Genomic DNA, 144,179 nt, shown 5'->3' on the forward strand with positions numbered 1-144,179 from the left:
GCAACGCTCATTAATGAATCAAGCTGATGCTGTATTAACCTGTTGGTGTAGAAAAAAGCATCTTTCTACACGTTTTGTTTGACCAACCGCAGCATGCGGCATGTTAACGTTTCCATTGTGTTTGTGTCTGCTGAAATTTTTTCATGTTCTAAAGCCCATGTGTCAAACACAAGGCCAGATCAGGCCTGCCACAAAATCCTATCCAGCTGCAAAGGTATTTTAATTTTCTATTATTATTAGCCTGTTTCACAATGTGCTGCACTACAGTCCCCATCATGCACTGTAACGTAATGTGCTCTGACTCTCCTACCCCAACAACAGTCTATGGGACAGCGATTACACCTCAATTCTACACAATTTTGCACAATTCCACACCAGTCATATCACCAAAATGCATTTCAGCTGCGGTTCAACCAATATAAACACTTAACGTCAGCTCAGCAGCTCGGAAATTGAGACCAAGTCTTAATGAACTTGCAGCAAAGAAAGGATGCTAGGTGTCTAGTTCAAGCAAATAGATTTAAAGGACCAAGCACCTGGGGACAGTTTAAATTTTGAATATTTAAAGTGTCCATGTAATATTTCAAGGTCTACTACAAGTGTCTGTATATTACTGTTGAAGTTTTTGCATACTTGAATAAAAAATGGCCAGTTTGGGTTATAACACATGGATTAAATTAAATAAAATGAAATAAAAACATTTTTCCCTCTGGCCACAGATTTGATGAGATTTTTTAGTATGGTCCTTTTACTGGTTGAGTTCTGAAGCTTTGTCAGTATCTTTTATTTATTTAAGTCATGAGACTGCAAGAAAACAGCACCTTTGCACATGATGGCCTTACATTCACATCAGAGAGCCTTTTTTTTAACAGTCAGAAATCTGGTTTTCAAGTGGAGGGGCCTAAGCTCCCCTCAGGCCCTCTATAGCTATCCCCCTGGCGTATAGTGGTGTTTAATTCAACAAGAATTAAGAGTCGAGTACAGTGAAGTTTCTGCATGAGCAAATGAAACTTTAATGATATGAAATGGATCTCTTGGGGAGTTGTGACTTCCTCCTAATCACGGGTGTGTTGAATCACAGGATGAAGACAAATCTGTTTGTGTGTGTGAGAGAGAGAGAGACAACGTTTGTGCTCAGGGGGGAGACACAGCAAAACATGAATTAATTAAATTCAGCTTGGGTGGCCTTCCCTGCTCTGCCCATGTCCACGCCCACACTCTCTCTCATACAGAGATAGTGAGAGAGAGAAAATAAATGAATGTTCCAGTTGTGTCTGTATTTTTAAATAATATTACTGAAATTAACTAAAATTATTTATTTCAGTTAGTTTATTTTAGTTTTTTATCTTGTACAAATAAAGCTCTAAATGAAAATAACAGCACAATCACAAAGAGGAAAATAATAAGCGACAATAAATCTAGGCAAATGCTAGCCTAAACAAATATGTTTTAATCAGGATTTAAAAAGCTTGCATTCCTAAAATTTCCTGGAATGCTATTCCAGTGTTTAGGAGATATATACACCATTCTACTGAATTAGTTCAAACTGCAGTTCCACAGTTAAAAAAAACTATTTAAAAAAAAACAGTCAAGTATTCAGAACTTAGATGTTTACAAGAAATATGTATGATCTGTTTAATTCCAAGGAATTAACTGAGATAGTAATAATTTAAATATATACAAAACCACCATTTATAGGGTATTTTCTGTTGGGAGGTGGCTGCTTCAAAACCTAACCCCTGAATTTCAACCTGTGGAAATAAGTTGAATTAAATAAATAAAAAGATACTTTATCCAAAAAATGCTGACTGAGTATTACTCCATGGATGGAGCCTTATTTTAGCCACACCATGCATTTTAGAGCAGAAAGTGAGACTGCATCCCTGTCCTTCATGGCCATGTGTTGAGCAGTTACATCCCAATGTTTTGAAGTAAATGTGTCAGAAAAATCAGTGCGCAACGTTAAGAATTCTCACTATCGAAACGTATATTTTCTCCAGTGAAGTGAATGTTTTATGTTGTAATGAAAGGCTAAAGTCCTGAATCTGAAGACTTTAGACTCGACCCGAAAAAATCGAGATAAACTTGGGACTCAACTTTGACTTCAACACCAGTGACTCTGACTCTGATTCGGACTTGAGCGTCATGACATGGAAAGACTCGAGACTCAAAGTGGAAGAGTCTGACTGCAGACGGGACTCTCACAATTGATTATTTTGCAAGTGAATAAATAAGTTTCCTGCCGTAATTTGAATAAACAGCAAGGTCCGCTGTGCAGTGATTACTGTGCTTCTGCTCGGTTTGTTTTATTTTGGAATAGAAGTGAAGCGTTAGAGCTTAAGTTCGCCTCCATAAGCTGGAAACAAGCAAAGCATCAACATTATCAGTAAGCCCTCACTCAGAGCTGAAACTCCAATCTTACTGGAGAAACTCACCAGGCGAACTCACCATTTTTCTCACGGTAGCAAAACAAAAGAAACACAGCTCTCTCTATTTGACCATTTAACAGCTTCTGCAGGTAAAACAAGCTCAACATTCACCACAAGGCTAAGGTTACTTGTTATTCGCCAGATTCATATTGGAATTTGCCGTTCCACCCTAAATGGTGCAGCAGGTAGATGCTGGAATGTTAATGATTTTGTATTTTAGTAAAAAAAAATATAAAATAAAAAATGAATATACAGCCATGTACTGCTAACATGCTCTCATTAAAAGGCTATAGTACTGCTACCATTATTCATTGTTGTGGCCTTAGCTGAAAAATGCATACTGATTTGTCTCGGACTCGAAGAGTAGGACTATTGACTTGGGACTCGACCTGAGACTCACCTGTACTGACTCGGGACTTGAGTGTGGAGACTTGAGACTTACTTGTTACTTGCAACTTAGTGACTTGTTCTCACCTCCTAAGGGCTTTCAGTAAGCCTGTTCCAGCTGAGTGAAGTGGTCGGAAGGGGCTATAATACTTCAGCAGATCAGTAAGATATGCTGGAGCTAGGCCATTAAGAGAATTAAATGTAAGCAAGATCTTGTAGTCATTGCGGAACTTAACAGGAAGCCTGTGTACACTGAATAAGACTGGAGGAAAATGCTCAAACGTTCTTTACCTAGTAAGCACACAGGCTGCTGCATTCTAGACTAGTTGGAGCTTATTTAGAGAGACGACAGGGCAACCAGCCAATAAAAAAAAAGTTTTACACACTGAAATGTCCATGCCATGCAATCGGTCAGTTTTTTTTGGGAGTTTTCTGGCCTAGTTTTCTCAGTAGACTTTTTGTGGTGTTTGTGGTGAGACGCTCTTACAGACAGATTAAGTCTCTGGAAACAGTTGAAAGCAGCAGTTTGACTTTGTAGTGTGAGAGAGTAGAAGACAAAGGGAGGGTGAGGCAGGGGAAAAGAAGTGGAGAGTGGGGCAGAGGAGAGGGGAGATGGGGTCATCACAAGTATGACTGTCATTGTTTTTATTTTAGCTCTTAAATTCTGACACCTCCCTGTCTTTGTCATTGTGTTTTGGCACCAGAGAGTCCAGAAATGGTCCACTGAAGTGTTACAGTTAATTATCCGTTCTTTAACATCTGTTTGTAAACCAAGCATTTAGAATTACAAATTGTTATTTCTCTCTCTCTCTCTCTCTCTCTCTCTCTCTCTCTCTCTCTCTCTCTCTCTCTCTCTCTCTCTCTCTCTCTCTCTCATGCCCTCTGCTGTAGTTATTGTGTGTACATGCGTGTGAAGCAGGTCAGCGCTGCATGCAGGTTAAAGCTGTGGAGCACTCAGCTTGTCCGAGAGCGCTCTGTGTGTGTCGAGTGTCAGGGTGATGCCATGGCAACTGACAACCGCTGCCGAGGAGATGGACTGCAGAGCATCAGGTGAGCTTTGTAAAAAAGCCCAATATACATTATGGCTGCTTTTCCACTGCACTGTACCGACTTGACTCTACTCACCTTTTTTTCATTTTTCATTAGGCAAACCTGATATTTTGTACCTGTTACCACCTCCGTTGTGGTTCCAAGTAAGCTAAACCGGTACCAAAAGGTGATGTAGAAAAACTGCAGACTACTGATTAGTCGGAGAGAAACATCACTATCACCCGAGAATTGTCTCGTCATCTGAAACCTGATGTAGTATTTCCCAAAATCTCCTGTTTTTCTCAGCAGTCTTTTATCTTGCTGCCATTGGCATCTTCTAAACAAATTTGTCTCCTTCATGTCGTGACAGTTTCATGTGGTGTTGCTGTGATGACCAGCTACATTGATATCTGCAGTGGAAAATTAAGTAGTTGGTAGCAAAAGCGAGTCGAGGCGACTAGAGTTAAGCTGGTACCATGCAGTGGAAAAGTGGCTTATATGTCCAAGAGTATCCAGACACTCCTTCTGATGAGTGAATTCAGTTTGTTAAAGGTGCTCCCACTGAAAACCTAGGTGTTTAATTGTGTGCACATAGCTTGTAGGCTATAATCTCCATGGAAAAGCATTACCAAAAGTATGGGATACTCTGGAGCAGCTGTACATGAGCCTGAGGTCACTATGCCCAATGGCAGGCTTCATCTAGAGGGGTATGAAGCCCCCCACCATTAGGCTGTGGAGTTGTGGAATTGTGTTCTCTGGAGTTCCATCCAGTGCCTTTGGGATGAGTTGGCATTTGTGATCCAGAACTGATCATCCAATGTCAGTACTTGACCTCACTAACGCTCTTGTGGCTGAATGCAGTCAAATCCTCACGGCAGTGCTCCAACATTTAGTGTAAATCTCAGAAGTGTAGAGGCTGTTACTGGAGGTAGGGAGGTAAGTGGACAAACTCCCAATTAATAGCCCTGATTTCAGAAGAAACATTGCATGAGCAGGTATCTAAACACTTTTGGACATATAGTGCATGTACAATATTGTCCCGGTCATAACAAAACCTTGTGTCCCAGGATTGGAAACTATACAGGAAATAGGAAAAATGTTAACTTTAAAGTCAGTGTGATTAGAAATTCCTAACACATTTTCCCTTAGTACCGTGATGTATTTCCGAGTGAAACACCAGAGGAGGTCTCTGTGCTAGCTGAACGTTTTCACTCGATAATAGGTCGGGTTGATTAGAAGCGGTGATGAAACATGATATTATTGGTTAATATTATTTCTTCCCCACATGCTCATGCACAGTGACATAGCCAAAAATCAGAACATGTTTTAGAGGTGGACAAAAGTTTTACATTTCGATGTAATGCTGTTTTAAAAATCAGAGGTGGCAGGTCAGTATTTTTCGGACCTCATCTTTAAATATTAATGTCACACGCATAGACTTGAAAAGAAGGACCAGCTCGATGTTTAGGTCTCAGGTGCAAAATCAACATTATACTGATGAATAATTGATGACAATAGTATTCATTCATTACATCCTTAGAAGACACAACCTTCACCAAATTTTGACTGAGTTTGACTCTTTGAATACTCTTTCAATGTGCTTACAATTATCAGATTCATCTCCTCGAGGAAGGAAGCAGAATCAATGTTATAAAATGTTCTTCTGCACATTTCATGCAATTGCACATTTCCATTAGAGAGGTCAGCAAATCCCCAACATGTGTAAAGAGCAGCCTGAATTTATAATAATGAAAAATTATATTATTCCAGATAATTTTGGATTTTTTTCAAAGTTTGATTTTGTCCGTTTGTCATAAACTGCTGCAAGTTAAAAGGGGCAGTTGCCATTTTCAAATGGTGGTAGAAAAAAATAAAATTATGAGGTTTTCATATATCTGTCCTCTATATTTAGACAGAATACCACTCAATTTTTAAATTGCTTTCTTTTGCTTGGAATGTCACCCCTTAGAACCTTCTGGGCAGCAGCATCAGCGCCAGGCTGCTACGGATCTTGGATCAGAGAATCTTCAAACGAGAACTGTCATTGCCCTCCTTACTCTCTACTGTTTGTTTGAATAAAACACTTCTTTAAATTCAGTCTAAGGAGCATGGCAGCACCCAGTAAGCTAGAAGGGACCTGGAGAGCCTGCTGTTCTGGGAGCTATGGGAAAAATAGTTGTCTTCTGCCCCCCTGTACTTTGATGTGAATTCACACTTCAGTGCATATGTTCTCTTTTACAATCACACCAGTCACGTTATATAATATAACCACTCACGACTGCTGGATATCCACTTCACTGCAAAAAAGCGCAACTATTTTCTTCTTACCTCTGAAACTTTACTACCTCCAAAAGGCACCTGCCTTATCATCTTACATCTCTTATGTGGATGTCATGCTACTTGATCCCTTTTCTATTTCTGTATGCATAGAAATCAATCAATGCATGAACCTTTTTTGTATCATTTGTGTATAAATGAGACAATGTGTTCAGGTTGCGATTGTTTTTGAATATGTGCTTGCACAGTAAGTACTGATGCATGTAAAATCCACACTTTTGTTTTTCAAAGGGAAATTCCACTGAATTATTCAATCCTTGAGATGTGAACAAAGTCATTCAGAATGTTTTGATGTGAAATGGTTCACTGTAGAGAAATTCACCGTTTCAAGTTTCTTTACAATGGTGAAAGAAAGTTGAGGTCACAATGTCTACAATGCAAATATATACATTTTATTAGAGGATTAGTGAACCTACATTGCCTTTTGAAATAGTGGTAAATGTAAAATGTAAAATAGTGGTAAATCTGAAAAAATACATTTTCTTGAGGGACTATTTTGTCTTAGAACGCCATTTATGTAGCTCTCCGTTGTGAATGGATTTTAAAAAAAAATGTTTTAGGCCAAAACGTGGCATATTCCAGTACTTCATGTAACAGCTTTCTGTGAGGTTGCATTTGGATGCATTAACCACTTTGGATGTCTGGCTTTCACTAGAAAGGAGCATTTCACATCAAACCACTCTGACTTTGTGGAATTTCTCTTTAATGTTTCTCCAAGTGAAATCCAGTGTGTATTTCATGTCTCTGGAGCTTCTTCTTCACTGTATTGTAGTTCTTTATTTCAACTGTGACTTACTGGAAGCATGCTAGACTATGTGATGACAACAAAAATGTAGTTTTATGACAAAGTCCCTTAAATATGAACACAACACTACAAGTATGAGCTTGTCACTTGTGTTCTTATTTGTTTCTGGCCCATATTTTATTTATTGTAAGTCTAATCTTTGTAAGCTTGTTTTAATGCACTATCCCAGTACCCCCAGGTTATAATTCTTTTCAGCTATTCAAATACTGTCAAATTAAAGCTATTTATATTCTTTCACTTTCTTTTTGTGCTCACTTGTATCATGTTTTTCACAATTTCATCTTAAGCTATTTAAGCTTTTGTTTGTAATGTTTTTAAATGTATTTTTTTCTTTTTGTGTTTATTAGTCTTATCACCTAATAAATGTCTTACATTCCACTGTGTTTTCAGGTTACCTTTAGCATCTGCTGTTAGTGTTTTCCCTCTCTGCAGCTGGACAAAAAAAAGCACTTAAACGGTTTTCCACCCTGTACTGCTATTAGGAGCTGGCGACAGTTGACCAAACCAGATATTTACCACGGCTACATGTGCTCATTATAGTTCAAAGAGGTAGTGTGTGTATGCACATATACGTGCACACACTCCTGTGTACATTCACCTCTAAACATGGCCATTCTTGACATTTTCAACAGTTACTACAGGCAAATTAGATGAATGGTAATACATTAAAGATCAATATTGAGACAAAGATTATAGATATTGAGGGAAAAAATGTTTGCATGTTTGCAGAAAAATGCCATATTTATGTGTGTTTCCTGTAGACATATTAACTTATTTTCGCTTAGGAAATCAACAAAACATTTAATTTGATTGGAGTTGATCAAACATTTATGACTATACATTGACTCTGTAACACTGTTAAGGTTTGTTAAAAGCAGAGAAAAATTTCAAATGTTGTCTCTGCTCATTCTGTGTATGTATGCACACCCACATATTGTCTCTCCTACATACACAAACACACTCACACTCACTCACTCACTCCCACGCTGCAGTCAGCAGAATTCTTTATTCTTTGCAGCGTCGTAGAGTCGCCATGTCACTACGTCATTGCTGGGCCTCTTTTTCCAGCGACATTATTTTTGGACTGTAAACCTGAATGATTGGTAGATGCTACTTTTCATTAACATTCGTTACAAATGTTTCTGTCAAATAATTGCAATAATTAAACATGACTGATCATAGTATTTTTGTAGTTAATCATGGTTAATCAGATTTGTCTTATTCAAATTTGACCCTAAATAATTTAAAAAGTAATGCAGTTATAGCTATGTGAGTGGACAAAATAAGCTTCAGCACAATGTATGTACAACTATCAGTAATTCAATAACATTAGTTTCATCATATGTATGCAGGGTTCCAGTTACCTGGGGGGAGGGGAGCGGGATCACACTTTTTGTGAACCTTTATTGGGCAACTGTACACCAGTGACTCACAGAAAAATCCAACTTCTTAACAGCATACCTCACCAGTGAGCTTTCATGCCAGCCCTGACTTCTATTTCCCCTTATTCATAATGCTTCTCATCCATGTGAACCATTTTCAAATGAATCTTTCACAACCTGAACCATTCATTTTACAACCCCATTTCCAAAAACGTTGGGACGCTGTGCAGAATGTAAAAAAAAATTAGAATGCAATGATATGCAAATCATGCAAACCATATTTTTAAAGGAAAATACTACAAAGACAACATATCAAACGTTTTTTTGAAAAATATATGCCCATTTTGAATTTAATGCCAACAACACGTTCCAAAAAAATTGGGATAGGGGCCTGTTTACCACTGTATTTCATCACCTCTTCTTTTAACAGCACTCTGTAAGCGTTTGGGAACTGAGGAGACCAGTTGCTGTAATTTTGAAAGTAAAACGTTTTCCTATTCTTGTTTGATATAGGATTTCAGCTGAACAGTTCGGGGGCTCATTTGTCATATTTTTCATTTAATAATGCACCAAATATTTTCACTGGGTGACAGTTTTGGACTGCAGTCCGGCCATTTCAGCACCCAGACTCTTTTAATACAGAGCCATGCTGTTGTAATACATGCAGAATGTGGTTTTGCATTGTCTTGCTGAATAAGCAAGGTCTTTTCTGAAAAAGACGTCATCTGAATGGCAGCATATGTTGCCAAAACATGTATATATTGCTCAGCATTAATGGTGCCTTCACAATTGTGCACATCACCCATGCCATTTGCACAAATGCATCCCTACACTATCATGAATACTGGCTTTTGAACTGTGCACTGATAACAACCTGGGCAGTGTTTAGCCCGGAGGACAGTGTCCATGATTTCCAAAAAGAATTTCAAATGTTGATTTGTCAGACCACAGAACACTTTTCCACTTCACCTCAGCTAATTTTAAATGAGCTCAGTCCCAGAGAAAGTGGCAGCATTTCTGGATCCTGTTTATATATGGTTTCTTCTTTGCTTTTAACTTGCATTTGTGGATGCAGCGATGATTTCCACTACAAAATAATTTCTGTTTTTAATGCAGAGCCGTCTGAGGGCCCAAAGATCATGACCAGCAAATACTGGTTTTTGGCCTTGTCCGTTGCATACAGAGATCTCTCTGGATTGTCTAAAGCTTTTAATGTTATTTTTTACTGTAAATGATGGAAAGCAATAGTTCTTTGCAATTTTACGTTGAGAAACATTATTCTCGAATTGTTGCACTATTTGCTTGTGCAGTCTTTCACAAAGTGGTGAATCCCCCCTCATCTTTACTTCTAAAAGACTCAGCCTTTCTGGGATGCTCTTTTATGCCCAATCATGTTACTGATGTGTTGCCAATCAACCACCAAATGTTTTTTTTAGCATTACACAAATTTACCAGCCTTTTGTTGCCCTGTCCCAACTTTTTTGGAACGTGTTTTTGGCATCAAATTCAAAATGGGCATATATTTTACAAGAAACAATAAAATTTCTCAGTTTCAACATTTGATATGATGTCTTTGTACTATTTTCAATGAATTGTAGGGATTAAAGGATTTGCACATCATTGCATTTTGTTTTTATTTACATTTTGCACCACGTCCCAACTTTTTTGGAAATGGGGTTGTATTATTCAAAATCTTAAAGGATCAAAATGATTCCACTGAAATAGTATATCAAAATAGTAGTTAATATAATCGCTATTTTTTGGAAACTATATATGTCTCACAACAGGGGTCCTTGGAAATCTATTTTATCTTATTTGGCCAGAGGCATGTCATGCAGGTAAATGTAATTATTGCAGTCAAGTCAAGTGGTCTTTATTGTCATTCATCAATATTAATTGTATACATGGGAACAAAATGTCATTCTTTGTGCCCAATGCTTGCAAAACACAACAGCAGCACATTACACAGGACTACACAGAGTGCAGATAAACGACAGTGTGAAATGAGTGCAGAGTATATAATAAATATACAGAACAATAAATACACAAGACAATAAATACTAAACAGGACAACAAAACAAAATATATGAATGGGCATCATATATATGTACATACACACATACATTCTTTCAAAAAACTGACAACAAGAAACAAAAGCACCATATTTTCAGGGCTCAAAGTACCTGCTGTGTCAGAAATGCACTGCCATCTTTGTCAAGAATCCATATAGGTAGTCTAACATTTAGATTATCATTAGATACTACTGAGTTGAATGGAATGCCTTGAGAGCTTCTTGGTTGAGACATAACATAATTATGACTAAACTAACAAATTCCATTGTCTTTTTTTGTCACTGAAAGTAATTTTCATATTTGGGGGCTCATCAGATCCTAGTTACATCCCTTCAGTGTACACAAGAACCAGAAAAGCATGTGATTTTCATGGAGTGAATAGATTCCCTTTTTTTAATCTTATTTTCATCACCAATGTCCAATCACAGTCAATGGTTTGAAGGGTCAATTTAGAAAAAATGTGTTAATGGGATTTAAAAATAAGCAGCATTAATAACTTTTACAGCCCTAGCTTTTACTAACCATCTCCTCTTTATAGCCCTAATCTTAAACGCAAACCTCAGGCTAAAACATTATCCTAAAGCGATATTCCTATCTTAGACCATAACAGTAACTGTGTAGTGTTATACTGTTTGCCAATTAAGTTTCACTTGATTTGTGAACAACATTCATACCTGTTGGCTATCTGCATAGAACAGTATACATACAGAGAGAATCTGAGGCCCCCAGTTTATTCACTTGCCCATGGAAACTGACTGCTGTTTAGGACCTTAAAAGTTTAAACAGGCAGCCTACACGCTCCAGTGGGGTGACAGTTCATAGAGCAGTGTGAATAACTGTACCAGGCCAATTTGAGACAGACAGGCAGGAAATGTTTTGTCATTAGCTGGTTGTTTGATGGAGCCTGACAGCAGTGGGTTCTGGGATTATGGTGCTGAAAAGAGAGGCATTCCAACCCTCCCAAAGTTTAGTTGCATGCTGGGCAAAGCAAAGTTGAACCATGCTATCAAAAGAAAAAAAGAAGAGGAAAAACTCAAATAAAGTGAATGTGGAAAAAAAGTTTAGGTGATGGGACAGGTTCTAAAACTGTCCTCCATTTGGGAGTTTGGTGTTTGTTCAGAGGGCTGGGCACTGAGATAATGCTACAGACTCAGAAAGCCTGATAATACTTGGAGGGGAATTCCAGCAGTTATTCAAAATTTCTGCATAATTCAAATGAAATGTAAACAAAGTTGTTCTGGTTTGATGTCAAATAGTGCGTTATAGAGAAACTTACTGACTTAGATTTCTTTGCAATGGTGGTAAACCAGGGGTGTTGCAATGTCTACACAAACCTACCTTTTTATTTACTCTCTAAAATGACCAGTGAATCAGCATGTCTTCTGGGTTTTCGTATGTAGTGCTGATAATCTAATAAATCTGAAAAATATGTTTTTCACGGTACTATATTGTCTTGCATGTACCTTTCCTTAACAGTCAATGTTTTCATAACCATTTATCATATAACGACTTATAGCTTTCCGTGAGGGAGCTTTTATAATGTTAAAACCTTTGGATGTCTGGTTCCTACTGACACCACTGTGAACACTCTGTAAGCTTCTCTGGAATGTTGCATTCCACATCATATCACTCAGAATTACAACCCCATTTCCAAAAAAGTTGGGACACTGTGTAAAATGTAAATAAATGTAAATATAAACAGAATGCAATGATTTGCAAATCTCATAGACCCATATTTTATTCACAATATAAAATAGAACACATATCAGATGTTGAAATTCCATTTCATGAAAAACATTAAGTCATTTCGAACTTGATGGCAGCAACGCATCTCAAAAAAGGACAGGGCAATGTCTGTTGTGTATCATCTCCTCTTCTTTTAACAACAGTCTATAAATGTCTGTGAAGCGAGGAAACAAATTGCTGGAGTTTTGGGAGAGGAATGTTGTCTTATTCTTGTAGGATTCTCGCTGCTAAACAGTCCTGGGTCTTCTTTGCCGGATTTTTTATTTCATGATGCACCAAATGTTTTCTATTGGTGAAAGGTCTGGACTGCAGGCCAGTTCTGTACCCAGACTCTTCTTTTGCAAAGCCATGCTGTTGTGATGGATGCAGTATGTGTTTTAGCATTGTCTTATTATTGTCTAATTAAAAATTTTGATTCATCTGACCACAGAACAGTTTTCCATTTGTCTCAGTCCATTTTCAATGAGCTTTTGCCCAGAGAAGATGGCAGTGTTTCTGGATTGTGTCAACATATGGCTTCTTCTTTGCATGATGCAGCTTTAACTTGCATTTGTGGATTGCACGGCAAACTGTGTTCGTGAGCCCATGCAGTGATTTCCAGTACAGAATCAGGCCTTTTTTCAATGCAGTGCCACCTGAGGGCCCAAAGATCATCCAATATTGAAGACCATCAAATATTGACCATCGTCTTCGTCCCTTGTGACAGGGATTCTCTGAATCTTTTAATGATATTATGTACTGTAGATGGTGGGATATTCAAAGTCTTTGCAATTTTACGTGGGGAAATATTTTTCTGAAATTGTTACACAATTTTTAGATGCAGTTTTTTGAAGATTGGTGAACCTTCAGCCTTTTTTTGCCCCGTCCCAACTTTTTTGAGATACGTTGCTGCCATCAAGTTCTAAATGAGTTTATGTTTTTCATGAAATAGTAAAATGTCTCACTTTCAACATCTGATATGTGTTCTATGTTCTATTGTGAATAAAATATGGGTCTATGAGATTTGCAAATCACTGCATTCTGTTTTTATTTACATTTATTTTACACAACATCCCACCTTTTTTGGAATTGGGGTTATATATACTGTATATCCACATTACGTACTACGTATTTTCACCTCCTAAAATATCCCTGTAGTACTAATATAGAACACTTGATAATACTTATGTATTGTATACTAATAGTAATTGTCCAACCAGCATATGTTGTGTTTTGGATGCTGGTATGCTGCAATGAAAGTTATTAGGTTGATCACCAACCAGAATGACCATCTAAACCAGCACCAGGTCAGTTTAAACCAGCATAAACCAGCATAGACTAGCTTAGACCAGCATCCAGCAGGGTACTGTAAGAGTCTTGTAGGGATCTTATTAAAATTTCAGTACTATTTTTTTTTCATGAGCTCTGTTTTAGGCTACCATAAAGACTACGTTATGCAACACTGATAACTGAAATTGGTCTTTTTTCCTCAGGTAAACAGCCCCCCTCCCCGCCCTGCCCATTCCCCGAGGTCACAAATTCCTCTGTGTTGAAGTGCCGTTGTCACTGAGAAGAACAGCTGGTATTGCGCGCTAATGAGCGCTTTGAGGCGCGCGCGCAGCTGTAGCTGCAAGAATGCTAATGAATAGCGCCAACCGTTACTGTGTGGTGAAACACACATGGCCCGCAACAAGAGAAATGGAGCACTTTACAGGAGTTTGCGCTCATCGCTCGTCTGAGGTAAATCAGTGTGACACTTTGCTGTGTAGGGGGTATTTCACAGTTTTTGTTTGTCCGGATAACTTAAGCCAAAAGTCAAACCAGTCCAATGGGAAAACAGCTGAGGGACATTCCTACCGGGCAGTCTTCATCACTGGGCTAAGGTTATCTGGCTAACGAAATCCTGCTTTGTGAAATACCCACTAGATGTTACCAGCGTTATTTTCAAATAAAAATGTCTCCATCTAGCGGTAGGTCTTTGTTATTGCAATGTCTAAACCCAGTTCCCTCAGCAAGGCCGAGTTTAATCACTCAGATTACATCTTGAATAAATGCGAATAGAAGACTTATGTAAAATGTCATATTTTATTGTTTTCTTCACATAATACATTTCATATCATATTCGGTTTCATACATACGTGGTTTGCTCTGAAGGGGAGTAACAATTCCATTTGTATACAATGACCTTAGCTTAATTGAAAAATTACTTTTCCAACATAAAGCCACATTCAGAGATTTCAGTTCAACAAAGAGGCAGTCTCACTACCCAAACTGAGGCCATGCTGCCCTTCTTCACATCATACCTACATCTCTGAATGCATCAATGACAATAAACAGCATAAAATATCACATTTAAACAACTAGATTTGAGTTGTTAATCATGTAATCCAACCTACTTTTCCAGTTTACACCGGAAGAGTAGTTGTACTTTCAAGAATCAGTGGGAATACAGCCTACATTTTACACAAGCAAGTGCTTTACAAAGTCCTGATTGTGGCTTTTACTGAACTATGACATACGTTAAGCTCTTCATATTCTTTCAGACCATGAAACACAACCTAGTAACTTCTTAAAAAACAAACAAAACAATAAGAGCTTGAATGGAGACAGATTTGAACATCTCCCCATCGGACAAAAAAAAAAATATCACTTAATTCCAGATGAAAAAAGGCATCAAGTGTGGATTCAGTGTAAGATATATTAAGACTCAAAAACGAACAAAGATTCAGTGAAATGCTATGGCCAATTAAAAAAGTGATGAAACTGAACTGATCAGATTTTAGCATTAAGGCATGATTAACTGGCCCAATACTTCCCTGCTGCAACTATTTTCCAGTTAGTGTTCTACTCATAAACCCTGTGGTTTCTTTTCAGTCCCTTAAGCACATATGACCAAAACATATGTGAAATGATTGATCCAGGCTGCCTAACTAAAAAGCTAAAAAGTGGCACACCTCCTTCTAGTACAGAAAAAAATGCTCATATAACATTGGCTGAGCTGCTAGCTAGTCAAACAAAAGCACTTTTTCCAATTCACCTCTTACGAGTATGAGCATTGTGTGAATTAGTAGTGCTTGAATTTTGACTAGCTGCACTGTTAGAGAAGGCCAGCAGGCCAGTCTGCAGATTAACCTTGTCATGTGGTAGAGTTGGACATTTGGCCTATTCTGCATGACTCGACACTCAAGAAAAAAAAATTACTTGAAGATCCATGCATTAGCTGTTACCTTCCATGACTTGTGACACCGCGATGAAGAGAGACCAGCTACACTGCTGTTGCTGGAAGAACAGTAAAACTTAAAAAAAAAAAAGTTCTGAACTGCCCACTCAAACAATATGCACTCAAAAATGCTTACAAACTCTTGTTTATAGTGTGTTCTTGAACATCCGGGTGGCCACTGGAGTTGACAGCAGTCTCTAAGCTCATTTAAGGTTTTTGATCTGGCGGTTGGTGGAGCTAATCTTGCCGTCCATGGAGTCCACTTTATTAAGTAGTGAATCCAGAGAAACGTCTTGGTCATCAATCTCTGACTGCAGCCCGAGTCCCAAGTTCTTCAGCCGACTCAGACCCAGAGAAATATCATCTGGATAGAATACAAACATACACAGCCTCAAGTAATGTCTCTTTCCTTCATTAATCCCTTAATTCTTTTAATCATCTGTTCACTGACATTTCTTACCTAGGTTATTGTCCAGTTGTTGATGAGCAGCTCTCAGCTGTTTATTCTTTGGGTATCCGTTCTGACTGGAAGGTTCATTATCAAATGAAGCAGAAGCTCCAAACCCTATTTGACCAAACGTTACAGGCAAGCTTTAACAAAAACTGTGCTCTTCCATTTTAACTACTCATTTAAAAATGTAATGGATGTGTTTTCAAGAAATATATGGTTTTCCATGATATAAGCACTAATTGAGACTGAACTAAGTGGGATAAGCATGCTTTTTTGCTCACCGGATGTGTCCAGTTTCCTTAGGTTGGGGTGGCTGGCCTCGTATTTACCCTCCTGCTCTTTGCTCTCTGTCAGCGCAGTCTGTAGCCTAATGGTTATTACAAACAACACAGTCTCAATCAGTATGTTTGTGAAGTCATATCACTGTTTGTCGTTCCTTATAACTTTCAATATAGTTAACATTTATGCTTATGTGTTCATTAATTACTGTTTCCAGTTGTGCCACAACCACAAGCAACCAAGAAAGCCAGGAAAATAATGTTTAATGTTCTTAACAAATTTTATGTGAGCTTTGCATATGTTTACTCAACTACACTGGAACTTTGTGTGAGTAAGTGCTGTCTTAGTACCTGCTGTTGGCTTGATAGGCTGTGGGTGGTTCCTTTTGTGGAGGCCTTGGCTCAGGTTTGCCTTTGAAGTAATTGACCAGACCTCCCCATACACTCTTAATGGAGTTTATGTGCCTTTGACTAGTCCTCATGTCCTGCTCCATATTATCAACCATTCTCTCTGTCCTCTTCAAAACCTCACCTTGGCGAATAAGCTCCTGCAATAGAGATACAAATACAAAAGAGAATATAATGGAGAAACAACAAAAATCTTAGAAACATCTTAAGAATAAAAAAAAAACTCATTAAGTCATGTCATGTAACACAATTCATCTCCTCACATTGAGAGCACTCTGATCATTTAAAAACATCTCACCTCTGCTGTCTCAGTTCCAATTTTTTCCGATTCATAGATAAGACCAAGTGACCGATTGCTGCTGTCCACAGCGGACTTTGCTGTGCGCATCACCTCCTGCTCAAGCTGCCGCTGCCGCCGCTCGGCAGGGCTCAGCTTTCGCTCTTCATCTTCTTCATCATCAAAGTTAAAGCCTCTCCTCGGCCCTGCCGGTTCCTCATCATCATCATCTGCGAAGGGGTTGTGGGATTTAGGATACGCCGCCATCCTCTGACACCAGCTGAAGCGCCTACGAAAGAAAAAGGAAAAGGACATGAGAGTTCTTGCTCGAGCATGTAATGTAACAGCACCTATTGGGTCAACTGTAAATTTGTTCTGCTTCTATTTTAATTTTGCTGTAATGGGGTATTTCACAAACCAGGCATTCTGAGTTAATCAGATACAAGCACAGGGTCAAGCCTGTCAGAGGGAAAGAACGCTTCTATAGGAGAGTCCTCACTTTACGCTGAAGATATAGTGCTTAGACAGAAGGCAATGAAAGGAGGAAAAGGAAGCTGCGAAAGGTGAAGAAAGAATGTTACGGACTGGCTTCCTCTGCAGGGTCTAAGTCGACTTTGTAAACGTTATGCGAGAGTAATCCAGCTTCACCGATAAAGCCTGGTTTGTAAATGAAAACCAGAGGAGCTATACATATAACCTAAACAAATAAGATTGAACTGAACATAAGCGACAGTTTGGCTGAGCTAATTTCTTTATAGCATACCTAAATGAACAATGTCCATAGTATTTCCATCTTGTTATTAAATAATGCGGGAAATGTTAGTTTGTTGCTTATCAAACAAGTGCTGGCTGTGCAAAAGTCATGACGTAAGTTACTTAACCTAGCTAACGTTACTACGAGAAAGTAGTAACAGATCTCATACCCAACTGATTCACACTATATAGCTAGCAAACATATAAACTAATAATAACATCAACCAAGTTTAAACATCCACACAGAACAGAAAACAGCTAGTCAGCGTTAGCTAAACTAAGCAAAGATAAGCACCACAACACTAACTTTAGCTGGCTTCACTCACAGCAGGTTATACTGGCAAACTCATCTGAAACAGACAATTAGTTATTATCTGACTTATCGTTATAAAGTGAATAAACAAAGAATCTCTTTTTACATGTCTACTCTAAAAACTAGTCTGCCTAGACTCTTCTGCTAGCAGTTAACTTAGGTAAGAGTTGCTAACAAAGCTAGCGCTGTAGGTTAGCTAGATAAAGTGACACTGCTACGAACACAGAGTTCGATAAATTCAAAGACAGACACTTCACCCGTTACAGCTTTCCTTCGACAACAGTGCAAACACCAGATGTATGTCTATGAAGATTAGGCTAAGGTTAGAGCCTAACGTACCCCTGATCTCTGAACGGTGGTGTGTTCTCAGCGTTATCAGGTGACTGTGTAGAAACAGCTTCCTGACTCGCCGTGATGACGTCGGAGCGGCACGACGTACGTACATGACGCACAATACTATAAACACAATACGATAGATAGATCGATCATATTTCACAATTCTTTACAAAATATATCCCTGTAATTCTGTTGTGTAATTCTCTCTTTTCTCTTTTTAAAATTTACAGATACATATGACTTGTATACGTTTAGTAGGGAGGAAAGTGAATCAGTGGTTGACATGTTTTATAATTGTATCTTTGTAGATAGCAAAAATGATCTGGCCCGGATCCGGCGCAAATCATCCAAAAGCTCCGGCCCAGGTCCGTAAAACGGATCTGGCCCTGTCCCCTTTTGCACAGTGGGCCAATACTGGTACAGATCCGGTTTGCGGATTTGGGCCAATACCGGCCCAGCACTGGGCCAGTTTTCAGTGATTTCTTTACTCATACAGCCCAAATCCGGGCCACATCCGTATGCTCATTTTACATTTGGATCAGTTCCGGACCAGAGGCGTACACCTCCGGCCCAGATCTGCACCTCCTCCGGCCTGCATCCGCACTCCTGCTGGCGTGGATCCACATCTCCTCTGGCAGTTTTGGTTTTTCCTTACATGACATAATTGAGTAATTTATGCTAACACTAGACATTATTTAATTCAATTACAAACTAAATAATAATTAGTTTATTTGATTTTAAAAGTAGAAATAACTAGATGTTTAGACTAGTTTGTTTCTCTGTGTTAAATATACCATGGTCTAGGACTACCTGTTCTGTATATTTTAGTGTTTTTCTTCTCCCACACACCCACATTACTCAGGTCTTGTTAAATACATTAGCTGCATCATGTACATCAAGGAAAACACTAAAATATGCAGGGCAGGGGTACTCTAAGACCAGAGCAGGTAACCTGAAATACAAAATTATTTCACAAACAAAATGTATTTCTTAATAAATGTCTAATTGAAGAGTTGGGAAATAAAATTAAACTTTGGTGGTTTGACATGAAATGATTAATTGTAGAGAAACTTACTTGCTGAAACGTATTCTTTACAATGGTGGTGACAGGAACCAGGGGTTACCATGACTACAACTCAAATACTACAAATAACCATTTTATTTACTATCCAAAACCACCAGTGAACCTACACGTGTCCTCTGAGTTTATATGGAATGTTGGGGTAAAATAGTGGGAAACCTGATAAAATTATTTTGGGACCATATTGCCATATCCTTCTAATGTATCTAAAAAAAGTTTTAGACCTGAAATCTATTCCAGACTATGGTGAAACAGCATCTCAGGGAGTGTAATCATTTGGTGTAATGAGGGAGCTTTTAGAGGTTCAGATGTCTGGTTCCATCTACCACCACTGTGAAGAGTTCTGACTTTATAAGATTCTCCAGAATGGAGTGTTTCTGATATCCTGATAATACTGATATCCTATTCATGTGTAATATATAATAATAATAATAATTTTTAAATATGCTAAGCATTACAAAATCAAATAGAGGTAAAATTCATTTTTCATGTAATCTGTATCAACACTGAATATTTCTTTTACTTGCATGAATTAACTCTTCAATCACAGCACAAAAAGTCAGTTAAGAACAGTTACAAAACAAGTAAAACCAAGAACAATTCAAAAACTGTATTGAATATGAATACAATATTTATTGAACACTTAACATTTAGCGCCTTTTTGTGTTTTCCAAAAGTGAATTATTAACCCTCTGTGGTTTGAAGAGCTGTAGATGACCTGAAAGAAACAAAAGGAAAGAAAAAAAAAATCACGACTGAGAAACTCAATTAGTTCATAATTGTATGTAATCAGGAAGTACAGTCAGTAGCACTGAGCACATGTTTAAGCTTTCACAAAAGAGCTTCTCAAAAGCATGTACATAGTATACGTACAAGTGAATTGGTAGAAATTTCTACAAAAGACCAGAGCCAGGAGTATAAATAATGTTCTTATTTTATGATTTGACTTATATTCTTAAATTTCACTTGGTATTTTACTGATTTATTGTTTGTGTTATTGCTTCCTTCAATCCCTGTTTTTGTATATGTTTTGCTTTATTTAAAATGAGAGCCACCCTCAATGTACTTCCAAGTTTAAAGAAAGGCAGACTGATTTGATTAGTTGATAGAAAATACTACTTCAATCAATGTGAAAGTATCAAGAAGTTACAGTAAGAAATGTCTACCTGGAAAAAAGAATCACAGGCTAAACTAATAAAGACTACTGGGACAAATACATGCTTTTGTGTTGATTAGATAAAAATACAAAGTTAAGAAAACTGCAAGAAATGGACATAATACTTGTTAAATAACTGAAAATGGCAGTTCTTAATTTTGTTCAGGTAACCCTTAAGGGCTTGGACTATGTAGGAAAATCTGATTTCTGTATTACCATCCTCTCTGAGGAATAAAGAAAAAAGAAAAAAAAGTTCATATTAAGTTGGTGCTTGCAGATTCTGCGCTCCCTGCTCTCCTATTTCAAATCAGGGGCACCAGTCCTCCTGGGCAAAAAACTTAACATAAAACTCTGATGAACCTGTATATCGTTCACTATAAGTTCAAACCAGGTTGCAACACAAACCTGTATCTCTCCCGGCGTCCGCCTACGCGGTCTGATGCAAGATTGAACCATCGGATAGCATGTTTGGAAATCTCTTCTGTGGTGTTGCTGCTCACTTTGCATTTCCGTACAGCTCCTATGTGAAAACATAAGTAACTAGATATGCATTTCCTGAAGGAAATACCAGAGCTTGCAAAACAACAAAATAAAAAAAAAGTGTGAAATGAAAAAAGAAAACGATAGACAGATACAGACTGGGAGTTGTAGATAGACAGATAGGCAAATAGCTGTAGATAGATAGACAGACAGACAGATAGACAGAGTTGTAGATAGACAGAAAGACAGAGTTGTAGATAGATAGACAGATAGACCGAGAGTTGTAGATAGACAGATAGACCGAGAGTTGTAGATAGACAGATATACAGAGGGTTGTAGATAGACTATAGACAGACAGAGTTGTAGATAGACAGACAGAGTTGTAGATAGACAGACAGACAGAGTTGTAGATAGACAGACAGACAGAGATGTATATAGACAGACAGAGAGTTGTAGATAGATTGTAGACAGACAGACAGACAGAGTTGTAGATAGACAGACAGAGAGTTGTAGATAGATTATAGACAGACAGACAGATAGTTGTAGATATACACAGAGAGACAAACAGAGTTGTACACAGACACAGAGAGACAGAGTTGTAGATAGATATAGACAGACAGACAGACAGAGAGTTGTAGATATAGACAGACTCTCAATTTGGCTATTAAGCTTAGGAATTGGGACAATAAAAAGTAAAAGAAATGGAGACAAACTTCGTGTATTCAACATGCAGGAAAATGGGTAATGCAGTTTCATTTGCATACACTATACTTGCAAAAGAGAGAATAAAGAGCCTTACCTTCAATATTCAGTCATCTCCATACAAGACACAACCTGCAAAAATAAGTAATAAATCATGATTAAAAACAAATAATGATTAAGTGAATGCATGTGTGCATTACTTTTAGTGGTGTACAACTTCATTTATCACTACAGAAAGCATCCTTTTGAAATGTACATCTGTTAAATTTCCTACATATTTTTTCATATCGTACGTACTTCTTCACGTGTGTGTACCTGGCACAGAATTTACTGCTTTAACATGCTTTAGCAGTGAATAAAAATGAAAAATTCTTTCTTTGAGTAACTAAAAATAACACGTCCATTATAATTTACACTCATTCAGACAAACGTAGCAAGGGCTGTGTGACTACTAAGTTAACTTATATCTTAAATAAGTACATTTCAGCTAACGTTAGCTTGATAGCTACGTTACTGATAAGCTAACCTAGCTAGCTAGCTAGTACAGTAACTAGCAAAGTAAAGGCTAATTGTATTTGTATCTCTAGTAACGAAAAACAAAGTTATCTGGACATTAACTCGTGTTCAAGATTAGTATTCTCACATTGCCAGAAAAAAAAGCACCTTGCCTCCGTCGTAATAATGAGGCTGAAGAGTCTTGTTAGCCAGCTTGTTATGTGAATTTTCCGTTCCACCTTAAACGGTGCCGCAGGGCTACTGACTACTGCGCCTTTTAAGGTGGAACAAACCATTCGAATGAAAAACTGGCTAATAAGATGTCAATTTCACATTCATTCGGTAATTTAACTTATAAAGCTACGTTGCCCAGACATTCTTATTTAAGATTTATTTCTCGTCTTTAATAACATTAGTGTCACTGATAAACTAGCTAGCATAGCCGCTAACGTACAGCCCTCAAGCTAGCTAGCTAGCTAACGATATAAAGAAAGAGAAAAATAACACTTAAAAGTTTCCTTCTTATCAAAAATATGACTATTAATCGTGACTCTGATAGCAGTATTAGCTAATAAGACATGAGATGTGACCAACCAGTTTTAATGGCTCCATCCTGGCCAAAATCTGGTAGACCGTTGGAAACCGTTGCGAATTTTTGAACGGTCTCGCGGCGAGGCTCTGGATCAGATCCGCAGCGCATTCACACAGCGATTGGCCATCCGTAACGTTCCCGGATGTGGAGCAAGCGCGACCCTGTTCCGCAGAGTGACACAGTCGTTACCCTGACTCCGGTGCAGATGCGTAAATGCAGATAGCATAGTCTGCCGGATTTGCGGAGACGCGGGCGGATCTGGCGCGGAGTCAGCTGCTATGTGGTTCTCAGGTTTTTTATATTTTTCCCTCTTGGAAATCAGAGTCACAGCTTTACTATACAAGGTTTGTTACTACACAAATTCTAATACATACATACATACATCATCTAAACCGCTTATCCTTCTGGGTCGCGGTGGGGTGCTGGAGACTATCCCAGCTGTCATTGGGCGGAAGGCAGGATATAACCCTGGACAGATCGCCAGTCCATCGCAGGACAGACAGACAGACATACATATACAATCACACACACATTCACACCTAGATTGTCCAATTGGCCTGACTGCATGTCTCTGGACCGTGGGAGGAAACCGGAGTACCCGGAGGAAACCCACGCAGACACGGGGAGAACATGCAAACTCCACACAGAAAGAACCCCGGTCGCCCGGCCGGGAATCGAACCCAGGCCCTTCTTGCTGTGTGCCGCCCAAATTCTAATACTACTCTTGAATATGTTATGCTATTGCAAATTAAGTGGATTTGGGAAAAAATGTTTATCAACAGCAAAATATAGGCACTTATATATCTAACAACAGGCTACATTAGCAACAGGTAGCTGCTAAACCTCTTTTAATGTCCCCAGAAGGTCTTTTAAACGTACCTATGTGCTTGATCTGGACACCTGGCATCTTGCTGCATGTTCGTTCATTCTTGTGATCAGTTTCTGAGCTGCTGAGCTGAGTGTTTATAGTGTTTATGTTGGTTGAACTGCTGCTGAAACACATTTATTGTGTTTGGTGATATGACTGGTGTAGAATTGTATAGAATTGAGGTGTAGCCGCCACCCCATAGATTGTTGTTCACGGAGAGGGGGTGGGAACACATATTATGTTGCAGTGCACGCTGGGGATTGTAGTGCAGAGCAGTGCTACTCGAAAATCAAAATAATTTTGCGGGCCGAATAGGCTTGTGCTGCGGGCCTGTTTGACACAGGTTTAGAAGCTCTGCAGACCAACATGTGTAACATCTTGTGATTACATATTACCACGTGTTGTATTTAAGTGTTAACAGAGATAAAACAACCGATCTTAAATAAACCCAACATCACTTACACATCATTAAAACGCAGCAAACCCGTTCACTCAGCTGGTGAAAGAAGCCGCACTGTTGTCGATGCTGTTTTCCAGCGACACGCCCTCCTTCAGCACATCACGCCCAGAGTAATCACTCCTCCTCCGCTACTGTGCGTGTTTTGTGCCTTCAGACTTGCCGTACTGCGGCTCTCTCTCGCCCACGGTGCTGCGTTTGTTGCGGTGAAACTCAACTTTCCCCGCATCCATGAGAGGCGCGAACATGTCCGCAAAGGGAGGCGGAACGAGGGGCTTCTACTTCAACACGGTTCTCTCTCTGGCTCGTTCTCTAGCAGCTCACAGACCTGCGCCCGTCGATAAGGTAGGGATGGGAGGCTCTGCCAGCTGTTACATTAACGTCAGTCGGCTGGTTTGTGTAAGTTGACAAAGTTGAGATGTGTTGTACAGCCTCGCCGCGTCCGTGCAGTGGTAGATTTTACAGACGGACACAGAGTGAGAGAGCTGAGAGAAGGAGAGGTTTGCAGGGCTTGTGCGTGTGTGTATTTCTTCTAGAAAAAGTGTGAGAGACCCTGTTGGAGGGCAGCGGTACCAGCTCGTGCCTGCAACTCTGAACACCGGAGCCTTTTGTTTTTGTTTTTATGCAGTCGATGTTAGCCTGATGTACAAATCACACACAGCTACAGATTGGATTCAGTTTTTCTGAAGGAGTGCTTCGTTTTCTTTAACTGCCTTTTGGAAACCTCGCTTTTATCCCGAGGCACAAATAAGCTTCCGTATGAATACTGAAAAAAACCTCTAGATACTGCGCGGTATGCTAAATACTCATCCGTTTTTCTTCCTTTCCATTTCGATCAGCGTGCACAGCGTGGTTGGCTTTTTTGGTGTAGCTGGTGCCGCAGACTGTCGCTGCTGCAGGCAAATTACTACGCTGCACGTCTTCATTTGTCATTTTGTCTGGGTGTCTGGCGAAATTAAATTAACCTGACATTTCGAATATGTCGTCGACCTCTCTGTATGTTCAACGTGTCTAACATTTTAACACATCTTTACAACAGCGACCAACTCGTGGTCCCCCAACAGGTTGTTCCTGTTAAATTCCAGTGATGCCACACATGAACTCTTGTCTGACTGCATCATGGAAAATATTCCAATACAACTCCTATAGAGTTCAGACTGTTAGTGTTGGAGAGAACTTAATTTCCCTTCCTGGACAATTATTCATCTCTCTGCTGAAACAGTCCATGGTGATGCCAGATACTTTCTCAGCTGATGGTCTCTTATATCCAGAGACAGATTTAGTCATTTTGAGGCCCTAGTTAACAAACGGGAGTGGGGCCCCTTTTAAACACAAGCATTGGTTTTCCCACAGTTTTCTTTTGGGCTCCTTGCCTGTTTGTCCACACGGCTGTTGTACAGTGGGTGTTGAATATGCTTGCTGATGGAAGTCTCACTTACTAGGTCTGCCTGAATCCTCCACAAATGTTTTTACATCACCAAGTCAAACTGACTGGGTTGTTTAATGTAAACATGGTTTCATTTTTTATTTAATTTGGCCTGTGTTCCCATGTTGTCAGTTCTCAATCATGTAGGTTTGAACTAATCATCTTGCAAAGCCAGTTCGCTTTTAAATACTAAAATGTTTACAAAGGTCCTGTACGTGCTTCCAAATTCCTGTTTGTACTACTTAAGTTTTAGTCTGTTAGCAGAAGTGCTACTGATGCCAAGTAGCCTGAGCTAAAAAAAAATTGATGGAAATGGAAACAGTAGCTAAGGGAGGTGGGATCGTCATGTAACAACATGGAATGAATAGTCCATTACAGCCGTGACTTGGGGGGGCTGTAAATAATAATTATTACTGAAAATAATCATTACCATTGACAAATAACAGCCATTTAACACATATCTAATACACATATCTAATTTGCGTTTTCATGGGGTTCTTGCCTCATAGTCCTAGGCGGCTTTGTGTAATGAAAATGCCACCCCTGCCTGTATCTGTACCTCTTATATTTCTGTTATCTTGGTGTCGCATATCAATACCACCGCAGGTACAGAAGCTGCTATGTATGTGCCCATTGGACACTCGGGGTGTGTTCACTCTGGACATCAGGCGCAGGGATGCTGTCATCGCACTGGCTGTGTTCCTGGTGGAATCAGATTTACAGGTGAGGTACCTCCATTAGAACACTGTACTCTGTTTATTGTGTTTGAAACTTTTAAATAAGTAGAAGCAAATAAGTAGTACAGTGTGTATCAGTTTAGAAATACCTAATTTGTGCATGTAATGTGCAGTCACTGCATGATTAAGCAAAGATTGTTTGCTGCTGAGTAATTCTGAACAGAATTGTGTTAAAACCAGCTGATGTGCTCATAGGATTAAAGGGGGTACATGGATTAAACCATGAACTGTGTAACAACAGTGCAATGGCAGGACTGATAGAGCCCAGTCTTATGACCTGCACAAACAACTGTGATAAACGCTAATAAGATTTGGGTTGCACAACACAACAATTTCATTCTTTCCTGTCTGATTTTTCTGTTTTTCTTACCAAATCAAGAATTCAAAAATGCCAAAATCTGGGATATGCTAAAAACACATTTTCACAAGTGCTCATGTGCAGTAGAGCACAGGTTGATTAACAGGTTGAAAAAAAAAAGTCACAGGTGATTTGACCTGCATGAAATTATTTCTTTGACTGTATCTGTTATGTTCTGTAAAAGTTGAATTATCATATCTTCAAATGCGGTTTGGTTTGTATGATAACATATATAATATTTTTGTATGAATATTAGGTATGCACTGATACCACTTTTTCCCAATACTAGGAAGTAGACTGATACACTGATACAAAACTGACACTGATACCTGATTCTCACATATCTTCTAATATCAAGTACTGACACCAGTCCAAACTCAGTCTAACCTGACTACTTGATAGGTGTGTATAAATCTTGTAATAAATGCCATTTCAGTTTTAAAATATTTTATATTGGGGGAAAAGCAGTGGTCTGTGTCACACATAAAATTAACTAACCTTGAATGAATGCCGTTTACGGGTCGGCCAACTTAACATTTGAATAGTGTCAGCACTGCAAAAAAGTTGCTGTGCTTTTTGGCATGGCATCGCTTAAAAAAATTAAATGTATTGGAATCGTTGCTGGTCGTGCCACCCTTGATATACTGCCGTTACAGATTTTGAAATGAGTGAAAAGTTCCTTGTCTGTGAAATAATTCAACACCACTGACATGTTGGTTGCTTCAGTTAAGCTCTATCTACTGCTGTGCATGTGCATCAAGTATTGTTTCATGGTATTAGTGTTCTTTATTGCCAATATAATACTTATTCATATAAATTTCGGCATCATATATTTAGGTGCCACTATTGAGGCTGATACTGATACGATATTGGTGCAGCACTAATAAATATTGCACTGTGATTAAGAATGCCTTGCCATAGGAAAGTATAACTGTTTTAGCCTAACTAAATAAGTGGCATCAAAGTTAGACTGCTTCAGTTTGTAGGAGAGTAAAAATAACTTATTTACTTTGAAATGAATGTATGCATTTTTTTTGTAATGAAATTTCATGGCCAGAATGATCAGTGTTTGCTCCAAGATGCTCGCTCTCTCTGTGCCACTGTATCTCATTTGCTCTTTCTTTCTCTGTGTCTATCCACCAGCACAAAGACATGGTGGTGAGTTACCTGTTGAGTCTGCTGAAGGGGCTGCCCAGGGTGCAGTGGGTAGAGGAGGCGACTTGCAGGAAGAGCAAAGGTAACATCCACATTGGACAACTGGCTAGGAGTAAATAAAAAAAAATGTTACGTTTTGTATAATATGTTTGCTGCTTTATTAAATAAGCAGCTGTGTCTCAGGGTTCTATTCTTCAAGATCAGATTAATTGCAGATGTATGCAGGCTTTTGTTCTGTGTGCTTTTTTTGTCTTTGAGTCTATTTTGTGAAACACTACATGGCCAAAAGTGAAAGATCACATCCATGTACAGGAGGAGTGGGAATCTCTAGGCACCTGACAATTTGATTACGATTCAGAGGGCTGCGATGCGATTATAAAACGATTATTGATGCATCTTGATTCATCTTTTTTTCTATACAGGATTTCTTTTTTTTCTCACCGTGTGACAACTTGGAACTTTTAAAGCAAAGTATTTGTAATAGTCTGTAATGAATTTGCTTCCAATATCTTTTATTAATAAAACAAATGGAAGCAATGTGGCAAGTGAACTGGAAGGCTCTCATTCAAAGCTCTTGTTTGGATCACATGGGATGCAGGCTACCACTAATCTGTGATAAAATGCGCAGTTATGGTTAAATAAGATTCTGTGGAAGTGGTGTGTCCACGCAGCACGTTACAGTCATACCACCCGTTTTCTTTAGTGATTTCATAACTTCGGTTTTGGTCTTGTTGTAGAGAGTGGGGATCAATGTGTCAGTAAAATATGAGACAGGACACTGTATCTCAGCTCCAAAGTATGCAACATACTGCGAAAGCCCTGGTTCTCAAAGACTGAGTACGGACGCAAATCCTTGGCAATAAAAGTTGCGATAGAGTTTTTAATTCGCTTTGTCCTTTCCGAGTTGGGTGAAAGTTTTGACATTGCTTGATTGATGGTACTCTTGTTGGCAGCAACTACAACCGGGCAGAAAACATGTAATATGGTTTTCCCTCTCAACTGCATAGAAGCCAAAGTGCTTCCATACGCTAGCTTAAGGGTCTCCAACCTGCGGCTCCACATCAGAATTAGATTTCTAGGTAAAAATAAAATAATCCTCCTTTGAAGTAAAATAAAGCTCTGCTGATAATTCTAACACAGTTTTAACAATAAATGATCTTAAACGCTAGAATTAATGTAGCCTATAACCGCTAGTTCACCTAGCTAGTAGCTAACGAAAAGGCAAAGAGAAAGATTTAAGATGAACATGGATAATTTGGAGACGAATAGACGTTTATAATCACTCCAGCTGGTTTCCTGATATGTTTAATCTGCTACAAGAAACTGTTAAACACTACAAAAAACGTGAAGCCGAAGTCAGTTTCTCATTCTCCAGTTTGAATTTTCCCGTTCCACCTTAAATGGTACAGCAGTTACATTCTGGCGCCTCAAGCATCATTTAAGGTGGAACAGGTAAATTCGAACGAGAAGCTGGCGAATAAGAAACTGACTTCAGCCTCGTAAAAAGTAGAACATTCTTAGACATTTTACAAGAAACTGTTGTACTTTTGTGGAAAAGTTTCCAGCTGGTGATGCAAGAAAAGCGGCTGCAGCTGAGCTAAAGCTTAAAGCAGAGCAAAGTAAGTCTGCGTTTTTGTTTGTATCATATTTTTAGCCTACACTAGGACATTAGCATGTACTGAAACACATGTACAGCCAAGATGGAAAAATGAACTTGAAATGTTGTGGCTCCCAAGGTGGTTTGATTTTTGTTGAAAGGACAAAATGACTCTTATTAACATTTGGGTTACCGACCCCTGCACTAGCTTTTAATGTATTGTGCATGCTACAGACTGTCCGGGCTTTGCACTTTCACACTTTGCGTTCCGTCAACATTACGTTATCAATTAAAATTTAGAAAATCGATTTTCAGTAGGAGTTAGATCTCTGCGTGCAGGTGACGGGCAGAAGTGCATTTTATTAGCGGCCGCGTTTGAGCAGCCACATCGCGGCCACTTTTATTAGCAGACCCCATTGATCAGCCACATCGTGGCCACTTTTATTAGCGGACCCCATTGATCATTTACATCGCGGCCACATCGCAGCCACTTTTATTAACAGCTGCTAAATGTTGGTAAATGAAACTTTAACTAGACAAAAGCAAGTGTTGTGGATATTGATGCACTGTGAAAATGTAGTTTGACGATTTAATATCTTGTTTATTTGGCATACATTTTGTGTGAGTGTCTTAATGCAAAATACAATGCAAAACACAGCAGTCAGTACCATTCATTCACTTCATGTATATTTAGTTACATATTTAACCTTTATTTAAATTACATGCAATTGAAAAATATAATAACAAATACAAATAAATGCATTTTAAATATATATTTAAGAAATACGTTTTTGGCCATTTTCATATATTGCAAAAATATATTTCAGAAATGTATTTGAAATATATATATTTTCTCCTTATGGGAGACTAATCTTAATATTGCTATAACTCCCAGATAGGCTGATGGCTGATGTCTGTCTGTTTCTGTTTAACACTACTCACACTGTATGCTTATTGCAAATCAATGGGTATTTTGTATTTAAATAATAATAAAGGACAAACTTAAAATGTGTACGGAAATAATATGGAAAGCAGTTCAGTTTTATTGTAGAAATTACAAGATTAAATATTTAATTGTGTAATGAACATTTCACCTTCTAGATGCTTGCGGTCCCTGTCTTGTAAATTAAGAGTCCAAGTTTTTTGCATTTCCTTTCCTACTTTCTTTCTTCTTTTGCTGCAATTGTTTTGGTAATTCTTTGGTGAAAATTAATTACTACTTTTATTAACATTAATAAACCATGAACATTAACATTATTAAGACATAAGTAATGCTTACAAAGTATTTAACACTTTATTAAATTGTATTAAATTATGTTTGTTATTGTCAAATAAAGAACACCTCATGTTTATTCTATTTATGACTACTTTTTTTCTTGTTTAAATCTTTATCTTTATTATTTCATTTAATATTTAAAGTTTAAGAGCTATAACTCAAATTCAACATTTCTTTACGATGACTTTTTACAGGTATCGTGTATTTTTTCATGCCTTTAATTCTCTCACTTAATTCTCAGTCTCAGCCTTTTCAGAATGAGGCTTCTGACTTTGATCCCCCCACACACCAATCTACCGAACTTCTCAGGTGGCAGAGCAGTTCTGTGACCAGGACAGAACAAATGCTCCTGAAAAAGCAGAAGCACTTAAAAAAAATAATAATAATATAGTGCTGGAAAATTCACTGATGAGTCAAATGAAAGGATGGAAAAAAGAAAAAAAATCCAAAAAAATAAAAAACAATCCTCCCATCAACCGAACAACCATTACAGGATGAAGTAAATTTAAATTGTCACATCGCTAAATATTCTCTTTACAAAACCAAAATAACACGACTAACATAATTACACAGCGTTTTAGTGAAGCTAGATAAAGTCATGTGTGATGGGTTAATATTTACTTAGACATTTTTTTCCTATTTCTAAAAAAGGCTAATAAAAGTGGCCTTGATGTGGATGATCAACGGCGTCCGCTAATAAAAGTGGGACTAATTATGCTGTCTTTGTAATGAGACAGTGTTCTTTAAGTGTTGATAATAGCTCCGATATGCTCTAAAAAAGTGCATTTTGACATAATTTATCCCAATAAAATATTGTCAAATTGCCCAGCCCTAGTTCGAGACATGCAGTTCTCTAGAATATCACTCTGTTACCAGAGCATTAAGATGTCTTTTCACCATATCATAAAAAAACCCCAGGACATTGTTTTCCTCCTTGACAAAGCTTTGCAGCTGGCACTGTGCACTTGAGCAGGCAGTGTTCTGGTGTTCTCCAAACCCAGATTGGTCCGTCTGACTGCCAGATGGTGAAGCATGATTCTTCACTCCAGAGAACACAGTTACACTGCTCCAGAGTCCAATGGCGATCTGCTTTACACTACTCCATGGCTGGTTGGCCATGGAATCCTAAGCCATGAAGCTCCTGACAAACAGTTCTTGCGCTGTTGTTGCTTCCTGATGCAGTTTCAAACATTTCAATGTTCTATCTATTGAGTTTTACAAGTATATGCTTAAAATTATACAGTTTGACACTGTTAAAAATAAAGGATCTGTGCAGGTACATTTTTCGTTCATCAAAGTACAAAGTACAAAGTACAAAGTTTGTTCCCTCAAAAGTACAACAGTGGTTTTAAGGTCAAATTGTATACCTTAAATAAGTTTAGTAATAAATAAGTATTTGTATCTTTTCATAACCTAATGTTTTAAAACAGAACAATTGAATAAAAAGCCTGGAGATGAGACGAGGTGTGTGGAGTCAATACAACTTATTTTTGATTTTATTTTTGATTATGGTACCATTATGTTCCCTGAGAAAAGGCACTGAGATGTACCCTTGATGGTACCATCCCAGTGACAAGAGGGATACTGCCCCAGTGACAGTTTTGTACCATTTTTTTTCTAAAAGTGTATAAAGTAACTGCCAACTTGGATCTTGGTAGTAAGTGTTGCAACTGAGGACATGCAATTTTTATGTGCTATGCACTTCAGTACTAGATGCTTCTGTAATCTTGTGTGATCTTAAGCTATTATTGCTCCTAGACATTTCCACTTCATAACAGCACTTACAGCTGACCAGGGCAGCTGGAGTATATCGGACAGACTAGCTTGTTGGAAAGGCATTATCTATGACAATGTCATGTTGAAAGTCACTGAGCTCTTCAATATGACATTCTGCTGCCACTGTTTGTCTGTGGAGATTACACAGCTATACACTTGATGTTAAGCACACATTAGCAAAGGGTGTGGATGAAATAGCCATACCCACAAATAAGAAGGAGTGTCCACATACATTTGGCAGGGTACATGTGTAGCATGAATTCCTAGTAAAGTTGTTTAATTTCCATGCCATAATTGTAACTGATGCATGTTCACACAGAAAGTCTTCCAATGGCGGAGAACTTCAGCTTCTGCCTGGTGACTCTGCTGTCTGATGTGGCACAGAGAGACCCAGAGTCACGCACTCAGGTTAGCTACCTTGTGTGTGTGTGTGTGTGTGTGTGTGTGTGTGTGTGTGATTATGTGTGTACAACTCAAAACGTGCTCCACAAATTCTAGTTTTCTTTTTTTTTTTTTTTCCAGATTCTGGAGGCCATAATGGAAGTGATGCAGTCTCTGTTAGAGATCTGTCAGGCACCAGAAAACCATGATAAAGGTTAGCACACAGAGCATGTTGTACATGTTGTTCACTGCTGTCATAACAAAACCTCATAATCTCCGAAATGGAAACTTTATTGAAGAAAGACAAAAACATTGTTAACTTCAACCTAAGTAAATGTAACAAGATTTTGTTCCAAGTAATTGGACCATTTCTGTTAGTCCATTTGTCATGAAATGTACACACAGTGTGAAAGGCATCTGGCATGTTCTAAACTTAAACCAGAAATACATGGAGTTATGACATTTTGACATGACAGTGACATTGATGATACACAAACACTGTACAAAGAAATCTCTTTGACACATTGTTCTTTGTCTTTCTCCATCGTATGTAGTTTACCTGTGTAAGTACTTGGTGCCCTGTCTACTGGGTGTGACAAGGGCATTTGGACGCTATGGTAACATGAACGAGCCATTACTGTCCCAGCTCTTCCCCCGTGTGTCGTGCCAGCCTGCTCAGCGCGTTACCGTGGAAACGGAGGGCATCCGCAGGCGCTCCTTTAATGACTTTCGTTCCATAATGCCAAGCTCCTTGCTTTCAGTGTGCCAAGGAGACACACTAAGACGCAAGGCTGGCACTGCCAGTGCTGACACACAGGTATATATAGAACTCTGTCGAAATATTATTTGTTATGTTATATATTTGTACAGGTAAATGTCAGGTGTACAGGTATAGACACAAAGATTACAGTGTAAGGAAGAGCAGGGCACAAACTAACTCAGGGTCAAATGTAATGTAGATATTATATGTATTAAACGGTTTCAAGTGGGATATGCTTTTAGTCATGTTGTCATAGTAACAGCAGCGGTGAGTTTGGACAGCAATTGGACAGATATTTCTCAAGATTCACCCTGAAGTTGTTTTAAAAAAAAGCCACAGCATGATGTTAGAGTTTTACATTATGTTTACGTCACGTCTTCTGTGAGTTTATTGGCAGGTTTACAGCAGAACCTGCATGCAAACGTGTTGATCAGATTACTCAAAAAATTTAATTTTCTGCAGTTATCAGATTACCAAGCGCATGTAAACACACTCAATGCGAGTTAGTCAGTATCCCCCCATAGACGGAACTGTTAGGGACTGTTAAAACTAGTGCCACAGTGCAGCCGTGCCCCTCCATCTGTTAGTTAACCCCATCTATGGGGTTAGTTATGTTTGTGCTCATGCCACATTTAAGCAAAAAACTAAATGTGCTATATTGTGTTCTGCTCTCCCCTACTGAATTTGTTACTTAGATGCATTGCAGTGGCATTGAAGTACATTATAATCTCTTTCTCTCTTTCTCAAAATCTTACAACAAATGGGCATCAAATGGTGCCAAAGTTAGCTACAAATGCTACCAAAGAGCTTCTGTTTGCAAAAGAATGTGGATTAGTGATTACAGGAGAAATTCTCTTATTCATTTGCTCTACTGTGTTCATAGGTGAGCCCGGAGAGAGGTGGGCCTTCACCTTGCTCTCCCACTGCACCAGGCCCTCAGTACTTTGAAGGTAAATCAGGTTTAGTAACATTCTGAGATACCAGATATGGTCCATTAAAAACCAGGGCCTAATCCAACTCATTGCAAATGCAGACATTTCTAAATGGTTATGGCTCTAAGGGTGTTTGAATACAGATTACAGATACTCTGTGGTTGTTTTAGGTTTGCAAGTACATTTTTTATTGTTTGTCATAGTCTTGGAGCATTTTGTAAGCTGAATATCGTCGCTGTCCAAATAAAAACAACTATCTCCAAAATAGTAACTTTACAAGAGAAGGCAAAAACACTCTTACCTTTTAATGTAAGTTAATATAAAGAAATTTTATTCCAAGTGATTTTAGAACATTTCTATTGGTCCATTCATCAGGAAATTTTCACACAATGTACAGGACAGCTGTTGTGTTGAAACGATGTAGAAAAATTGACAAAAATGGAGATATATATATTTTTTTTTGGACTGCAATGATATGCTTGTATGCTTGGCTTCACTCAGCTTTTGATGTAAATTTGTTTTGGATTATGAGTCATTACTCTGTAATGTCTTGCCTTAGAGCTTTTCCAAGTGTCAAGCTTTATCATCATCACTAATGATGATCATGAATAGTAATGTCAACTGCATAAGCATCATATCACTAATGATGATTATCAGTTAAAAACTGCAACCCTGGGGATCATGGCATAGGGAGACCTGTGACAACCAAGCCCCTTGAAATCTTTATGGGTTCTTCATGTAGATTCTGACACAATTGTACACCTAAGACTTAAAGAAAAATCCAATTTCTTATAGACATATTTCACCATTTACCATCAACGACAGTACACAGACAGTTATGACCTGCAACGTGATATATTCATTATTCATAGTTTTAACACTTTACATAGGTGGTCTAACAGAAACATTTAGGTTAAAGTGAGATGCTGTGATGCTCTTGAGAGCATCAGCTTGTTTGAGACATTTTAGTGAGTAAAGAAGCAGATTTTATTGTCATATTTTAATTCATAATGTATGTGGGGGGACCAATATTTTGGGTCCATAAGATCCTAGTTTTGCCATTGGCTTATGCCATTGAATTTGTTTCGTTCAGGTTCATATCTCCCAGATGGCAGTGCAGTGGACCCTGATTACTACTTCACGACTGTCAGCTCCAGCTTCTCTCTCTCTCCTCTCTTCACTGGTGGTGGTGGACAAGAGATGAGCGTGCCTTTGGAGCTACTCAAACGCCTCTTAAACATGGTAGGCACATGTTGCACAAGCTGCATAACTGAATGAAGGTTCAGACTTTTTGTTGATTCTAGCCTCATAGCACAACATGCCTCTCTTCTCTTTGGTCAGGTTAAACTCTTTGTCTCAGATTCATTTCTGAAGACTCTGGATGCCACCATAGTGGAAGTAACTGAGGTAATCCTGTAGTACCTTACCTGTGCTATTTTGCTGACCATTGGATGTTTTATGTTTTATTTAATAGATAAATGTGTGAATTAGAAAAGTTAGCTTTTGTGAGTAAATGTGACAAATTCTATCACAGTCATTTCAGGGGAAACTGCTGGTTTTAAAAACAAACATTTGAAACGATGCATGGGGCATCTTTTAATTTCTTCCTTTTACTTGCAGAACTGCTGTAGTATAACAATAGTAATAAAAAGCAATAAAACACTTGAGATCATGTGTTGTCCTGAATAATTAATCCTTTGACTTGCATCCTCTCTTGCTCTCTGCTGCCTAGGCTAATCCAGGCATAGATCTCTTCTACAAAAGCTTCAGCGACCCTCTGTATGTCAGCATGTTTAAGATGCTCAGGGATACACTCTATTATGTGAAAGGTTTGAAATGACATCTCATAATTGCTTATACATTATTTTTACATTCATGTTATATGTTAGTTATTTACTATTATTAATATTTATTTCTGTTTGTAAATAAACAATAGCATTATGTACTGTTGGTGACAACATTTATTATTAATAATTTATTTCCCCTTTTTCTACTGCTAATCAGATGCACAGTCAGGGTTTGTAAAGGAGGTCCATGACTTTGTACTGGAGCAGTTCAGCAGCAGCCAATCGGAGCTACAGAGGGTGCTTCATGAAGCAGAGAGGTTGCCAGGGGAACCTAGTCCCTTGAAGCTACGTTGCCACGCCAACGCTGCCTGTGTGGACCTCATGGTGTGGGCCGTCAAAGATGAGCAAGGTGGGCGGGAAGGGGAGGGTCGCAGCCCTGACAGACAGAATCCATTTTTAGGGCCAGAACCTTGGCGCACTGTCACTGTGTAATTAGTGCGTTATTAAGAGGAGCTGGTAGCTGCATATGTTTTTTGGAGACAGTGACAGCGATGAATCATTTGAATTTCTTCACTCTTCCTTCTCTCCTCTCAGGAGCTGAGAATCTGTGCACAAAGCTGTCTGAGAAACTGCAATCCAAAACCTCCAGCAAAGTGATAATCGCACACATGCCTCTCCTCATCTGCTGCCTCCAGGTACTGAGGATCCAGCTGGTGTGTTAATGTGAAAAAAATCATTAACTTTCCAGTCCCAGTTCTATGGTCACAGTGAACATTTTCTGTGTTTTTCGTTATACTTTAAGCAGCTAATTAAGGGCTTGATCATTTCCTGATGATGCCAAAAAGGTTGTTTCTCAGTTTGAGCATTTTACATTTTGTCTTTGAGTGTACACTTTGTACTTCACTAGGTAGTGCAGTGGTTCCCAGAGTCAGTTCTGAGACCCTGTGGACGTATTTGTGTTTTCCCCACCCTAACACCCCTAACCTAGCATGTGAAGAATGTGTTAAATAATTAATAGGCCTGACACAATCATGCAATTTTAGCTGATGATTAATTGTCATTTAAATAATTGCAAATGTAATTGCCTTTTTGTTCATTATATGCAGCTATTAAAATACAAGCCGAAAATGTCTGTTTAGCTATAATAAGCTGTTTATACTGAAAAGTCACAACTGATGACAGACACAGCTCAAGCTTGTAAACAAACATTACTCATCACTGCCCTGTAAAGCTTTTCTAGCAGCAGAGAGAAGTTGGAACATTTGTTGTTATCATATTGTTTACCTATGATGACTCAGGCCAAATGAAGAAAATGCACTGAATTTACGTTCTGTTTGTTGCACTGTAAACATATGATTGTGAAAGTTACCTGTGGAAAATAATTACAGGCACTTTAAATAATTGCGATTGGGTAGTTTTATAATAATTGTGACAGGCCTTTTAGTTATGCAGTGATTCACAATCCTGGTCCTGGAGTTCCAATGCCCTGCACATTTTAGAGTTTCCCCCCTACGCCCAGCACTTAATGCAACTAATGAACTAATTAACAAGCTCATCCTTAGTTGGACTGCATTTGTTAGAGAAGAAAAAAGAAGAGCCATTGAGTTAATCAGTTGAATTAGAATAGAAATTGAATTGAATTGAAAAAGAAATGTGTATAGTGGGGAGTCTCTAGGGGTGGGATTGGAAATTCGTGAGGTAGTGCCTGGATTGTAGGAATCTTGTAAAATGTATTGTAAAACTTTGATGTTTTACAATAAACGGAAATAATAAGTTTGAGGCACAGTACATCATGTCTTTGAACATTTTGCAATACTTACGACAGCCTGTGACTGCTGTACAAGATTCCACACTCATTTTTTGATGGTTCTAATACATTGTCAGGGTGTTAACTGACTTGATTTGAGACACAGGGTCAAACTGTAAAGAGCACAAGGTCTTCAGAACTGGGATTGGGGACCACGGAGGTAGATTTCAGGATTTAAGGCAATGACAGAATGAACACTAAGCTATGAATGGTGAAGATAAAGGAGGAATGTAACGAGTTTTGTGTTTTTGCAGGGACTAGGTCGACTGTGTGAGCGATTCCCCGTCATAGCCCACTCTGCCACAGTGTCTCTGAAGGACTTCCTGGTGGTGCCCTCGCCTGTACTGATCAAACTCTACAAGTACCACAGTCAGTACAGCACAGGTCTGTCCTTCTTACACCTACTGTACCTTCAATTAGGGGTGGGCGATATGAACGCATCATAGCGGTATTGCAGTAACACACGTAGCTGTATATTTTTGATAGTATATTAGAAATTTATGACAACTGGTGATCTGTTCCCACCTATTGAACTTCATTAACTGTATGTAAAAAGTATCAAGATATTTAAATTATATATATGATGACATATTATGACAATGTGTGTTACGAGCCAAACTCTGTTCGAATGACCTCTCTACAGGGGGAGGAGAGATCAAGATCAGTGTGACCAATGAGCACTCCCAGTCCACTTTCAATGTTCTGTCTAATAGGAAGGACCAGCCCTCTATGTATGAGCAGCTGAGAGATATTTCCATTGACAACATCTGCAGGTTATGGTCCCTCCATCAGGCTTTCTGTTGCACCTGTTTCTATATGCTTTTATGCTCCACTATTATGTTCCATAAGTGTGTTTTTAATGCGTGTCTGTTTTCCAGATGTCTGAAGGCTGGTCTTAGCATGGATCCTGTCATAGTGGAGGCATTCCTAGCCAGTCTGTCTAATCGATTATACATCTCTCAGGAAAATGACAAGTATGTAAATAGTCATGCAGACACATTCCCGATCTGTCTCTTTGTATTTCTCAGACTGTCATGTCTGATTGATTGGTGCTTGTTCCTCAGGGATGCCCATTTAATTCCAGACCACACTATTCGAGCTCTAGGCCACATTGCTGTGGCGATGAGAGACAGTCCAAAGGTGATGGAGCCCATCCTGCAGATCCTACAGCAGAAATTCTGTCAGCCACCATCACAACTTGATGTGCTTATTATAGACCAACTGGGTTGCATGGTCATCACAGGCAATGTAAGACCAATATATGTTTTTAGCAGTTTCAACACTCAGCTAAGACTATGTTCAGATTACCAGGTTGAAGTTGCAGAAATCAGTTTTGTTTTATGTGACACAGTTCTGATGTTTTCAGAGCTTTATGGACACACGCATCTGATCTTTTCAAATAATGTCTTGGCCACTTTAAAGTGTGGTCCTAAAACGGTCAAATCAGTATTTGTGTGTTGTTTTTTTTTTTTTTTTTTTCTCACACACACTGCATGTGCCATCATTAAGATAATGTGGAAGCAGTATCTAACTTGAAGTTAGTGGCAGTAAACGGTGTAGGAGTGTTGCATCTGACCCTTTTCCACCTTTGTCTTGCTCTAATAATAAACAGATGCGAGCAGGTTAGAGCAAATTATCTGCACAATGAAGGCTTGTTCTGCTGGTCGGTTTGTTTGTTCATGACGCACGTGGTTCATACATGTGACATTATTGATTTAGGATGTGCTCATGTGGGTCATTTCAGGGCACAAGTTCGTTCACATTAATGACAGATTCGAGTCACTTACATACATGAATATGAACCATCAAATTAGAAAGGTAATATCTAAGCAAAATATCAGAATTGAGCAATGAGGCCTGTAATGTAAACATAGCCTAACTGCTTGTTTTGCATTAGTAAACATTTTGACTATTATCATGATGAATATTTTGAGTGATTAAAAAAAGAAAATTTGCATGGCAAATGCATGATTTGCATGATTAGGGTGAAAGTGAATCAGTAATAAATAAATTATTAAAGAAGGTTTTGTGCAGATAAGGGCCCTGAAAGTTCTATATTTGTTAGGCCAGTCCCTTATATTAATATGGAGGATGCTGGAGTTTTCAGAAAACTATACTGTAACTTCTGTTTTAACAGAGTTACCATTTCTTTTAGCAATATATCTACCAGGAGGTGTGGAACCTGTTTCAGCAGATCAGTGTGAAAGCCAGCAATGTGGTATACTCTGCCACCAAAGACTACAGAGACCATGGATACAGGTATGTTTGTGTGCATGCTTCAGCAACACGTAATTGAATCCTTTGAACTGACGACTAAAAACAAAACATCAAATATGTATCTACTCACAGGCACTGCTCTTTAGCAGTCATCAATGCTCTAGCGAATATCGCTGCTAACCTACAGGGGGAGCCGCTGATAGATGAGCTCCTGGTTAACCTACTGGAGCTCTTTGTCCAGCTTGGACTGGAGGGCAAGAGAGCCAGTGAGCGTGCAAGTGACAAAGGACCTGCCCTCAAGGTTTGTATGTGCATGGATATGCATTGAATTTGTGTTTTACAGTACCAGTGGGGAAAATGTTTCACTTAAATCTCTGCCAGTATACAAGCAAATTTTGATGAGATATATACAATTGCTTAGGGGTGTTTTACCCAAAGGGGTGTTTTACCCAAAACCCTTATAGGAAAGTCTGTCTACTCAGCAGACATCTTGGCAACACTGCCAGGCAGTTATTCTCAGTTATTCAAGACTTGACTCCTATCTCCTTGGCCAAATTGTAGTTTCAAAAACATTTTAAATCACTAATAAAATTCGACAAAAAATTCACAAATAGTTTGTAGTGTTTGGCTCAAATAATGCACATAAAGCATTCGGATTGTTCTGGTGCTTGTGCATCCAAATCTGAGGGGGGCTTTGCCCACTAGTGGTTTTACTAGCAAGCCAGTTGACTCTTTTTATTGAAAGATGTGACTTTCTTCATAAACAGACGCCATATTGAGTGTTATGGGCTTTCCAATACATTTTTCAGCCAGTGACCTGTTTCATCCGTTGTAGTATCTGTGGTTTTACCCCTGTTGGTAAAGCAAAATGTTAACATAAATTTGTGCAATATAACAATCATTTAACAGGTACTTGTTTTTGTTTTTTCTTTTTTTTTGCATTTGTTTACATCATTTTATACATTGTTTTATTTTTTCTTCAAAAGAATCAAAAGATTATTTTAGAGGAAAAATTGTACCAATTTTTCTTGGGCCATTATTCTTCTTAAGATAACAATTCAGTAATTTAATAATAATGAATATTAATTAGTAGTAAGGGTCAATTTTGATCACCCACACAATATTTTCATAGTAATAAAGTAATGTAATTTTAGAATACATTTCAGATGTATCAGCAAATATTTCTGCTGACTATGGCTGGTAGCATCCAAAGGAAATTTGGTTGTCTTTGGTGGTTTGGTGGATACAAAAACATTGACTGAGATGTTTAATCCCATGATTGTGATTTACTGAATTTAATCTGTGTTAATTATTCATGTAATGTTGTTTTGTGTTGTTGTCTTTCAGGCATCTAGCAGTGCAGGAAACCTTGGTGTTCTCATCCCAGTGATTGCAGTGGTAAGAGGGTTGCTGCTGTCCAATAGCTCACGCATGACACATGCGGTTATTTGATTCTCTGATGACTGACTTGTATTTGAAACTTGCTCCGCTTTCTCAAAGGTCCGATTCAATATTTGTGGTTCTGCTTGTCTAGCCAACAGTTTTAGCTGCAACTCAAGCATTAATTTTTAAGATTGGGATTTCAAGGAAGGAATCTCTTGGCTAGTGCTGGGCGATATTTCAGCTATGCTGGTGTACCAGTGCACCCAGTGCTGGGTGCTTCATATTGTTTTCAGTGAATAGTTACAACAAATAGACAAATAAAAAACTAAACACATGAAATTGACACAACAAAACACAAAATTCACACAAATAGACACAAAATTAGTCATTTTTCTTTCTGTAAATCAGGTTCTGGTCAGAATCATTTTAAAAATATTGTCATATTGAATTTTTTCAATACTGCCCAGCACTATTCTTTGCATTAATTTTCAAAATTAAGTCATGTTTGTTTTGAACACTGAAAGCATTCGGCACCCTTATATTCTTCCAGTAAAGACCTGGCACATCACCCCGATGATGCGTCATTATTGCTTGTTGTGTTCTCAAACTTCTGTTGTCTGATTTAGCACAGCTTTGGTTAGACTTTAACTTCGTTGACAAATATTGATCTGGCGTGCAAAATGTTCAGCTGTTGGGAGCTTTGGGGACGGTTCACTTTTAACTCTTTATGTTCTTCCTGAATCTTATGTGTTCTTGTGCATGATTTGACCCACAATTGTGAATGAACTCACAGAAATCTGGAGTGATTTAAATGTTTTAAAAGTTTTACATTTTACTGTGGCATACTTAATGTTACATACTTAAAGCTTCAGCTGAATCACATCTTTTCATATGATGTATTATCATGCTGCCAGCACCATAGCAATAACTAGACTTTTTGCTGAAGTCTGAATAACATTGACTTATTCCACCGCTGTACACTAATAATGCCTAGTCAGTAATAACTTTTCTGCCCAACTGTGTATACGAGAGTAAAATTAACTTTTTGATGGGTCTGCAACTCGTCCCATGAAGACCAGGCAGTCGGTGCGATGCTCGTAGATGAGAAAGAGGAAGGGCCGGTCCACTATAAAGCGTGTCTGAGTGGAAAGAGGCATGAAACCAATGTGGGTCATCGCTGCTGCCTCGGTCCCCTCTTCGTTCACTGTAATGGTTCCTTGGTGCTGAAACTGAGAGAGTGATATTGTGTTCTGTTGAGCTCAGTTTTATGCAAATTTGCAGCCAAACCACAGCTATCCGCGTATATGCATTTTTGGTACATCTAAAAAGTGCTTATATATTCACTTCTGAGTAAGAGCTAGAATCATGCTAGAATATGTACCTCCTGCTTTCTGCTGTTTACTGGATATGATCTGCCAAATGACCATTTGTAAATGTAGATATATTAAAACCTGCATTGGGATGCCTTGTCTTACCCAGTTGATGGCGACCTCCTCAGAGGTCATGGGGGAGAAATCACCCTTTTCTGTAAAGAGGTCACTCAGGCCCAACCTCTTCATGTGGCTGATCAAGTCATAGCTCTGCTCCAGCTTAAACTTTGGGAACACCACTTCACGGGTTCTACCGAAAAAACACATGGCAAACTTGTTACTTCCTTTCATCAATTCCCTGAATTGTTAATAAGGTTCTGTTGTAGGACTAACTTTTAAAAGTTTTTCACATTTGAAACAATGCCAGCTAATCCTCTTTAAATGGACTTTGTCTTAATCAGTCCCCCTGCTGGCAATTGGGTCATATTTGTTGCATGCTTTATTAGTCATTGGTTCAAGCTGTGTTGTCTTTTAGTTGTGCAGCTACATGTTGACTGGCCGATGTTATTGCCATACCTGTTGGTCATGTTGTTGAGCCACTTGTTAATGACAGTGGGTGATATCTCCTGCTCAAGGGTTCTCATGCCAGAGAGCTTTTGGGGCACAGCGATGAGCATGCTGATGTTGCCTTTGTAGGGCAGTTGTAGAACATCACAATGCAGCTCATGGTCAGCTGCTGCCAGGTAACTGCCCTTATTCTGCATCATGGGCACACGGACCTGGTGCTTCTCATTCACACGGAAGTTGCGATAGTGGGTCAGCTCCTTAGGGAACTTCTGTTCCCATGTCCCTACATGACAGAAAGAAGGATTGTGGATGTTGTGTTGTAATAAGCTTAATGGTGCCGTTAAGTTCAGGACTATGCTTCCACAGTGTATGGAGTACTGGCCTAATTTCTTAAATAAGTGTTCCAAATGCCATTCTTTGGTTTTTGACTCTCATCTGATTAAGATGTGTAAACTTTTTTGGGAACATTATTTTAAAGTAGTGCTTAAATTTAAATCCACCATTGTTTTCTAATTAGGTTAATATTGGTCTTGTGGTCACTCAGTTCACATGTGCATAGTAGGTGGTATGAATAACTTTCCACTGTCTATATGTACTTCACTGTCATTTCTCTGCGCTTTAACAATCTCACTTTCTTCATGTGTGAGCAAGCTAGCGTGCAAAAGTAAACCTAGTAAGCATAGTCTTCATGTGCTTTATTTGACCCCCTGTGATAATGGGATATCTGTATCAGTAGGATTATAATTGTGGAGACAGATTCTCTGCTTCCATCATTGTGTATTAGTTCTACTTGCCTGGCCTAGCAGGCTTGGAGTGTTGCACAGATGGATGCCAATCAAGCCTGGCCAATGGAATATTAGGACCACAGCCAGAGTTCTCAGATATCTCTTATCAGCAAATGACAGGTAACATTCATTGGTTGTGTATGGTTCATAACTGCTGTGCGTGAGGGGTTCATATTCTTACCTTTAAAGTAGAGGTAGTTTAGGAGCATCACCACCATGCTTGGGTCAACACTCTTTAGCGGCTCCTTGATGAGCCCTTTGGTGATCTTCTGAATCCGCTGGTTTGCCTTCACAAGGAATTTGGGGTCTGTAAAATCCACAGATTGAGGCTCTGCGAAGTAGTATGCCTTCGCCTCACTGCGAAAGCTGTCCTGTATGTTGACATTTTTCTTCATGTAAAGGTCGTTCACAGAGCGCAGAGTATAGCCGAAGTTTCGCCTGAAGAGCCGGTGTGTAAGTTTGCGGAAAAGCTTGTGCACAGTCGCGTTATCATAGTGGCTGCTTGCATTGACAAATTCAGCAAAGCCCAGAGCATGGTAGAGCTGCTCATGTGTTGAAGGACCTGCACCCAAGGCCATCATTCCCATGGCGATGGAGATTCCAGCCGGTGCTAGCAGGATGTTATCTGTCTGGTTCATGTGGTTGCGGACGCTTCGGTACAGGCGAAACCCAAAGTGAGAATTGACCACGTTGATGCGCTGTAGCCGCGTCCGCCCGTGGAAGAGCCGTAAGAGACGTGCCCTGCGCACTTTGGGGTCAGATGGCTCAGAGACAAGTTCAACACCTGGCGCCGGTGTGGAGATCTCATCAATGGCATCACCTTCTGTATAGTCATCATCACCTCCTGCTAGGATCTTATCGAAGTCAATGTAGTCCTCCTCCTCCAAGCCCTCCAGGGCTAGGTCATTGGTGACTGTGTTCTCCCGGTGAAAGTCCAGAGGGATAGAGTCCACGGCCAGGTGCTCGCCTCCCTGTAGAAACCCCCGTGGGTCCACAGCTTTGGCGCCATCTTTTTCTGACTCCTGAAAGCTGAAGTGCAAACTGAGGTCCTTCACCCCACCCAAAGCTGGAGTGGCTAGGAGAAAGGCTGTCACTATGAGTGACAGAACCCACATTTTTGGGAAATGCTGAAAACAAAACAGGCTTATATGTTTTCGCAATTTGCAAAAGAATAAATCCATGAGATACCAAATTCATTTTAAGTTCTAAAACTTTTTAAAGTTAAGCAACTGCGTATTACTATTAATGAACTCGTAATACCTGAAAAAGAAATAAGAAAAATCACCTGCAGGTATTTTTGAGACACTTTTTCTTATAACGGTTTCCTACTTACCAGCTCTCTCTGTCTCTGTGAAGTATCTGTGTGCGTACTCCGTTTGTTTGTGATCAGGTCCTGTTTTTGGACTTTGATGTTGGCTTGCACTGATCAAACAGTGTCTGGTTCAAAGAGTAGCCCTACTCACAGATTTATCCCAAGTGATCATGCTTTAACTCTTGCACTGCACACAAATGTTCAATTCACTCACTATTGAGGAACTGCTTATAAATGCACTGTACCATCTAACCTAAACATATTTTGACAAAAAGTTTGTAATGTGTTGTCTCAGATGGTGTGTTTGTTTTTGTGTCTGCTAAATAGTTGACCCGTCGGTTGCCCCCCATTAAAGAAGCTAAGCCTCGTTTGCAGAAGCTCTTCAGAGATTTTTGGCTTTACTCTGTGGTTATGGGCTTTGCTGTTGAAGGTTCTGGTAAGGACAAGCATTGACAACTCCTCGTTCATTATATAAGATACATTCATACTCTCCAGATATGTTCATAAAACATATGAGTTTTTGTGAATTCTTGAAACTTTATTTGTTGTGTAATCCAGGACTCTGGCCAGAGGAGTGGTATGAGGGAGTGTGTGAGATTGCCACCAAGTCTCCTCTGCTCACATTTCCCAGTGGAGAGCCATTACGCTCTGAGCTTCAGTACAACTCAGCTCTGAAGAATGACACTGTTACACAGGTCCCCTGAACATTATCTTGCCCTCAAGTAGGGGTGGGTGAAATGACAGTATGACATCATCACAATAAATGACAGCACGATTGCATCAGTACTTGAAGATCACTGAAAAAATTGTGAGGAGATTGTAAGTTTCAATTCCAACAATCGGTGGTGCTTGAGAACATAATTAGTCCTTTTTAAATAGGATGTAGTGACATACAGTAAAATACTGATTAAACAACCTCTGTTTAAAAAACATCTTGTATTGTTTTGAAAATGTTTTTAGAAACGTGGCACTACAGTTTTGCTGGCACAACAAACCCCCAAAAATTAAGTATTGATGGTGATGCATATAGATCTCTTGTATTGGCAAAAGACATGCCCATATAAGGACTTCCAGGTCTGAGCTTGTTTTACCTCTTGGGAAAAATGAATGTGATTTCCACCCTCCTTCCCCCTTTTATTGAAACAAATCTCCTGATATATTTTATTCTATGTACAGTTTCCCCTGAATGTGACTGGATACTGTATACTGTACTGTACAACACTATTATATAACGACACCAGCTACTCAAATCGCAGCCTACTTCCCCCAAAACACACCACACTTGACAAAGCTCGCTGATTTGTTCAGGTTATTTTGCAGTCTTATGATGTCATGTCAGTGCTCATGGTTATTAGCTTGCAACAGTGGTGACTTTTGAAAATGCCATGCAGTTTTCTCATAGAGAGAACCAGCTTAGACTAAGCTAAGAGCTAGCTAAGAGTTTATTTTTTGCTAGAAAATCACGATGTGTTTTTGCCATATTGCCCACCCCTACCCTCAACTTGAAGACAGACATGGGTCAATGAATCTGAAACCTTCAGGAAGCTAATGACCAGTTTTGTAAAAATTGTTTAAATTGCTCCTTTTTTGTAGGCGGAGCTAAATGATCTACGAAGCACTATCATTAACCTTTTGGATCCCGCCCCAGAGGCAGCGGCCCTCATTAACAAACTGGACTTTGCCATGTGCACTTACCTTCTGTCAGTCTACAGACTGGAATACATGAGGTACAACGCCTATGTCTGGGTCTCTGCTGTCTTTATCCCATTCTCAGTCTTCTACACATTATTTTTTATCGGTCTCAACTTTCTGCCTCCCTCAGGATGCTGCATTCAAATGATGCTGACCGGTTTCAGGTGATGTTCAGATACTTTGAAGACAAAGCCATACAAAAGGACAAATCAGGTTAGAAGAATGTGACGGCATGTTTAAGATCAGTGTGTGTTTTTGTCTCAGTCCCTATATCTACCACTCTTTCCATGTGCCTTCTCTCCTCTTTAGGAATGATGCAGTGTGTGATATGTGTTGGTGATAAAGTCTTTGAGGTATTCCTCCAGATGATGGCAGAAAAGGTGAGCTCAAAGAGGTTAACAGAGATATATTTATTGGAATGTGCTAGAGCTGGGTGACTGACAAACAGCCTGTTGTTGACCCTTGACAAGTGATAACTGTCCATATATATTATAATAACATTTACATGACACATTTGATTTTCTTTTTCTGTTATTGCACAAGGATTGTTAAAACAAATGAGTAGTAACCATGATTAGAAGCTGTGACCCAGGTCCTTACAAAGTAAATACTTATTAAAGGTATGCATGGTCTAGAATTATGGTTATGTTTCTACATATTTTTCTGTTTTCATAGCCAAAAACTAAAGAGCATGAGGAGGAGCTAGAGCGCCATGCACAGTTTTTACTGGTCAACTTTAACCACACCCACAAGAGAATCCGACGAGTAGCTGACAAGTACCTTTCTGGGCTGGCCGAAATGTATGTCTGTTCTTCATGTCCATGCTGACAGATGCATCTAAAATCTAAAATCTTTTAAATAGCGTCAGTCTTTTTCATTCTTTATTTCTTGCTTATTCAGGTTTCCTCACTTGCTGTGGAGTGGACGAGTGTTGAAGACTATGTTGGATATTTTGCAGACACTGTCTCTTTCTTTGAGCGCTGTGAGTGTTTAACTCAAGTCTCACAATATATGGAATGTATTTTTATTTTAAACATTTCTTTTGATTAGTCATCAAGAAACGGTTCTTTTGTTTTTTTTGTTGCTAGGACATCCACAAGGACCAGCCTTACTATGACATTCCTGATACTCCTCACAGAATAACGGTACCAGACACGCATGAAGCCCGGGAGGTGAGGGAAAAGTACCCCATCAACTTTGTACACTCTCAAGTAAAAAAAAAAATATATACAGGACAAGCGCAAAATGGAAAAACATTATGCTTGTAATGCTGTTAACAACAAATCATTACTCTGTAAATTAGCAAGAATAAAACAAACATATAAAGTGATTTAATACGGGAAAGCCTTCCGCTTTGATTACTTTAGATGCTGAAGTCTTGTGGGTAAACTGCAGACAGCCTTTTACAAAAAGATGAGTCAGTATTGTTCCACTCTGCATTGATGGCTTCAAACAGTTGAAAAACATTGCCAGGCTATTTTTTTTAATGTGAGACCAGATATTCTCTATAAAGTTTAAATATGAACCAGGACAAACCCGTTAGCGAAAACTATTGGTATTTTCGGCTTAGTCCTTTTATTTTTTTTTTTCTGCATGGAAGTGTATGCTGAATCAAAAAGATGCAGGCAGCTAAATATTTCAGAATTTCAAATAATTATTTTTACATAGAGCATAGTGAAGGACTTTGCGGCACGATGTGGTGAAATTCTGAAAGAAGCAATGAAGTGGGCCTCTTCTGTCACCAAGTCCCATCTACAGGTACAGAGCATGCACTTTTTTTTGAGCTAATCGTGGTCTCTCAGTCCATTTATAAGATTTGCAGCAGGTTTCCTGACATTAAACTTACTTCTTTCTTATTTGCCTTTCCTCTGTTTTTTCTTCAAGTTTTATTAATCATTTAGCATCAGTGTGAAAATCTGTCTCTTCTCTCTCTCTCTCTCTCTCTCTCTCTCTCTCTCTCAGGAGTACCTGAATAAGCATCAGAACTGGGTGTCTGGGCTTTCCCAGCACACTGGCTTGGCCATGGCCACCGAGAGCATTCTTAACTTTGCTGGTTACAACCGACAAAGCATGACTCTGGGGGTGAGGCCACACACCATACAGCATACACATGCTCCGCCTGGGTTTAAAACCTGTTAAAGCAATACTTCTGCATTGTTCAATCTATTTGACACATCTGTAGCATATAACTGTTTATCACGGCAAATTATTCCCCTTCACTTAGAAAAAGAACAGAAACACTAAAGCACCTGCCGTTTGATTTCTTTTATAAATATGATTGTCAATAGGTTTTCTGTTGGTGAGCAACTGTATGCTACAGATGCAGCACATAGAAATTAGATTGAAAAATGCTGGAGTGTTTCTCTAATTTCCTCAGAGTAATGTGATTGCTGTGCTCTTAATGGCTAGATTGCTGAGGTTATTGGCCAGATAAAGGTAAGAGCGCATCATGTGTAATGGCGATCCAATTCGTGTTGTCCAGATCAAAGTATAATCAATTTAGCATAGTGAGGTGCAAATAACAATTAGATTTTAAAGACCAAATCAGTATCGCATGTCATACAGAATCGAGACAATGATTTTAATCTGAGATTCAGTAACCTAAGATCAACTAGACTGTAGTAACTGAATTTTAACTTGGGTTTTACTTAATATTGTTCTGGCAGTCCTCTTGCAACATTGCAGTAATTCTGCTTAAGTAACGTTTTCTTTATTAATTTGTCTGCATTGCATGTTTTTGTGTAAATGTTGTCTGTTTCTTTTCACATTATTAAGCACTTTTGCATTTGAGCTGGTGCAAATATATGTATTATAACCTGTAATCATTGCGTGGCTTCATGTGTACCTTTCGAACCAGTTGGGTTCTTGTGCAGTGTTTTGTCATTGGTTCTGTTTTGTGATGTTTCACTCCATCACGCCTCTGTTTACCTGCTGAGCTGTTTACTCGTATATCTGTGTGCCTGCTGGGCTGGGTGCTTGGTGGTTGGTTTACTGGGTGCCTGTTTGGTTCTCGTCCTAAGGCTGCTTTCCCTCAGGTTGGTACTGCTGGTACTCAAATGAGCTCATGTGGTACTCATACGCTGTGTTGTGTTTGGTTTTTTTTGTTTGTTTGTTTTTTTTTTTTTTTTTTTACATATCCCATTCTCTTCTTCCCTGCAGGTCACCCAGCTGACCGACCGGCCCACCTGTGTGAAGAAAGACTACTCCAACTTCATGGCCTCCCTCAACCTGCGCAACCGCTACACTGGAGAGGTACAGGCACTCTTGAGTGTGCATAACCATCAATTAGACCAGTAAAGTCCTGCTCAGATTTTGCAAACTGAATTTGCACTACGTAAGACCAAACAGAAAGGTGAAAAATCCCAGTTCATATGTCACCTAAATCGATAGGTTACAGTAGCATCCAGTGTCTGATAGCTTTCGTTGCTCAGCGTGAATTTTAACCACATACGGACATAAAAATTGATCAACTACAGGCAACTACAGTTGTTTTTGCATGAAACATAGTCATATTATGAGTGTGTGTTATGAATGATTTTCAGCAGCCACCAAAAATGCTGTGTAGGCTTCAAATAAAACTCTTGAACATCTTTTAATGACAATAAGCTGTAAAATTCTTAGATTTATTTCAATCAAGAGATTATATCTTGTTCTCAAAGTCTTATTGCAGTCACTGTGCAGAGCAGGGAAATGCTTGCTAATGTGACTAGCCAGAATTTAACATTGCAATTTTTTTTATATTTATTTTTGACTGTTCAATTTATTGTTAAACTAATTTACCATATAACAAACCAAAGCATGTAACTGTTATTAAATTACTGCCTTGTAAAAAAGAACAGTACAAAAACAACATTTTTGAATAATACTCAACCACAAAATTACTCGAAATGCGGTAGGTTCTGTTTTCAGTATCTGTTTGCATATGACATGTTTACTTGAAAATGTTCTAGTTTCATCTACATCTATGCATGCTTTACCCTGTGTGTAACTTGTATAACCATCTGAATCAGATTATTTAAATCCACAAGGATATCTGGTAACGGGGCATTTTAATTAAAAAAATTATGTCAATAAATGCCTTTGCTTATAGTTACTGACTTCTAAAAGGGATGTAGTTGCATTTTTACTTTTGAATTCCTGCCTTTTTAACACATTTTTTGGCTGTGATTTGGTAGAAAAATTGACAAACAGCTGATTCCACAGCAGTGTCTATGAATTTGAGGTTACATAAGAATAGGTTTGGAGAATACATTCAGTATTTTGTATTGTTTTGTGTCTGTGTGTGTTTGTATTTGCTATAGACTGTGATTGTATTACGAGAAAATTTTGTCCTCACAATAGTTGTTATGTATTTAAAAAGCACCTTTAGGTCCTTTTTGCTGGACTTCACAAGTTTATATCCAGTTATTACTTTATACAAAGTGACAAAACATTTCTTTGCCCACTAAATGTTTGGAAATGTTTGCTGCTGTTGTCAGATTTAGGGTTAACACTAGGCTGGTTTCAGTGTAAGATGTCACAAGTAATACATTATTCTGATTGTGCAATGTGTGTAGGTGGCGGGTATGTTACAGTTTGCTGCAGCCACACACAGTGAATCCGACCTGGGCAGACTGATGGTCACGCAGATGAGTGAAGCTTTAGAAGCCAAAGACTCAGATGCTTTTACACAGAGCATGTTCAAAATGACCGCACTGCTCATCAGCGCTAAAGGTACTGCTACACTAAACATGAGTTTCTGCCCCTGTTTCATCCACATGGCCCGTTATATAATAATAAATGTATATTTATAAGCATATCGGTGCTGCCTTAAAAATGAGAAGCATCTCCAAAATAGTAACTGTGCCAGAGAAGGCAAAAACCTTCTTAACTTTTAATGCAAGTTAATTTAAAGAGGTTTAGTAAAGAGAAGTAATTCTAAAGCATTTCTATTGTTGAATTCATAGTTCAGTTTTCAAACACTGTTAAGGACAGCTGCTGTGTTAAAATAATGTAGAAAAATGTAAAGGACATGCATTTGGACACGTGATATTTTTTCATATTTTTGTTTTGTTTGATCTGTACAAATATACACATTACATTAGTGGCTAAGTAATTGTGTACAATTACCAGCACAAATCTAAAGAAGCAAATGTGTCTTGGTTGATTGATTATATATAAGGTATGGCGAAAATTAAGAAAGTATGGAAATTTTTTGTTGCCGAACTATTATTGTAATAACGTAAATCGAGTGCTACTGAGCTCAAGGCTGCTCTGTCTCTGTAGACTGTGATCCTCAGCTGCTGCACCACTTGTGCTGGTCTCCCCTGAAGATGTTCACTGAGCACGGCATGGAGACAGCCATTGCCTGCTGGGAGTGGTTCCTTGCTGCTCGTAATGGAGTGGAAGTCCCGGTAACACGCACATGTATCACATACATGCATGCACACACATTACTGTGTAAGGAATTCTTGCTGTGTTAAATTGTGACTAAAGCCATTTTGTATGTGTATCATTTTATTGTGCATGTGTCTAGTTTATGCGTGAGATGGCAGGAGCATGGCACATGACAGTAGAGTTAAAGATGGGCCTGTTTTCGGAGGCGGAGTTAGAGGCAGATCCTCTAGCAGCTTCTGAGGAGAGCCAGCCTATGCCCCGCCCCCCTGACGTTATTCCACATACTCTCTGGATAGAGGTGAGAGTGCATAATTTTTAGATAAAGACCTAAGTATTAGGGACAGGAGGGAAAACTTCATGGTGTTGTGATGTTTTGGGTGAATAAAAAATAAATAAATATTGAACTAGAATCATATCATAGCTTGAGTATTGGGGTCCAAGTCTGAGACCACATTTAAAATTTGGACATTTTTTTGTAACCTGAAAATAAACAACAGAAAGTTTTGGAATTTTGGAAAAAAAACAAACACAAGTTAAAAGAGAATTAAAAATGCTAAAAAAAAAATGAAGAAATACAGAAAAAGTTCTGGACTCTTTCTAGGTTCCTATTTAAGAGTAAGCAAATATTAACTCCGTTAAGGCCATTGAACAAAAAGGTCAGATTATGTCTCATTTTTCAGTCTTATCCCTTCCATTAAAGTTTGTGCCCAGATGGCTCTCAAGTAGATTCAGGCTACTTATTGTGGGCTTTTGCACAAACTTGTGGAGTCCATGAAGGCTTGAGTGCACACTGTCAAAATATTAAGAATTTTTTAAATTCATGTTAAAATTTCATACTCATACTCTTTTCACTAAAATTGCTATGCTGATAAAATCATTTGTCATGAAAAACATTGTGTAAAATTAGAAATTAACACAGAATAAAAGCATTTTCACAAGCGGTCTCAGACTTTTGGACCCATTTTTACCCCTTTTAATTAGAGTTCAACTTAATGCAGCCAGCATAGTATTGGAGTACCATTGACTCTTACTGGCTAGGATGGATGGCATAGTTTCTCTTTTTTCTTGATAAAGAGTGACGTGGTTACTAGTTGAGCACTAAATGAACAAAACTATAGTTAGGAGCACAACACATGTGAGGGGCAAGTTGCTCTACAAATGCCCTTATTAAGTATGTGCATTTGAATTCCTGAAACTGATTTTTTAAAGCAAACAACAAAGTAAATGTTTCTGTTTAGTTTCTTGTGCAGAGGTTTGAGATCGCCAAGTACTGCAGTGCAGATCAGGTGGAAATTTTCACTGGCCTCCTCCAGAGGGCACTCTCACTTAGTGTTGGTGGTGCTAAAAGCTGTTTGAACCGCCATGTTGCTGCAATAGGACCACGCTTCAGGTAACAAATACACTAAGATACAGTTATTCCAACCACTGTGTCTGTTACGGTACACTTACTCCAGATACCAGTTTTCATGGCCATATAAAGTGCTGTGCAAAATTCATTAGGAAAATTGTTTAAAACTATTAGCCTGTCAGTAAGTGTTTTTGCCAATAAAACACTATGTAACATTAGAATAAATACAAATAAACAAAAATACAAAAAAGTAAGATTTTTCTCTTTTAAAAAAGTTATTAATATCTTGATTAGAAAAATACAGTTAGAAGAATATATGTTTCCTGACTTTACATGTATTTATATAAATTCCATCAGCAGCACACCTGATTTAATTTAATGATTGATTGATTAACTGAGGCTGGTATTAGATGAGAAATGTGTAAATACTGTGCCTACTGAAGGAGAGCTTTGGAATGGTGAAGCTGCCGCTCTCAAATAAAATCACAATGTAATGTTTGTTTGTATTTATGTATAATGTTTATTATAAATGCAACAGAATTATACACTGTGTGATATGACTCTAAGATAAATTGTGCTTGCTTTAGACTCCTGACCTTAGGTCTGACCCTTCTACATGCTGATGTTGTGACCAATGCTACTATACGCAATGTCCTCAGAGAAAAGATCTACTCTACAGCCTTTGATTACTTCAGGTACACACACATGTACACCACACAGACATTTATGCACTGACAGACATCACAAACTTTATTCTGGAAAAAGCTGGTTTAACAGGTGTATGTGTGTTTATGTCAGTGTTGCTCCAAGGTTCCCTACTCAGCAAGAGAAGCGTCTGCGTGAGGACATCAGCATCATGATCAAGTTCTATGCTTGTCTTCTGTCTGATAAGAAATACCTCACAGCCAACCAGCTGGTCCCACCAGGTGCTCAATTAAAAAGATAAATTGATTAAAGAGGTTAAATAGGTTTAGAAAACATGTAAAGTTCTACAAGCACAAATCTGTGTATTTCAACCTTAAATCAGTGTAGTAGCAGTGTAGTATGCAATGAAGGTTCTTTGTTCACACAAGCCATTTAATGTGTACTAAAAGCTTGAAGTAACTGACAGCTGACCGCTGAAGTCCATTTTGATGCTTCTTCCATTTCTACTGATTGTCCTTCTGCTGCCTTATTAAAATGGTATAAGAATCAAAATCACTTTATTTTACCAAGTGTGTTACACATACAAGGACTGTCTTATTGAGTGCACACATGTAAGACATGTAATGTAAATGGACCGGACAAGTATGCAGACTATTTACAAATATCCAAGGAAAATAAGATATTAACTAATGGAAAACAAGACAAGAGAGCATATATATATATATATAATATATATATATATGTTTTTTTCATTAAAAACCTGTGAATATGCTGCTTCTCAAGAAATTTGGAATAATAGTACTACATTTTATTCATTTGATTTTGTATCTGATACATTTGATCCACTTTAAACTGTTACGAATGATTTCATTATCAAAAATCAAAAGATTGTTATGACAGTCTTGATATTTGAGATAATGATAATTATTCTGGGTGTTGCAGACCCTCAGGATGTGTCTGTAAACAGTCTGTCAGTGATGGCAGTGGCAGATTCCAGAAGCAGCCTGGATGCTGCAGTGGGCTCCAGACAACAAGCCACGCAAGGCTGGATCAACACTTACCCTCTCTCAAGCGGCATGTCCACTTTATCCAAGAAGTCAGGTACACGTATGCAAACAAATGATGAAAGCACTCACAAGCATTACTGCTCTAAAAGCCAAGCAGTAACTGTGTGAATAGTGAAACTGAGGTTGTAGAATGGATTTTGTAGATATGGAACAAATCACACTTTCCTAAATATGTAACATAATTTAACCAACAGCTTTTGTCACAAGCTAAAGCTAAACTTTAGGCACCTGATTGTGATTTGATTCAAACTGCAGTTATGTTTTTTCTTAGTATATTGCAAATTTAAAATTTAAAATGTATTATTGTAGTATATGGTATGTATATTCTCAGGCAAATAATACTATCTTTGTGCCTCTTCAAGGTCTATCCAAGAAGAGCAACAGAGGGTCTCAGCTACACAAATACTACATGAAGCGCAGGACACTGTTACTGGCCTTACTGGTGTGTCAAATTTCTATAGATCACATAAATAATTAATTTACCTTTTGTTTTACATTTGTTTTTATGCTGTGCTTATTATCAATTTTTTTTATATGAATTTTGAATTAAACTAAGCTTTTTATACACACAAAGTGTGTCAAGAAAAGGATTAATTTATTAGCAAGCTAAATTTGAGTTTACCTCAAGCTTAACAGTGTCACAGCAGCAGCTCATTCCACACAGTCACTCGATTTCCTCACAGCTGGCCTGTTCTGAGGCAGCTTATGTTGCAGTTTAGCTCAAGTGAGATGACTGTTTTTCACATTTGGGAGACTTGCTTTTGTTAACAACCATAGATGGAAAGAGAAGCCTAAACACATTCTGAAGTAACAGTACTGTCATTTCTGGGAAATACTTACTCAAGTAAAAATACCTTTCCAAAAACCCCTTGAGAAGAAGTACAATGTATCAGGTTAAAAAAACTACAGTACCGAGTAACTTACAACCCTGTTTCCAAAGTTCCATTAATTTATTGAAAAATTAATGTATTAACATTACATTTCAAAAAGTTTGGGATGGGGGCATGTTTACCACTGTGTTGCGTTACCTCTTTGTTTTTTTTTTTTTACAGCACTCTGTAAGCGTGTGAGACCAACTGCTGTAGTTATAAAGCTGAAGTGTTTTTCTGTTCTTGCTTGATATAGGATTTCAGATGCTCAGCATTTCGGGATCTCCTTTGTTGTATTTTTGGTTTCATAATGGGCCAGATGATTTCAGTGTGTGATGGGTGTGACTTCAGGCAGGCCTGTTTAGCCCCCAGACTCTTTCAGTACAGATTGATGCGGTTGTAATACGTGCAGAATGTGGTTTGAAATTGTCTTGCTGAAATAAACAAGGCCTTTCCTGAAAAGGACCTTGTCTGGATGGCAGCATATCTTGCCAAAACCTAAATATATTATTCAGCATTACTGGTGCCTTCACAGATGTGCAGTCACCCATGCCATGTTCACTAATGCATACCTACACCATCATGGATCCTGGCTTTTGAACTGTGCACTGATAACAAGCCAGGTGGTCTTTAGCCTGGAGGACGCAGTGTCCATGATTTCCAAAAAGAATTTCAAATTTTGATTTAACTGACCACAAGACACTTTTCCACTTCACCTCTGTACATCTTGAATAAGCTCAGGCCCAGAGAAGGTGGTGGCGTTTCTGGATCCTGTTTAGATATGGTTTCTTCTTTGCATGGTAGAGTTTTAACTTGCATTTGTGGATGCATCGATGAGCTGTGTTCACAGACAGTGATTTTCAGATGTGTTCCAGAGTAATTTATAGAATTGTGTCTGTTTTTACTGTAGTGCTGTCTGAGGGCTTGAAGATCAGAGCCAGCCAATACTCATACAGAAAGCCTTGTACTTTGCATACAGAGATTTTGCTGGATTCTCAGAATCTTTTAATGATATGTACTGTAGATGATAAAATCCCCAAGTTGTTTGCCAGCAATTCAAGAATAACATTGAGAAACATTATTCTTGAATTGCTGGCACTATCTGCCTGCACAGTCTTTCACAGAGTTGTGAACCTCTCTCCATCTTCTGACTTGGGATGCTCTTTTTATATCCAAACGCATTACACAACTTTACCAGTCTTTTGTTGCCCTGTCCAAACTTTTTAAAAATGTATTGCTGACATCAAATACAAAATGGGCATATATTTTTCAAAATACAATAAAATTACTCAGTTTCAACATTAGATATGTTGTTATTGTACTATTTTCAAATAAATATATAGGGTTTAAATGATTTGCACATCATTGCATTCTATTTTTAGCACATACATTTTGTACAGCATCACGTTTTTTTTGGAAACGGGGTTGTAAAGAACTGCAGTGGAACATCTCCTAAAATAAAATGATAAACCTCAAAAATCAGTGTGGGCAGTATATGTTCTGTCATCATTGTGACATAATGAAATTAAACACAAAGAAGGAGTTATTAACTAAAAGTTAATGACTAAAATGTAACTGAGTAAAAAGTAATTACTGTCTTCACAAAGGTAAGGTAGAAATAATAGTGTTATGATTGCAAATACTTACTACCCACCTCTGTTAACAGCACTTAATTATGCATGAGAAAAAAACACCTTTTTTTGCAGTATGTTATGGTCATCCATCTTTCATTCAGAAAGTTAATTTTCAAGTAGCAACAAGTCATGGAGGTGTGTTACTTATCTCACTGAGCTGAATTGAGTATAATGATGTATCATTGAGGATGATTATAGTCAGCAGTTTTTTTTAAGTTTCTTTATTAAAAAAAAAGAATAACATAACAGGAATTTAAGCCAGGCCCTGTGGCACTCTTAAATAGTTAGAACAATCTGGTTCATAGTAATTAGATAGCATAGCGAATAATGTTACAGTATTGTATGCTGGAGATGAGAGATCAATCCCTGCTTGCACAGTAGTGCTGATATTATAGGCTACTTTGGGATAAGTTCCACATTTTGTCTACACCAAAAAATAATCACACTGTGTCTCTGGAAGCATGTGTCTGCAATATGCTGTAAATTAAGTTGAATTCATGGTCGTGCTACCTTTTTGTCTTTTGATCCCCTGCACTCCAAATTGTCTGCACGGGCCTGACGCCTACTTCTTAGACAGCAGAATTGAAGGCCTGAACCTCGTTTCCACATAGATTTAGTTCCCATTGTTCTCCCTGTATCCATGAGGGTTTCCTCTGGGTGCTCTTGGTACATTTGATTTCAGCTGTGGGTGGAATTAGCATGGGCAGATTAGTGAACATGTGAATTGTGTGTGTGTGTAATCCCTGAAAATGTTCACTGTCTGCATATTTGAATGGTTAGTTCAGTATGTCTTTTTCTATAGGCCAGTGAGGTGGAACGGCTGACCACGTGGTATAACCCACTGGGCACACAGGAGCTGCAGATATCAGCTGAGCAGTCAGTGGAGACGAGCATCATCAACTGGAGGTCCAAGTACATCAGCCTGACTGAAAAACAGTGGAAAGACAATGTCAATCTTGCCTGGAGCATAGCGCCTTACCTTGCCCTTCAACTGCCTGGCAGGTAATGTGTCAGTTCCTGCTTAAATAGACTCAGAAGCACACACAGGCATCCACAGAAAATTTGACATGAAAGGATGTACTTGGAAAATTTGTATTATGGATTTTCCTATAATAGTGATAGGTAGCAGATCAAGACACAGGCTAACAGAGTAATCCTATGCAAATCCATAATCGGAAACCAAGATAAGACACACAGCAAAAACAGCTATAAACAGTAATCTAGGAAAGCAGGAACAGGAAAACAGGGACGTGGACAACAAACAGTTTTGAGAGGGATGGTGGGGGAGGACAGAGACAGAAGGTTCTAGAAATTCCCCACTTCATATCTCCTCATATTAAAATACATTCTTGAATGCCTGCTGCTTCAGTGAGTTTATCTGTTTGTTCTATAAATTGTGCTGGTCATAACTTCACCTCTCATTTAAAAATATTTAGATTTTGATCATCTTTTTTGTAGTATGATAATGTGTCATTCTCAACCAACATCTGATGCAGTTATTTTAAGTAATTCCAAGTAAGTCCAAGACAGGACAAAATTGTCTTGGCTTACTTCGGCAGATTCAGTAGTGTGATTAACTATTTTAAGGCATTCTTGATAATAAAACAGTCACTTTAAAGCTCTGGGATTTTGGCATCAGTGGCATCAGAGATTTTGGAATAATTCTACAATTTTATGTCCTACAAAATTGTAAAAATTATTCATAATCACTGTGTAGTAAAGGCAAAGGGAAAGGCAGCTCTACCAAACAGTGGGTCCAGATCTTAATGAATTGGAGCAGACACAAACACCAACAAGTCGAGGCGATATCAACGAAACAGGAATTCACAGGATGAGATGACCATAATATCACATTTCTCAAAATTGGTCTTTCAGTGTCAGAAACGTCTCTTTTCTTTCACAGTATTTAAAACCCCCAGCGCATGGCAAACCTATGCTGCAACAGTTTTGCTGTTATCCACATATTGCTTGACCTGACTGAAAGATGACTGACAGATCTCTAACCTGTTAGTTAGTCTTTTGGAAGTTTCCAGAAGTGCTGTAAGAACTTAAGCAGTAACCCGTATAGCATAATTGTGCAGAATGTCTGATGTGCTGTTCAGTGTTGTATTGCATTGTGAAGTTGCTGCAGATATTAAGCCCTCCTTAGGACCATATGTAGTCCAGGGAGGTCCACCGTGGGCCATTCAGGTTTGTTATAATGAACATAAAACAGCTGTTATCCATGTCAACTGAAATGCAAATACAAATACTTCTGATTTGTCCAAGGTTCAAGAACTCAGAGGCTATTGTGTCAGAAGTCACACGACTGGTGCGCATGAACCCAGGGGCAGTCAGTGACGTTCCAGAAGCTGTAAAGGTAATGCATTCGGTACCAAGTCTTGTTATTATGACTCTTTTATGAGACACTGCATGCATAAAACAGTGGTCAGTCATTCTGAGTTAAATCACAAAAACTCAGCACAGATCATGGAGCAGCTACCCTTGAAAAATACAACATAATGTTACAGACATATTTGAGCATTTTCCTTTTTTTTTTCTTTTCTTTCCTTTTTTTTATTTTCATTTATTTATTTTTTTTATTAAGACACTATATGGCCACCACATTGCAAGCGTAATGAGCTTTTTTGACTTTCCATTCCAGAACCAGGGGCATTGAGTTGGATTTGCCCCCTTTTGCGGCCATAGCAGCCTCCAGTCTTCTGGAATGGCTTTCCGCAGCATTTTGGAGTGTATCTGTGGGAATTTGTGTCCATTCAGTCAAACGACTGTTTGTGAGGTCTGACACTGAAGTTGAAGGAGAAGGCCTGGCTTGCAATTGATATTCCTATTAATACCAGCTGTGTTTAGTGGGTTTGAGGTCAGTGCTCTGTGGAGACTACTGGAGTTTCTCCACACCAAACTCCTTTTAATGGGTCTCGCTTTGTGCACAGGGGCACACTTTTATACTGGAACAGGAAAAGGCCTTCCCCAAACTGTTGTCACAAAATTGGAAGCATATAATTGTCGAAAGTGTCTTTGTATGCTGTAGCATTAACCTTACCCCTCACAGGAAGCAAGTGGCTTCATGAAGCTCCCAACATTCAGTTCTTTTGCTGATGTTGCTCCCTGAGGCAGTTTTGTACTCAGTAGTGAGTGATGCCTTAGAGGATTGGTGCTGTGCTCTTCAGTGTTTGTGTGGTCTACCGCTTCGTGGTTGACACTTGAATATATATATATATATATATATATATATATATATATGTGCATTAAATTGAGCTGGTTTTGACTGTTGCTATTAATATTGTTGGTCCATAATTCATCTTAAGTAAATTATTGTTTACATTTTGCCTATGCAGTTTGAAATGTGCTAATTGGCCTGCTATAAATCAACATGGGAGAGGAACTAAGTCATCTTTCTATCCAGAGTGTGCAGCCATTTATGTCTCTCTAGATTTACTGGCCACAGCTGATTGCTGCATTGTTAGACTATATATATCAGTGACAAGGGAATATCCTTTTATTCGTAATTTACCTATTGAATACATTAGATACTTTTAGAGACTATGGCAAAGACATTCAAGCTCTTTAAAATCTAACCTAGAATTATTTAGGACTTGTCTTTAGGGCATGCTGGCAGTAGTAAAATGTATCAACATGTAATTGTAATTGGAGTTGGCTCTGATAGTAAGCATGTGCACTCATTCAAAATGAAATTCAGGGTTTCATTTCCATAATTTCATTTTGTTACATGGTCTTCTTCACATATCTCAACTCTAAAGACTTAACCAGCTACTCAACTAGAGATCACATATTTTAAGGTATGCTTGTTCTCTTGCAGTTTCTGGTGACATGGCACACCATTGATGCAGACTCTCCAGAGCTTAGCCACATCCTTTGCTGGGCTCCGGCAGATCCGCCCACTGGCCTGTCGTACTTCTCCAGCATGTACCCTCCTCACCCTCTCACAGCTCAGTATGCTGTACGAGTCCTGCGTTCCTTCCCTCCGGTATAAAACTCCACTTTACTCACGCGTTCATACCTTACTCTCATTCTGTCTGGAATGTTTGGATTTTTTGGTGTTTCTCTGCTGTTCTGGACTTTTCTAAATGATAGCAATAGCTCACAAACTTTCGTTGCTGTTTTAACAGAGAATTTTTTCTCACTCTTTTAACAGGATGCCATTTTGTTTTATATCCCGCAAATTGTTCAGGCGCTCCGCTATGACAAGGTTGGATGTGCATGCATGCATGAATAATTTCAAATGATTAAACATTTATTTAAAATTTGTTTTCTTACATTTTAATTTAACTAGAGCTTGGAAATTGCTTATGTGTATTTTGTGTGTTTTTTTTTCTTCCATCTATAGATGGGTTATGTCCGAGAGTATATACTTTGGGCAGCACAGAAGTCACAGCTTCTGGCTCATCAGTTCATTTGGAACATGAAGACCAATATCTATACAGATGAAGAGGGACACCAGAAAGATCGTAAAGAATCCTATTGTTTTTTTATTATTATTTTTATTTATTAATTTAAAGTGGAGTGAATGCCTGTCTGTTTTACTCGTGTCTGCTTTCTCTCTAGCTGATATTGGAGAGCTACTGGAGCAGCTGGTTGAGGAGATCACAGGCTCTTTGTCTGGTCCTGCCAAAGATTTCTACCAGCGTGAATTTGAATTCTTCAACAAGATCACCAACGTGTCAGCTATTATAAAGTGCGAGCTTAATCCTCTATTAATGTTTATGCTGTGCCTCAACCACCCACCCACCCGCCAATCTGTAGAATATGACCATGAATCACCCTGCTAGACTGTGGCCTACCCTACCAAATCATGTAAACTTGAGGGAATTCATATCGCAAAAAATTACAAACCATCCATTTAAAAGAGAAAATAAATGGTGCCACTAGGATCTTACAGAGCGAAAATGTATAAGATAAGCCAGTGACCAAAGTTAAAATCTCTGTCAGTCTGTTGACTGTTAGACATAGACATAGTATTAAATAAGAAGTTCAATAGCTCTTGTAAGTCAGAAGGAAAAACTTTTTAGCTAAGGTCTGACTGAACAGATTGGTTTTATATTTGGTGTAAAGATTGTTCCATAGCTCATTGTTCTGTTTGCTAATTAATAGCCTGCACCTTGTGTGGGGCAAGAGCGTTTAGATATTTATAGTTCTGCAGTGGCAGAGGTGAGTAGAGTACCCTAAACACATACTCAAATAGAAGTATTGTTACTCCTGTGAAATGAATTAAGTACAAATACCTGTGTACAGGTATAACCACTTAAGTACTGAATAACATAGCTATTGCTGCGCCTGAACTTCTTAGTATACATGCAGCATCTATCAGCATACAAACTTAAGTTTGTTAGGTGCCGTTGTTCTCTTTTTGGGATTCCTTTGATCTTAAACAAAATGATAATTTCAGCCATTGTGAACGGAAAAGTATCTAGTGCAGCTGCATACTTTAAACCTCTGTATATCAGACCAGGGTGTGGTTATCCAAATGTAACAGAAAAAATCCAATCCATCAGACTCCCAGGACTAGATGTCTATGCCTTAATGTAGTAGTTGCCATAATGGTTATTGAATAATAAGCCTAACTAAATACCAAGACAAGAGTTAAGAGGCTGTGGGAACCAGACCAGGAACATGACTTATTACAATCCCAGTCAGGAATTGGAGCAACTCATGGGGTTTTTACCACTGCAACAAGAAAGGTTTTTGAACTATGGCCCATCCCTGATATGTTCATTTGTCAACACATCCTGAGGAAGCTATAGTTCTGTTTCAGCAATTCCTGATCAGATATTAACCCTTTGGTCACATAATACAATCTATGAGCATATCACACTTTTGTCTGAATTTTTAGGTGTCCACTGCTTTGCAATGGTTACAGTGCTTGTACAGTACAGTTTGAACACCCCTGGCCTATTTATTTATTTATTTATTTATTTTGTTTTCTAAGTAAGAATAAGTTAACATATCCTGTACACAGAACTTAAGTATGGCTTTTTTTATTTTTGGGCATAATTTCTATTTATGTGTTTAACATATGGGAATAAAATTAAAACACCAAAATAAAATGTGCGTAACTTTTGCACAGGCCATATTTTATGTTTTCTTTTTTTCCCAATATGCTAAATTCAGCAAATAAACAGTAATTGTACATTAAAATGTGCGCAAGTGTTTGTTTTCCTGTCAAGGATATGTTAACCTATTGTAACTTGACTAGGGGTGCCCACACTTTTGCGTACAACTGTATTAGTAGGATGCCCGGCTGTATTAGTAGGATGCCCCTCATTTGGCTGCTAAAGCACATTTTTCCCAACAAATGCTCTTCTTTTGTTATAATCACAAACTCGGGAGCTTCTGTGCTCATGTGTTTTCTGGATTTCTGAGATTACTTAAGGAAAGAGTTATTGCTTTGTATATGTTTTGTTCAAGTGTGTTTGTCCTCCCATAAACACAAACTTTCATCTTTTCAGACCCATTCCTAAAGGCGAAGAGAGGAGCAGGGCCTGTCTCAGAGCGCTGTCTGAAATCAAAGTCCAACCAGGTAAAAATACTTTTCTTCTGTCACCACAGTCTCCATCTTACCCGCATTTTTACTCTTCATTATTCATTATAACAGAATGAGTGTTACATTAATGAACACTGCAGTGCTTTTTGAATTTTAAGTGGCACTATGTAAGATTTTTTGTTTTGCTCAAATTGAAAGAAGCACCTGTCCTGCATCATTTTAAAAAAAACATGCTAAAATATGGTGTGTGTGTGCTGCTGCGAGTCTCCTTGTGAAGACTGAAATGATGAATTAAAAGTCATGGGTGTCAGGTCCGATTTCACTAAGTTTTTCAAACCACGTCCTACATCTTTATGTATTAATGTCACATGCACAGGCTCAAAAAGAAGATCTGGCTCAGTGTTTAGGTCTCAAATGCATGAGTTCTCTTTTGACTCTCTCTCACTGTGTTCACAAAAATCAGATTAATTTGCTTGGGGGCATCTGAAGCACTGACAATGTTACAAAATGTTCCTCTGCATGTTGCATGCAATTACACATTACCACCAGAGAGGTCTCTAGATCTAGATCTCTAGAGCTTTAACCTATATAACCATTGCTCCACAGGATGTTATCTGCCCAGTAACCCAGAGGCCATAGTCCTGGACATTGACTACATGTCTGGAACACCAATGCAAAGGTACGTAACATTTAGTACTGGCAAATTATCATAGGTTCATTATAGTTATCAAAATATCCAAACACATCCAACAGTATATGACACACAACTCTAAACCCAACTACTTTATATGGAGAGTTCAGCAGCAGCAGTCCTGTGTTCAGAAACTGACCATTGATGAATGGAGTATAGGATGGCTGACACTCCCAAGCTAACAAGCTAACACTGCTGTTTACCACAGGACACAATAGCAGCGATTTTGTCATTCATTTTTCCCCATAGAGAAAACAAACAGTGACACTAAATGATAATGTGACTTCAGAGATCTGTTGCACACCTGTACAGCATATGTTAAGTGTTTCAAATAAAGTGGATAGCGTATGTGATGTTTATACACCTTTCATACCTGGGAGACACTAACTGAAATGTGTGGCTGTAAATGTGTGCTTGTGTGGATCCTGGCAGTGCTGCAAAAGCACCATACTTGGCCAAGTTCAAGGTGAAGCGCTGTGGAGTCAGTGAGCTGGAGAAAGAAGGTAAAGACCCCTGCCCTTAACGTATTTTGTTTAACTTGTATTACAAAACCTATTAATTAATATAACTGTGAAAATAAGTGCTGAAAAATAACCTATATGTGTGCATTATAGGTCTGCTCTGTCGGTCAGACTCGCTGGAGGAGGCTCGCAGTGAGGAGGAGGCCCAGAAGATTTGCTGGCAGGCGGCCATCTTTAAAGTAGGAGACGACTGCCGACAGGTATTCCTTTTCATAGCTCCCTTTATTCCTTTTTCTCAAACCTTCTGTGTTTTGAACATATCTCACACTCTCTCTCTCTCTCTCTCCCTCCCTCTCCCTCTCTCCCTCTAGGATATGTTGGCTTTGCAGATCATTGGTCTCTTTAAGAATATCTTTCAGCTGGTCGGACTGGATTTGTTCGTCTTTCCTTACAGAGTGGTTGCTACAGCTCCTGGAGTGAGTTTTTCTAGCCCTGTCATATTTAGTGATTTCACCTGCATCCTTTCTTACTTAAGAACTTCATTTACTTTTACAGCATACAACAGCTGTTACCATTGTGCTCCGTCTTGTGGCAGAATGCTGCTACTGATTTTTCTTTTTGCTTTGCATATTGTGCTGCAGTGTGGTGTCATTGAGTGTATCCCAGACTGTAAGTCCAGGGATCAGCTGGGACGACAGACAGACTTTGGCATGTACGACTACTTCAGGAACAAATATGGCGATGAGTCTACACTGGCTTTCCAGAAGGTTATAGCAGTTCCATTCTCCATTCCTTATGATTGGTGTTGCAGATTTATTTGTCTTTGTTTATGATGCAACTATTAATTACAGTTTTCTTTGCATGTGTTTGTGTGTGTGTGTGTGTGTGTGTGTGTGTGTGTGTGTGTATGTGTGCAACAGGCCAGGTATAACTTCATCCGGAGCATGGCGGCATACAGCCTATTACTTTTCCTGCTCCAGATTAAGGACCGACACAATGGCAACATCATGCTGGACAGCCAGGGACATATCATTCACATCGGTCAGTTTTGAACTCCCCCCCCACCTCCTTAACGCATTTGTAGTTAATCCACCAAGAGATGTTTGTAGTTTGAACACTGCTTCTTTAGGCAGGCTTTATACAATGAAACTTACATGAAGCTAAATTTCACCTGAGTTGCATAATATAAAGTGTCCTGCAAACTCAACCGCAACAGTTGCAACCGTTTCAACTTTGTGTACTAAGTTTGATGAAACAGCCAATCAAGACACCAGTAATGCATCAGGTGATTATGCCGAATGGCATAATTTCAAACAGAATTTAACCGTTGGTGTCATTGGATCAGTGGACAAGACTAGCCTTGTTTAACTAGCCATTTAGCAATAACAGCTGTTTAGATGGCTGCTTGTACTACTGTTTATTCTTATGCGTTAGTCTGCCGTTATCATGATCTACGTAGCTAAATTATTCATTTTCTCCTCTGTTGATACCACCTATAATATTACACAGATTCCTTGGAGAATCAGTTATTACAAGATAATTTAGCACAAACAGATTTAACTAATTAGAACTGTTATATAGTAAAGAACCACAGAGAGACAGATACATAAAAGAAAGATATATAGAGAAAAGTATATAAAGAGGAAGAAAATGTTGCAAATATGCAACTGCAAATAACGTCACATATGGCATTATGTAGCGAAAAACATTATAGTGTATTAAAAAAATCTGAGCAGCTAATTTGGCTAACTAGTAATCGAATGTGTTGCATGGAAATGTGACTGTTTTGGAATTTCTTTGCATGCAGCTCACATGAAAGTAGCTGCATGAAAGTTTCCCACTGTAAAGCCAGCCTTTGATTAAAAATGTTTGCACTGGAGCTACAAGGCTAATGTAGCCAACACGTAATGATTACTTAACAGCTCCACTAGGTTTGAGGTACATGTGTGGTAATTTAGGCCTGCAGTTGCACGATGTTCACTTACTTCTATAATAGGGCTGCAACAAACAACTGATTTGATAGTCGAATAATCTATTGATTACTGAAACGAATAATCGATTATTCGGATTATGAATCACTACATTACCAAGTATCTTTTATGTAGCTATTAGTTTTTAAATTTAGCTTAAGGTTGTTTTATGCATTTCCTTGAATAACATTCAATTCACTGCTAATACAAAAGATAAGAAAATAAAACTCCAATATATTTTTCTTGTCAAAATTTATAACCAACCATTTGCAAAGTAGCAAAATATAATGAAACTGAATCAGTTTTCCTTTAATCAAGTAAATAAAAAAAAAATCAATCTAAATTTAAATGATAATTTTAAACTGCAGTCTGTGCTTTGTGCATTCTGCTGTCTGTCTACACTCTGTTGCAACTAAATTTTACAATCACAGGTCTTTATTGAAGCAGAGGAAAGTCAGTATCTCTGCGTGCTCTCGTAAAAGGCCTGAACAGTTAAATTTGAACAATTTTGTGTAAACACTTAATTTCATTGGTAACCCTTTGACCAGCTGCCCTGTATGTTCACAGAGAACTATCTCCTTGAACTGTTGGCGAGTGGAGCTAAACGTTCGCGGAAAACAGAAACCTGTTTGGAAACACTCTCCTGTGTTGACCGCACTAGTGGCCTTGACGTTAAAATGACGATGCAGCATTTAAAACTGTAAACGTTATCTGGAAAGTGAACAGGGTCTCTGTGAATAATAGTTACTTGCTTCTCTGTCTCAACTCCATTACCGAAATACAAATGTTACAGCTCACAACATGAAGTAGGACGGAATTTAACATTAACATTAGTGTTAGCTAACTAGCTCACTAACACAACGATTTCCGCGTTCCAAACCACACACTTCTGTTCTTCACACACTACACTAATGAGTGCACTTCTGATGGTATGTGCGCTATTTTTACACACTATTTAGTGTGCTAGTATGCAGTTTGGGACAGGGCAATTCTTACTGAGCTGAATCTTCTTCATCCAGTGAGACGACAAGTTTCCTCTTCAGATACTCCATCATGGAGGATGTGCTCTCATGCCTGCTAAGGTCGGCTTTACAAATAGCACAACTGACAACCTTTTTTTCTGAGTTTAGCTCCCACACTTTTGAAGATTTTGTTCTTGAGGCAGGCATCGTGCTGTGGTTAACTCTCCCGTGAGCGGTGATGAAACCTTCGTAGTGAGCTTGAGAAATACGTGTAATGACGTCACCAACGAATTGACTCCTAAATTAGTTGCCAAATAATTTGGTGGTCGATTTTAGTCGACTAAGTGGAATAATCGTTGCACCCCTATTCTATAAGCATCCATTACTTATCAGGTACATTAGCCTCGTACCTCCAGTGCTCACCCAAATAAGCAAACTGAAAAATACAGATATGGCAGATAAAGATTAGTATGACTAGTATTTCTTTAACTACAGTTACACGCCATCCTGCGTTATTTACTGTACTTTTACACCAGTCTAATTCACACATTTGCTATGTGTTTGTCTTCTCCAGACTTTGGCTTCATGTTTGAGAGTTCTCCTGGTGGAAACCTGGGCTGGGAGCCTGACATTAAGCTCACTGATGAGATGGTGATGATCATGGGAGGAAAGATGGAAGCCACACCCTTCAAATGGTTCATGGAGATGTGTGTGCGTGGCTACCTGGCTGTTAGGTGAGATATGTACACATTCGTGAAAGTGTTTCTAATACTACACTCTTTATTCGTGTCTCTGTGTGAGAGAGAAATTGAATGACATTGTGTATTTTTGTTCACTGCTCTGTGCTGCAGGCCGTATATGGATGCTGTGGTTTCTTTGGTAACACTCATGTTAGACACTGGCCTTCCATGTTTCCGTGGTCAGACCATCAAACTGCTGAAGTGAGTTTCGCAAACTATGCTAAAGCAAAGGCAGAGTACACCAAATGGTAGGGATGTGGGATCAGACCCTGAGTATCGATGTTGATGCTGATCGGTACATATTTTAATTGGTTGGGTGTCGGCTATTTTAAGATCCACGTCCAATCCTTGTTAACGTTATTTTACCCCATTGCACTCTGTTTACACCATTGTTGTGCTTGTGCCATGAATAAATATTTTCACAGCAGCGCCAGTGAGGCATGTATTGACATGCTGTAAAAAAACAGTTTCAATGTGGAAAATTAAGATGGCACAACAGCTACTTGCACAATATGCAATGCCAGCTTTTGTCATTGATGCACCAGGGCAATGAAGGCTATCCTGTCTGGTCCAAACTGACTGAAGGGCTACTGTGGCACACAACACTGAAACTGATGGTTACAACAGGAATGTGTCACAACACACAGTGCATCACACCCTGGGACTGCGTAGCCACACACCAGTCAGAGTGCCTGTGCTAACCACTGTACACCGTTATAGGGACCTGGTGGGCATGTGAGTGTCAGAACAGGATCTAGGAGCAATGAAAGAAGGTCATCTGGTCCTATGAGTCCCATTTTTCTTTTACATCGCATAGACGGGTACATACGCACCATTTACCTGTGGAAGTGATGGCACCAGGGTGCACTGTGGGCAGAGGAGAAGCTGGTGGAGGGAGTGTGATGCTCTGAGCAATGTTCTACTAGGAAGCCCTGGGTCTGGGCATTCATGTGGATGTCAGTTTGACAGGTGCCACCTACCTTAACATTGTGGCAGACCAGGTACACAACTTCATGGCACTGCCACACTGCACACATTGTTCGGGAATGGTTTGAGAAACATGACGAACAGTTCAAGCTGTTGCCCTAACCTCCAGATTCCTCAGATCTTAATCTCATCAAGCATCTGTGGGATGTGCTGGAACAGCAGTCTGATCCACAGCGGCTCCACCTCACAACTTACAGGACTTAAATCAGGATTTGCTGCAAACGTCTTGGTGCCAGATACCACAGGGCACCTTCAGGGATCTTGTAGAGTCAGTGGATCAAAGCTATTTTGGCAGCACCAACAGCATATTAGTCAGAGGGGCATAATGTTTTGACTAATCTGTGTATTTTTTGTTAATAAATAAGAACATTCAAAGGAATTATTTGCCTAAATTGGATTGGTTTCACTGACTTAAATATACTTGCAGTGCCCACTGTGCAGCTGTATTATCTACAAAAACAAAAGTAAAGGATTGGACTCTGTATCGGACCATACTCAATATTAAAGAACGGGTAAAAACTGGACTGGACATCCCTACCAAATGGTCTCAATGTCACTTTTGTTGTATCTGGAAAAGCAGTTTTGTTTAAGAAATTCATGGGTTTGTGTTTGTGTTCTAGGCAGCGTTTTAACCCCAACATGAGTGAGAAGGAGGCAGCTGCCTTCATGATAAAAGTCATCCAGAACTGCTTCCTCAGCAGCAGGTCTCTCTTTGTATTTCTTTCTTACCCTCTAGGCCTGGGCTATAACTAAGAATAATTAAGAGTATTTTCTTGTATCGATTATGTTTAATAAAGATCACATATTATATCCTATAATACTGAATAACTCAACACTTTTTGAAGATGATTTTACCTCTCTTTTTAAAACCTATGACAAACGTGCATTCATGGCTGTTTCCTCTCAATAAATAAACACAGAAACGACCTGCATACTAATAGCAAGCTGATGCAAATGTCATTCTGCCACATATGCCGTGCGTGTGTGTTACATATACAAAAAATGTCATTATAGGGTAGTTGCTCTGGAATTCAGCTATAGATGCCTGGGGGAAACAATGAGTAATTATATTTTCATGATTTTACAACTCAGTTGATCTATCAGGACACTTTAAGCTGTAGAGAAAATTATGAGAATTCTCCTCAGATGCTATGTTACACTCTGAGAAACACCCAGTGGAGACAACAGGCAATTTGCTAACAACTTATTGTTGCCCCATAATAAGTCGTTGTTTTTAGAGTAGAATGGGAATAAAACTTATTCCTTAAGCAGACTGTTTAAAATTCATCTATAGTGCTCTTTCCAAGTACAATTCAATTACCACCATTAAACAATGAAAAGGTAATAATTGGCAATATTTGAGTACATCACCCTAATGCCCAAACCTAGTGTTCTCATCCTCAAAGTAAAAATATTGAAGAGCATTTGGTTAATTCTGATACAGATACATTGTAATATGTTTTTTGTTTTTGTTCTTTTGCAGGAGCAAAACCTATGACATGATTCAGTACTACCAAAATCAAATCCCATACTGAGGGCCAAATTTAACCTTCTGTGTTTGTGGGTTAAACATCAGTGATTGCGTCAAATCAGCAAGTGAACCGTGAACCCTGGACACCTGCTGAAAGTTGATGGCGTATGTGTGCGTGTGAGATTCCACATTGTGTTTTGGTGTGTGTGTGTGTGTGTGTGTGTGTCTGCAGTGTTAATGGTTTGAATCCTTCTCACTTACTGTGGAACATTTTATTTGCCTTTTATTTAACACTCTGCACTTTAAAAGCCTGTAATGCACTTGCATGGCTTTAAAAAATAATAAGAAGGTATGTAAATATGGATACCTGCAAACCCACCTTGCACAAAATTCATGCTGACCTTATTTACTGTTTACTGCATGGCTTCAATGTCTGTGAGGATACAGTACAATGAAGTTCATTTTGTGCCAGTGTTATTGACTTGTCAGCGTTCGTAGCTGTTGTGATTCTTTAAAGTGCCACATTATGATTGATTATTGAATGATGTTTGCTGTGCTCTTACTCGTAGGACATGTGATTTTGGATGGTAGATTTTTATTGGAAAACTTCTTGCAGTGCTCCTTGTTAGGAATTTAAAAGAATTTTTCTAGTATACAAGCATTAAATATGATCAGTGAGAAATTGACATTTATTTTGGAATAAAACACATTTGATATCTGTTACATGTCATACTGGGCCACGATGACTTTGCAGCTTGCTAACTGCATAATATTCTGTAACGCTGTGTTCTTTGGCAATACAGTTGAGTAGCTGCTCCCTTGCATGATGATGGGACATCTTTCAAATTGTAATTAATGGACTTTATTTATTGCTGATTAATTAGCTTTTGAAGCTTTAGAAATGCTCAATGTACAAAGTCCTACAGGTTATGCTGTATTTAATGATTCCAGCCTATTTCAGCCTTTGGACTCTAAAACATATTGTCTGTTCCCTTACCTATGGACCAATCACAGCTAAGCCTAAGGTCCTCTTTAACCAGTCACTGCTTGTTTACGGTATGTGCCTATGTGTTGACCAGTTGATTGTGAAGTGATTTTAATATTTGTACACTCGTTTACATGTATCTCTTGTTTTCTGCCTCTTTTTCTATCCTGCACTGTTTTTCGATGGTTATGAACTGTTATTCTGAATTGAACAAATGTTTAATAAATTATTCAGTGGCAACAGAATGTTTTCTTCCCTCTCTGTCTGCATCTGGAATAGTGAAGCTGCCATCATGGACATTCCCAAACATGTCCTTCTCTTCCTCCTCACCTGTCCATGAATTGTTGTCAAAGGTTGCTTGGACAAAAGTGATTGGAGTAAATAAAATTGAACTTTGCTGCTGAAAGACCTCTAGAGGATGCCACTACAGCCAGCTTTTCTGTTTGCTAGCACTATGCACATTACAGTGTTGTCCTGCTGAACAGTTTCACCATCAGCACCTACCGAAATGTATAAGTGCATAAAAGGGAGGTTCTAGAACTAATATAGAAGAGTGTCTTTTTTCATAAGACGGCACATGTTAATGCACCTGCAGAGCATGTTAAAGAGAAAACATGAGCCATGCTTGACTGTTCATCATTGCAGCTGTTTCAGTGCAGATCATTTTGGTTTGGCATTTTGGAATGATGGCAAAATAAAGACATTTTTGATCATTTCCTTTTTACCATCACAAAGAAAGTGCTGATTTCCACTAGAGTGTCTACAGGATTTACAATGTTATGTCAAGCCAAGCTAACATTAGTGTATGTTAACTGTTCCGCTGGGATTTATAACACTCATTAGCCTTAGACATGGACATCTGAACAGTGCTAACCATGCTGTACCCGTGAGCATGCATGTGAAGAGAAACTGGATTGTGATGGGGTCGAGCTCATTTGTGATGCACAAAACAAAGATGCTATGTAGGGCCTCACAAATCCTTTTTTAGATTCACTAAAAAAGTGCTTTCAAAGATAATATAGTAATACATTTGATACAAATATCAGTCTGTAACCATAGCTGTCCAAGAAAAATTAACAATAAAAAAATTCACATTTAAGTGCAAAGCGTCTTTTAGATTTTTTTAACTGCTACAAAGTAAAATATTGTAGCCTTTACTGCTATTAAAAGATATACAGGTTTTGCACATCATGGTGAAAAAAAAATCTAGCTGTTGTCTGACACGCCATACATAAGCAGAGGTTAACCTCTCTAAGCTCACTCACTGGCTCAGTTCACATCCGACTCCCCCTGCCTCTGCACATCACATTACCTCCGTAGCCCCGCCCTCTCCAATAAGAGTCCTCAGCAAAATAAACTCGATGAATGCAGGGCATGTAATAACCTATAATTAACACATGCACAACATTTCTTTAACCTGTTACAATATGTTAACATGTCTGTTACAAGCGTCCATTAGAACATGAAATGTATTTTACAACCTTCACATTTCTATTTTTCATCTTGAACATTGTGGATCTCCATTGGTTTAGTGCTAAACTAGAGCTAACGTCTGATTGAGGTGCAGAAATTTGAATTATTACAGAGGTGTTTTTGACCAGGTTTTGTTACTAGTCTAACAAACTGAAAGCCTAGCCTAGTTAGCAGGTTAGCAGTGTAAACTCACCGACCCTGTTCTTGGACATCTAACTTCCTGAGGAATTCACTTCAAAACCCAATCACGTTATCCAGATGATCAGTCCATCTAATCAGTTGCATCAAGTGTGTTGGACTTGGGCTGGAGCTGAATTCTGCAGGAAGGTAGTTCTCCAGGTGCAGGTTTGGTGATGAAGATTCTAGAACTAGGCCCACATCATATCACCTCCTAGTGAAAAAAGAATATTATAAGCATGCAATTTCATATATAAAACATCACTGTTTCCATAGTGACTATTACAAATAACTGTGGAGCTTACAGATTATTATATCTAAACGCATTCCATACCATGGTTACATACAATTACTTAAGTCTTTAACCATTCTACTCGCATAAGAAATATGACTACTTAGACAAAGGAATGAAATTGCTAAAAGACAATTTTGAAGTTATAAATCACACTATCATTTCAAAACAATGCTTAAATGAGAAGTTACAGGATAACTTCGAGTAAAATAAATGAGTACACTATCATCAATATTTCTGCAGACATGCTGGCAGAAACTTTATGCTTAAAGTATATATAGCCACACAAACTATAAACCTACTTCTAATAAAACTACATGAAGACTTGCAAGAAAATCAGATATATAAGATTAAACTATGATTCAAAGATACATATGGATTGCATATTTCTCAAATAAAAGAAAAAGAAAAAATAAATTTCTGAAGTGTCTGCTAAGGAGCTTCGGAGGACCATTAGCCCCTTACCCAGGGTTGATTGGTGGTGCCATGTTGGCCCCTTTCTTATCTGTTCTAAGCCCAGATGTCTTTCTCTGTGTGGGGGAAGTGAGACGTGCATGTGTGACAGAGGGAAAGGAATTTTCAAAAGTCATAATTTGTTTATATTCAAAATTTACTCCGGTGATGTCCAAAGGTCTCTTCAGGATGTTTAAAAAAGGATGGCATGTGTTACATTGACGTCGCACTTAAAATGTGAGAGAAGGGTCTCCTGACCTAGGGGGTCAAAGTGGGATTGTTCTTCGTCGTCCAGATAGGGGGGTCCAGATAGGGGGGTCCAGATAGGGGTTTGAACTGGTGTGTTAGCTGAGACTGGGGTGAGATGTGTCAGACAAAGAAAAGCTAATCTGTATCTGAGGATTATTTCTCAGGAGCCAAATTTCAGAAACAGAACAAAATGGCTTTACTCTGATTTTAAATGGGGCTTAACCATGTCTAGGAGAAATAGATGAAATTAAGAGGAAATCTCATTTAGAATATTTCTTTCCTCTGGGTAGGTGTGATTTATGAAACCGAGGAATTTATCTGTATTGTTTGTCGCAAAACTCAACATATTGAGAATTTTTCATTTTCACATTTCTTTACCACATCAAAAAATCTGTGAGGTACATAGATGGCTGGCTAGTTAGCTACTTACCTAGCTAGCTATGCTGACTACTAGCTACCTATGTTGACCAACACACAACTGCCATACCTTTAACATTAACATTTAAAATTGGTGATCATTATTGATCATTGTCGTTGTAGCTGACACCCCAGTGCTCCCACTACAGTCCTCCTCCTTTAATAGAGTTTGCTCTGTCAGTTTAACAATAAGTAGACCTGTACAGAACAAAATGAAGTAACAACAAACAATATTTAAAATTACAGATAATACTCTTATTAATATTAACAGCTGACTCATGCCCATTCAAACCAGGTCCCCCAGATTTCCTTTTATACATTTTTAAATATATAGCTTGGCTGAATACTTGATGCAGGAGTGTGCCATCATGCCCATACACTATCTGGAATGGACTGGACGCCACAGACTTCGCTGGTGCAAGTTCCATTTTGTGCACAAGCATATGCAAACCAAGAGGATCGGAAATCGTCAGGGTTTCACGATGCACAAAACTTTTCTTTTGGCTTTTCTTTACGCTGTGAGTTAAATGCAAGGTGCCGCCAGGCGTTTTAGAACATTTGCCGACAGCAGGTGCTTAGTTCATGCCATCATAAGTGTATAGGAGTGTTTTGTGAGTGTTCTTCATTTAGTTTATAACATTATCTTGGACTTTATGGCACCAAAGCTATTAGCTTTTGGGATTGTGGAGAGGTCTTGTAAACACCATGTTTACATCTCATGGACTAAATTATTCAGGAACTTTAAATTGGTAGCATTGTCTTTTGTTAGTTATCCTAACTGAACTGAGCTCTAACTTGGTCACTTTCTGCCCTATGGTTTTACATTCCACTTTATGAGAATATTAATTTATGTATGGTAAGTGGAATAAAAACATTTAATGTTAGTACAAGACATCACTGCGTCACTGACTAGAGGTCAGTCAGAATAATGTTTCTGAAATCTCCTTTCACCCTGTCTCATGATTGTGCCTACTTGTTCTCTCGTTGCAATCACCTCCACATCCTTTATCTACCAACAGCATCTTTCAGGTATGGAAGCAACTTTTATCTACAACCCCATTTCCAAAAAAAGTTGGGATGCTGTGCAAAATGTAAATAAAATTAGCAAAATATTTAAACCTTGTATTTCATTTAAAATAGTACAAAGACAACATATCAAATGTTAAAACTGAGAAATTGTATTGTTTTTTTTAAATATATGCCCATATATTTAACATTATTGGGTGGAGGCAGATGTTCATTCTCTGTCTGCCTCTCTCTCTTCCAATCATATGCTACATATACATATATTTTGTACACCTAACTTAAGTCTGTTTGCATATGACATCTTACTGGAGGCCTGGAAGTGATTATCATAGGAGGCACTGTTGCAAGCTCTCAAAATGCATATGTTTTACGTTGTTAATGGTTGCTTAAATAATTCTACTTGTTGTTCATGTGGGGGGCTGCAAGAAATTGACCAAAAACGCTGTCAAAAATATATTTTGCACAGTTCATCTGTGAGTGTGCACAGGTGATATGTTTAAAAGCTACAAGCAACACCACTTACAATTAAATCAGGGTTAACAAGTACACAAGACAGGTGAACATGCAAATTGCTTAAATCTACTGCCTCAATAGCAGGCAAGTCTTTCATTTCAGTCGAGATCATAACATAAGGATCACACCCAACAAATGTTGCAATTTTCTGTTTATATTTTTCCTCTCATTATATCGTCTAAACTCGCACAAAACTAAACTAGCTTGCCTCCATCTTGTTCATTCTGCTTTTCACTTCCTGCCCTTCATCTGGAATTTGCGCATCAACCATGTTACTCAGGACAATGTATTAGAGATTGTAGTCCACCTGTTTCTCTGCATAATTTGTTTACCCCTTTACTCAGTTCATCAATGATCAGGACTCCACTGGACCACCATAAAGCAGGTATTATTTGGGTGGTAGTTCCTTCCCTACACTGCAGTGATATTGACATGGTGGTGGTGTGTTAGTGTGTTATGCTGGTGCGAGTGGATCAGACACAACAGTGCTGCTGGAGTATTTAAACACTGTCCAATCACTGTCCACTGTAGACACTCCTACCTTTCTAGTCCTTGTAGATGTAAAGTCAGAGACAGTAGCTCATCTGCTGCTGCACAGTTTGTGTTGGTCATTTCTATCTTTCATCAGTGGTCACAGGATGCTCTTGGCAGGATGTTTTTGGTTGGTGTCCTCAGTCTAGTGACACTTAGGTGTTTAAAAACTCCAGCAGCACTGCTGTGTCTCATCCACTTGTACCAGTACAACACACATTAACACTCCACCACCGTGTCACTGCAGTGATGAGAATAATAATACCTGTGGGGGTCCTGACCACTGAAGAACAGGGTGAAAGGGGGCTCACAAAGTATGCAGAGAAACAGACAGTCTATAATTGTAGATCTACAAAGTGCTCCTATATAAGTGGACCTGATTAAGTGGTGTTACGACCTGTCTAGGGGTTTGAGATGATCATAACATAAAAAAGACAAAAGAGAGCCAGTTGACGTTTAAACAGGTCAAATCGTGTTATTTTCTTTTTATGCTGCTCTTTTGTGTATACGACACAGGAGAACGTCAGAGTGGGCAAGCGCCAAAACAATAAACATAACAAGCCTAGCTAGAAATGTTAGATAACTAACTTACCTTACCTTTAAACATAAAGAAACAAAAGTACAGTCAGTCTTTCCTAACTCCCTAACTATACCAAAAACAGGAGAAAACAAGATCAAAAGAAATGGCACCCACTCCTACAACCTGGTCGGCATAAGAGTGAACATTTACAGAGACAGATCATGAGCTTACAGTTTAACTGCAGAGATAACTGGGTATAGAACAAGAGGTAAAGCTAAGCTATTTCATTTGAGAGGAGAATAGACAATCGCTAGCAATAAAACAAACAAGCTGCGCTGCGGTTCGGATCTAAAAACAATCGCCCCAAGCCGCCATGGAGGAAAGCCTCGATAACATCCGGCGCAGCCGTCGAAGATATACGCCATGCAATTTCAGCCAGCCAATCAGATGAAATTTCGTTACGGGACTCCAGCCAATCACACGCACAAGTGTGAGGGTTCCTAATAAGCGAGAGAATAAGCGAGAGAGAGAGAGAGAGAGAGAGAGAGAGAGAGAGAGAGAGAGAGAGAGAGAGAAAGAAAGAAAGAACGAAAGGGAAGCAAGCAAAACAAAACATACGTCCCTATATGGACGTAACACTCCCCCCCATAAAAGGTTCACACACGAGAAAGAGCATCAGCCATTACATTATCTGTGCCCTTCTTGTGCCGAATCTCTAGTGAGTACCCTTGAGCTAGCAAAGCCCACCGCATCAGCCTTTGATTACTGTTATACATGCGAGACAGAAACACAAGTGGGTTGTGATCTGTGAATACCTGAACAGGCTGTGAACTAGAGCCTACATAGACTTCAAAATGCTGTAAAGCAAGTAACAAAGCCAAAGTTTCTTTTTCGATAGTCGAATACTTAAGTTGATGCTGATTGAATTTTTTTTAAAAATAACACACGGGGTGATCGATTCCCGAATTATCTTCCTGTAGAAGTACAGCACCAGCACCAGTAGCACTGGCATCTACCTCCAGCTTAAACGGCAGTGCAAAGTTAGGTGCAGACAGAACAGGGGAGCTGCACAACAGGGCCTTAATAGAGTCAAAAGCACTCTGACAGTCAGTTGTCCAAATAAAAGAACGCGCAGAACTCAAAAGGTCTGTTAAAGGAGAGGCAATACAAGCTAAATTTCGACAAAAACTCCTGTAATATCCAGCCATTCCTAGGAAGCGGCGCAGTTCACGTTTTGTAGAAGGAACAGGGAATTCTTGAATAGTCGCAACCTTGGCATTTACGGGGCGAACTTGACCCTGTCCAACTTCCTTCCCCAAGTAAACTACGGTGGCTTTTCCGAACTCACATTTGGCTAAATTCAAAGTTAATGAAGCTGCGTCTAAGCGCTGAAAAATCATTCGAAGAACAGATAGGTGCTCATCCCACGTTTCTGTATAAATGATTACATCATCGAGGTAAGCTTCACAATGGGATACATCAAACAAAACCTGATTCATCAGTCTTTGGAATGTTGCGGGTGCATTTTTCATCCCAAAAGCCATCACTGTGTATTGTAGAAAGCTATCAGGAGTAACGAAGGCAGAAATATCAGAAGCTCGAGCTGTCAAAGGCACCTGCCAATAACCCTTAAGTAGATCCAGCTTACTGACATATTTAGCTGATCCAACTCTATCTACACAGTCGTCAATACGAGGGAGAGGAAAAGAATCTGAACGAGTCACTGCGTTTACTTTACGGTAATCAGTACAGAAACGTGAGGTACCATCAGGCTTAGGAACTAAAAGACAAGGTGAGCTCCAGGAACTAAAACTAGGAATTGCCAAACCATTATCAAGGAGATATTGTACTTCTGACTTCATAATAGCACGTTTTGTTGGATTTATTCGATATGAATTCTGTTTAATTGGAGCGTGACCATCAACATCGATGTCATGTTCGATGACATGAGTACGTCTAGGAACATCTGAAAAAAGGTTTGGAAACTCTGCAATCAAATTTACCATCTCCTGTTGCTCACTGACAGCGAGACCAGATAGAAATGAGGACAAGTCACTTAAAATACTAGAATTTGACAAACGTGCACAAAGTGCAGGAGCCAAACACGCATCTAAACCATCATCATCAACACCAGAGCTCGAAAACACAGAAACGGATGCAACAGGAAGGCTAAAACCAGAGTTATCAGAGGAGACTTGTTTCAGATCATCTGAGGTACTTTCTTCTCGAGAGACATAAGACTTAAGCATATTAACATGACAAACTCGCGTTTTTCGGCTACGGTCAGGAGTACGAATGACGTAGTCTGTATCACTAAGCTTGGACTCGATCCGATAAGGACCAGAAAACCTAGCTTGTAAAGAGGAACCTACAAGTGGTAATAGAACCAGAACATCATCTCCAGGCTGAAAAGCTCTAAGAACTGTTCTCTTATCGAAGCGCCGCTTCATAGTGCTTTGAGAAGTAGTTAGCGTTGATTTAGCCGCTATACAAGCTGCATGCAGACGCTCCCTGAACTGACTGACATAATCAAGAACATTTTGATTCGGCTCCGACTCTGACATCCATTTCTCTTTCAAAATCTTCAGCGGACCTCGAACAGAATGACCAAAAACAAGCTGGGCTGGGCTAAACAAAGTCGACTCCTGAACAGTTTCACGAATAGCAAAGAGGACTAAAGGCACACCTTCATCCCACTCATTCCCTGACTCAGCGCAATATTTACGCAGCATGGACTTAAAAGTCTGATGGAAGCGCTCTAAAGCTCCTTGACTCTCGGGATGATAAGCACTGGAAACTTTATGTTTGACCGAAAGCTGTTGTAAAACCTGTGCAAATATCTTGGACATAAAATTTGACCCCTGGTCTGTTTGGATACATTTTGGAAGCTTGTTGGGCCTCAATAAGAAAATTACGAGAAGCTACACAGTCTACATCTACATCCAAAGCATGAGCACTCAACTTGGGAGTAGATTCAGCTTCAGGGACATCGAAACATACAAGCTCTGATCTGGATTCACGGGAGGGCCAAGTTTCAGCAGCCATAAACGTGTCACCCAAATCCAACTCATTACCTTTGCGCGCCTGAGCACGTGTCACCGCACATGCAGGAAAAACAGAGGGAAATTTCTGAAGTAAAGCGTCTTCTCCAGCAGTTACTCTAGGCTCGCTAATGACTTCAGGAACAGGAGTTACCTTTCCACCAGCTAAGTCATTACCCAATATAAATGTGATACCAGCAACAGGCAGATGAGACCGAACTCCAACCTTAACTTCACCAGAAACCAAGTCAGACTCTAAAAGTATGGAGTGCAGTGGAACAGAGACAGGACTAAGTTCGATTCCCTGAACTAGGACATCATAACCGCAGTATGTGTCGTCTGACAAACTAAGAACGTTATCCAAGATAAAAGACTGAGCTGCTCCTGTATCTCTAAGGATGGTAACAGGCTGTTTATCATCAGTAGCTTTAGAAGCGGAAACGTACCCCTGCAGAATAAACGGTTCAAAACCTACATGGCGACATTCATCATTTAAAACAATGGGGCGGCTGGCAAACGCAGCAGACTGTATTAATGCTACACCTTTTCGAGGAGGCGAAGTCTGTTTTTTCTGAAGTACACGGCAGTCAGCAATGAGATGGCCAGGTTTATGACAATAAAAACACTCACGCGTTTCCCTAGAACGCGGATATGTACTTTTACGAGTGTCTTGATTATCCACGGCCAGATCAGACCTAAAGTGACGAAAGGTTCTGGACTTGGTCGTCTCATTGCGAGCCAGTACAGGGAAAGTGCTTTTATGTGTCAAAGCAAACTCATCAGCAGCAACAGCAGCATCAGCAAGACTAGAGAATTTCTGCTCATTCAAGTATACAACCAGGTTCTCAGGCAAACAACTCTTAAAATCTTCTAAAAGCATTAATTCCTGCAACTGATCAAACGTAAATACTTGACTAGCGTTACACCACTTAAACAGATGTCTCTTCTCTCTAGCGAATTCTACATAAGTCTGGTTGGCTGTTTTCGAGTGGGCTCTGTAGTTTTGTCTGTATGCTTCAGGAACAAGTTCATACGCACGTAGCACAGCAGATTTCACTACTTCATAATCTAAACTCTGTTCAATCGGCAGAGCAGAATACACTTCCTGAGCTTTTCCCACTAATGTACATGGTAGCAGAATTGGCCAAACTCCTTGCGGCCAACGCAGTGTTGTAGCAACTCGCTCAAAAGCAACAAAATATGAATCAACTTCAGATTCACGGAACTTTGGGACCAACTTAATATGTTTACTCACGTCAAAAGCAGCAACCTCATCAGCATAAGGTCGAAATGACACAGAGCGGCGTGGTGACGGTACCGGACGCTCCACAGCTGGCGTAGCAGCAAATAACGGCGGAGCAGAGGTGCGTGGCGCCGGAACAGGCTGCCCTGCGTTTCCTGCCTCCAACTCCAGCTGTCGCAGCTTCACAGCCTTCTCAGCCTCGATCTCCAAGGCACGATTTAACTGCCGCTGAAGCTCCAGTTCCAGCTCCTTCAAACGAAGGATCAAAGCTGGGTCGGTGCCTACCGCTGGCAGGCGTACGGGATCTATGCGTGGAGGTACAGCCCCGACCCCGGCCTCCGCCCTGGCCGCTAAACAGACCTCCTCCACAACACCCGCACCTTCTGACACAGGACAAGGCCCCTCAAAAAGTATGCCCCTCGCCACCAACACGCCAAAGATAGAAGATTTAAGCTCTGCTTTTCTAACGTTACGGTCCACCCCAATATCATAATGCTCTGCGAGTTGTAGTAAATCAGCCTTACGACACTGCTCAAACTGCTCTACGGACGGCGCACTAATAAATGCACTTAATGAAAACATCACAGCCCAAGACACATCCCCACACACACACAAGAAAACAGCCAAGCAAACGAGTACCCAGCACACAACCAAAAAGAGGACGAGCCCCCAATTTATGTTACGACCTGTCTAGGGGTTTGAGATGATCATAACATAAAAAAGACAAAAGAGAGCCAGTTGACGTTTAAACAGGTCAAATCGTGTTATTTTCTTTTTATGCTGCTCTTTTGTGTATACGACACAGGAGAACGTCAGAGTGGGCAAGCGCCAAAACAATAAACATAACAAGCCTAGCTAGAAATGTTAGATAACTAACTTACCTTACCTTTAAACATAAAGAAACAAAAGTACAGTCAGTCTTTCCTAACTCCCTAACTATACCAAAAACAGGAGAAAACAAGATCAAAAGAAATGGCACCCACTCCTACAACCTGGTCGGCATAAGAGTGAACATTTACAGAGACAGATCATGAGCTTACAGTTTAACTGCAGAGATAACTGGGTATAGAACAAGAGGTAAAGCTAAGCTATTTCATTTGAGAGGAGAGTAGACAATCGCTAGCAATAAAACAAACAAGCTGCGCTGCGGTTCGGATCTAAAAACAATCGCCCCAAGCCGCCATGGAGGAAAGCCTCGATAACATCCGGCGCAGCCGTCGAAGATATACGCCATGCAATTTCAGCCAGCCAATCAGATGAAATTTCGTTACGGGACTCCAGCCAATCACACGCACAAGTGTGAGGGTTCCTAATAAGCGAGAGAATAAGAGAGAGAGAGAAAGAACGAAAGGGAAGCAAGCAAAACAAAACATACGTCCTATATGGACGTAACAGTGGAAAATGAGTAAATACAAGGTAACTGTAAATGATTAATTGGCCAATGAGTGTATACATATAACAAAGCACAGTGGTGTACAGCACATTTCAGTTTTGTTTATATTTTTCTTGAACACCTGTTTATTGTACATTTATTTATTTTAATTGTTTATTTACCTATGTACTGACTATTCCAATCATTTTGTCTGTGTTGCAGGTAAGTGCTGTATATTTCTGTAAGACAATTAAAGCTATTGTTTCCAAATAATGTTTAATGTTGTCATTGAAATTCATGCATGCATACAGGTGAAAACAGGTGAACTTTAAGAATTGGTGACTTTACAAGGCATGATACAGTACAAACTGGCTTAATAGATGACAATGCACATTAAAACTGTGGCAGGCTATTGATTGTTAAGCTGTGTTCACCTATGCTGTACTGTCTTTGTTGGTGATTGGGTCAGTTTGTTTTTTCTTTTTTATGGTTGTTTGCATTCTGTTATGCTATTTCTGATTAAAAGTGAATGTTAGTCTGCATCCGAACAAATGCTATGCTTTTGAATGAAGTGAGTATAGTTTGATAGCTGGGCAGGGGAGTGTTAATATTACGGCGTGCCCAGATGTGAGCTGAGCATTTGGGCCAGAAATGTGCTTAGATTCAAAGTCTCAGCCGATGTGGTTTAAGCTCGGCTTGCAGTATTCGGCCTAGATGTGTGTTCTCTCAGTTTCTCCTGCTCCTCTCCAGGCGTAGGCTGGGCTTATTAAAATCCGGGGCTCAGCTCAGTTTATTGTACAATTGTTTTAGGATTTCTTCCCCAAGAATTTTTAAATTAACCTGTAAAATGAGCAGTTGCTACTTTTTATTGAATGTGGTCTAAAAATCAACAATATGTGCATTCAGCGATATTGACTGATGTGTCTTATACTGTACTTCAAATAATGAGTTAGCAAAATGTAACAAATGGTAACTGTTCTTTTAAGCTGGTGTTCAGTGATCTTGAAATTTCAAAATGGTTAGTTTATATATTTATAAGTAAAAATAATTATTGTTTCACAGTGGAGTAGGGTTAGGGCTTTTTTTGTAAATTTCAGGCACTTACGCATTTTTTTCTCTCTCTCTGTTGCTTTGCGGTCTCTCTCTCTCTCTCTCTCTCTCTCTCTCTCTCTCTCTCTCTCTCTCTCTCTCTTTTCTCTCTCTCTCTCTCTCTCTCCCTCTCTCGACTGCTTTGGAAACTGAACAGAAATGAACCAGTGCAGGTTTTCATGGTTTCAAGCGAATACTAAATAGCTTTCATATAAAGGCCACGTCGTGACTGTGAAAGAAAGTACAGAGCAGTTATATGTGAATCAGATAATGTATGAGATTGTCAGGAGATTTAGGCTATGAGTAAAAAACTTTGCCCTTGCGTCATGTTGATGTAACGATTGTCTTTAGTGTTTTAGAAACTAACTACACACTTTTAAACCAAAAAAGATACAAATTTAGTAAAATATTTAGAAGAGTACATTTATCGCTGCTGTTTATGTGTTTAACCACCAGGTGTCAGTAATGGTCACTGGTTTTAAAAATTTCGAGTAAAGAACCCATTTCGAAACAATTCAAAGGAGAGCTTCACTTCCTCAGACAACTTCATTTTTGTCATTTTTGATTTGGAATTACACGTTTTTCTGACACTTCCAGCCCTGATCGAACACTTACGATTCTGATGATCATTCCAACTAATTAGATGCATCAGGTGTGTTGGACTTGAGCTGGAGTTGAATTCTGCAGCAAGGTAGATCTCCAGGGAGAGGGAGTTGGTAATCTGCGTGCCGGGTGAAAGGCGGAAGTGGTAGCCACATCGCGGCCACATCGCGGCCACTTCCCGGCCACTTTTATAAGCAGACGCCATTGAGCAGCCACTTTGCGGGCACTTTTAGTAGCGGACACCATTGATCATCCACATCGCGGCCACTTCGCGGCCACTTTTAAAAGCGGATGCCATTGAGCAGCCACATCGCAGCCACTTTGCGGCCACTTTTATTAGGGGATGCCATTGATCTGAGAAGTTCGGTAGATTGGTGTGTTGGGGGGATCAAAGTCAGAAGCCTCATTCTGAAAAAGGCTGAGACTGAGAATGAAGTGAGAGATTTAAAGGCATGAAAAAATACATGATACCTGTAAAAAAGACATCGTAAAGAAATGTTGAATTTGCATTATAGTTCTTAAACTTTAAATATTAAATGAAATAATAAATATTAACTATATACAAGTGTATTGAGTAATTGACAAATTAAAAAAAGTAAAAATAAAAAATAAAAATGAAAAAAGTAAAAATAAAAAATAAAAAGTAATAAAAATAGTCATAAATAAAATAAACATGAGGTGTTCTTTATTTGACACTAACAAACATAATTTAATACATAATTTAATTAAGTGTTAAACACTTTGTAAGCATTACATATGTCTTAATAATGTTAATGTCCATGGTTTATTAATGTTAATAAAAGTAGTAATTAATTTTCACCAAAGCATTACCAAATCAATTACAGCAAAAGAAGAAAGAAAGTAGGAAAGGAAATGCAAAAACTTGGACTCTTAATTTATGAGACAGGGACCGCAAGCATCTAGATGGTGAAATGTTCATTACACAATTAAATATTTAATCTTGTAATTTCTTCAATAAAACTGAACTGCTTTCCATATTATTTCCGTACACATTTTAAGTTTGTCCTTTATTATTATTTAAATACAAAATACCCATTGATTTGCAATAAGCATACAAAACAGAATATCAATGTTTAATTATCCTTGTCAAGTTTAACAAAATGTATTGTCTAGTTCAGCTTACCTTAAATAGAGTGTGAGTAGTGTTAAACAGAAACAGACATCAGCCTATCTGGGAGTTACAGCAGTATTAAGATTAGTAACCCATAAGGAGAAAATATATATATTTCAAATACATTTCTGAAATATATTTTTGCTATATATGAAAATGGACAAAAATACATTTCTTAAATATGTATTTAAAATGCATTTATTTGTATTTGTTATTTATTGTATTATATTTGTTGTTATTTATTGTATGTAATTTAAATAAAGGTTGAAGATGGAACTAAATATATATGAAATGAATGAACGGTACTGACTGCTGTGTTTTGCATTGTACTTTGCATTAAGACACTCACACAAAATGTATGCCAAATAAACAAGATATCAAATCGTCAAACTACATTTTCACATTGTATCAATATCCACAACACTTACTTTTGTCTAGTTAAAGGTTCATTTACCAACATTTACAATTGAGATACTGGAGCACAAATTCATTTCAAAAGATACAAATTCACCTAAAATGGCGGCGCTAATAAAGTGGCCGCTTCCTGCGGGCACAACAGCAGCCACTTCCGCCTGCGCACAACAGCAGCCACTTCCGCCTGCACGCAGAGATCCAACTCCTACTGTTCCACGTGCAGATCTGGTGACCACTGGGCTGTGATGAATTATCCTGGTGCGAGTGAGAGTGACAGAAAACAGAAACAGGGAAACAGCTGCAAGAAGATGAACTGCAAACAGTCATGATATGGCCGATGCTGGGTGGAAATGAAAAGGGGTGGAGAAAGAAGGTTCTAGAACTAGACCCACTCATTTCGCATCCGAGTAAAATACACTTTTGTTCGGCTGCCACTGAGGTGGGTGGTGCCTGTTTGTCCCCTATAAATGCCTCTGCAATAGCTTCATGCTCATTTGGTTAAGGGTTCCGAAACAAATACGCGCCTGTTTTTCGGAAGTAAATACGTAGATTTGTGAATAAACCGTTGGTCGAACTAATATTTATGTGGAACATGTTTTATCAGCGGATACCTGACACAGCGACTGTAAGGATGCCTGATGATGATGATGATGATGGTGGGTCGAGAACAGGAGAGAGTTTTTTTGATTCAACTCTACGTAGGTGGAATAATGTAGTTAAATGTCTAAAGACGCTTCGTCTGATATATAAGGTCTTTACAAATATCTACGATATTGTTGAGAATATAAACAACGCTGTACAACTGTTGAATGAAGTGGTAAGAGCAAAAGAAATAGTCAGACAGACGTGTCTGCGCTGGTACAAGTGGAAAAATGATATCGAGGGCACCGGATAAAAAACAAAAAACAAAAACATGGGACGCATGAAGGAAAACTCCTACAAATGTTTAATCGAGGACCACAGTGAAGACGGAGTGGTGACAACCCCTTCTCAACACCGGTTTCTCAACATAATTTATGTAATATGATATATATATATATATATATATATATATATATATATATATGTAATATATGATTGTAAAAAATAAACAAATCAGTAATCATCTTGAATTTGATGTGTTTTTTTCATGTAGTTAATGTGGACTTTTTGTCTCTTCATTAGTCTGAGAAAATCTCATTCTGATTCATCGTCGTCGTGCATTAAATCATTAAGACTTTTATAGGTCTATGAATGTTTTCACTATATCATGAATGAGGTGATACCGTTATGTGATGATATTTATGAATGCACTTTCATACAGGGGTAAAGTTCTGGTTGACTTGAGATTAACACCGAAAAACCAAAAGAGATGCGCTCAAAGTGAAGCTTTCATCTGAACAGGAACTTTGAGTTGTTGAGAAAACGGAACAGAAGGTAGATAGGAGTACATTGCGTTGCAGCACAGACTTAACAATTTGAAGCTCTCTGTCTCTCCTCCTCTCCGCCGAGCTCTCACTACTCGCGCTTAAGAAGGAAATGAATCAAAAAACAGTACCGTACAATACATGTCAGCTCTCAAACTACCGTTCATTACAAAGGGCACGTATGTATATGAAAAACCCATTTCTCTGTTTATAACAGGAGTGGGGAACAGTACAGCTCACTGACTTGCCTGCTCGAACACAACAATAAAACCTTCCAGTTTACTGATGATGTGAATAAGGTTTGTTTGTTTTTGTGTCTGCTCCTCTTCCTTGTCCCCAGCAGTTTTTATAACAATGTCATGGCCTGGACATACAGTTACTTTAGAGGTTCAGTAACTCTTTTAAGTCTCCTACAAGAAAACATTATTTAGCAAAGGCCTGACTGATTGGTTTCAGCCTAAGTATAAAGTATGAGACTGTGTCTGATTTCCAAGCACGTACTATTCCAAAGCTGAGGGGCTGCTGTAATTGTCATCATTCTAGTTACTGAGAAAGAGTCTGCATGTTGTGTAGGACAAGGACATTTAGAGCTTTATGTTTCAGTGGTGGTAGGTCAGTTTGCTTATGATCATCTCATATCTGTACTTATATGAAGACACTCTTTATGAACTGAAAAGAATAACAGAGTACAGGTGCAAACCTCAGCATATCAGATCAGAGTGTGGTGTAGCACAAAGAATCCAACCCGTTGAGATATCGAAGGCATACGCTCATGAATCCATAACAAACAGATGGATAGTATCATAGTATTTGGCAGAATTTATAGTCGTCCTGAATAGTAAGCCTTGAGACTGAATAATATGTTTGACTAAAAAGTAGAGAAGACTATAAAAGTAAAAGGATTATCACTTGAAAAGACTCAGTGAGCACAAACTTATCAGATTTTTTCTTCAGTACACATAACTGAGTAAATGTAACTAGTTATGACCCACCTTTGTTAAAAAATTGGGGGCTTTGAAAACCAGGGGCCATATTAGAGAAATATCCTCTCTAAAATTTGAGCTGTTTAGTCTGCATGACCATTTCAGTTAGGATCCAATTTAGGACGACAGCTATTACAGAACAACAGTTCCTAAGTTCATTATCTTGTCTTTACTTCCGATAAGACTGAAGAGTTGCAGAAGCACATGGAATTAATTTTGTAAGTTCTCAAAAAGTATCAAAAAGGAAAAAAGGCTTCAGATGCTGAGTTTATGTGGAAAAAAGGAAAAGATCTTTGCTTTTTTTGAGCATCAAGTGGCAAGTGGTCTCCGGAGACCCAAATGCACAGACAGTCTCTGAACATCACTTTTTATACCCTTTGTCTGGGGTGATAGATGATCACCCCACCCTTCTTATCAGTTTTGATTTTAAATTGGTCTTTAATCTGTCCAAATTCTCTACATTACATAATTCCCCTTAAGTCCAAATGTATACCACATTCCTTTTTTTAAAAACCAGTTCCACTCTGTTCGTCCCAGTCCATCCCACCTTGCAAGGTCATCTTTATATAATTTCATGTGAGTTCAAGATGTTCAGTAAAGCTAAAATCTTCCATGCACACAGCCTATGGCCTATTGCCTTTCCTATATTACCTCTTTGTAAGAAAAAATAATATTCTCTTTTAGCCAATGCCTAACCTATTTGAATATTGATTACAATGCACAATCTATTTGACTATTGATTAAGAGAGTATTTAGTCAAATTTTCAATCAGGTTAAAAAAATTTAATAAATAAATTAAACCCACTAGCAAAATGTTAATTATCAAAATGTCCAACATATATTGCAAATATCAATAATGAGTTAAAAAATTAGTTACTTCAAACTTTCTCCCGTCTTTGTTTAGTTTTCCTATTTTCTGATTTTTCCTGGTACATGTTTTGCTTCTGGCATTGTTCTTTTGCTTGTGAAATCTTTCTTTTGCTTCTGGCTTTTGGCACATATTCACAGGGGCGGGTCTTGGGATAGCACGTTGACCTGCAGCTCTATTGGATCGACAGATTTGTAATGACATGTTTCTCCAAAACTTCCAGCCCTGATGGAACACTTATGATTCAGATAATCGTTCCATCTAATTAGATGCATCAGGTGTGTTGGACTTGAGCTGGAGCTGAATTCTGCAGATTTGGTGACCACTGGGCTGTGATGAATTATCCTGGTGCGAGTGAGAGTGACAGAAAACAGAAACAGGGAAACAGCTGCAAGAAGATGAACTGCAAACAGTCATGATATGGCCGATGCTGGGTGGAAATGAAAAGGGGTGGAGAAAGAAGGTTCTAGAACTAGACCCACTCATTTCGCATCCGAGTAAAATACACTTTTGTTCGGCTGCCACTGAGGTGGGTGGTGCCTGTTTGTCCCTTATAAATGCCTCTGCAATAGCTTCATGCTCATTTGGTTAAGGGTTCCGAAACAAATACGCGCCTATTTTTCGGAAGTAAATACGTAGATTTGTGAATAAACCGTTGGTCGAACTAATATTTATGTGGAACATGTTTTATCAGCGGATACCTGACACAGCGACTGTAAGGATGCCTGATGATGATGATGATGGTGGGTCGAGAACAGGAGAGAGTTTTTTTGATTCAACTCTACGTAGGTGGAATAATGTAGTTAAATGTCTAAAGATGCTTCGTCTGATATATAAGGTCTTTACAAATATCTACGATATTGTTGAGAATATAAACAACGCTGTACAACTGTTGAATGAAGTGGTAAGAGCGAAAGAAATAGTCAGACAGACGTGTCTGCGCTGGTACAAGTGGAAAAATGATATCGAGGGCACCGGATAAAAAACAAAAAACAAAAACATGGGACGCATGAAGGAAAACTCCTACAAATGTTTAATCGAGGACCACAGTGAAGACGGAGTGGTGACAACCCCTTCTCAACACCGGTTTCTCAACATAATTTGTGTAATATATATATATATATGTAATATATGATTGTAAAAAATAAACAAATCAGTAATCATCTTGAATTTGATGTGTTTTTTTCATGTAGTTAATGTGGACTTTTTGTCTCTTCATTAGTCTGAGAAAATCTCATTCTGATTCATCGTCGTCGTGCATTAAATCATTAAGACTTTTATAGGTCTATGAATGTTTTCACTATATCATGAATGAGGTGATACCGTTATGTGATGATATTTATGAATGCACTTTCATACAGGGGTAAGGTTCTGGTTGACTTGAGATTAACACCGAAAAACCAAAAGAGATGCGCTCAAAGTGAAGCTTTCATCTGAACAGGAACTTTGAGTTGTTGAGAAAACGAAACAGAAGGTAGATAGGAGTACATTGCGTTGCAGCACAGACTTAACAATTTGAAGCTCTCTGTCTCTCCTCCTCTCCGCCGAGCTCTCACTACTCGCGCTTAAGAAGGAAATGAATCAAAAAACAGTACCGTACAATACATGTCAGCTCTCAAACTACCGTTTATTACAAAAGGCACGTATGTATATGAAAAACCCATTTCTCTGTTTATAACAGGAGTGGGGAACAGTACAGCTCACTGACTTCCCTGCTCGAACACAACAATAAAACCTTCCAGTTTACTGATGATGTGAATAAGGTTTGTTTGTTTTTGTGTCTGCTCCTCTTCCTTGTCCCCAGCAGTTTTTATAACAATGTCATGGCCTGGACATACAGTTACTTTAGAGGTTCAGTAACTCTTTTAAGTCTCCTACAAGAAAACATTATTTAGCAAAGGCCTGACTGATTGGTTTCAGCCTAAGTATAAAGTATGAGACTGTGTCTGATTTCCAAGCACGTACTATTCCAAAGCTGAGGGGCTGCTGTAATTGTCATCATTCTAGTTACTGAGAAAGAGTCTGCACGTTGTGTAGGACAAGGACATTTAGAGCTTTATGTTTCAGTGGTGGTAGGTCAGTATGCTTATGATCATCTCATATCTGTACTTATATGAAGACACTCTTTATGAACTGAAAAGAATAACAGAGTACAGGTGCAAACCTCAGCATATCAGATCAGAGTGTGGTGTAGCACAAAGAATCCAACCCGTTGAGATATCGAAGGCATACGCTCATGAATCCATAACAAACAGATGGATAGTGTCATAGTATTTGGCAGAATTTATAGTCGTCCTGAATAGTAAGCCTTGAGACTGAATAATATGTTTGACTAAAAAGTAGAGAAGACTATAAAAGTAAAAGGATTATCACTTGAAAAGACTCAGTGAGCACAAACTTATCAGATTTTTTCTTCAGTACACATAACTGAGTAAATGTAACTAGTTATGACCCACCTTTGTTAAAAATTGGGGGCTTTGAAAACCAGGGGCCATATTAGAGAAATATCCTCTCTAAAATTTGAGCTGTTTAGTCTGCATGACCATTTCAGTTAGGATCCAATTTAGGACAACAGCTATTACAGAACAACAGTTCCTAAGTTCATTATCTTGTCTTTACTTCCGATAAGACTGAAGAGTTGCAGAAGCACATGGAATTAATTTTGTAAGTTCTCAAAAAGTATCAAAAAGGAAAAAAGGCTTCAGATGCTGAGTTTATGTGGGAAAAAGGAAAAAGATCTTTGCTTTTTTTGAGCATCAAGTGGCAAGTGGTCTCCGGAGACCCAAATGCACAGACAGTCTCTGAACATCACTTTTTATACCCTTTGTCTGGGGTGATAGATGATCACCCCACCCTTCTTATCAGTTTTGATTTTAAATTGGTCTTTAATCTGTCCAAATTCTCTACATTACATAATTCCCCTTAAGTCCAAATGTATACCACATTCCTTTTTTTAAAAACCAGTTCCACTCTGTTCGTCCCAGTCCATCCCACCTTGCAAGGTCAACTTTATATAATTTCATGTGAGTTCAAGATGTTCAGTAAAGCTAAAATCTTCCATGCACACAGCCTATGGCCTATTGCCTTTCCTATATTACCTCTTTGTAAGAAAAAATAATATTCTCTTTTAGCCAATGCCTAACCTATTTGAATATTGATTACAATGCACAATCTATTTGACTATTGATTAAGAGAGTATTTAGTCAAATTTTCAATCAGGTTAAAAAAATTTAATAAATAAATTAAACCCACTAGCAAAATGTTAATTATCAAAATGTCCAACATATATTGCAAATATCAATAATGAGTTAAAAAAATGAGTTACTTCAAACTTTCTCCCGTCTTTGTTTAGTTTTCCTATTTTCTGATTTTTCCTGGTACATGTTTTGCTTCTGGCATTGTTCTTTTGCTTGTGAAATCTTTCTTTTGCTTCTGGCTTTCGGCACATATTCACAGGGGCGGGTCTTGGGATAGCACGTTGACCTGCAGCTCTATTGGATCGACAGATTTGTAATGACATGTTTCTCCAAAACTTCCAGCCCTGATGGAACACTTATGATTCAGATGATCGTTCCATCTAATTAGATGCATCAGGTGTGTTGGACTTGAGCTGGAGCTGAATTCTGCAGATCTGGTGACCACTGGGCTGTGATGAATTATCCTGGTGCGAGTGAGAGTGACAGAAAACAGAAACAGGGAAACAGCTGCAAGAAGATGAACTGCAAACAGTCATGATATGGCCGATGCTGGGTGGAAATGAAAAGGGGTGGAGAAAGAAGGTTCTAGAACTAGACCCACTCATTTCGCATCCGAGTAAAATACACTTTTGTTCGGCTGCCACTGAGGTGGGTGGTGCCTGTTTGTCCCCTATAAATGCCTCTGCAATAGCTTCATGCTCATTTGGTTAAAGGTTCCGAAACAAATACGCGCCTGTTTTTCGGAAGTAAATACGTAGATTTGTGAATAAACCGTTGGTCGAACTAATATTTATGTGGAACATGTTTTATCAGCGGACACCTGACACAGCGACTGTAAGGATGCCTGATGATGATGATGATGGTGGGTCGAGAACAGGAGAGAGTTTTTTTGATTCAACTCTACGTAGGTGGAATAATGTAGTTAAATGTCTAAAGATGCTTCGTCTGATATATAAGGTCTTTACAAATATCTACGATATTGTTGAGAATATAAACAACGCTGTACAACTGTTGAATGAAGTGGTAAGAGCGAAAGAAATAGTCAGACAGACGTGTCTGCGCTGGTACAAGTGGAAAAATGATATCGAGGGCACCGGATAAAAAACAAAAAACAAAAACATGGGACGCATGAAGGAAAACTCCTACAAATGTTTAATCGAGGACCACAGTGAAGACGGAGTGGTGACAACCCCTTCTCAACACCGGTTTCTCAACATAATTTGTGTAATATATATATATATATGTAATATATGATTGTAAAAAATAAACAAATCAGTAATCATCTTGAATTTGATGTGTTTTTTTCATGTAGTTAATGTGGACTTTTTGTCTCTTCATTAGTCTGAGAAAATCTCATTCTGATTCATCGTCGTCGTGCATTAAATCATTAAGACTTTTATAGGTCTATGAATGTTTTCACTATATCATGAATGAGGTGATACCGTTATGTGATGATATTTATGAATGCACTTTCATACAGGGGTAAGGTTCTGGTTGACTTGAGATTAACACCGAAAAACCAAAAGAGATGCGCTCAAAGTGAAGCTTTCATCTGAACAGGAACTTTGAGTTGTTGAGAAAACGAAACAGAAGGTAGATAGGAGTACATTGCGTTGCAGCACAGACTTAACAATTTGAAGCTCTCTGTCTCTCCTCCTCTCCGCCGAGCTCTCACTACTCGCGCTTAAGAAGGAAATGAATCAAAAAACAGTACCGTACAATACATGTCAGCTCTCAAACTACCGTTTATTACAAAAGGCACGTATGTATATGAAAAACCCATTTCTCTGTTTATAACAGGAGTGGGGAACAGTACAGCTCACTGACTTCCCTGCTCGAACACAACAATAAAACCTTCCAGTTTACTGATGATGTGAATAAGGTTTGTTTGTTTTTGTGTCTGCTCCTCTTCCTTGTCCCCAGCAGTTTTTATAACAATGTCATGGCCTGGACATACAGTTACTTTAGAGGTTCAGTAACTCTTTTAAGTCTCCTACAAGAAAACATTATTTAGCAAAGGCCTGACTGATTGGTTTCAGCCTAAGTATAAAGTATGAGACTGTGTCTGATTTCCAAGCACGTACTATTCCAAAGCTGAGGGGCTGCTGTAATTGTCATCATTCTAGTTACTGAGAAAGAGTCTGCACGTTGTGTAGGACAAGGACATTTAGAGCTTTATGTTTCAGTGGTGGTAGGTCAGTATGCTTATGATCATCTCATATCTGTACTTATATGAAGACACTCTTTATGAACTGAAAAGAATAACAGAGTACAGGTGCAAACCTCAGCATATCAGATCAGAGTGTGGTGTAGCACAAAGAATCCAACCCGTTGAGATATCGAAGGCATACGCTCATGAATCCATAACAAACAGATGGATAGTGTCATAGTATTTGGCAGAATTTATAGTCGTCCTGAATAGTAAGCCTTGAGACTGAATAATATGTTTGACTAAAAAGTAGAGAAGACTATAAAAGTAAAAGGATTATCACTTGAAAAGACTCAGTGAGCACAAACTTATCAGATTTTTTCTTCAGTACACATAACTGAGTAAATGTAACTAGTTATGACCCACCTTTGTTAAAAATTGGGGGCTTTGAAAACCAGGGGCCATATTAGAGAAATATCCTCTCTAAAATTTGAGCTGTTTAGTCTGCATGACCATTTCAGTTAGGATCCAATTTAGGACAACAGCTATTACAGAACAACAGTTCCTAAGTTCATTATCTTGTCTTTACTTCCGATAAGACTGAAGAGTTGCAGAAGCACATGGAATTAATTTTGTAAGTTCTCAAAAAGTATCAAAAAGGAAAAAAGGCTTCAGATGCTGAGTTTATGTGGGAAAAAGGAAAAAGATCTTTGCTTTTTTTGAGCATCAAGTGGCAAGTGGTCTCCGGAGACCCAAATGCACAGACAGTCTCTGAACATCACTTTTTATACCCTTTGTCTGGGGTGATAGATGATCACCCCACCCTTCTTATCAGTTTTGATTTTAAATTGGTCTTTAATCTGTCCAAATTCTCTACATTACATAATTCCCCTTAAGTCCAAATGTATACCACATTCCTTTTTTTAAAAACCAGTTCCACTCTGTTCGTCCCAGTCCATCCCACCTTGCAAGGTCAACTTTATATAATTTCATGTGAGTTCAAGATGTTCAGTAAAGCTAAAATCTTCCATGCACACAGCCTATGGCCTATTGCCTTTCCTATATTACCTCTTTGTAAGAAAAAATAATATTCTCTTTTAGCCAATGCCTAACCTATTTGAATATTGATTACAATGCACAATCTATTTGACTATTGATTAAGAGAGTATTTAGTCAAATTTTCAATCAGGTTAAAAAAATTTAATAAATAAATTAAACCCACTAGCAAAATGTTAATTATCAAAATGTCCAACATATATTGCAAATATCAATAATGAGTTAAAAAATGAGTTACTTCAAACTTTCTAACTTTCTCCCGTCTTTGTTTAGTTTTCCTATTTTCTGATTTTTCCTGGTACGTGTTTTGCTTCTGGCATTGTTCTTTTGCTTGTGAAATCTTTCTTTTGCTTCTGGCTTTCGGCACATATTCACAGGGGCGGGTCTTGGGATAGCACGTTGACCTGCAGCTCAATTGGATCGACAGATTTGTAATGACATGTTTCTCCAACACTTCCAGCCCTGATGGAACACTTATGATTCAGATGATCGTTCCATCTAATTAGATGCATCAGGTGTGTTGGACTTGAGCTGGAGCTGAATTCTGCAGATCTGGTGACCACTGGGCTGTGATGAATTATCCTGGTGCGAGTGAGAGTGACAGAAAACAGAAACAGGGAAACAGCTGCAGGAAGATGAACTGCAAACAGTCATGATATGGCCGATGCTGGGTGGAAATGAAAAGGGGTGGAGAAAGAAGGTTCTAGAACTAGACCCACTCATTTCGCATCCGAGTAAAATACACTTTTGTTCGGCTGCCACTGAGGTGGGTGGTGCCTGTTTGTCCCCTATAAATGCCTCTGCAATAGCTTCATGCTCATTTGGTTAAAGGTTCCGAAACAAATACGCGCCTGTTTTTCGGAAGTAAATACGTAGATTTGTGAATAAACCGTTGGTCGAACTAATATTTATGTGGAACATGTTTTATCAGCGGACACCTGACACAGCGACTGTAAGGATGCCTGATGATGATGATGATGGTGGGTCGAGAACAGGAGAGAGTTTTTTTGATTCAACTCTACGTAGGTGGAATAATGTAGTTAAATGTCTAAAGATGCTTCGTCTGATATATAAGGTCTTTACAAATATCTACGATATTGTTGAGAATATAAACAACGCTGTACAACTGTTGAATGAAGTGGTAAGAGCAAAAGAAATAGTCAGACAGACGTGTCTGCGCTGGTACAAGTGGAAAAATGATATCGAGGGCACCGGATAAAAAACAAAAAACAAAAACATGGGACGCATGAAGGAAAACTCCTACAAATGTTTAATCGAGGACCACAGTGAAGACGGAGTGGTGACAACCCCTTCTCAACACCGGTTTCTCAACATAATTTGTGTAATATATATATATATATGTAATATATGATTGTAAAAAATAAACAAATCAGTAATCATCTTGAATTTGATGTGTTTTTTTCATGTAGTTAATGTGGACTTTTTGTCTCTTCATTAGTCTGAGAAAATCTCATTCTGATTCATCGTCGTCGTGCATTAAATCATTAAGACTTTTATAGGTCTATGAATGTTTTCACTATATCATGAATGAGGTGATACCGTTATGTGATGATATTTATGAATGCACTTTCATACAGGGGTAAGGTTCTGGTTGACTTGAGATTAACACCGAAAAACCAAAAGAGATGCGCTCAAAGTGAAGCTTTCATCTGAACAGGAACTTTGAGTTGTTGAGAAAACGAAACAGAAGGTAGATAGGAGTACATTGCGTTGCAGCACAGACTTAACAATTTGAAGCTCTCTGTCTCTCCTCCTCTCCGCCGAGCTCTCACTACTCGCGCTTAAGAAGGAAATGAATCAAAAAACAGTACCGTACAATACATGTCAGCTCTCAAACTACCGTTCATTACAAAGGGCACGTATGTATATGAAAAACCCATTTCTCTGTTTATAACAGGAGTGGGGAACAGTACAGCTCACTGACTTCCCTGCTCGAACACAACAATAAAACCTTCCAGTTTACTGATGATGTGAATAAGGTTTGTTTGTTTTTGTGTCTGCTCCTCTTCCTTGTCCCCAGCAGTTTTTATAACAATGTCATGGCCTGGACATACAGTTACTTTAGAGGTTCAGTAACTCTTTTAAGTCTCCTACAAGAAAACATTATTTAGCAAAGGCCTGACTGATTGGTTTCAGCCTAAGTATAAAGTATGAGACTGTGTCTGATTTCCAAGCACGTACTATTCCAAAGCTGAGGGGCTGCTGTAATTGTCATCATTCTAGTTACTGAGAAAGAGTCTGCATGTTGTGTAGGACAAGGACATTTAGAGCTTTATGTTTCAGTGGTGGTAGGTCAGTATGCTTATGATCATCTCATATCTGTACTTATATGAAGACACTCTTTATGAACTGAAAAGAATAACAGAGTACAGGTGCAAACCTCAGCATATCAGATCAGAGTGTGCTGTAGCACAAAGAATCCAACCCGTTGAGATATCGAAGGCATACGCTCATGAATCCATAACAAACAGATGGATAGTATCATAGTATTTGGCAGAATTTATAGTCGTCCTGAATAGTAAGCCTTGAGACTGAATAATATGTTTGACTAAAAAGTAGAGAAGACTATAAAAGTAAAAGGATTATCACTTGAAAAGACTCAGTGAGCACAAACTTATCAGATTTTTTTCTTCAGTACACATAACTGAGTAAATGTAACTAGTTATGACCCACCTTTGTTAAAAATTGGGGGCTTTGAAAACCAGGGGCCATATTAGAGAAATATCCTCTCTAAAATTTGAGCTGTTTAGTCTGCATGACCATTTCAGTTAGGATCCAATTTAGGACGACAGCTATTACAGAACAACAGTTCCTAAGTTCATTATCTTGTCTTTACTTCCGATAAGACTGAAGAGTTGCAGAAGCACATGGAATTAATTTTGTAAGTTCTCAAAAAGTATCAAAAAGGAAAAAAGGCTTCAGATGCTGAGTTTATGTGGGAAAAAGGAAAAAGATCTTTGCTTTTTTTGAGCATCAAGTGGCAAGTGGTCTCCGGAGACCCAAATGCACAGACAGTCTCTGAACATCACTTTTTATACCCTTTGTCTGGGGTGATAGATGATCACCCCATCCTTCTTATCAGTTTTGATTTTAAATTGGTCTTTAATCTGTCCAAATTCTCTACATTACATAATTCCCCTTAAGTCCAAATGTATACCACATTCCTTTTTTTAAAAACCAGTTCCACTCTGTTCGTCCCAGTCCATCCCACCTTGCAAGGTCAACTTTATATAATTTCATGTGAGTTCAAGATGTTCAGTAAAGCTAAAATCTTCCATGCACACAGCCTATGGCCTATTGCCTTTCCTATATTACTTCTTTGTAAGAAAAAATAATATTCTCTTTTAGCCAATGCCTAACCTATTTGAATATTGATTACAATGCACAATCTATTTGACTATTGATTAAGAGAGTATTTAGTCAAATTTTCAATCAGGTTAAAAAAATTTAATAAATAAATTAAACCCACTAGCAAAATGTTAATTATCAAAATGTCCAACATATATTGCAAATATCAATAATGAGTTAAAAAAATGAGTTACTTCAAACTTTCTAACTTTCTCCCGTCTTTGTTTAGTTTTCCTATTTTCTGATTTTTCCTGGTACGTGTTTTGCTTCTGGCATTGTTCTTTTGCTTGTGAAATCTTTCTTTTGCTTCTGGCTTTCGGCACATATTCACAGGGGCGGGTCTTGGGATAGCACGTTGACCTGCAGCTCTATTGGATCGACAGATTTGTAATGACATGTTTCTCCAACACTTCCAGCCCTGATGGAACACTTATGATTCAGATGATCGTTCCATCTAATTAGATGCATCAGGTGTGTTGGACTTGAGCTGGAGCTGAATTCTGCAGATCTGGTGACCACTGGGCTGTGATGAATTATCCTGGTGCGAGTGAGAGTGACAGAAAACAGAAACAGGGAAACAGCTGCAGGAAGATGAACTGCAAACAGTCATGATATGGCCGATGCTGGGTGGAAATGGAAAGGGGTGGAGAAAGAAGGTTCTAGAACTAGACCCACTCATTTCGCTTCCGAGTAAAATACACTTTTGTTCGGCTGCCACTGAGGTGGGTGGTGCCTGTTTGTCCCCTATAAATGCCTCTGCAATAGCTTCATGCTCATTTGGTTAAAGGTTCCGAAACAAATACGCGCCTGTTTTTCGGAAGTAAATACGTAGATTTGTGAATAAACCGTTGGTCGAACTAATATTTATGTGGAACATGTTTTATCAGCGGACACCTGACACAGCGACTGTAAGGATGCCTGATGATGATGATGATGGTGGGTCGAGAACAGGAGAGAGTTTTTTTGATTCAACTCTACGTAGGTGGAATAATGTAGTTAAATGTCTAAAGATGCTTCGTCTGATATATAAGGTCTTTACAAATATCTACGATATTGTTGAGAATATAAACAACGCTGTACAACTGTTGAATGAAGTGGTAAGAGCAAAAGAAATAGTCAGACAGACGTGTCTGCGCTGGTACAAGTGGAAAAATGATATCGAGGGCACCGGATAAAAAACAAAAAACAAAAACATGGGACGCATGAAGGAAAACTCCTACAAATGTTTAATCGAGGACCACAGTGAAGACGGAGTGGTGACAACCCCTTCTCAACACCGGTTTCTCAACATAATTTGTGTAATATATATATATGTAATGTATGATTGTAAAAAATAAACAAATCAGTAATCATCTTGAATTTGATGTGTTTTTTTTCATGTAGTTAATGTGGACTTTTTGTCTCTTCATTAGTCTGAGAAAATCTCATTCTGATTCATCGTCGTCGTGCATTAAATCATTAAGACTTTTATAGGTCTATGAATGTTTTCACTATATCATGAATGAGGTGATACCGTTATGTGATGATATTTATGAATGCACTTTCATACAGGGGTAAGGTTCTGGTTGACTTGAGATTAACACCGAAAAACCAAAAGAGATGCGCTCAAAGTGAAGCTTTCATCTGAACAGGAACTTTGAGTTGTTGAGAAAACGAAACAGAAGGTAGATAGGAGTACATTGCGTTGCAGCACAGACTTAACAATTTGAAGCTCTCTGTCTCTCCTCCTCTCCGCCGAGCTCTCACTACTCGCGCTTAAGAAGGAAATGAATCAAAAAACAGTACCGTACAATACATGTCAGCTCTCAAACTACCGTTCATTACAAAGGGCACGTATGTATATGAAAAACCCATTTCTCTGTTTATAACAGGAGTGGGGAACAGTACAGCTCACTGACTTCCCTGCTCGAACACAACAATAAAACCTTCCAGTTTACTGATGATGTGAATAAGGTTTGTTTGTTTTTGTGTCTGCTCCTCTTCCTTGTCCCCAGCAGTTTTTATAACAATGTCATGGCCTGGACATACAGTTACTTTAGAGGTTCAGTAACTCTTTTAAGTCTCCTACAAGAAAACATTATTTAGCAAAGGCCTGACTGATTGGTTTCAGCCTAAGTATAAAGTATGAGACTGTGTCTGATTTCCAAGCACGTACTATTCCAAAGCTGAGGGGCTGCTGTAATTGTCATCATTCTAGTTACTGAGAAAGAGTCTGCATGTTGTGTAGGACAAGGACATTTAGAGCTTTATGTTTCAGTGGTGGTAGGTCAGTATGCTTATGATCATCTCATATCTGTACTTATATGAAGACACTCTTTATGAACTGAAAAGAATAACAGAGTACAGGTGCAAACCTCAGCATATCAGATCAGAGTGTGGTGTAGCACAAAGAATCCAACCCGTTGAGATATCTAAGGCATACGCTCATGAATCCATAACAAACAGATGGATAGTATCATAGTATTTGGCAGAATTTATAGTCGTCCTGAATAGTAAGCCTTGAGACTGAATAATATGTTTGACTAAAAAGTAGAGAAGACTATAAAAGTAAAAGGATTATCACTTGAAAAGACTCAGTGAGCACAAACTTATCAGATTTTTTCTTCAGTACACATAACTGAGTAAATGTAACTAGTTATGACCCACCTTTGTTAAAAAATTGGGGGCTTTGAAAACCAGGGGCCATATTAGAGAAATATCCTCTCTAAAATTTGAGCTGTTTAGTCTGCATGACCATTTCAGTTAGGATCCAATTTAGGACAACAGCTATTACAGAACAACAGTTCCTAAGTTCATTATCTTGTCTTTACTTCCGATAAGACTGAAGAGTTGCAGAAGCACATGGAATTAATTTTGTAAGTTCTCAAAAAGTATCAAAAAGGAAAAAAGGCTTCAGATGCTGAGTTTATGTGGGAAAAAGGAAAAAGATCTTTGCTTTTTTTGAGCATCAAGTGGCAAGTGGTCTCCGGAGACCCAAATGCACAGACAGTCTCTGAACATCACTTTTTATACCCTTTGTCTGGGGTGATAGATGATCACCCCATCCTTCTTATCAGTTTTGATTTTAAATTGGTCTTTAATCTGTCCAAATTCTCTACATTACATAATTCCCCTTAAGTCCAAATGTATACCACATTCCTTTTTTTAAAAACCAGTTCCACTCTGTTCGTCCCAGTCCATCCCACCTTGCAAGGTCATCTTTATATAATTTCATGTGAGTTCAAGATGTTCAGTAAAGCTAAAATCTTCCATGCACACAGCCTATGGCCTATTGCCTTTCCTATATTACCTCTTTGTAAGAAAAAATAATATTCTCTTTTAGCCAATGCCTAACCTATTTGAATATTGATTACAATGCACAATCTATTTGACTATTGATTAAGAGAGTATTTAGTCAAATTTTCAATCAGGTTAAAAAAATTTAATAAATAAATTAAACCCACTAGCAAAATGTTAATTATCAAAATGTCCAACATATATTGCAAATATCAATAATGAGTTAAAAAATGAGTTACTTCAAACTTTCTCCCGTCTTTGTTTAGTTTTCCTATTTTCTGATTTTTCCTGGTACATGTTTTGCTTCTGGCATTGTTCTTTTGCTTGTGAAATCTTTCTTTTGCTTCTGGCTTTTGGCACATATTCACAGGGGCGGGTCTTAGGATGGCACGTTGACCTGCAGCTCTATTGGATCGACAGACTTGTAATGACATGTTTCTGGAACACTTCCAGCCCTGATGGAACACTTATGATTCAGATGATCATTCCATCTAATTAGATGCATCAGGTGTGTTGGACTTGAGCTGGAGCTGAATTCTGCAGCAAGGTAGATCTCCACATGCAGATCTGGTGACCACTGGGCTGTGATGAATTATCCTGGTGCGAGTGAGAGAGACAGACAACAGAAACAGGGAAACAGCTGCAGGAAGATGAACTGCAAACAGTCATGATATGGCCGATGCTGGGTGGAAATGAAAAGGGCTGGAGTGTTGTTTATTATATAGCGATGATGTGAAGATGAAGAAGAAGTCTCCGCTGACACCGCTTTACTTGTAAGATGTTTATTACAAAGTAAAACTGTATCATCTCAAGCACTATAAATTACCTGAGAGAGGATCCGTGCCAATTCTAAAGTGCCCCCTCCAGAACAGAATAATCCAGCTGCTTATATATGCTACTTGTTGTTGAAAAAGTAGACAGAACATATGGTCCTTTTTAAAATGATCTCATCTATTTGGAACTAAGAGAGGCCCACTCCCTATGGGGGCTTTGGGACCAGGGGCCCCCTCACTTAAACATTCCAAACCTGCAAAAACAGAACACATGGAACTTCAGACACCTCATATTTCCCCCTTTCGAGGCTTCCGCAAAGTCTCGAAAAACAAAAAAGTAACATGTATGCAGTTGTAACAAAATAACAGTTCCACCTACACATGCTTCCTACAGTGTAACCTTAACAATACAACAGCTTTCTGGAGTGTGAGAGTGAAACAACCTATCAGGCAACTATCATTCCTGAAATGTCCATCAAACAGTCTAGACAGGAAAAATTCTCTCATGGTCCCTCTGCCTTAGGCAACCACATAGAGTACTCCAGACCACTTTTTAAAATGAGGAATTTTAACAAATTGCATAGAGACATGACTTAAGCAAATACATACGGAAACCTCAGAAAATAAAATCAAAACAATGTCCACATTCAGGCTGGTTGACTCGTCGAACCTTCCATTGGACCTTTCCCTGCCTAGCACCAATATCCCTAAGCACCGAAAAAAGAAAAAAAAAACATCTGAGGTCCCAGTGTACTTACCCTATAACAGAAAACATCAGTCTTCAAACAATTAAAACAAAGAAAGTGTTATAAATTTAAGATTTAAATTCAATCCAACTATTATGTCTTACTAAGATTATCACTACCTTATAAATGTCTTCTATCAATATCACACATTGCAATATAATATAACAAAATCCAATACTATGCAAATATATATATATATATAATATATATATATATATATATATATATATATAAGAAGGCATAAAAATGCATCACATTGCAGCTCCTCAGCAGCGTCGACTCTCAGTGTAGTGTCGATGATGTGTTGACTCTGGTCATTGTATCACAGTGTCCTTATTCAAAGTCCTTCAGTCCATTCTTATTGTCCATGAACATCAGGGTCCCCGAAGATCCAAATCAACGTATAGCAGGCATCACCAGTTAAGTTCAAAGGCACACATAGGCCACCTTGTTTGGCCAAAAGATAATCAAGAGCCATGTCATGGTTCAGCAACGTCAGTCTATGACTCTTTTGAGTATTTGACAAGTATTCAAAACCTCTTATAGTCTCATTTGCAAAACCCTGTAGGGTGTAGGTAATATTATCAATGTGATCTGCCAAAAATGTCACACCATACCATGGAAATAATCCTATACCCCACTTCTCTCCCAAACTTATCCTCCAATGATAGGACTCCAGATTATGAAATTGTGCCAGTTAATCTTTTCTTCCTTCTTCCAGAAATAGCATCAGATTGAACCCCATCAGATACAGCTCCCTCAACAATTATTGGCACCCCTCGTTAAGATGTGTTCTTAGGCTTCTAATAAATTCTTTTTTAAAAAAATAATATAGGACAACAATGCAAAAAAAGAGAAAAATCCAACCTTTAATTCAAGTGCATTTATTCAGTGGGAAAAAATTCCACATTAAGAAATAATTCTTTTACATGAAATCATCTGTGCAACAATTATTGGCACCCCTGATGTTAATACTTTGTACAACCCCCTTTTGCCAACAAGACAGCACTTAATCTTCTCCTATAACATTTCACAAAATGGGATGAATACAGAGTGAGGGATCTTTGACTATTCCTCTTTGCACAATCTCTCTAAATCATCCAGAGTCCTGGGTCCTCTCCTATGCACTCTCCTCTTCAGCTCACCCCACAGGTTTTCAATTGGGTTGAGGTCTGGGGACTGAGATGGCCATGGGAGGAGCTTGATTTTGTGTCTGGTGAACCATTTTTGTGTAGATTTGGCAACATGTTTAGGGTCATTATCTTGCTGAAAGAGCCAGTGACGACCCATCTTCAGCTTTTGGGCAGAGGCCACCAGATTTTAAATGTCCTGGTATTTCAAAGAGTTCATGATGCCATGCACCCTAACAAGGTTCCCTTTGGAAGAGATACAGGCCCACAGCATTACCGATCCTCCCCTATACTTCACAGTGGGTGCTTTTTAAATTCACTTGAGTTAAAGGTTACATTTTTCTACAATTTTCAGTGTGAGATTATTCTTCTGAAATAAAAATTGAATTTATTTTAAGACTTTTAACACATCTTAATGAGGGGTGCCAATAATTGTTGAGGGTGCTGTACTTTTCCCTTCTGGACAGTAAAAACCTCATATGGAAGCTTCAACGTTGCCATATAACAGCATCCTGTCCACTTACACAGTAGAAATACATATGCCTTATTACCACAAACCCACCAAATATCCTTAAAATTCCCTATAGTCACGTTTCCAGGCAACTTTTGGTTCCGCACCATCAAAATTCTACTCAGTTTGCGATGTGGTACCTGAAAAGTCACTTTATACAAGTCATCCATAGCCTCATATTTACGCTCGCCCAAGTCCATAATATAGTTGTTATAGTCTTATATTTCCATAAACTTTCCAGGCCCATTCTGAGTATCATCTGAACAAAAAACAGTCTTTAGCCCCCACAGATTTCACTTCCAACGGATCAGGGATCGCTGTTATCATATTTTCATGCTGATCAAGTAAATTCACATATGGTTACTCTCCCAACCAAGAACAATTATCATTATCATCATCGACGTTAACCGCTTAGTCCAGCTAGGGTCGCAGTAGCGGTTGGGAGAGCAGAGAATCCCAGACGACCCTGTCCCCCGCAACTTCCTCCAGCTCATTCCCGGGGACCCCAAGCCGCTCCCAGGCCAACCTGGAGATATAATCCCTCCAGCACGTCCTAGGACGACCCCGGGGTCTTGTCCCGGTAGGCCATGCCTGGTACACCTCCACCGGGAAGCGTCCAGGGGGCAACCGGATCAGATGCCCGAACCACCTCAGCTGGCTCCTCTCAATGCGGAGGTGTAGCGGCTCTACTCCGAGCTCCTCCCGGATTGCCGAGCTCCTCACCCTATCAAATAGAGTGTAGCCCACCACCCTGCGAAAAAAGCTCATTTCCGCCGCTTGTATTCGCGATCTTATTCTTTCGGTCACTACCCATCGGATGTAGACCGACCGGTAAACAGAGAGCTTCGCCTTACGGCTCAGCTCCCTCTTCACCACTACAGTCCGGTACAGCGACCGCATTACTGCTGCCGCCTGTCCCAGCCTGCGGTCTATCTCACGATCCCTCTTCCCATCACTCGTGAACAAGACCTCGAGATACTTAAACTCCTCCACCTGGGGCAAGTCCTCTCCCCCTACCTGGAGTGGGCATGCCATCCTTTTCCGGGCTAAGACCATGGACTCAGACTTGGAAGTGCTGATCCGCATACCAACTGCTTCACACTCAGCTGCAAACTGCTCCAGTGTGCGCTGGAGGCATCCATGTGATCCAGCCAAAAGAACAACATCGTCTGCAAATAGCAGAGACGCCACCCTTCGGCCTCCACACATAATGCCCTCCTGACCACGGCTATGCCTTGACACCCTGTCCGTGAATATCACGAACAGGAGTGGAGACAGGGCACAACCCTGGCAGAGTCCAATGCTAACACTGAAAGAGTCCGACTTAATGCCGAGTATACGAACACAGCTCTCACTCCGGGAGTACAGAGATTGAATGGCCTGGAGTAGAAGCCCCAGCACCCCATACTCTCGGAGGACCTCCCACAAGATATCTCGGGGAACATGGTCGTAAGCCTTATCCAAATCCACAAAACATGTTGACTGGGTTGGCAAATTCCCATGCCCCCTCAACAATCCGTGAGAGGGTGAAAAGCTGGTCCATTGTTCCACGGCCGGGACGGAATCCGCATTGTTCCTCCTCAATCCGAGGTTCAACTATCGGTCAAAGTCTCCTTTCTAGCACCTTGGCATAGACTTTCCCAGGGAGGCTGAGCAGTGTGATACCCTGATAGTTGGCACACACCCTCTGGTTCCCTTTTCTTAAAAATAGGGACCACCACCCCGGTCTGCCAGTCCAAGGGTACCGTTCCTGAGGTCCATGCAATATTGCAGAGGCGTGCCAGCCATGACAGCCCCACAATATCCAGAGCCTTAAGCATCTCCGGACGAATCTCATCCACCCCCGGTGCCTTGCCACTGAAGAGCTTGCCAACTACCTCAGTGACCTCCACCAGGGAAATGGGCTTGACACACCAGAAGCCTCTGGCCCTGACTCCCGTGAGGGAGGCATATCTCCCGGATTAAGGAATTCCTCAAAGTGCTCCTTCCACCGACCGACAATATCCTCATTTGAAGTCAGAGCTTCCCCACCCCTGCCGAATACAGCTTGGGCGCAGCCACCCCGACTGCTCCTGAGTCGCCGGACAGTCATCCAGAACCTCCTTGAGGCCGACCGAAAGTCTTTTTCCATGGCTTCTCCAAACTCCTCCCACGCCCTGGATTTTGCTTCTGCCACCGTTGCGGCTGCCACCTTTTTCGCCTGTTGGTACCTATCTGCTGAGTCGGGAGTCCTTCAGGCCATCCAGTCCCTAAAGGCCTCTTTCTTCAGCTTGACGGCCTCCCTCACCCCCCGGTGTCCACCAGGGGGTTCTTGGGTTACCGCCCTGACAGGCACCAACAAGCTTTTGGCCACAGCTACGCCTGGCAGCTTCCACAATAGAGGTTTTGAACAGGGTCCATTCAGACTCCATGTCCCCTACCTCCTCCAGGACATGAGAAAAGCTCTCCCGGAGGTGGGAGTTAAAATCTTTCTGAACAAGGGCCTCCGACAGTCGTTCCCAGCACACCCTCACTATTCGCTTGGGCCTACCGGGTCTGACCATCGGTCTTCCCTGCCATCTGATCCAACTCACCACCAGATGGTGATCGGTTGACAGCTCAGCACCTCTCTTCACCCGAGTGTCCAGAACATATGGTCCCAAGTCAGATGAAACGACAACAAAGTCGATCATTGACCTATGACCCAAGGAGCTCTGGTACCATGTACACTTATGAACATCCTTGTGTTCGAACTTGGTGTTTGTTATGGACAATCCATGCCTGGCACAGAAGTCCAATAACAATTCACCATTCGGGTTTAGATCGGGCAGGCCGTTCTTCCCAATCACGCCTCTCCAGGTCTCCCAGTCATTGCCAACATGAGCATTGAAGTCTCCCAGTAAAACTATGGAGTCTGTAGGCGGGACCCTTTCCAGAACCCTGCCCACTTGCTCCAAGAAGGCTGAATACTCCGACCTGCTGTTTGGTGCATAAGCATGCACAACAGTCAGAGTTTTCCTCTCTGCCATTTTAATTCGCATTGAGGCGACCCTCTCGTCCACCGGGACAAACTCCAACTGCACGGCTGCCAGCCGGGGTCTGTGAGTATCCCCACACCCGCCCGGCGCCTCTCACCCTGTGCAACCCCGGAGTAGGAGAGGGACCAACCCCTATCAAGGAGTTTGGTTCCAGAGCCGACACTGTGGGTGGAGGTGAGCCCAACTATATCTAGTTGGTACCTCTCAACCTCCCGCACAAGCTCTGGCTCCTTCCCCCCCAGTGAGGTTACATTCCACGTACCAAGAGCCAGTTTCTGCCGCAGGGGCCTAGGCCACCAGGGGCCCCCCCGCAATCTCCCACTGCCTATACGGCACTGCACCGCTCCCCCATGCTGGACCTTGCGGGTGCTGGGCCCACATGGTCCCCCCACGTTGCCTCTTCGGGCTGAGCCCGGCCGGGTTACGTGGGCTGCCCGGCCACCAGATGCTCGCCGGAGGACGCCAGCCCCAGGCCTGGCTCCAGGGGTAGGTCCCGGTGACCCTCTCCCGGGCAGGGTACACGATTGTATGTGTCCATTTTTCATAGAGGATTTTTGGATCGAGTTAGTCTGGGTCTTCACTCCAGACCTGTTTGCCCTGGGAGACCCTACCAGGAGCATACTGCTCCCGACGACTTAGCTCTGAAGATCCCTAGACCACACAAGCCCTTCTGCCTTGACAAGGCCCCGATCCAGGAAGGGAAGAATTATTATATTTAGGTCTAAATAGATGCACTGACAGAGCCATCACCTTATCTTGCTGCTGATATAACAGCCACGATAATGCATAAGATTGACATTTAGCAGTTAATGGTTCTGGTACCGTCTCTAAAATTGAAGGTCATGTACCTGGTGTTGGAACTTTCACCACACATGGACAATTCAGTTTCCTAACTGATCTTACAGAATGAGTTAACTGCTGGAACCATAAGTTCTTACCTGCCCATGGGTCTGCGATTTGTAACACCGAAGAATCAAATCCATATGCCTTCCACTTAGTTTCTCTCTTCTGTAATACACGATAATGGTTAGTCATGTCTTCTGGTGTCCAAAGTCAAAAAACTCATCTTCCATGTCTAAAATAGTCCTCTGAGCTGTCACAGATGAATCTGCATCATGCTCTTCCGCCATCTGTTCTCTAGATTCAAAAATCTCATTACTAGTACTCACACTAAGCTCTATTTTTATTTCTTATATTACCTTCAACTGGTTTTATCATGTCAACAAAGTCCAGAACTAACTCACGCATAGGACCCGCATAGTTGGAATGTGACCAGGAGGAACCATCACACCCCTTCGAACATTATTTTTCAAGCAGATAGTGCACCTGCCTATAACATAATCAATCTGTTCAAGCAAGCATGGTGCCCCAAAACCATACTCCTTTGTAATCTTTCGCCTAACTTCCCCCCTTGCAACATGAGCTAACCCATGTGCCTTCTGAATTATCAGACCTAACAGGTCTGGAGGTGCTATTATCAGCCCCTCATGATTTCTCCAAAGACCAGTAGAATCTCGAGTGGCACCTCGGTCTAGCCACAACTGTTTATCCATTGCAGGAGCAGCTTCCTGCATTAAAATCACATCCCTAAGTGTGATTTTGTTGTCCAAGTTTACTTCATGAGTAACCAAAAAAACTTTGCCCAATTTATCTGCTCCTATAACTGTTTTTGCAGTTTCATCAGCCGCTTTATTCACTTGTGTAACCTTCGACACATCCATTTTATGTGCTGCGCATTTAGCTATTGCTATTTCTTTAGGCTTCATCATAGCATGCAACAATTTCATTATCTGATTGTGATGCTGTATTGGAGAACCATCCGTTTTCTTAAACCCTCAGTTCTTCCACACTGATCCAAACAAGTGACACACATTATGAGCATAGGTGGAGTCAGTATATATTGTCACTCATTTACCTTCTGCTAACAAACATGCTTCAGTTAGTCCCACAAGTTCAGCAAGCTGTGCAGATGCAGGCTGTGGTACTACTCCAGCCTTCTCAACAACAAATTCACTTTCTTGGGCTTTTACTACTGCATAACCAGCACTCGATTTATCTCCCACACGATAACAGGACCCATCAGTCCAATACTCCAAGTCCGCCTCATGCAGTGGGAGGGCTTGCAAATCTGATCTAAGCCTCGAGTATTCTTCTGCTTCTTGAACACAATCATGTGGTTCACCATCCTCTGGAGTTGGCAAATTCTCAGCTGGATTCCCTGTGACACACCTCGCTAGGGTAACATCTTCCTGCTCCAAGAGCCTATGATAGACTCTAAGCGTAGACATGGTCAATGTGTATTTGCCATAATTCAAGAGATTTCTAAGACTATGATGAGTAAGAATTGTCACCGGATAACCCATTGTGACAGATGATGCCTTATCGTACATTAAAAAAACTCCCACCAGTGCTCTGTAGCACAGTGGTAGCCCCAGCTCTACTTCTGAATAAGCAGTAGAATAATAAGAAATAGGTTGAGGATTTGTCCCTGTACCTGTTGGCTGACAAAGAACTGCACATGCATATTTACCCCCAGTCGAAGTGGACACATATAACAAAAAATTCTTAGAGTAGTCCGGAAGCGCTAGCGCTGGAGCCTCTTGTAACCTCTGTTTGATCGTCTCAAATGCCAAAAGGCCATCCTGTGTCCAGGAAAGATTACAATGAAGTTGAGCATTCCCAGTATCTTTAATCATAGCTCTCAAAGGCCCCGTTAAACTGGCATAATCCTCTACCCATGCTGAAGAATAGCCAGCAATACCAAGAAATGTCATCATCTCTCTGACTGTTCTGGGCTTGGGAGCCTTGCGAATAGCTTCTAACTGACTATCAGAAATGCTTCTGTGTCCCTGTCTTATTGTCTGACCCAAATAAACTACCTTCTCCTGACAGTACTGCAACTTCTTCAGAGAGGCCTTGTGTCCCTTTTCTGCCAGTATCTGTAACAATTTAGTTGAATCTTTATGACATGTTTCCTCATCTGGTGAACAAATAATAATGTCATCCACATACTGTACCACAGTGCTTTTTAATAGCTGATCTATCCCTACCAAATCTTCCTTCAATACTTTATTGAAAATGTGAGGACTATGTTTAAATCTTTGTGGTAATCTCTTATACGCATAGAACTGTCCATTATATGTGAATCCAAATAAACCCTGACTTTCTATGCTAAGTGGAACACTGAAAAATGCACCACATAAATCTAACACTGTGAAATGTGTCACATCTGGAGGAATTTGGGCTAACAAAGTATGCAGATCCAGCACTTCTGCTGTAAAATCAGCTACCACTTCATTCACCGCTCTCCAATCATGTACCAGGCGATAAGAATCATAGGCTTCTTCACAGGCAACAAAGGCGTGTTACTATGAGGATTCTGTGTTATCTTCAAAACATCCACTTTCAAAAGTCCTTCAGTCTGTGGTTCAATCCCTCGGATTGCCTCTTCTTTCAGTGGATACTGGTTCTTCCAAGGAGGTTTGACTCCTGGTCGAAGTTCAACTTTCACTGGTTGGGCTGACTTCACAAGTCCAATATCATGCCGAGACCACAAACATTCTGGAACTTGTCGCAACATCTCCTCTTTCAAAGAGTCTGAAACCATCTTAACGCTGCAAATTGACTCATGTGTCATCCGCACAGTTTGTGGCTGTCCTTGTCCTTGAGCAGAAATCATAATCTTAATAAATTGCTGATCCTTACTCCTCCAGTTGGCAAGATTCTCTTTCACTGGTTCAAAAACAGCTTCCTCTGCTTCTGCCATCATTTCTCCTATGTGCTTCTGCTCATATTCTTCAGACACCAACAAAGTCACATGTGGCACAGTCTTCTCAATGTCAAACTCTTTATCCAAATAATCATCTCCATCTTCATAGCTGCTCCTTGTGGTCCCAAAATTATACAGCATGAACGAAGTTGAATTTGCTTTGATTGACGACTCAACCATTCCTCCGAGTTCGATTGGTCAGCATCCTTGAAATACTTGAGCGTGCAGTGAAATGGATACTCTGGAAGCTTAACATCAGGCATGTTTGCTACAAGAAACTTCTCCCACAGCTTAGCTGGCTCCAAAAAATCTGCACTAAGATTTCCAATCCAAAATACTGAAGAAGCTTCAGTCTCCATTGTCATCAATAATTGGTGAGCAATATCGTTTGGCACTTCTACCAGACAGCTGTCTGGTGTACACTTTATTGTACAGTTCAATCTACACAAAGCGTCTTTTACCAAAAGTGCAATAGGTGTATGTTCTGATACCAGTATAGGTAATGTAGTCTTCATATTTTTATGGCAGAGCTCAATTGGTTCCGTGAGAGGAATCAGTTGTTTCACTCCCTCAAACCCGATTGTCCAAATCCATTGGCCAGACATGGGGAGATGTATAGCATCTTCAGGCCGAATACAGGTGAAAGCAGCTCTGCTATCCGCCATCACTTCCAATGGTTGATTATTTACCTTCACCTTCATTGTTGGATCTCTCTCTGGCCCTGATGCTACCAGCTGACACCCCCCTCTCAGGTCCTCTGGGCACCTCTAAAATCCTGGTTCCGGACCCCTGTAAGGGTTCACCGGTCCCCCGAATGGCCTTGGTTAGCCCCTGAAGCCTCCTCTGAAATTTTCTCTGAAATTTCCTCCTGGTCTGTTGCACTCACGAGCAAAGTGACCAAACTGTCCACAATTATAACACACAAATTCGAATTAAACCTTCCTTCTCTTCCTCTTCCTAAATTTCCTCGACCTCTTCCTCTCCAGGTCTGCACTTGACCAAAACTTGGCTGTGGGGAGGCAGCAACTGGAACCACCGATGATGGCTGAAACGATTGGGGCTGAACCTGATTCGACTGCGGTTGTGGTAATGGTTGACTGACTCTGTATAACCAAGGCCTGCTTCTTCTCCTTCTTCTTGTTATCCACCAGTTGTATTTGATTAAGTTTTCTGAGGGTTTCTTGGTCCTGCTCTTTCTGGTCATGTTCCTTTTTCCTATATAGCTCCACTTGATGGGCTATGTGATCTGTATAAGCACCCTTTGCCATGCTTCCAAGACCAACCACCTCTGCCAGTTTGCTCCTCACTGGTAGACGCAGCCCCTTCTGTATCTGGGCTCGGAAAATTGACTGCTCCATTTGATTCAAATCCGGGTCATTTCCTGTAACGTTTCTCCACACTTAATGGGCTCTTGACACATAGGCCCTCGGGTTTTCTTCCTGTCCCAGTGGCTCAATAAGAATATTATCAGGATGTACATTTGTCGGAAATGTATCTCTTAGCGCTCTCCACACTCGACCTCTATTTGCCGAAAACAGCTCTGGATCATTCACAGCAGTCCCCACATATCGATTAAGTCCAGCTTTCTGTAGAATCTCTTCCATAGCTGGAACCCCAAGGAGGTTAGCCAAAAGTCTCTTAATATCTCCTATTGCGGGCTGTGTTCCCACCATGATCTCTTCCAACTTCAAAATCCAAGGATGTGCTCCATCTTGAAGAGTAGGTAACTTCTCAAGTATATCTGACATATCTGTGTTCTGCCAAGGCTTGTACTCCAAGCTCTGTCCTCGGATGACCACTGGACACATCTTCTTGTGTGTCTTCCCTTTTCTTGTGCGTAATGCATATTTCATATCCAATTTTTGGGAGCCTCCTTTCCGCAACTCTTTCTTCTGTATTTGCAGCTCCTTTAATTGGTTCTCCAGCGCTTTTCGGCTTTCTGGTCTAATGGATTTATCCAAGTACGAAAGACATTGATCTATACTTCTCTCGACCTCTCTTGAGGCTCTCTTTTTATCCTCTTCTGTTCTGCTACTGGATGCCGCAGGAAAAAACCCTTTCAAAGACAAAAGGCCCTCACTCTCCGAATCTCCATCACTGTCTCCATTTTCGCTCTTGTTGGAACTATCTTCTCCTGAATCCTCTTTCCTCCATGTTTTATCTCCCCCCTGTTCCGCTCTCACCAATATTCGCCTGACTGCAGGGTCATATCCACCCATGATCCCTTCCAGGTCACTTTGATCACCATCATCTCCAGATTCCATCCTCCTGATCCTCAGTTCACCCTTAGTTTCCAAACGTGCCATTTTCTTCTTACTTTTGGAACTTGGATACATCTTTATAGTTGTTTCCGCTTGACCCGTTTCTATTGTCTGGTCATCCTCATCTCTGATGTGATATTCACCTTCCTGGAAGCTGCAGATAGATTTCCTTCACCTCCTTCTCATAAGGTGGGGGTCTCTTTACTGGATCCATATGTGAGAAAGGCACTTTAATTTCTGCCACTAGTTATTCTATTTCCTTTGCATTTTCTCCTATTTCTTCTGAACCTCTATCTCTCTTATCTTTTGCCATTTCTGTCCCTCGTTTTCAAACAACTGGAGAATACCAAGCTCTACTTGTCTCTTTTCTTTACGTTTTTCCCCCTTTTTACCCATCTTTTGATCTGCCTTATACGTGGACACAAGCACTTGCAATGTTTTAATTACATCTGGGTTAAGGGTCCCCTCCACTGGCCACGGTTGGTCAATTTCAGACCAACACTTATGCCATTTCTCCGATATCTTTGCAGTGCCTTTAGTTAAGGGATTATTCTTCTGCACTACATCAACAGGAGTAATTACTTTCAAAATTAAAAAAAAAATAAAAAATTTTCGACATTGTAACGGCTCCCTTATGTTCCCTTATTGTAAATTAAGACTAATTACTAAGGTTAAGACTACTTAAAACTATTTAGATTACTTCTCCCTTTCTCTTTTTTTTTCAAACCACTAATTTACCACATCAGTAAAAATGAAAGAAATTTGCTAACTTCAAAGAAATCAGAAACATATTAATGTAATAGCAATTGACAACAGTAAATCCACCTATAATATGGACTAAACACACAAATAATCTGCCTAATTGTAGTAAAATTTCCTCAAATATCCTGCAAATAAAAGAAAATCCAATCCTATATAAAGCTCAAAGTAATCACGCACCCACAAGGGACCAACAATCACCAGATGTGTTCCTATTCGCAGCAAGACAATCACCTATTTATCACCCAATGTTCACACCCATGCACCTCAAATCATCAAATAGTCTCCATATTGAATCCCCAGCGCAGCTCAAATCTGAATAAACCATGCACAAACAATAAAACTGACATTTGCAATTCTTAACAGAGTTTAAACCAAATAAGTATATTCCATTAATTAATTAAATGCATTGATCAGTCAGTCTGTTGCCAAACCTCTCTTTTTTAAAAAACTACAACATATAGTATCATATAAACAAATAGTTATACTCTATTAACCCCAAATTGAGAAATATTCTTATAATAGCCTATAAGTAAAAGCAGATTATATATGTATCAACAATAATGACTATAAATAAGTATACATACATATATTTAGAATGCAGGTATTTGTCAAAAAAAGAGTTTTGTGGATAAAACACACTGGCCTTAATCAGATTGGAGTCAGATGGGCATGCGGTCATCAGCAGACCTCAATCTGTGTCAGCACTGGAGCTGGCCTGCCCCCTCTTCTCTTTCTCTCTCTCCCCTTCAATTCTCACACACCATATGTGGATAAAGGAAAAAACAGATCAGAATTAAGTATCAAATGAACCCACTAGGTATTTTAACAACACAATAAGCAATTCAATATGATTTACATACTTTATCTGCCAATACCTAGGTAATTTTTATCTATAACAAATGTTTTCCTCCTTTAAACACCAAGTTATTATCAATAAAGAAATTTCAGTTTATTTCCCTCTAATAACACCTTAAATACTTATTAATTTTTTTTTTACCCATGCACACAAACATATCCTCACTGGTCTCTCCACTCCTCTCCAAAATCATAAACGTCCTTCTTGGGGGCTCATACAATTTAACCAATTCAAAAAGTCCCCTCAAAAGAGGCTCATAAAGCTTATCAAAGTCCCCTCGAAAAAGGCTCATAAATCTTATCAAAAGTCCCCTGAAAGAGGCTCATAAGTTTTATGTGAATGGTGTCCTCACTGTTGTTCCTCAGACGGGTGGGCAAAGAGCAGGTAAGCCTCTTGCGTGGACGTCCTCCGGGACGAGGAGCAGGTCTGTCAGGGTGCCGACTGTGAAATTCTCGGGTGAGACCGGGGTCTAACAAATCTTTGGCCGGCACCCAACATTGTTCCTCGGGACCATACCCCTCCCAGTCCACTAGGTATTGCAGGAGCCCGCCCCGTCTCCGGGAGTCCAGCAGTCTACGGACAGCGTATACTGGAGCCCGTCTATCACCTCCGGTGGCGGGGGCGTGGTGTCGCCTCATCCATGGGCCATGCAACCACAGGTTTAAGTAGAGAAACATGGAATGAATGAGAAACTTTTTATCTCTTCATTAGTCTGAGAAAATCTCATTCTGATTCATCGTCGTCAAGCATTAAATTATTAAGACTTTTATAGGTCTATGAATGTTTTCACTATATCATGAATGAGGTGCTACCGTTAATACCAAACCAAATAATAATAATAATAATAATAATAATAATAATAATAATAAATAGTAAAAAACCAAAAGAGATGTGCTTAAAGTGAAGCTTTCATCTGAGCAGGCAAGAAAGAAAGTTCGTAAGAAAAAGAAACAGAAAGTAGATAGGAGTACATTGCGTGGCATCAGAGACTTAACAATTTGAGGCTCTCTGTCTCTTCTCCTCTCTGCCGAGCTCTCACTACTCATGCTTAAGTGACGTGTTCCCAACCCAAAAAAGGACATGGACCTAAAAAACAGTACCGCACAATACATGTCAGCTCCCAAACTACCGTTCATTACAAAGGGCACGCATGTATATGAGAAACCGGTGTTGCTTCTCAGTGTTTATAGTAGGAGTGGGGAACAGTATAGCTCACTTATTTCCCTGCTCCAGCACAGCAATAAAACTTTCCAGTGTACTGATGATTTCAGCAGTTTTCATAACAATGTTGTGGCCTGGACATACAATTACATAGATTTCAGTAACTCTTTTAAGTCTCCTACAAGAAAACATCATTTAGCAAAGGCATGACTGAACAGGTTGGTTTCAGGCTAGGTATAAGGTTTGAGGCTGTGTCTGATTTCCAATTACTCATTATTCCAAAGCTGAGGGGCTGCTGTAATTTAGGACAATAGCTATTATAGAACAACTGTTCCAAAGTTCATTATCTTATATTCACTCCATAAAAGCATAAAAATAATCACCATATTTCTCTATTTTTCCGTTATACAGCCACTAAATCATAATATTGCTGATTTACTCATCAAACATAATTGATTAGACAGGGACTGAGCTCCCATTCATCATTCTCCTTGGCTCCAGGTATAAATTGCAGTGAATAGCATGGACCCAAAGGTCCCTTTCGGCCATACAGATTGCAGCTGGGATCTTTAACAGGACCTGGCACAGTAGCTAAGTAGATTAAATCCGTTCTTATTTGTCTGCTTTGGTAGGTGCCAGTGTTTCCTCTTGAGGTTCTTAATCACCACCCAGTTACCAGGCTGTACGGGATGTAGATGTCTTTTCTTTTTGTCATTTCATTTGTGGCCTATAACTCGTCCTTGAAAATGCTCTCACATTAAAGTACTTGTGTTTTGTACAAGAACAGTATAATATATCTATTATAAAAAAAAAACTATTATATTTACAACCCTATAAAAACTGGTGTTTTAGACAATTGTTGGCCAGTCTTTGTCCTCTGTCTTCTCATGGTTAAATGTAAAAGTAAATAAAATGTTTCTTTTTAAAGGGACTCTTCTTTCTATGTCATGAACAAGTTGTAGCCAAACATTGAATATTGTTCCCACACAAGCTGTGTAAGCTGTGGCAATGCATTCATTTTATTAAAAAGTGATGTCACCAGCAGGAATGCAAAACTACCTAGCACTGGAAAATTATCATAGGCTCATTTTAATTATGAAAGTGTGCACTCACTGGCTTGTACTAGACTCCTGTTTGGGGGTTTGTGGAAGCAGCAGTGGTTGAAAGTAGGACATGAGAGATACAAAAAAATGTTGAGAATTTCAGAGCTTCAATTGAATGATGAGCTCTTTTTCATGAAATGTTTAGCTTGATTTTACATGACAAAAACTGTCAACCAGAAACAAAGAGGAACAGTGTGAATTAAGTAACTTTTTTATGTGCCTTATCTATATGTGTGGTAAATGTGTTTAAATAGATGGAACATGAATAAATGTAGCTGAAGTTTAATTTGTGAAAATTAACATTTAAACATTGTACATTAATAAATGCTCTGTGATATAATTAAACTGTTGTATCTAATAAACAATTAGTAACTATTTGGAAATACAAAAGAATTGAGTAGTTTTACTAAAAAGTTATTTAATAATCTTCATAATTTAATGAAATAGCACGGACATGATTAAATTTAGTTAAAATTACACTTCAAGGAAATTTTTACAAAATATAATTAAGCTGACAAAACTTACAAGCAATTAGTAAATGTCATCAGAAAGGCATCAAATTTGAGTTGTTTTAACTAAAAAAAAAGTTGTATTCATAACAATCTACATAATTTGCTTAAGTAGAAAAAAAAAACATGATTCATTTTTGTTAAAATTACACTACTGAAGTAAATCCTGCAAAATATAGTTAAGTTGACATTACTTATAGGTAATAAGTAAATGTTACTCAAATTATATCTCTGAATGTACATAATTTAATTTTGTGCAACACTTTGATGAAAAAAAATTAAGTAAATTCAAAGAGTATTTTTTTTGTGTGTATCCTGAATATGCTACTTTTGGTTTATGTGTTGTAATGGAATACATTAGTGAATACATTTAGTACAGCATATTCAGTATTAAGCCATCAGTGTGTCAGATGTTGGTTAATCATGAGATGACATTCTATGTGAGGGGACTTTGGAAGAATACTGATCACAGATGTGTACTACAACTTATTTTGATATTTGAATATCTGTAAGTGAGTATCTGTGAGTTCAACTGATGTTCGTTTAACCAAACAAGACAAAAAAACTGGGCTGAAATAAACATAGGGCTGTAGGCTTGCCATTTAAGTAACAACATTGGTGTTAAGAGGCTTAAAAAATCAATAGTGCAAAAAAATTGCAGCACACAGAGGAATACATGTGAAAACAAATTTTATTATTCAGAAATAGCCAAGGGAAATTGGTGGGCTTTCATTTTGGATGAGTAAAGCAGGCTGCCTCTAGATGAACTAATGAGCTAAACAACTAAGCATTATACAATCGGATGCTGCTGATGAGGACCTTCTCCTACACAAGGTATTTTAATAGTTTCTGGAACTAGCTAACATCAGCTAGAGGAACTTATAAGTCTATTTCACAATGAAGCAGTGCTGCGTCTGCTGTCTCATGTTCATAAAAATGTTTATGTTGGCACCCCTGTTTTGTAGAAGCACAGTAAAATATTGTAACATTGTAACATTGTGCTTGCAGTGTTGCATTGACATATCGTTTCATAAAAAGCTCAGTAACTTCTTTAAATCTCCTTAAAGTAACATTATGTAGAAAAGCCTGACTGAACAGGTTTGTTTCATCCTAGGTACAAAAATTGAGATTGTGTCTGAATTGCAAACACTCATTATTCCAAAGCTGAGGGGCTTTGTGGGTAAAAAGGCTGAGCCCCTACTTTTATAATTCTATTGACTGATAAAGAGCCTGCATGACAAGGACAAGGAGCTTTATGTTTCAGTAGCAGTAGGTCAGTATACATATTACTTGTACTGACACTGTAGACACTCCTTATAGTATGAAGTGTCACAGGTGCAAACCTCAGCATAACTCAGACCAGCCCTGTGGATTATAGATAGCCAAGTGACCATAAACAATAAAACTTCCCAGAGGCTTGGGTGTGTCAAGATAGAGTTCATAGTACAAAAACTGAATAATACTTTTACATACAGTTCATAAAAAAATGGATTTAAAAGTCGACTGCAAAACTATAAACTATAAAAATAAAATTTTTATAATTTGAAAACACTAAGCAAAGAACACACCCACCAGAATTTGACTTGAGTACAGAGCATTCAAGTAAATTACTTGCCTCAGATAATATGTGTTTTTTCATAATGCTGTGCAGTAAAATGATCACTTTCCTTCTTTTGTCAGCCTTTGAAGGTGTCCATTCTTATTTTACCTATTCTGGTATAAGTGGTTGTAGCATTTACTGTTGGTCAGGTGAACTAATTGTCTCTTCACATGGCCGTTAAACCACATTAACCACAAAAAAAAAAAACGCTCTGCTTTTCTAAGACGGTAACAAACTCAAGAGCTTCTGTGCAAGATCTGCTTTTCTGAGATCACTTAAGGAAATAGTTAGTGCTTTGTTTGTACTTTTGTTCAGAATACTTCAGAATTAGAGAGTAGATCCATTACTATTGTCTTTTTTTTCTGAAATTTGCACCCAACCATTCAAAAAAACTAAAATTCAGTAGTAACTACAAAAGATGACTTGCTGGACTACTACTCTTGAGCTGACATGAATGTTACAATAAATGACGTGCAAAAATAAGCAGTGATGAAACACAAAATACCAAGGCTGTCACATACTAACCTACATGAAGAAACAACACAAAACTGTGAAATACTCAGACATGAACTTCACATCAAAATCTGTCTAAAGGATTCATAGCCCAGTTTGAACCCCATTTGAGCTGCTTCTAGAGATTCTACACTTTTGTCTTTAGCGACAACATGCCAGCTGCTGGGACACCGCTGACCCCTCATGCCATGCCGAACCCAGAAGACCACTGGGATTGGTCAGAGAGTTCAGGTCACCTGTGAAAGTTTGAAAAAATCGAACAGAGCATAAATAAATTAATGTTTCGCTGTACAAAACATCACAAACATCACATTCAGTGTGCAAGTTTTCATCAGTTTATTTATTAATTTCAGTTGTTAAATTATCAAATTAATTTACTGTTGTCTAAAGAAATAGCACAAATAAATGGTGGTCTATGTGTAAATGCCTTAAGAATAAACAAGATAACAATTTGTAATAATACTTCCTTATGTTTTTTGTAATTTTATAATACTAGATGTGTATTATGTCCAGGGTTGGGACGAAACAGAATATAAGCTTCACTTTGGATTTGAAGATCCATTTGAAGGCAGTTGTGTGAAATGACCAAAGAGAACTGGTTATCCACAGGATGCTCTTTGTCCAGTTACACAAAAGACATTGTCCTACACATTGACTACAAAACTGGAACATGCAGAACCTCAAGAGTGACATTCAATACCCATAAAAATGATGTGTTGCCACAACTTACTAAGGCGTGAAAACAAGAAAGTTAACTCGTGACCATAACTTAGAAAGGTGCTTGACCATCTTAATTACTGAGTTTCATTATACTTATGAAAATGTGCACTCACTATCTTGTACTGGTCTCCTGCTTGGGGAATTGGAAGATACAAAAATATGTAGACTACATGTCATCCATTACAGTAAAAAAGACAGTAATCTGATTATAGGTACAGTATAAAAACAGTGAGATTACCAGCAGGATTACAATCAAATGCAAACTCGTTGTCTTTCGCCGAAATTCGCCGTTTTAATGATAAATGAGTCATGTGGATTTGAAGAGTTTTCAGTTTGGGGGGATGTGGGGAGGCGGTCCTGTTGCTAAGAGAGATTTCTGATGAACTCATCTCACAGCAACAATTCATGTTTTTTATTCATTGTTTTTTATTCAGCCAATCTAAAGAAATTTTAGTTATAATTTTATTTTTACTGTCAGAACTGAGATGTGCAGCGTTTTCCTGAAGAGATCTGAATCAGCCATTTACCCTGACCTTCCACGCCACTAGATTCTACTGCAGTAAATCGATCTGATCAGGCAGTAAACTGTTTGTTCTCAATTTTTGCTCTGTAAAATCTTACAGTTTGAGTATAAATCTAACTTTTGATAACTTTAACTTGACAGGTTTTAACTAACAGTGTGAAACTTGAACAGAACTTTCCTTTTAGCATGTACGGTGGTAATAATAATCCTAATAATATATAATGCAATGTCACAACTTACCAAGGCGTGTATTAGAAGCACAGCGTTGTAATGGACAGATACTGTTAGCTATTCTCTAGCCCTTCATTGATGATCAGTTTCTGCTGACTGCTCTTGGATGGATATCTCAGGGTGGTGAATCACTATCAACCCAGCAGTCACACTGATGTGTGTAAAAACCCCAGCAACATTGCTGTGTCCGATACACTTGTACCAGCACCACACACACTACCATGTCAGTGTCACCTCTGTATTGAGATCGATCCAGATAATATCTGATCATACCCAGCTGTCACTGTGTCTTAAGATGTTTTGACAGTATTTATAAGATGTCTTAGACATTTTCTTATGCCAAGACATCTCAAGAACGTTTTAGGACGTATGAGTGAAGACACTGTCTTTGTCTTGAGAAATGAAAGTTAACGTCTTAAGACAAAGAAGTAATTATTTTGTGTGTCTTGAAGATGAGGCATGACTTAAGACATCACTTTGTCTTAAGACACAGAGATGTTGTGTCTTAAGACAGTTCAGTTGAGACCAAAGAGTGGTCCATTACAAAAGGTCCTGTGGTATGAGTGTGGTATTCCTGTGGTACTGCCAAACTGAAAATTACAACAGAGGATTACCAGGATTACCACAGCACTGCCTAGTGTAAAATATAATGAGAATATAACAAGTATGTCCTCAAGAAACAGCCTGCTGTAATGTTATGGTTTTTGTGTGATATTACTAAAAGAACATTTACTAAGGTTTTACAATGCAACATCACTGTGTTGAAGCAAATTGTTCAAGTTTCAAGATCCTACAGACATCTCCAATATTCTTCAAAAATATTTCTATTGCAAAGTAGCAGCATTAAACAGCTCTAACCATTGGCTGCATTAACACTTTGGACACTTTTTGGCATAATGTTATGGAGATAGGCATTGTCCTATTCTGTACAGCTACAGCCACTTTGTTTGTTTCTGCATTTGACTCCTCATTGTACGTATGTTTTGTACTTGTAGTCATAATACAGTTTTGTGATTTTCCATTGGGGAGAAATGAGAGAAAGTATAGGTCTTTTCACATTTGCTGACTCTTCTTGCCGAATTTCTAACACTATACTGTCAGTGTCTAAAGCATATAGCTGAATAAATATATTGAATCTCCTTTGATAATTTTAGGTCATTTGTATTTGACAGAGATATATGCAAACTTCCCATAAACAGTTGCTGTCCTTTGCTGGTACCATGTTCTTCAGGTATGTTTAATCTTATGAGATACACACATTTTATGAGATACATACACACAAGGTTTTTCACAGCATGTCTAGATCTGATTATTGTAGTATTTTATAAAAAGAAGAAGAGTTTTCTCTTTTATAAGTATGTTGGCTGATGAAGTCCGCAAAGCAATAATAGAATTCTTCAGAAGAATAAATGCCTACTTTAGACAATTAATTTTTTTTTTTTAGCAAATTAGAAACAAACACACAAAAAAATGATATACCACATTTGAGCATCCATTGTGATGTCATCAAGCCATCTATTATTTTTAAATGATTAGTGATGTTTTCTCAATCATTATTCCACTAGGAATGTGATGCAATCTGTAGAGATAATTAAATACCCAAGAAAACACATGATTCCATTATGCTTGATCAGAATACATTCATCACTTACAACCACTTATCATGTAGTCAGAGATCATACCTTATCAATATAAAATGGAATGCATGTGTTAGCCATCCTCTAGCTACACTGTTAGGACCAACATACTGGTACCATGTCAGTGTCTCTACTGTACTGATCTACCAGCTGACAAATTGTGCATGGCAACATATGGGCTACAACATGTAATTGTACACCTATATGGTAAGCCTATAAAGAACTGGATTAAATAGTTACGTTGAAGAAGATTTAATGGTAATCCAGGGCCAGTAGAGTTATAGGAGTAACTGGGTATCCAGGATCAACTTGTGAACTGTATTAACTAGCAGATTAATAGCCTATGCAGGATCAATACATGAACAGGTAAACTATCCAGGGTCAACAGAAGTCTTGAGTAGGACTGACTATCCAGGGTCAGTAGACATCATTGTTAGGACAAACTGGCATTTCAAGATTGATCATGTCAGACTGTCTAAGCTAATTAAAACCATTAACTGAGGATCAACACAATCAAAGAATTGATTAATTTTTTATACAGGAAACAGTTCTGTTGAATATCCAGGATCAATACATAAACAGATTTGTGGAGTTACCCATTACTCTGCATGAGCAGGAGACACTGGTAAGAATCTGGAAAACAGCAAAGGTGCAGGCTGATGATGTCACAAATTGGTGAGTGGATTATAGCAGTGTTTATTCAGGAAAAGATATATAAAATAAGTGATTATCCAGGACGAGGTGCCACTTATGAAAATCACATTGTGTGACTTCCATTATTGGCCATTTAAAATATCCCACCACTCTATTAGGACCATGCAGTCCATGCAGAATTCCTATTTGCTGTTTTAAACCTTCCGCTTAGTGCCAGAAAATAAGCTACTTTTCACTGCATACAAAGCTTCAAAATACAGGTTTGGTTGAAAAGCTTTGAATGCCTGACAAGGCAGCTTGGTCACCCATCAATTCACTGACCAGGACAAGCCTTGTTTAGCTTCATAGATCAATCAAACCTAAGGATTGCCAACCCCATAGAGCCACTGTTTGTGGCTGCATTCCAGTATTGGCCATTTAAGAAATCTAACCACGCTATTATGACTCAATAGAGGCTGACTTTATTTGCATTTCAAAGGTTAGGTTCAAAAGCTGATTCCACATTGCTTAGTGTCTGAAATGAGACCAGAGCAAGGGCTCTCACAGATCTGTATACAGTGGCTGAAGCTGGTAGCCAACAAAGGTCTTCTAAAGTAATTTAGTAGAATATATAACAGAGTACATGCAGACTTCCTATGTTCTGTCTTAAATCTTCTTCGTCCCACGATATATAATATAAACTTTGAACTGCTGGCAGTACAGTATGGTCTCCCATCCAGTCACTGACCAGGACCAACCTTGCTTAGCTTCATAGCTCAGTCAAACCTTAGGGATCCCAACCCCACAGAGCCACTGGCTGGGGCAGACTCCCAGTATTGGCCATTTAAAGCGAGTGCGAGCGTTAATCAGGCTGCTGGCCACAGTGGCTTGTCTAGAAGGGCTTTGGCCTTAAGCCATGTATACAAAGTTGGCAAAATGCCCTCTCTTATTGCTGACTGCATTGCTTCTTTCAATAATATCTCCCAGACGTCACACTCACACCGCAAACGGGCGCCTTGTATTAGCCGCAAGCCGACAACGTTTCAGAAACGCGCGCATAGGCTGTATTAAACGACGGCTCTACCGATTTTTACAATTGATTTTCCTTTAAAGTACAGGTGTAACGTGCCAACCATATTCAGACGCTCGCTGATGTAAAACACAAATGAGGCTTTACTGAAAGATTCACAGTCCAGAGTCGTCGTCACAAAACAGGCAGGGGTCAAATCCAAAAGGCATAGAATATACAAACAGATACAAATAACACAGTGCATAAAGTCCAAAAAGGGAAAGACAAAAGGCGTAGTCGAGTATGTAGGCAAAAAGGTCAAAAAACAGGAGTCAGAAGACATGGCAAACAATCCAGAGGGCAGAACAAAAAGGCAGAGTAGTAAAAACGAAAGGCAAAGATCATACACAAAATATAAACAATGGCGTGAACGCTCAGTAGATCGCAAATGGATACAATACTTCGCAACCATCCCATGCTAAAGCCCGGGCTTATGAACTGAACAAAGTATGTCATATGACCAGTAACACAGGTGACAAACATTAGTACTCCGGAGATCTAGAGTTCTGATAGGAGCGCTAAGTCATGTGAGGAGTCAGGTGATCTCCCGGAGGATTCTGGGAGACTGAGTCCGTGTGAGTGTCTGCGTTTGCAGGAAACTCGGAAGTCATGTGATCTCCCAGAGGAGTCTGGGAAATCGGGTCCGAATCCAACGTGGAACTCGGTGGATGCGTGACAACAGGCAAATTTTTACATGTGCAAATGTAATATCATAGAGACACAAATAGCATTTACTGTTCAAGAGCTTGAGGTACTGAATAAAACATCTCGCACATCACTTTGAGTCTATTTTTTTTATTTTTTACTTTTAGATTAAAACGAGACATTGAGCTCAGTTTAGAAACATTTAGATAAACAGGCTGAGCAGCGAGCACAAACAGAAGGATGCAGACACAGCAGGTCTGCACTTCGTTTAAGGCGATTGCTTCTGCGCGAGGCTAAGCTAGCAAGCACAAGCAGGGAGCTTTCTTGTAGGCAAGCGCCGATAGTCTAGCTCTGTGTCAGCGTAGTCATGTGAGTAGAGGCGCTTTTGTTTGTGACACTTGTTGCTCTCATGCCGAGTTAGTTTTGAGCACAATTTTTAGGTACACATCTCTGCGGCACGTATCTCCACATTTCCGATCTGAAGTCAGTTACTACTGTTTATGCACGCGCGTTAAAAAAAAGGAATTTTAGACCCATGAATATTTTTGACGAATTTTGCTGTCAAATACATGTCTGAGTATTTCAGACTTTCTGTTGTTTATTCACGTAGGGTTTAGTATGTGACAACGTTTATCTTTAAATCTAAAATCTCCCTGCACTGATTAATGTGGCCTTAAATCCAACTGCTTGGTATTTTATATGTCGTCACAGCTTATCATTTACTGTAATATTCAGGTCAGCTCAAGAGTAGTAGTCGACCAAGTCATCTTTTGTAGTTACTACTGAGTTTTAGTTTTTGAAGGGTTGGGTGCAAATTTCAGGAAAAAAAAACAAAAAAAAACATTAAAAATCGATCTACTCTCTAATTCACCGAAGTATTCTGAACAAAAGCACAAACAAAACACTATTTCCTTGAGTGATATCAGAAAGGCAGATCTTGCACAGAAGCTCTTGAGTTAGTTACCATACTGGAAAAAGCAGAGCACATTTTTTGGAAAATGTGGTTTTGAGGCCATTACTTAGATTTAAGTTACTGAGCTTCTTATGAAACGATATGTCAATACTGAATGAATAGCACATCAGGCATACAGCATAACCACACAATAGCAGTTCCTGTTCAGCACTTTCTAGAAACAGGTTCCCTCCCCTATCGTAAACATTGCCAAGCAATACCAGTTTCTAACATACATACATATCCTGTATAACAGTACACGAAATATCAATTCAGCCGTGACTGTATCGCTCCACCCAATACTAAGACTTTAAGTATGATATCTTGAACACCCTTATTTAATAAAAGTGTTAGTGATTGAACTCATGATAACATGGGTGAGAATCAGCGTACCTCAAACTAATGATGCCAACTCCACATTCAGAAAAAACACATCAATTTTGAAGTTGTTTGATCATTTATTTTTTAAACACCCAAATAAAAACAACCTGCTGTTGGAAAGCCAATGTTGAGCAAAGCTTGATGGCAATCCGTGAGCATCTTGTTAATGACTTGAACATTTGCACGTTTTCCCTCGTCTGACTTTCTCGATCTTTTTGTCTTCTTCACTCCGTACGTGTTCTGTTTGTGCACGCGCAGACACGTCGGTTCTTCTGTCCGTTTTCACTACTTGATTATACCAAGTCGTTGTAAAAACTTGCACACACTGATACCGCAATCCAAGATTGTTTTAACGTGCTTAAATATTAGCGAAAGCATCTTCAAACATTTCATCAAATCACGACCACGTAGAAAAAGGCAGGAGAACTTTCCCCTGTGCTGGACTCACTGAGGTCATCAGCAATTCTTATCTTTCGGATGTCGGTTGATCACCAGACGCCATCATACTCAAAAAGAAAATAAACGGATTCAAATATAAACAATCATTCGGACAACAGCTAATACGATCTATTTCTAATTTGATTTTAATATTTAGGTGGTAGTGCATCTAGGTAGGCATGTATGAAAAAGAGAAACACACTTGTTTTTAAATCTAAGACTAAGTGAGCAATAAAGCATGCTGCAGCTGAGAAAAAGTATGTACAGGGGACAAACAGGCACCACCCACTGAGGGTACAGCAAACGATAAGGTACTTTAGTCAAAGATGATATGATGTGGATATGATGTGGATACCTTCTTTCTCTGCCCTTCCCTTACCAGCCCATAACTGTTTGAAGTTAAAGTCCATGTTCCTGTTTTACTGTTCTTCTTCAATCCAACCTGAATTAGTAACTAAGAGTATGAAGAAAAATCAGTTTGCCCACACCATCCACTTTGTTCAAAACATTTACATTACACTGCATAGGTGCACAATCACAGACTGCAGCCTAGCTGTTGTCATGAATAACTTGTGGGCCACTCTATATTCATCATTGGTCAGTATTAAAACACAAAACTGCTTTTGATCATACCCAGCCATTACCATGTCTTGGGATGTCTTAAGATATGTCTAAAGACACATTATAAAGACGTCCTAGGACATCTTGAGGCATGTCTTAAGAAATGAAGACATGTCTTTAAGACATGTCTATAAACACGGATCTTAAGATGTCTTGGCTGTAATAACATCCCAAGATGTCTCAAGATGTAGGATGCATAATATGTATTTTTAAATTTTTCCTCATTTTTTTTTTTTAATAAATCTTTTACTTTTATATATTTTTAAAACGTAACATTAATTATAGCAAAAATTCTAGTAATGAATTTTTTTATTTATTTGTTTTATTCTATGTAGGATGCACAATGGTATCATTTATTTTAATATATATTGTATATTATTTACATGTATATTATATATTTTAATATACATTAGGTCATACTACGCTTATAAATTTCAGAACAAATTTAACAACAAGAGTAATAATAATAATAGGCACATGGTTCCCAGTCTGTAGCTTTGTCTACAATGAGCCATTTTATATGAAACCACTAAATGACTTTGTTTGCATTGCAATGACAGAATTATGCCACGTTTAGAAAAATGTGGAATTCCCCTTTAAATGTTTCTGTTGCATTAGAGAAGCTTATGGAATCAGTGAAAATTTATTTGTGTGTTCACACCATGCCTTCAACATGGTGGTAGTATGAGGGAAGACTATTTTGCAATACAGCGTTGCTGCAAAATGTAAAAATCTAATTCAGTGCTTTTAAATACCTTTTTATAGTAATTAACCCTTAATGTTTTAAAAAATGTGGCAAAAGTGTGTTAAAAATACATTTTTTTTTTCCGTTACTATTTTACAGTTGCTTCATTTTTTGATGAAGGTATCATTTTATCAACTTTTAAAATAATAATAAGAAGGAGAACAAGAACAATAATACGTACACATAAATTAAAGTAATGTAATTTAAAGGGGTATGGAAAATCACTTTTACAGTTTTGTATTTCCTTGTTAATCTGGTAAAAATTCAGAATACTTCTACATTCAAATAATTTACTCTGCAATCCAAAGCATAGCCCATGAAAAGCACCCACATAGCTTTCAAAAAATATAGATTACAGTTATTGTTTATTGTTTTCACAACTGTGTATACGCATGGTACAATAGCATCATCACACTTGATATGTTTTGCAGACAAGGAAAAACATGTTAACTGACTTTGTGCAGAAATTTGAAATATATTGCAATAAATAAACAGTTCCACAAACCAATGAATCTAATTTTAAGGTCTGCTGATATTCCGTATATAAGTTATGCTAAAGTTATTAGCAACATAGTACTATGAACAATTATAAATGATGAGAAACAATTTTAAGACAAATTCATATGGACTAAAAAGAAAAACTGACCAACAGAGTAATACAGAGGTCTGAACCCCAGCAGCACTCCTAACGTACCTGAGCCAGATAATGATCAGCTGTCAAACAATTAATACCAGACTCAGATGTGCTGGGAGCTGGAATGGAGCCAAGCTGTGGACATTTTATGTGGTCATACATGGACACAGGAAACAGGACACAGATAACTCAATGTGCATATGTTCATGCCATAATGCCTGAAAACTAACATTACTGATATCACACTGCTAATGTTACCGATCTCTCCTTTTAGAGTTAAATCCATGATGAGTGAGAGAACTATCAGATTCACAGCCCATCGCTTCTTCCTCTGTTTTTTCTCAGTGTTGGTCTTGGTCAGAGATATGAGGAAAATGCATCTGTTAAAAAATCAATTTTAAGACAATAAATTTGAAATTACTTTTGGATCTGCATACACAAACAGGCTAAATTTAAAGGGGACCTATTATGCTAATTTCCAATGTCCATAATTTTATTTTTGGGGTTTACTATAATATATTTACATGCTTCAGTGTTGCAGAAACACATTATTTTTCTCATACTGTAAATCTCTACTCACCCTCTGTCTGAAATGCTCTGTTAGAGCTCCTGTGTCTTTAAGCCCCTCCTTCCTGATAAGCCCAGTATGCTCTGATTAGTCAGCTCGCTCACTTGGTTCTGACTGATCAAGCGTCAGAGCGGTTCCGCCAATACACGACCTCCGGTAGATGCGTTGCGTTGTGTGAGGGCATGCCAAGCTCTCTGGTAGGTGGGCAATAAGGATTGTGTTATGGGATTACATCATCTTGTAACAAAGGAAAAGGGCTGGGGAACTCCAGCCCTCAGGCAGCTGAGAAAAGTGGTTTCTGTGGGAGAGAGTTTCTCCCTCTGGCATATACTTTCAGCTTTGTATCTTACATGCACAAAAAGCTACATAACACAATAAATGAAAGGGAAAGCATTATATATTCCCTTTATAAGTAAAATATAATGTACAGTATACATACGTTTACTCATCTAAAATCAACTCAGGCATTTAGTACACAAAAATGTGACAAGGCTTTAAATAATACCTATGCATGAACTCCAGCGTGGCACCCAGCTCACACACATAGCTGATGTTCAGACAATGATGTTCAGTGTAATGAAAGAAGCATCAAGATGAGGCCACTTGTGTAAGAGCACAGTTGAGTGTTGAGAATGATATGGAGGATGTTCCTTTGGAAGGATTGAAAACAACAAAGTTGATTAGATAATTCACAATTCTATTGTTTTCATCCTCTAACATGCCTCAGTCAACACGTAACAGAAATGATCATTTGCAGTTGAGGCAGGTGTGAGCTCAGTACTGATACCTGTATCTGTTAAAAGCTGTGGTAAAAGAGAATTACATGATTTTTAAGCACAATTTCATCATTAAGATGCAAAAAAGTAGATACGAAATGTTCCAATGTGGAAAAACTTACAGAGTCAGAGTTGTTCACAGTGGCAGTGACAAGAACCAGACATTTGAAGAGTTCAATGCCTCTAATCTCTCTCACAGAGACTTATTACATGAAATGATTATTAATAAGCGCTAAACTCAATTACAGCATGTTTACCACATGCTTTATGCTATAAATTGTAGTGCTCTGAGACTTGCAGTATTACACATTAAAGCACTGTGAAGAAGTAAATTTATAAATATTGATACAGTGTTGGTGATATTGCCATATCGATATTTTGAACACAGCTGTAGTGGCAAACAACATATTAATAAATTGAATGAACGAAGCGCAGATATTTAAGTACTCTGACCCAGCTTTACCTAAACATTCTGCTCTTCTGTATTACAATAAATACTTCATGAAATATATTTCTTTGGAATACCCATCAGGTCTAAACATCTGTCTGACATTCATATAGTTTTATTTTAAAAATTAAAACTTGAGTCTCACCACATACCCAGCTATCACTGTGTCTTAAGATGTCTTGACAGTATGTATAAGATGTCTTGAGACATTTTCTTATGCCAAGACATCTCAAGAACGTCTTAAGAAGACACTGTCACTGAAGACACTGTCTTTGTCTCTTTGTCTGTGTTAAACCTCGATAAGACAGTCTCTTACATTCATTACTAAGACAGCGCCGCCTGCCGGGTGACGCTTTCAGCTCCCAAAAGAGGTTTTTTTCAGCTGCGTAGCTGACTAACGCTAACTGACTGGATCGAATGGAGTGGCGACTGCAACGGTCAGAATCTGCTTTTAAAAGATGAGTAGTGACAAAATGAGATAAGCAGCCTCACTAACAGTCAGCTGGAGTAAACATTTTTGTATTTCTGGGTCGATCTGCCGAGTGTAGACACCAGGGTTAGGTTAGCGTATGTAGTTAGCTAGCTAGCGGCTAAGCGGCTTGTCTGTTTACGCCTCGCGGCTGCGTCAGATGTCGCTTAGCACCCGCTCCCAGCAGCGCACTGTAAACATAGCGACCGCCCAGCTTCAGCTCTAGCTCTGTACAGCTGTCTTATCCAGCAGCGCACTGTAAACATACCGCCCAGCTTCAGCTCTGTACAGCTGTCTTATCCAGCAGCGCACTGTAAACATACCGCCCAGCTTCAGCTCTGTACACCTGTCTCACCCAGCAGTGCATTGTAAACATACTGCCCAGCTTCAGCTCTGTACAGCTGTCTCATCCCAGCAGTGCAGCCATGGAAGCTCATAAGGTTTGGCGTATGGACAGGTGAGATGTTATGCTAGTGTGCAGCTGAATCAGTCAGTTGAAGCATTTAGGTAGCTGGAACAAATGAAAGGCTGCCTCAGAATGAAATCTAAGATTGATCACAGTGCAGCATGGTTAGCACACTGAACAATACAACAATGAAACTAAACATAGTCCATCAGTCTGTGTAGTTCAGAGAGGGTAGTAATAATTTTAATTTGCTTAGTTACATTTACTCTAGTAACGTCTTGGTGGATTTATACTTTTCAGAATATTTTTAAAATATATTATTTTGCTTTAGATTAATAATCTACGTTTTACTCGGCTACATTTTAGTCAGTAATATATAATGACCAGTTTGTTTTGTGTTTTTCATTGTTATGCCTTGCTGTTATTGTTTTGCTGCATTTACCTCATGTGTCTATTTTGTTTTAGATGTTTCTCATCAGAAATCATCTGAAGCTGAGCAACTGGTGAGACTCAAGTTTTAATTTTTTAAATGAAACTATATGAAAATGGACACATACAATCGTGTACCCTGCCCGGGAGAGGGTCACCGGGACCTACCCCTGGAGCCAGGCCTGGTGGGAGATTGCGGGGGGCGGCCCTGGTGGCCTAGGCCCCTGCGGCAGAAACTGGCTCTTGGTACGTGGAATGTAACCTCACTGGGGGGAAGGAGCCGGAGCTTGTGCGGGAGGTTGAGAGGTACCAACTAGATATAGTTGGGCTCACCTCCACCCACAGTTTCGGCTCTGGAACCAAACTCCTTGATAGGGGTTGGTCCCTCTCCTACTCTGGGGTTGCACAGGGTGAGAGGCGCCGGGCGGGTGTGGGGATACTCACGAGTCCCCGGCTGGCAGCCGTGCAGTTGGAGTTTGTCCCGGTGGACGAGAGGGTCGCCTCAATGCGAATTAAAATGGCAGAGAGGAAAACTCTGACTGTTGTGTGTGCTTACGCACCAAACAGCAGGTCGGAGTATTCGGCCTTCTTGGAGCAAGTGGGCGGGGTTCTGGAAAGGGTCCCGCCTACAGACTCCATAGTCTTACTGGGAGACTTCAATGCTCATGTTGGCAATGACTGGGAGACCTGGAGAGGCGTGATTGGGAAAAACGGCCTGCCCGATCTAAACCCGAATGGTGAACTGTTATTGGACTTCTGTGCCAGGCATGGATTGTCCATAACGAACACCAAGTTCGAACACAAGGATGTTCATAAGTGTACATGGTACCAGAGCTCCTTGGGTCATAGGTCAATGTTCGACTTTGTTGTTGTTTCATCTGACTTGGGACCATATGTTCTGGACACTCGGGTGAAGAGAGGTGCTGAGCTGTCAACCGATCACCATCTGGTGGTGAGTTGGATCAGATGGCAGGGAAGACCGATGGTCAGACCCGGCAGGCCCAAGCGAATAGTAAGGGTGTGCTGGGAACGACTGTCGGAGGCCCCTGTTCAGAAAGATTTTAACTCCCACCTCCGGGAGAGCTTTTCTCATGTCCCGGAGGAGGTAGGGGACATGGAGTCTGAATGAACCCTGTTCAAAACCTCCATTGTGGAAGCTGCCAGGCGTAGCTGTGGCCAAAAGCTTGTTGGTGCCTGTCAGGGCGGTAACCCAAGAACCCTCTGGTGGACACCAGGGGTGAGGGAGGCCGTCAAGCTGAAGAAAGAGGCCTTTAGGGACTGGATGGCCCGAAGGACTCCCGACTCAGCAGATAGGTACTGACAGGCGAAAAAGGTGGCAGCCGCAACGGTGGCAGAAGCAAAATCCAGGGCGTGGGAGGAGTTTGGAGAAGCCATGGAAAAAGACTTTCGGTCGGCCTCAAGGAGGTTCTGGACGACTGTCCGGCGACTCAGGAGCGGTCGGGGTGGCTGTGCCCAAGCTGTGTTCGGCAGGGGTGGGAAAGCTCTGACTTCAAATGAGGATATTGTCGGTCGGTGGAAGGAGCACTTTGAGGAATTCCTTAATCCGGGAGATATGCCTCCCTCACGGGAGTCAGGGCCAGAGGCTTCTGGTGTGTCAAGCTCCATTTCCCTGGTGGAGGTCACTGAGGTAGTTGGCAAGCTCTTCAGTGGCAAGGCACCGGGGGTGGATGAGATTCGTCCGGAGATGCTTAAGGCTCTGGATATTGTGGGGCTGTCATGGCTGGCACGCCTCTTCAATATTGCATGGACCTCGGGAACGGTACCCTTGGACTGGCAGACCGGGGTGGTGGTCCCTATTTTTAAGGAAGGGGACCGGAGGGTGTGTGCCAACTATTGGGGTATCACACTGCTCAGCCTCCCTGGGAAAGTCTATGCCAAGGTGCTAGAAAGGAGACTTCAACCGATAGTTGAACCTCGGATTGAGGAGGAACAATGCGGATTCTGTCCCGGCCGTGGAACAATGGACCAGCTTTTCACCCTCTCACGGATTGTTGAGGGGGCAAGGGAATTTGCCAACCCAGTCTACATGTGTTTTGTGGATTTGGATAAGGCTTACAACCGTGTTCCCCGAGATATCTTGTGGGAGGTCCTCCGGAGTGAGAGCTGTGTTCGCATACTTGGCATTAAGTCGGACTCCTTCAGTGTTAGCATTGGACTCCGCTAGGGTTGTGCCCTGTCTCCACTCCTGTTCGTGATATTCATGGACAGGGTGTCAAGGCGTAGCCGTGGTCAGGAGGGCATTATGTGTGGAGGCCGAAGGGTGGCGTCTCTGCTATTTGCAGACGATGTTGTTCTTTTGGCTGGATCACATGGATGCCTCCAGCGCGCACTGGAGCAGTTTGCAGCTGAGTGTGAAGCGGTTGGTATGCGGATCAGCACCTCCAAGTCTGAGTCCATGGTCTTAGCCTGGAAAAGGATGGCATGCCCACTCCAGGTAGGGGGAGAGGACTTGCCCCAGGTGGAGGAGTTTAAGTATCTCGGGGTCTTGTTCACGAGTGATGGGAAGAGGGATCATGAGATCGACCGCAGGCTGGGACAGGCGGCAGCAGTAATGCGGTCGCTGTACCGGACTGTAGTGGTGAAGAGGGAGCTGAGCCGTAAGGCGAAGCTCTCTGTTTACCGGTCGGTCTACATCCCGACCCTCACCTATGGTCATGAGCTATGGGTAATGACCAAAAGAACCTTTCTTCGCAGGGTGGCAGGCTACACTCTATTTGATAGGGTGAGGAGCTCGGCCATCCGGGAGGAGCTTGGAGTAGAGCCGCTACTCCTCTGCATTGAGAGGAGCCAGCTGAGGTGGTTCGGGCATCTGATCCGGATGCCCCCTGGACGCCTCCCGGTGGGGGTGTACCAGGCATGGCCTACCGGGACAAGACCCAGGGGTCGTCCAAGGACGCGCTGGAGGGATTATATCTCCAGGTTGGCCTGGGAGCGGCTTGGGGTCCCCGGGAATGAGCTGGAGGAAGTTACGGGGGACAGGGTCGTCTGGGATTCTCTGCTCTCCCAACTGCTACCGCGACCCTAGCTGGACTAAGCGGTTAACGACGATGTTGATGATGATGATGATGATGAATGTCAGACAGATGTTTAGATTTGATGGGTATTCCAAACAAATATATTTCATGAAGTATTTATTGTAATATAGAAGAGCAGAATGTTTAGGTAAAGCTGGGTTAGAGTACTCAAATATCTGCACTTTGTTCATTCAATTTATTCATGTTATTTGCCATCACAGCTGTGTTCAAAATATCGATATGGCAATATCACCAACACTGTATCAATATTTATAAATTTACTTCTTCATGGTACTTTAATGTGTAATACTGCAAGTCTCAGAGCACTACAAGTTATAACATAAAGCATGTGGTAAACATGCTGTAATAGAGTTTAGCGCTTATTAATAATCATTTCATGTAATAATTCTCTGTGAGAGAGATTAGAGGCATTGAACTCTTTAAACATCTGGTTCTTGTCACTGCCACTGTGAACAACTCTGACTCTGTAAGTTTTTCCACAATGGAACATTTCGTATCAGACTACTTTTTTGCATCTTAATGATGAAATTGTGCTTAAAAATTGTGTAATTCTCCTTTAACACAGCTTTTAACAGATACAGGTATCAGTACTAAGCTCACACCTGCCTCAACTGCAAATGATCATTTATGTCACGTGTTGATTTAGGCATGTTAGAGGATAAAAACAATAGAATTGTGAATTATCTAATCAACTTTGTTGTTTTCAATCCTTCCAAAGGAACATCCTCCATATCATTCTCAACACTCAACTGTGCTCTTACACAAGTGGCCTCATCTTGATGCTTCTTTCATTACACTGAACATCATTGTCTGAACATCAGCTATGTGTGTGAGCTGAGTGCCACGCTGGAGTTCATGCATAGGTATTATTTAAAGCCTTGTCACATTTTTGTGTACTAAATGCCTGAGTTGATTTTAGATGAGTAAACGTATGTATACTGTACATTATATTTTACTTATAAAGGGAATATATAATGCTTTCCCTTTCATTTATTGTGTTATGTAGCTTTTTGTGCATGTAAGATACAAAGCTGAAAGTATATGCCAGAGGGAGAAACTCTCTCCCACAGAAACCACTTTTCTCAGCTGCCTGAGGGCTGGAGTTCCCCAGCCCTTTTCCTTTGTTACAAGATGATGTAATCCCATAACACAATCCTTATTGCCCACCTACCAGAGAGCTTGGCATGCCCTCACACAACGCAACGCATCTACCGGAGGTCGTGTATTGGCGGAACCGCTCTGACGCTTGATCAGTCAGAACCAAGTGAGCGAGCTGACTAATCAGAGCATACTGGGCTTATCAGGAAGGAGGGGCTTAAAGACACAGGAGCTCTAACAGAGCATTTCAGACAGAGGGTGAGTAGAGATTTACAGTATGAGAAAAATAATGTGTTTCTGCAACACTGAAGCATGTAAATATATTATAGTAAACCCCAAAAATAAAATTATGGACATTGGAAATTAGCATAATAGGTCCCCTTTAAATTTAGCCTGTTTGTGTATGCAGATCCAAAAGTAATTTCAAATTTATTGTCTTAAAATTGATTTTTTAACAGATGCATTTTCCTCATATCTCTGACCAAGACCAACACTGAGAAAAAACAGAGGAAGAAGCGATGGGCTGTGAATCTGATAGTTCTCTCACTCATCATGGATTTAACTCTAAAAGGAGAGATCGGTAACATTAGCAGTGTGATATCAGTAATGTTAGTTTTCAGGCATTATGGCATGAACATATGCACATCGAGTTATCTGTGTCCTGTTTCCTGTGTCCATGTATGACCACATAAAATGTCCACAGCTTGGCTCTATTCCAGCTCCCAGCACATCTGAGTCTGGTATTAATTGTTTGACAGCTGATCATTATCTGGCTCAGGTATGTTATGAGTGCTGCTGGGGTTCAGACCTCTGTATTACTTTGCTGGTCAGTTTTTCTTTTTAGTCTGTATGAATTTGTCTTAAAATTGTTTCCCATCATTTATAATTGTTCATAGCAGTATGTTGCTAATAACTTTAGCATAACTTATATACGGAATAACAGCAGACCTTAAAATTAGATTCATTGGTTTGTGGAACTGTTTATTTATTGCAGTATATTTCAAATTTCTACACAAAGTCAGTTAACATGTTTTTCCTTGTCTGCAGAACATATCAAGTGTGATCACGCTATTGTACTATGCATATACACAGTTGTAAAAACAATAAACAATACCTGTAATCTGTATTTTTTGAAAGCTATGTGGGTGCTTTTTCATGGGCTATGCTTTGGATTGCAGAGTAAATTATTTGAATGTAGAAGTATTCTGAATTTTTACCAGATTAACAAGGAAATACAGAACTGTAAAAGTGATTTTCCATATCCCTTTAAATTACATTACTTTAATTTATGCATACTTATTATTGTTCATGTTCTCCTTCTTCTTATTATTATTTTAAAAGTTGATAAAATGATACCTTCATTAAAAAATGAAGCAACTGTAAAATAGTAACGGAAAAAAAAATGTATTTTTAACACATTTTTACCACAATTTTTAAAACATTAAGGGTTAATTACTATAAAAAGGTATTTAAAAGCACTGAATTAGGTTTTTAAATTTTGCAGCAACGCTGTATTACAAAATAGTTGCATAAGAGTCTTATCTCATACTACCACCATGTTGAAGGCATGGTATGAACATTTTCACTGATTCCATAAGCTTTTCTAATGCAACAGAAACATTTAAAGGGGAATTCCACATTTTTCTAAACGTGGCATAATTCTGTCATTGCAATGTAAACAAAGTCATTTAGTGGTTTCATATAAAATGGCTCATTGTAGAGAAAGCTACGGACTGGGAACCATGTGCCTATTATTATTATTATTATTATTATTACTTTTGTTAAATTTGTTCTGAAATTTATAAGTGTAGTATGTACTAATGTATGTAATGTTTGTTTATAAAATAATATACAATATATATTAAAATAAATGATACCATTGTGCATCCTACATAGATTAAAACAAATAAATGAAAAAAATTAATTACTAGAATTTTTGCTATAAATGATGTTAGGTTTTAAAATACCCTTAAAAATATTTAAAAGTAAAAGATTTATTAAAAAAAAATAAGAGGTAAAATTTAAAATGCATATTATGCATCCTACATCTTGAGACATCTTGGGATGTTATTATAGCCAAGACATCTTAAGATCCATGTTTATAGACATGTCTTAAAGACATGTCTTCATTTCTTAAGACGTGCCTCAAGATGTCCTAAGATGTAGGATGTAGGATGCATATGTAAAATATGTATTTTTAAATTTTACCTATATTTTTTTTTAATAAATATTTTACTTTTAAATATTTTTAAGGGAATTTTGAAACGTAACATTATTTATAGCAAAAATTCTAGTAATTACATTTTTTTAATTATTTAATTTTTTTTTCTATGTAGGATGCATAATGGTATCACTTATTTTAATATATATATTGTATATTATTTTATAAGCATACAAACATTACATACATTAGTACATACTACATTTATACATTTCAGAACAAATTTAACAACAAAAGTAATAATAATAATAATAGGCACATGGTTCCCAGTCTGTAACTTTCTCTACAATGAGCCATTTTATATGAAACCACTAAATGACTTTGTTTACATCGCAATGACAGAATCAAGTTTACAAAAATGTGGAATTCGCCTTTAAATGTTTCTGTTGCATTAGAAAAGCTTATGGAATCAGTGAAAATTTATTTGTGAGTTCAGACCATGCCTTCAACATGGTGGTAGTATGAGGGAAGACTCTTATGCAACTATTTTGTAATACAGCGTTGCTGCAATATTTAAAAATCTAATTCAGTTCTTTTAAATACCTTTTTATAGTAATTAATGTTTTAAAAATGTGTTATAAATACATTTTTTGCAATTACTATTTTACAGTTGCTTTTTTAATGAAGGTATTTTATCAACTTTTAAAATAATAAGAAGAAGGAGAACAAAGAACAATAATAAGTATGCATAAATTACAGTAATGTAATTTAAAGGGGTATGGAAAAATCACTATTTTACAGTTTTGTATTTCCTTGTTAATCTGGTAAAAATTCAGAATACTTCTACATTCAAATAATTTACTCTGCAATCCAAAGCATAGCCCATGAAAAAGCACCCACATAGCTTTCAAAAAATATAGATTACAGGTATTGTTTATTGTTTTTACAACTGTGTATATGCATAGTACAATAGCGTCATCACACTTGATATGTTCTACAGACAGAGAAAAACATGTTAACTGACTTTGTGTAGAAATTTGAAATATACTGCAATAAATACACAGTTCCGACCAATGAATCTGATTTTAAGGTCTGCTGTTACTCCGTATATAAGTTATGCTAAAGTTATTAGCAATATAGTACTATGAACAATTATAAATGATGGGAAACAATTTTAAGACAAATTCATATGGACTAAAAAGAAAAACTGACCAACAGAGTAATACAGAGGTCTGAACCCCAGCAGCACTCATAACGTACCTGAGCCAGATAATGATCAGCTGTCAAACAATTAATACCAGACTCAGATGTGCTGGGAGCTGGAATAGAGCCAAGCTGTGGACATTTTATGTGGACATATGTGGACACAGGAAACAGGACACAGATAACTCGATGTGCATATGTCCATGCCATAATGCCTGAACACTAACATTACTGATATCACACTGCTAATGTTACCGATCTCTCCTTTTAGAGTTAAATACGGGATGAGTGAGAGAACTGTCAGATTCACAGCCCATCGCTTCTTCCTCTGTTTTTTCTCAGTGTTGGTCTTCTTTGTCAGAGATATGAGGAAAATGCATCTGTTGAAAAATCAATTTTAAGACAATAAATTTGCAATTACTTTTGGATCTGCACACACAAAAAGGCTGAATTTAAAGGGGACCTATTATGCTAATTTCCAATGTTCATAATTTTATTTTTGGGGTCTACTATAATACATTTACATGCGTCAGTGTTCCAGAAACACATTATTTTTCTCATACTGTAAATCTCTACTCACCCTCTGTCTGAAATGCTCTGTTAGAGCTCCTGTGTCTTTAAGCCCCTCCTTCCTGATAAGCCCAGTATGCTCAGATTAGTTAGCTCGCTCATTTGGCTCTGACTGATCAAGCGCCAGAGTGGTTCCGCTAATACACGGCCTCCGGTAGATGGGTTGCGTTATGTGAGGGCATGCCAAGCTTGCTGGTAGGTGGGCAATAAGGATTGTGTTATGGGATTACATCATCTTGTAACAAAGGAAAAGGGCTGGGGAACTCCAGCCCTCAGGCAAGCTGAGAAAAGTGGTTTCTGTGGGAGAGAGTTTCTCCCTCTGGCATATACTTTCAGCTTTGTATCTTACATGCACAAAAAGCTACATAACACAATAAATGAAAGGGAAAGCATTATATATTCCCTTTATAAGTAAAATATAATGTACAGTATACATACTTTTACTCATCTAAAATCAACTCAGGCATTTAGTACACAAAGAAATGTGACAAGGCTTTAAATAATACCTATGCATGAACTCCAGCGTGGCACCCAGCTCACACACATAGCTGATGTTCAGACAATGATGTTCAGTGTAATGAAAGAAGCATCAAGATGAGGCCACTTGTGTAAGAGCACAGTTGAGTGTTGAGAATGATATGGAGGATGTTCCTTTGGAAGGATTGAAAACAACAAAGTTGATTAGATAATTCACAATTCTATTGTTTTTATCCTCTAACATGCCTCAGTCAACATGCAACAGAAATGATCATTTGCAGCTGAGGCAGGTGTGAGCTTAGTACTGATACCTGTATCTGTTAAAAGCTGTGTTAAAGGAGAATTACACAATTTTTAAGCACAATTTCATCATTAAGATGCAAAAAAGTAGTTTGATACGAAATGTTCCAATGTGGAAAAACTTACAGAGTCAGAGTTGTTCACAGTGGCAGTGACAAGAACCAGACGTTTGAAGAGTTCAATGCCTCTAATCTCTCTCACAGAGAATTATTACATGAAATGATTATTAATAAGAGCTAAACTCTATTAGAGCATGTTTACCACATGCTGTATGCTATAAATTGTAGGGCTCTGAGACTTGCAGTATTACACATTAAAGCACTGTGAAGAAGTAAATTCATAAATATTGATACAGTGTTGGTGATATTGCCATATCGATATTTTGAACACAGCTGTAGTGGCAAATAACATATTAATAAATTGAATGAAC

At 39.1% G+C, this 144,179-nt stretch overlaps 4 protein-coding genes and 2 long non-coding RNA genes across 11 annotated transcripts in view; 3 read left to right on the plus strand and 3 right to left on the minus strand.

The window, feature by feature from the left end:
• Positions 1-6,415, plus strand: part of si:dkey-178e17.3 (somatomedin-B and thrombospondin type-1 domain-containing protein) — a 24,829-nt gene extending 18,414 nt beyond the window's left edge. For both annotated transcript variants that reach the window (XM_036578895.1, XM_036578896.1), the window contains exons 4-5: positions 3,708-3,866; positions 5,815-6,415. In XM_036578895.1, the coding sequence (XP_036434788.1) occupies positions 3,708-3,866; positions 5,815-5,920 (265 nt within the window). In that variant the 3' untranslated portion in view covers positions 5,921-6,415. The remainder of the gene's footprint in view (positions 1-3,707; positions 3,867-5,814) is intronic.
• Positions 6,416-14,237: 7,822 nt separating this feature from the next.
• On the minus strand, positions 14,238-18,290 carry snap29 (synaptosome associated protein 29). 3 transcript variants are annotated; one of them, XM_036578897.1, is made up of 6 exons: positions 18,206-18,290; positions 16,822-17,089; positions 16,467-16,663; positions 16,119-16,204; positions 15,847-15,951; positions 14,238-15,750 (listed from the first exon to the last, which is right to left on the minus strand). In XM_036578897.1, the coding sequence occupies exons 2-6, from the start codon at positions 17,065-17,067 to the stop codon at positions 15,590-15,592; spliced, it is 795 nt and encodes a 264-aa protein (XP_036434790.1). In that variant the 5' UTR covers positions 17,068-17,089; positions 18,206-18,290; the 3' UTR covers positions 14,238-15,589. The 3 variants fall into 3 exon arrangements, with proteins under 3 accessions (XP_036434790.1, XP_036434791.1, XP_036434792.1); XM_036578898.1 differs by having other exon boundaries at positions 18,124-18,225; XM_036578899.1 differs by lacking the exon at positions 18,206-18,290 and adding an exon at positions 17,564-18,117.
• Positions 18,291-20,848: 2,558 nt separating this feature from the next.
• Positions 20,849-22,848, minus strand: LOC118813523. The gene is made up of 3 exons (XR_005007648.1): positions 22,711-22,848; positions 21,719-21,753; positions 20,849-20,959 (listed from the first exon to the last, which is right to left on the minus strand). It is a non-coding gene; the product is annotated as an uncharacterized LOC118813523 (long non-coding RNA).
• Positions 22,849-24,179: 1,331 nt separating this feature from the next.
• On the plus strand, positions 24,180-73,244 carry pi4kab (phosphatidylinositol 4-kinase, catalytic, alpha b). Of its 2 annotated transcripts, XM_036578900.1 has the most exons (57): positions 24,180-24,378; positions 26,066-26,182; positions 27,698-27,791; positions 32,678-32,766; positions 32,881-32,953; positions 33,294-33,556; positions 34,383-34,449; positions 35,525-35,673; positions 35,773-35,838; positions 36,164-36,260; positions 36,436-36,627; positions 36,813-36,913; positions 38,280-38,409; positions 38,669-38,798; positions 38,904-38,999; positions 39,090-39,273; positions 40,181-40,284; positions 40,375-40,543; positions 41,590-41,640; positions 45,927-46,035; positions 46,158-46,294; positions 47,193-47,326; positions 47,422-47,504; positions 47,601-47,671; positions 47,967-48,091; positions 48,192-48,273; positions 48,380-48,463; positions 48,960-49,049; positions 49,254-49,373; positions 49,701-49,727; positions 50,312-50,326; positions 50,451-50,543; positions 51,848-52,004; positions 52,557-52,684; positions 52,807-52,965; positions 53,906-54,057; positions 54,603-54,710; positions 54,814-54,941; positions 55,603-55,761; positions 56,090-56,169; positions 59,033-59,232; positions 60,499-60,589; positions 62,051-62,218; positions 62,387-62,440; positions 62,579-62,699; positions 62,797-62,926; positions 64,698-64,768; positions 65,339-65,411; positions 65,856-65,926; positions 66,038-66,144; positions 66,256-66,360; positions 66,526-66,651; positions 66,805-66,925; positions 69,391-69,550; positions 69,668-69,757; positions 71,164-71,247; positions 72,027-73,244. In XM_036578900.1, exons 1-57 carry the CDS (start codon positions 24,265-24,267, stop codon positions 72,076-72,078), a joined length of 6,351 nt encoding a protein of 2,116 aa, XP_036434793.1. In that variant the 5' UTR covers positions 24,180-24,264; the 3' UTR covers positions 72,079-73,244. The 2 variants fall into 2 exon arrangements, with proteins under 2 accessions (XP_036434793.1, XP_036434794.1); XM_036578901.1 differs by lacking the exons at positions 49,701-49,727; positions 50,312-50,326.
• Positions 42,428-45,753, minus strand: serpind1 (serpin peptidase inhibitor, clade D (heparin cofactor), member 1). 2 transcript variants are annotated; one of them, XM_036578903.1, is made up of 5 exons: positions 45,621-45,753; positions 44,469-45,414; positions 43,512-43,785; positions 43,101-43,245; positions 42,428-42,854 (listed from the first exon to the last, which is right to left on the minus strand). In XM_036578903.1, the coding sequence occupies exons 2-5, from the start codon at positions 45,400-45,402 to the stop codon at positions 42,663-42,665; spliced, it is 1,545 nt and encodes a 514-aa protein (XP_036434796.1). In that variant the 5' UTR covers positions 45,403-45,414; positions 45,621-45,753; the 3' UTR covers positions 42,428-42,662. The 2 variants fall into 2 exon arrangements, with proteins under 2 accessions (XP_036434796.1, XP_036434797.1); XM_036578904.1 differs by having other exon boundaries at positions 45,573-45,661.
• Positions 73,245-91,131: 17,887 nt separating the features above from the next.
• LOC118812924 lies at positions 91,132-91,968 on the plus strand. The gene is made up of 2 exons (XR_005007593.1): positions 91,132-91,330; positions 91,496-91,968. It is a non-coding gene; the product is annotated as an uncharacterized LOC118812924 (long non-coding RNA).
• The last annotated feature ends 52,211 nt before the right edge of the window (positions 91,969-144,179 follow it).

Source organism: Colossoma macropomum, unplaced genomic scaffold (genome assembly GCF_904425465.1).
Source record: "Colossoma macropomum unplaced genomic scaffold, Colossoma_macropomum, whole genome shotgun sequence".
NCBI classification, from domain to species: Eukaryota; Metazoa; Chordata; class Actinopteri; order Characiformes; family Serrasalmidae; genus Colossoma; species Colossoma macropomum.

Bases quoted from the DNA above. Each gene is read 5' to 3' on its own strand.
- snap29 (XM_036578897.1), bottom strand. From the start codon at position 17,067: ATGGCGGCGTATCCTAAATCCCACAACCCCTTCGCAGATGATGATGAT. The intron at 16,205-16,466 runs GTACTAAGACAG...AATAACCATTAG, and splicing joins GCCTATCAAGCCAACAGCAG to GCTACAGACTGCGCTGACAG. The intron at 15,751-15,846 runs GTAAGAAATGTC...TATTCTATCCAG, and splicing joins ACAACTGGACAATAACCTAG to ATGATATTTCTCTGGGTCTG.
- pi4kab (XM_036578900.1), top strand. From the start codon at position 24,265: ATGAGAGGCGCGAACATGTCCGCAAAGGGAGGCGGAACGAGGGGCTTC. The intron at 24,379-26,065 runs GTAGGGATGGGA...ATACCACCGCAG, and splicing joins GACCTGCGCCCGTCGATAAG to GTACAGAAGCTGCTATGTAT. The intron at 69,551-69,667 runs GTGAGATATGTA...TCTGTGCTGCAG, and splicing joins CGTGGCTACCTGGCTGTTAG to GCCGTATATGGATGCTGTGG.
- serpind1 (XM_036578903.1), bottom strand. From the start codon at position 45,402: ATGTGGGTTCTGTCACTCATAGTGACAGCCTTTCTCCTAGCCACTCCA. The intron at 43,246-43,511 runs GTATGGCAATAA...TTTTTTCGGTAG, and splicing joins CTCAACAACATGACCAACAG to AACCCGTGAAGTGGTGTTCC. The intron at 42,855-43,100 runs GTAAGACAAGGC...TCACTCTCTCAG, and splicing joins AGGAGGTCGCCATCAACTGG to TTTCAGCACCAAGGAACCAT.